Source organism: Rosa rugosa, chromosome 4 (assembly GCF_958449725.1).
Source record: "Rosa rugosa chromosome 4, drRosRugo1.1, whole genome shotgun sequence".
Lineage (NCBI taxonomy): Eukaryota > Viridiplantae > Streptophyta > Magnoliopsida > Rosales > Rosaceae > Rosa > Rosa rugosa.
This window is the reverse complement of record NC_084823.1, coordinates 38,931,414-39,073,718: the sequence shown is the minus strand read 5'-3', so window position 1 is coordinate 39,073,718 and position 142,305 is coordinate 38,931,414. Positions and strand designations below refer to the sequence as shown.

Genomic DNA, 142,305 nt, shown 5'->3' with positions numbered 1-142,305 from the left:
ATCTGGTGGAAGACCTCGCCTTATGATCAATACTGTTGCCAGCATTGTACATATATTAAACTCATACACCACGAGAATCAATCACAAACCTCTTATGGGACCCCAACAAAATGGGGTCAACATCATTTACCAGAACTGCTATGTCAATAGTTGAAAACACCTTCTTAGCACATATATAACTGACTCTAGCACCAGCATCAACATCTAAGCCATTTCTGGCATAACATGTATCAGCACTAGTACCATGGATGAATTCAATTTCTATATATGCACAATAATGTAATATGCACGTATTCTCCTGAAGAACTGACCCATACCAATATACCATCATCAAAATCTACAACCTATGACAGGCCTACAAAGCAGCGGTGATGGTGGTTCCAATGCTCTAATAATATCATCTCCATTGGCGGTGTGCTTTTAAGAAGGCAATGTGCTAATCGAACAGTCCTACTAAAGCTAGTGAATATAAAATAAGGTCCGGACTTTAAACCTTGGTAGTTCCAGTGGAATTTATGTACAAGTAGATAGGCTTTGTATCGTCCTCATACTGAAGGTAGAGAAATTCTGCAAGAATCAACTCGGTTACTGAAGGAACAAGCGACATTCCCAAGTAAACAATCCGATTCTTGTATAGATATGATGCCAGGTCTGGAGGTGGTTGCTCCCATGCACTTCCCCTTTGAAATGGAATAACCTAAACACACCAAATTCAAATCCATCACACATCAAAACATTGCCCAAAAATCTCAAATTTCTCATAGTAAGTTTCAATTGAGCCTAATTACACCTTCGAAAACCTATAAAGATTAAATTTTTGAAGGAAGCGAAATGTGTGAAGGTAATTAGGGGGGAGTTACCATGGTGACGACACCGCGTTTGGGCTTAGAGCCACGAGACGGCGCCGGATTGAGAGAGGAAGGGCGGAGCTTGTGGCCGGAGAAGTCGGAGGTGACGCTGCCGCCGGCGAAGGGCGAGAGGAAGTTGGAGGAGAGGGAGGCTCGGAGAGGGGAGCAAGACGACATCGTTTGGACGCGGTTAGGGTTTAGGGCTCGGGGAGCGGCTGAGATGCGCGTGTGAAGCGCGAAGCTGGAAGCTGCGGTGGCCACCTCCATCGACGGTTGAGAGCGGTGGTTTCTGGTGGAACTCTGTGGCCTATGAGTGTGAGAAAGTGAGAGGAGAAAATAGAAAAAGAAGAAGATATTTTGGTACAAACAGAGTGGGCTTTTTTGTTTCGGGCTACGACTTTGGCCCAATATTGTTACGGATCCACTTTGGATTGGTCCGATTCAATTAACCGTACGAAATGTATAGATACCGAACTTGTGGGGTAGAAGTTCGAAGAGTTTGAAGTTCGAAGATTAGCACTCACCAAGAAAACTCTAGAGTGTTTTGGATTCTAGAGAGAGAGAGAGAGAGAGAGAGAGAGACTCTCATTAAGAATTGTGTCGCGCTAGAATGAATTAAACTAAAAATGGTTAGCACACTTGCTTTTTATAACACTAGTACTAACAGATTTTCTTGAGCTACGGTTACGCTAACCAACTTCTGTAATGAGAGTTTCTTGGTCACCAATCATAGTTGGACACTTGTCAAGTGTGGAAGCAGCTGAGTATGTTGACTCTGATACTTGACTTTGACCAGTTTCCTTATATAACCTACATCCCCCCGCAACCTGATGGTGGGAACCAAGCATCAGGTTGGCACACAGATACTTGAACTGATGAGAATCAAGTCCTTTAGTGAGAATGTCAGCGAGCTAGTGCTTGGAGGGAACAAACTGCGGAGCCAACTCTCCTCGAGCTACTCTTTCCCTAGTAAAGTGAATGTCGACTTCAACATGTTTAACTTTAGAATTGTGAATAGGATTGGAGGCAAGAGCAAGTGCTGACACATTGTCACAATGGATAGTAGGAGCTGAAGCAAGCTGAATATGAAGATCATTCAATAGGTGTCTCAACCAAAGTACCTCAGATGTAGTGTCAGCCATGGCTCTGTACTCAGCCTCAGTAGAAGACCTAGAAACTGAGGTTTGCTTTCTGAAGCACCATGAGATTGGACAGTTCCCAAGAAAAATGACAAAACCAATTGCACTTCTTCTATCATTTGGATCACCAGCCCAATCTGAGTCAGTGTATGCCTTAAGTTCAAGTGGAGCTGCCCGAAAAGTAATTCCATAATTCAAAGTACCTTTGATGTACCTTAAGATCCTCTTGACAGCAAGAAAATGAAGTTTTGTAGGGGATTGCATGAACTGACAAACAGAATTCACACTGTATGCAATATCCAGTCTTGTGAAAGTTAAGTATTGTAAGCAGCCAACAATACTTCTGTATGTTTTGACATCATTGAAAGGAGCACCTGCATCTTTTAAAAGCTTGGAATAAGGTAAGCATGGAGTGATGCTTTCATTGCAATCAGACATACCAGCCTTGTGCAGAATATCAGTTGCATACTTTGATTGAGAAATGAAGAGACCATCTGGAAGATATGTGATTTGTAATCCCAAAAAATAATGCAGTAGGCCTAAATCTTTCATATCAAACTCCAACTGGAGTGCATCTTTGACATGTTGAATAGAAGAATGGCTGTTTCCAGTGAAGATAATATCATCCACATACAAAAGAAGATATACCTGAGTATCGCCAAGGTCTTGTATGAACAAGGAAGGATCAGCAATGGATGATTTGAATCCAAGCTTGGGAAGATGAGATGTAAATCTCTCATTCCAGGCCTTTGGTGCCTGTTTGAGACCGTATAGAGACTTTTGTAGTTTGCAGACATGAGTGGGAAATTGTGGATCCTCAAAGCCGGGAGGTTGAGACATGTAAACTTCCTCCTTCAGTATGCCATGCAGAAAGGCATTTTTCACATCAAGTTGATAAAGCTTCCAATTAAACTGAGCTTCCATGGCTAAAATAAGTCTCACAGTTGTATGCCTCACAACAGGGCTGAATGTCTCATCATAATCAATGCCCTCTTCTTGGCTAAAACCTCTGGCCACCAACCTTGCCTTTTGTCTTGCAATAGAGCCATCAGAGTTTTTTTTTACCTTAAAAATCCACTTGCAACTAACCAAGTTCTTATGAGGTTGAGGTGGTACCAATGTCCATGTTCCTTGCTTGGCTAGAGCATCAAACTCCTCCTGCATAGCACTTTTCCAAACTGGAATCTACAGTGCCTTCTTATATGTCCTAGGTTCAGTTTCAGCAGGATCATAGGGAATGGTAGCAGTGAAAGCCTTCGTTTTGAAGATGCCATTCTTGCTCCGAGTAGTCATATTATGAGCATTAGAAGGTACAAGTGTGGTGGCAGACTGAGTTTGAAAGTTAGAGACTAATGCATCAGTAGCAGCAGATGGTGGATCCAAAACTATCTGAATATCTGAGATGGGAATATAAGTCTCCCTTGGTTGAAGAGTGAAATCTGCAGAAGAACTAGGAACATCTGATAAAGTAGCAGATCTGGAGTGGGGAGCAGAAGATATATGCAAATCCAACTGTGCAGCTGAGGGTGAGGAGTTGATCACATTGAGTGCAGAGTCATAATGAGATGAGGTTGTTGTCTATGGAGCTTGATGGAGGACAGGTGAGACCAGGTGTTAGATGATGAATTGCTTGATTGAGAGGCCCTTGATGGATGCTGGAGCAAGAATGGAAGAGGTGGAGTAGGACTAGGGGTGTGAGATGGTGAGGACATAGAACTAAGATAGGAATAAGAAAATGAAGTTTCATCAAAAATAACATGTCTGGAAATGATGAACTTTGAATTAGACACATTAAAACATATAAATCCCTTGTAGCCTGGTGCATACCCCAAAAATATACATTTGACAGTTTTCACTTAGAGCTTGTTAGAATTGTAAGGCTTCATGAGAGGGAAGCAAGCACAACTAAAGACTCGTAGAGAATCAAGACGAGAAGGTTTTGAATACAACAGTTCAAATGGAGAAGACATGTGTAAGTTGAGAGATGACATTCTATTTATAAGAAACATAGAAGCATCACATGCATGAAACCAAAATTTGGGAGGCAGCTGAGATTGATGAAGAAGAGTGAGGGCAGTTTCAACTATATGCCTATTTTTCCTTTCTGCAAGGCCATTTTGTTGAGGTGTGTATGGACATGATTTGTGATGGACAATACCAATTTTTACAAGAAAAGATTGAAAGTTATGACCTATATATTCACCACCACCATCTGTTTACAAAATTTTAATAGATGTAGAGAACTGATTTAACACAAAGGAATGAAAGGCAATGAACAAGGAACAAACTTCTGATTTATTATGTAAAGGGAAAATCCAGCAAAATCTGGTACAATCATCAATGAAGATAAGATAGTATTTGAACCCTTCAATTGAAATATGTGGAGAGAGACCCCATACATCAGAATGAATAGTGTGAAAGGGAACAGTAGACCTAGTACCTAGTACTAGAGTGAGAGAAAGGTAGTTTAGTAAATTTTGCAGCTAAGCAGGATTCACATAGATCAGAAGAAACATCAGGTATAGAATGAACATTGGATTTTTCCAACATGGAAGAAGTGATCTTATTTGAGGGATGACCTAATCTCCTATGCCATAGAGACTTGGAGATCTTAGAGCCAATTTTGAGAGCAGAACGATTGACCACTGGACCCTTGTTATTTCTTTCACCGGCACAATAACTTGTTGTCAACATCCAGGGATGATGCTGTGATCATCTGAATCTGTGATGGTCATGCCATCTAGAACTTGAGCTGTTCGTGAACAACCTCCATTCTGTTTGAAGAGCGGTGGCAACAGCGTCATCTTTATGGGGATTTAGCATTGAAATACGGCTGTTCATGAACAACCAAATTTTCCAATGCATTAAAATTTTGCAACACCATTTGGAAGGAGTTTTGAGCATTGAAACGAGGCCGTTTGTGAACAACCGTCTTGTTTCAATGCGTTAAGTATTTGAGAGCAGCAATGCCATTTCTAGAGGACTCTAATAATTGTGGTCGTTCATGAACGGCCTATTAGAGTGTTGGAAGACCACGAGACATAGAAGGATTAATTGGAGAGAAGGTCTTTTCCTTGTTTCCCCAGTAGCGAAAGTTGGAGTGTTGAACCTTCTTCTCTATTTTTTCTCTCCTTACTCTCTGTATTTCTTGCTCTGTGCGTCTTTTTCCCCTCCTCTCTTTGCTGCCCGTATCTTTTGTATTTCTCTCCTCCATGTGTCTCTTCATGTTGTTATCCTTATATAATAGCATAATTGCTTATCAGATAACTCTATCTTCCCCCAAAACTTGTAATTTTGAATTTTGGATAAAGCTTATCTTGCACTTCGACCAGCAGTGAACCCATATTTGCTTCACTTTCGAATTTTCTCAAGGCTAGTAAACTTTGAATATCAGCACATCTCCCTTTCTTCATTTGAAAATTGTCAAAGTCAACTTTGAATGGCCTATCTCTTCGTTTTCCTTTTGATAGTCAAAGCTATAACAACTTGTACAAGCTCATCCATATGGGAGACTGAATGTATTTTTATTTTTTCCACAACTGACTGTACGAGCATGTAATTGTGCACCAATGTTGTAATTGGCTCCTATCTTTCAATTTATTTTGAAAGGCCATCATCATGTGATTTTGGAATGTAGCCCCTCATTTTGTGATTTTTTTTTTGTTTCAACACCAAGATAACCGAGCGATCATTGTGGGGAGAGATTTCTTAAAATAGAGAAGATTAATCTAATAGTTAGTTAATTGGCACACTACCGATCCCAATTTACATTTTTTAATGGGTGGGAATTTCATCTAAAAGTTATCATGATTTTTTTTTTTTTGCTTGAAATTGGTTATTGATCCATTAAAGAGTAGATGAAGGTAACATTACACAATGACTCACCCAAACAGTTAGGTTATGACAAAATTGAGCCATGATTAAAAAATCCTAAAGTAATCAACATAACGTTACCCTACAGTGAAGCTCCAAGTACCCAGAAATCTGACACTATTAGGGAAGGCTCCGAACACAGTAAAAAGCTTTCCTCGATTTATTCATGATTCTAAAAGAGTCCCCTACACTTTGAAGATATATGCTTTGGGGAAGGAAGTTACTCTTATCGGGTTTGAGGTGGAGAGTGGGTGATGGAAGATCTATCTTTGTTTACGAGGATGCTTGGATTCCCATTCCTTACTCTTTCCGAATTTAGTCCCTTTTCAATTTGCTGCCGACAACCTATGTTTTTGAGTTGATCATACCGCATGGCAATTGGAATTATAATATATATTCTTCTTCAATCTTTCTGGCCTAATGAAATAGAGGCAATATTATCCATCCCATTCCCTCTCCAGTGGCTGATCATCTTTGCTGGCATTTACGAACTTACAAAGAGTGGCACTTATTATGTAAAAAGTGACTATAGATTGGTGCAGGACATACATGATAGAGATGCAGGTGGTATCAGTGGCTCTGTTTCTCATGATGCCTCACTATGGAAGCGTATTTGGGGCCTTAAAGTTCCAAATGCTGCAATGACTTTCATCTGGAGGGTTTTGCATGATATCCTCCCTTGTGCTTCCCTGCTTTTCCAGAGACATTTACTTTCCACTCCATTGTACGGATGCTGCGGTTTAGGTGTTGAGTTTTCTCTCCATGCTCTCTGGTCATGTCCCAAAGCTAAGGAAGTGTGGAATTTCTCCCTACAAAGCTGCGTTAGGGACTTGGCGTACAGGCTATTTCAAGGATTTATTCCAGTTTGTTGCATCCTGTCTTACTGATACAGAACTTGGTTTGATAGTGTTACTTTGCAGACGTATATGGCAAGCCAGAAATGAGGAAAACCACTGAAGCAAGTTTGTGAGTCTGCAATACCTTCTTGACCAGGTTCAGTCCTCATACGTGGAGTTTTTAGCGGTGCATTCAACTTCCACCCTTCCTCCTAGATCGGTTGGCTTTCCGGTTAAATGGGTTAAACCTCAAATTTCCTTTCCTCACGCTAAATGTGGATGGTGCAACAAATGATGAAAAAAGAATTAGAGGCCTGGGCATTATTCTTCGAAATGAGTTGGGGAATGTGCTTCTGGTAGCTCATAAAGGATTACAAGGCAGATTCAATCCTAAAGTTGCTAAGATCTACGTAGCATTTATGGGATTGCAAGTGATTTACAATTCTGTTTTTCATTCTTCTTATATAATTCTGGAGTTTGATGCTTTGTCGATGGTCAATGACTTAGCTAAATATGTGGCAGACTTGTCTGTAGAAAGCATGTTATTAGAAGAGGTGAAGTCCTTGTTTCACCTCTTCACTTCAGTTGTTTGTACTTATTACCCATATAAATGTAATCAGGCAGCACAGTTAGCTAGAAACGAACTTTTGCATCCTACTTTATGTGTTTGGTTTGAGGACGTACCACAGTGGTTGTCCCGTGTACTAAGAATTGATATAACTATCTAGATTGCTTATCAATGCAATTACTACTTTTCTTCTCCAAAAAAAAAAAAAAGTCCCCTACATAGTTATCATGAATTAGTAGTAAACTACATACACTTTTGGCGCTTTTCTGATGAGAGATTTTTCAACATTCAACGGTAAAAACAAAATGAAAAAAAAAAAAAACCAATCCATTTTTTTAAGATCAACTGCATGTGCACATGAGGATGGTAAATCTAGCATAATTTGCAACCAATATAACCCTTTGAACCAGTAGATGTGTTAATGTTTAGATAATCATATGTTTATATCCAAAATGACACTTATATAGAACTTGAATTAAATGTAACTAAATTAAAACATAAAATAACGAGAATGTTTCTACTTAAAGAAGACTAACTTGAATACAAAACTAAATGTTTTCTATTATTATTGTTTGGACCCAAAATGAGCATTTTGGCCTGACAATGCGTGTCTTGGAGAAATTGAGCCAATGTCAGTGGCTCAAGCTATATATTGTCGACCAGTTCGAAATATATTATTTAGAGGCTAAATAAAGTCTACTATGGAAGATTATGCGAGCTGCAAGAAAAGAAAATGATGGAAGCATGGAAATGAAAAGTCAACTTTAGCACATTTTCCTACTTCGACTAGGAGAAACCGAGCTAAACAAGGAAGGAGGGGCGGAAGACTAATCAAATGAAATCCAAATGAGCTAGAACTGTCCAGATTAATTCTAGACATCCCAAGGATCATTTCTTATGAAGAGTTCCAGAGCTAGTTATGAGTGGAAAGCCTTCAAACAATTAGTCCAATTTTCTGCAGAAGCAAAACTGGAAAACTGGACCTGTAAGGAGTCCAGCAGCATTTCTGGCCGAACCACATGGAAGAAAGCTCTGAAAATTTGTCACAATGATCTACACTCATTTTGGATCATTTGATATGAAGAAGTCGAAGGCCCATTATGATTTCTTGGTGAAGATATAATTGAAGGAGTAAAGGAGCCGAAAGTGCTTCCTTATCTCCAAAATTCATCATTCCTTATCTCCAATTAGTGTCTCCTTATCTCCTTATCTCCAAAATTCATCATTTCTTATCTCCAATTAGTGCTCCACTATCATTTGTTTAAGGCCAACCACTTTGGCATGGTAGCCTATAAATAGAGGTTACAATGAAACACTTCAACACACAATTCATCAACAACAATCTCTAAGATTATCCAAGCCTCTCTAGAGCAACCCTCTCCTTCTCTTACCGGTAGTCACACTCCAGTCCTAGTCTCCTCAAGAGCCGACTGTCAGTGCCACCAAACCTTCCATCCAAGCTAAAATCACGCTTTAGCAAGTTCTCCTCACTTCCTAGTAGTTCTCGCTCTGCTCGATCTACAACATCGAGTATCGATTGTGATTTTGAAGAAGCTCAGCAAAAGTCCTCGCCACGAGGCACAAAGAATCCCACGACGAGGTTGGTGCTCTCCTCGTCCACAATCGCTTGAAAGAAGTCAGGTCAAGGGACACCACCGACGACCGCACCCGAACGGTGCTGGCACGCCCGCACAAGAAAAGAGACTGTTGACCAGCTCAAGAAAAACTGGAGCCAAACAATTATCTTATCTCTCAATCATCTAACTTTCGTTTGACATGCAACTAGTCTGATTGACATCATCTTTTGTTGAACATGTCATTAATAGAGAGGGCTAAAACTTACAAATGCTAAGTGAATTCTAATCAGTGAAATAAATTGTAACTCTCTATAAATAGTGAAACAACGTAGAGGCTAAAAAGGACCGGACAATAACATAAAGAGGTTCAAAGGAATAAAAAAAGTAGAGGTCCAAGGGAAAAATCCTGAGTGAAAAAGGTCTTAGATCAACAAACTTTTTAGTAGCTTGCAATATTCATTTTAGCGGCCCTCATTAGAGAGAGGTTCTAATAAGAGCCTAAAAGAATGAGGACTTTCTAATTAACGGTTATGAAACCCACTTTTTGATTACATTTCGACAAATCAACCGTTAGATCTTTGTATCCATGAGTAAATCACTTATGCAAATTTTCAACCAAAATGAAAATCGTTAAGGTATCAAACTATATCAAATTAATGGACGAACCAAATGATAAATCACGATTATGAATGTCTTAAGGTGTCAAACATAAACCTTTTATGTTCATAATGATAAATCACAATTATGAATGCCTTAATGATTTTTAATTTAATTAAAAATTTACAGAAATGATCTATTGATCAATATCTAAATATTTAATAGTTGATTAGTTAAAATGCGATTTAAAAATAGGCCTCACCCATAAAAATTATATGTGGACCACAAATTGGTAAGCCGATCTTCACTTGTAGGTGAAAAATTAACATTCTTAATTGGGTGAATTTCGGGTAGGTTACCTGGAAAATCCCTTGAACTTTGTGAGAAGTGAAAAGAAACCGCGTGACCAGTCCATGGTGCTGCAGATATTGACAGGAATTGGGTGCTTGAAGAAGTTGACTGGATGGTCCCCCAAAATGCAGGTGCTAATTCTTTACATTCCTAATTGGGTGAATTTCGGGTAGGTTACCTGGAAAATCCCTTGAACTTTGTGGAAGTGGAAAGAAACTGCGTGACCAGTTCATGGTGCTGCAGATATTAAAAGGAATTGGGTACTTGAAGAAGTTGACTGGATGGTCTTCCAAAAATGCATGTGATAATTCTTTACGACTTTTGAAGTTTTAAGCTTTGTGTTCATATATAATTATATATGCTTAATCCACAAGCTTTGTTGACTGTACTCTCTACTTTTTACATTACTAAATCTAATACTTGATTTTGTTTTTAGAAAATTAAAGACAATGTGTTTGTCTCCACCCTCTCAATCTAATACTGTGCAATTGTAGAGTTTTTCAGGAGCTTTTTCAGCAGTACCACTCATCATGTATACCGTGAAAGGAATATGATCGCGGATGGTAGGTCCTTCCGAGTGTGAGTTAGCTATTTTTTTTTATAAGAGTGTGAGTTAGCTATTAACGTATATTAGGATTCAATTTTTAGAATCTCCTCCTCCACAAGTCACACAACTTTACCTTGATGATTTGTGTGGAGTTACCAGAAATAGGAATATCTCAGCTATTAGTTAAACTGTTTCCTTTGTTTAGGCCCCATGAAACCAAAAAATAAAAAGATAAAATATCTGAACGAAGCAACTAGTGTATCTTAAATCAAGAAACAAACCCACACAAAAGAATTTCTTTGATTGCTTTGCCCCCAGGAGGGAGAGTGCCTATGTCCCTCGTATACATTCCAAATAATCATCAAAGAAGTACATGATGAATGAGATTTGGACCAATTGAACCAAAAACCTTCTATAACAACTGTACATACCTCCAACAATATGAAGTATTTGCTACATCACCAAGCATAATTAACACCCACTTTGGAACACCCACGAGACATGGCAAGGCCCAACCGAGACATGCATCGTGTAGCCCTATGTTCAAGCTACGCTACGGTATCCGGAAGTCGCAAATCCGCCACCGGGAAGCCACCTTCCCGCCCTTGCAAAGTTGCCTCCACAAACTAGGCATTTCCACACTAGAATAGTTTCTACACTAGAATAGTTGTTACTTGTCCCACATCGAAAACAATGTAAAGGAGATGACTTCCTTCACCTATAAAAGGAACTCTCCTCCCACTTAAACACCATTCATTCCACAACCAACTCCATTACACACTTTGTAATCATGTTAGGCCGCAAGGCTCGACACACTAGTATAAGCTTTCAAGTGGACGTAGTCTCCCGCCAAGGCGGGAGGTGAACCACTATACATCTCGTGTCAATCTCTCTCTCTCTCTCACTTAAGCTAACTAGAGACCCCCTCGGTCACTAACGTTAACATTGGCGCCGTCTGTGGGAAGCCGACACACAAAGGCTTCGTCACCTACCACGAACTTTGACCCATTTGGGCCGGTCAATGCTTGGTCAACGCCCATTGGGGCTGATCAACATTTGGTCAACGCCCATTGGGGCCGATCAACATTCGGTCAAAGCCAGTCAAGGCTGGTCAACGCTAAACTCAAAAAAGTCAACGCTGGCAAACAAAAAAAAAAAAACAAAAAAAAAATATGGTGCCAATTCTCTCTGGACACCCAGAGAATTACTTAGGCCACTCTGCCTTCTTTTTGCAATTACACCCACCTTCATCTTCGATTGCATCTGGCGCCCATGATCCTCCTCCTCCGCTGGGCATGACATCGCCGCTCCGCCGAGCACAACTCCGCTACCGCCGGCCAGAGCCACTTCAGCTCACTTTTCTTCCGTTGACAAGCTCCACTTTTCTTCCAACCAAGACCGCAGCTGACAAAACCCAGCTCCGCTGAACTCCCCCACGAGTTCGGCCATCCAAACCCCGCTAGCCAACTCCGCCAAACCTACGCTGAGCTCCGAGCTCCATCCACGAGGTCCGTTAGCTGAGCTCCGCTCTGCTCCGCCGAACTTCACCTCCGCTGGCCAAACCTTCACCGGCCAAGTTCTCCGCTCCGCCGAGCACATCCGCTAACGGCCAAGTAAACCACTGCTGTCTCCGCCTCTCTGAGCCTCCGGCGACCTTGGCTCTCCGCTGACTCCATGTCACCACTGAGCACCAATTCCTCCGCCGCCGAGCCTCCGCTACCGCTGGACAACCTCCTCCCCACACCCAGAAATTCAATCTGGGCACCCAGAAGTTCTCTCCCTCACCGGCATCGTTCATTCTGGATTCTCAAGAGACCGTCAATAACATATCAATTGCCGCTGATCACCCTTGACGCTCATCCCCGTGGTCTTCTTTGAGCATCTAATTTGAATGTCTCTGATATGAATGCCTGGTTTCTTCCCGAAGCTTGCAGCAACGCCAATAATTGAGGCACCGTTGCAATCAACGAAATCACTAGCCTTCTACTATTGCGCTCCGCCAAAGCAATGGACCGTCACGCTCGGCCAACTCCGCTAGCCTCCAAATCGGCATAAGATAAGTAACTATATCTTATCTTTTACGCTCTTTCAAAATTGAGCTAATGTCATGCCAATCACATGCTTTTACTACTTCTAAGCATGACTACAATGTTTCACACTTGATATGCTTTTACATGCTTCCATAAACTTTTGAGCATGCCTAAAACATTTCGAAGATTTGGCAACATTTTCTAGGCCTCACATGCTAGATATGCCATGCTTCACATACCGATCTCAATGATCCTTTAGCATATCTACAAAAATGCAAAAATGATATTAGCATCCACATTACAAGTACATGCTATACACATATGCCATGCTTCTATTTTAATTGCAACTCAATTAAATAAACATGGGACACTCAAACAAAATATTATTACTTGCTCTATGTGTTTATCATTTTTCATTCAACCGCCAAGCGGTAAGGCAACGCCTCATAATGACAATGACCGCTACGCGGCATTGCAGTCAAGCTTTTCTCCTTCGAGAAAACAGCAAGGGACTAGTTAACACAGCCCACGGCAGCCATTGATCCGGCAGTTAACCCCGACGCTTGGGTACCAAAGATTGGGCTCGCTACCCAACACCCTCTGCTCCGTGCAGCTCCCCTCATCAAACACTTTTCCGACCATCCGGAGGTCTATAGCCAGGAGTGGGGGACTCCTCGCAGGGCCTGGCAGGGGCCCACCCGAAAGGGCAAAAGCGTTCGCTCCAACCAATTCTAGATGGACGACGCACTCGCACTAATTATGCTTGATATACGGCACAAAGCTACGCTTTGGTATCAACCCGCAAGAACACCCTCCTTGACTGGGGACTTCGGGGACTTATACATACAGCCCAGCATAATTAGCAACGACCACGCTCATGCCTCAGGGCGTCACCATCGAGCTACCCGTTAAAGCCTCATGGCAACACAGGGCTCTGGGCTCGTGCCTCAGCAGCACCGCCAGGCTTTCGCGCTCGTGCCTCAGCGGCACCGCCGAGCTTTTTGCGCGCTCGTGCCTCAGCGGCACCGCCGAGCTTTTCGCGCTCGTGCCTCAGCGGCACCGCCGCGCTTTTTGCGTGCTCGTGCCTCAGCGGCACCGCCAGGCTTTCGCGCTCGTGCCTCAGCGGCACCGCCGAGCTTTTCGCGCTCGTGCCTCAGCGGCACCCCTGAGCTTTTTGCGCGCTCGTGCCTCAGCGGCACCTCCAGGCTTTCGCGCTCGTGCCTCAGCGGCACCGCCAAGCTTTTCGCGCGCTCGTGCCTCAGCGGCACCGCCAGGCTTTCGCGCTCGTGCCTCAGCGGCACCGCCAAGCTTTTCGCGCTCGTGCCTCAGCAGCACCGCCGAGCCTCCCTCACGAGCTTACCGCTCATGCCTTCTCGGCACCCTTGAGCTTCCGCTCACGCCTTCCAGGCACCGCAAGCTTTTGCTCACGAGCTTACCGCTCATGCCTTCTCGGCACCCTTGAGCTTCCGCTCACGCCTTCCAGGCACCACGAGCTTCCGCTCACGAGCTTACCGCTCATGCCTTCGCGGCACCCTTGAGCTTCCGCTCACGAGCTTCCCGCTCATGCCTTCGCGGCACCCTTGAGCTTCCGCTCACGAGCTTCCCGCTCATGCCTTCCCGGCACCCACGAGCTTCCGCTCACGAGCTTTCCGCTCATGCCTTCCCGGCACCACGAGCTTCCCGCTCATGCCTCCCCGGCAACCCTTGAGCTTCCGCTCATGCCTCCCCGGCAACCCACGAGCTTCCGCTCATGCCTTCCCGGCACCCACGAGCTTCCGCTCATGCCTTCCCGGCACCCACGAGCTTCCGCTCATGCCTCCCCGGCAACCCTTGAGCTTCCGCTCATGCCTCCCCGGCAACCCCGAGCTTCCACTCATGCCTCCCCGGCAACCCCGAGCTTCCGCTCATGCCTTCCCGGCACCACGAGCTTCCCGCTCATGCCTCCCCGGCAACCCTTGAGCTTCCACTCATGCCTCCCCGGCAACCCACGAGCTTCCGCTCATGCCTTCCCGGCAACCCACGAGCTTCCGCTCATGCTTCCCCGGCAACCCTTGAGCTTCCGCTCATGCCTCCCCGGCAACCCCGAGCTTCCGCTCATGCCTTCCCGGCACCACGAGCTTCCGCTCATGCCTCCCCGGCAACCCTTGAGCTTCCGCTCATGCCTCCCCGGCAACCCCGAGCTTCCACTCATGCCTTCCCGGCACCACGAGCTTCCCGCTCATGCCTCCCCGGCAACCCCGAGCTTCCGCTCATGCCTTCCCGGCACCACGAGCTTCCCGCTCATGCCTCCCCGGCAACCCTGGAGCTTCCGCTCATGCCTCCCCGGCAACCCACGAGCTTCCGCTCATGCCTTCCCGGCAACCCACTAGCTTCCGCTCATGCCTCCCCAGCTTCCGCTCATGCCTTCCCGGCAACCCACGAGCTTCCGCTCATGCCTCCCCGGCAACCCTTGAGCTTCCCGCTCATGCCTTCCCGGCAACCCCGAGTTTCCCGCTCACGAGCTTTCCGCTCATGCCTTCCCGGCAATCCTCGAGCTTTACGCTCCTGTTTACTCGACACACCACACGTTAATGGAACATTGAATTTTTCTACCATTTGTCGTTTACCGACCGCGACAAATCAAATTCTTTTCGAGTTCCATTAACACGAGCGAAAACCAAATAGACACAACCATACGCGCGGTCATCGTTCATGAGTTACAAATGCATACCTTCGCCGCACTCATGCAACTTACACCTCACGAGCGTAACCCCGTCAAAATCGACCTCGTTCGTCTCCTTGCGCGCGTCACACATTTATCATATGCAATCCATATGCTCACACGACCATGTATCACACACCCCATACGTTCATATATGCCAACGCATATCGGTGCAACTCACATTTGTTGCCCAATGCAACGAGCATTCTACGTATGCCTGTTTTTTGTCTTTGTTGTGCAGGTTAACGAGTCCCTTCTTGCTTACGGAGTTCGGGGACTTGTAGGGGCTCCGTACCGCCCGGTTACTTATGCTTGGTGACATCGTGTGTATAACTCCCCAACCAAGAAGCTCCTCTTACTTGGGGACTTCGGGGACTTGTACATACCTCCAACAATATGGAGTATTTGCTACATCACCAAGCATAATTAACACCCACTTTGGGACACCCACGAGACATGGCAAGGCCCAACCGAGACATGCATCGTGTAGCCCTATGTTCAAGTTACGCTACGGTATCCGGAAGTCGCAAATCCGCCACCGGGAAGCCACCTTCCCGCCCTTGCAAAGTTGCCTCCACAAACTAGGCATTTCCACACTAGAATAGTTTCTACACTAGAATAGTTGTTACTTGTCCCACATCGAAAACAATGTAAAGGAGATGGCTTCCTTCACCTATAAAAGGAACTCTCCTCCCACTTAAACACCATTCATTCCACAACCAACTCCATTACACACTTTGTAATCATGTTAGGCCGCAAGGCTCGACACACTAGTATAAGCTTTCAAGTGGACGTAGTCTCCCGCTAAGGCGGGAGGTGAACCACTATACATCTCGTGTCAATCTCTCTCTCTCTCTCACTTAAGCTAACTAGAGATCCCACGGATCACCAACGTTAACAACAACATATTCGTTATTTACGTACTGTATTCTTTCTTAAAGCTAAAGAGAAATGTGCTACCGCACGTAACAATATATACACACCGATGTGCCAAATTACTCATGACCATTTATTGGTGGTCCTTTTTGTTCTTAAAAGTGCTAAATATAAATAGGAAAAGAAGAAAAGTCTTAAACTGAGACTTCCATATATGTCTGCTAGCTACAGTCATGTAAACCCAAGTGGACTAATGACACTGTCGCCACCATGGCCAGAGACTTTGGATGCCGCAGGGCGCAAGGAGTCTTATTTTGTTTTGTTTATTTTTTGTCGCTCTGGTGTACATACTACATAGTGAAGGTGTCTTTGTCTTGACCATAATTGACAAGACTATTGATCCTGCTTTCCCCGCAATACACTATGAAGTTGCTTCAGACTTTACATGTAGCAGTTGGGGTTCTGATATATATTGTAGTTGTTGGTGACGGTCACTTCTCACTTCTCACTTCTCACTAGTCACATATTGGCTTTACCATTTCTGAACTACTGTCATGTAATTGTTGGAACTTCTGCGACTTTTAGATTTTCTGCAGCAATTACTCATCTCTTTAGAATCTAAATGCTGTGATTGCTTTCACCATGAGAAAATAGATAGAAGTAAGATCTTGATCAGGTTGATATAGTATAAGCGTCAGTGCATCACTTTCCTAGAATGGACCAGAGGTTGAAGGAGGCTTCTCAATCTGGAGATATTGATTTCTTGTACAGATTGATTATGGAGGATGGTGAACTTCTAGATCACATTACTGGGGCATCATTTGTCGATACTCCTCTACACATAGCTGCTGCCGAAGGGCATTCACAGTTTGCCATGGAGATAATGAGGCTAAAGCCATCATTTGCTAGGAAGCCGAACCAAGATGGATTTAATCCCATGCACTTGGCCCTGCAAAGTGGAAAAACCAGGATGGTGGTTCGTCTCTTAGATGCTGATAGAAGCCTTGTTCGTGTGCCAGGGAGGGAGGGTGTGACACCTTTGCACTATGTAGCCAGGGAAGGAAATATCGAACTCTTAGATGTGTTTCTATCGGCCTGCCCAAAATCTTTGGAGGATGTGACAATTCGAAACGAGACCTCTCTGCATATTGCGCTGAAAAATGACAAGGTCGAAGCATTTGAATTTGTGTTTAGATGGCTAAAAGAGGTCTGTTATGAAGAGGTACATCAATTGGAGAAAAAGGTATTGAACTGGAAGGATGAGGATGGCAACACTTTGTTGCACATTGCAGCACTTAGAAATCAACCTGAGGTCAGTTTTCCTGGTCTTATATTGACCTCAAAAAACATAAGAAATTTCAGCTTCAGATCTAAAGATAAACAATTTGTGAATCTCAATTGGGGGTCAATTTTATAGTATCATATAGTGGACACACTATATTATTAGTACCACAATATAGTGTAGTATATATGCTGCCAAAACAAGGCAGCAAAATTTTCATAACTGATAAAAAAGTTTCCAAGTTCTAATATATATCCTTTGAAGTTTGCAATCACTCAATTAAAGAGAAAGCAACTTGTTTTTTGGACTGAAAAGAAAGCAACCTTGTAAATTTTGATTTATCCAGCAATTGGACCATTTCTCCATTATGCAGGCAGTTATGCTTTTATTGACCTCACAAGTTGATGTAAACTTCAAGAATTTGGCGGGTTGGACTCCCCTGGACATCATACAGCATCAACAGCCACTGAATGACAGACGAATAAGGACTATGCTATGTGGTGCTGGAGCTCTTGAAGGATCTTCACTTCTGTCTGTTCCAACCTTCACGTATTACAAAAGGTTGAGGAACTCATTTTGATGAAATATTGGTACCTTTTGCTTGGCTTTTATTGATTTAAAGCATGCTCCCAGCCTAAATAGAGAGTTAGGATATATAATTAATTCACACGGAGGAAGAATTTTCAGTTTTCTTTTTTGGTTAACTATATTGCTCTGACTTGAGCAGAGTCATTCACATATCATCACTGCTACAGGTGCAAATGACTTGCACATAGGAAATCTAGAAATGTCTAGGCATCTTGCACAGTTATTCCATAATTGCATGTGACAGCATGCATTATATTCTAATCTCTCAGTTTTCTAATTATGTTATTTCTCAGCACGGATCAAAGGTTGAAGCAGGCTGCGCAAGGGGGGAATATTGGTGGCCTGTATGCACTGATACAGGAGGACTCATATATATTGGAGCGCATCAACCTTGTTCCATTTGTTGATACTCCTTTGCACATTGCTGCATCTTCAGGGCATACCGATTTTGCCATGGAGATGATGAGATTGAAGCCAGAATTTGCAAGGAAGCAAAACCCGGAAGGCTTCAGCGCAATGCACCTTGCTTTGAAGCAAGGAAAAACACATACATTGCTTTTTCTCCTGTCCGTCTATAGGGACCTTGTCCGAGTCAAAGGAAGGGAGGGAAAGACTCTCTTGCATTATGCAGCCGAAATTGGATACTTAGATCTTTTGGCTGAGTTTTTAGCAGCTTCCCCAGAGTCTATCATAGATCTGACAATTCGAAAAGAAACTGCACTTCATGTTGCTGCAAAGAATGACAAGTTGGAAGCACTTGAAGTCTTGATGGGATGGCTTCACCATGTTGATATGGACATGATCTTGCAGTGGACTGATGATGAAGGCAACACTGTACTGCACATTGCAATATTAAGAAATCAATTCCAGGCAAACTTTTCTTCCCTCAGTACTTATCCCTAACACTGACATAGAAAATTACAGTGTTGCTTCAGGTTTTTTTTTGAGAAGAAGTGTTGCTTCAGGTTCCGGTAATTCTTTTTGTGTTATTTTTTGGGGTTAAAAAAGGCAAGACAAATATTTAAGCATATATCAACTAGCTAGTCGCTTATTTTTCAGCAGAAACCTTTCAGAACTTCAATAATGACAAGTTTTTTTATTTTTATTCTTATTATTATTTTTATTTTTATTTATAACTATAAATTATGGTTTGTAGTCATAAGCTAGCCTCAAACTTATGTGAGAGCTGAAACAAACTTTCAATAGTAAGTCATTTAGCTGTCCTAAAAGGAAGAAGGAACCAAATTGCAGAAGAAACTCTTTTGGCTAGTCATAGTCTATGATAGCATGATCTATAACTCTAAACTATGGTTTTAAGACTATGTTTTCCCATTTTGAGAAGGAATCTATTTCAAAAGTATTTGACTAACTTTCCATCTAAATAATGCAGGTGGTGAGGTTGTTAATAAAAAGGGTTGATATAAATGCCAAGAATTTGGAGGGTTTAACAGCAATGGACATATCAGATCACCAAGGAATGCATAACAATAATACAGAAATAAGAAGTTTATTACTCCAAAGAGGAGCTTTGAGAGCTTCTTCACTCCCTAAACTTCCTACTCTTGCAAATTTTCTAAGAACAGAGATGTCATTGCTCGAAAGATGGGTTATGTATAGTTACCTCACTAAAAGTTGCATGTCAAATGAGAATCGTAATAATCTTCTAGTGGTAGCTGTCCTGATTGCAACAGCCACATTCCAAGCCGTGCTCAGCCCACCAGCCGGTATGCAGAAGGATTACTTCAGCACTCCATTTGGTCGTAAAACCAGCAGTGACGGATCTAATAGTACTGGTGAACCCAATGTACCATCAAACTTTGCCTCTCACTCCATGGTAGCATGGAGTTCTTTCCTGGCTCTGAACACCATGGCTTTCTTGACATCAATATCTGAGATATGGTTTCACCTCCCACGTGGCCTTTATTTTTTGACGAAATTGGTTTTACCACTTTTATTCTGCTATATGATTTCATTGAGTCTCACGACACCAGTGCTAAGCGTGACGCCTTTTTACTTCGTTCTAATTATTTTATCTCAATTGAAACGCATAGTCAGGAACTTGTTTTTTAAGAGGTCATTGGACATAAAGCTATCCCTGTTGAAGTATTGTCCCAACTTACATAGAGAAATTAACGCATAACCTTAATTTGTTTCCGTGGGATGCAAAGCAATGTTACATGCAACTCTTCTAATGTAGTACCCTAGTTACTCCATGTAATTATATAAAGCTTATGGTTAATTATGGAGGTAGTGTTGAAAATTAAAGTCTGTGTGCTAAAAAGTTGTTCAACTGGTTTTGTTGAACGTGCCTCACGTGCCTTTCCCAAACCTAGCCGTTACCTAACTTTCACACCGATTGGTCATTGTCGATTTTCATCTTTCCCGGCTCCGATTGTCTACCCAAACTTACTGGTGGCGTCACCGGCCTTTGTTTTCTGCGCCCTTCCACCGGGAAGTGGTGGAGGAGTGGATTCAATGTCGATTCAGAGAAAACGTGTGAAGAATGGTGGAGATATCAGCTCCGATCTGGAGGCACTCCAAATGGAGGATCTCGACACTACAGTGCAGAACCCTTCCCCTCTGCAACCCCAAATGACCTATGCGAGTACTCTGAAGAACCCAGTTGATCGTTACATACAGGCAAACCATGACTGAGGATTTTGAGTTCAATGATGATGACTGCACCTACTCTCAAGGTAAACATGGCCAAAACGTTTCATTCTCTGAGAAAGTCCATAATAAGCTTGATTTTGAATGGAGGTGCGTTGTTGTTGTCAAATTGATGGGGAAACCCAACTCGACGAACACTTTTGATTTCATGCTTAGAGGTCTCAGAAGGAAGTGGCACGTGAAAGGGGGTTGGCAGCTTATTGACCTACCTAATGATTTCTATATTGTGAAATTTAACCTGGAAGAGGACATGAACTATGCTCTGTGTGGAGGTCCATGGATCTTGACTGGCCAAACTCTTATTGTTAGGAAATGGAGACCTGATTTTGACCCCATGAAGGAATTCATTGGGAAGATGGCCCTCTGGGTGAGAATCTTTGGTTTACCGATCAAATTCTTCAAGGACTTCATTGTGGCAAAAATTGGTAAAATCATTGGAGATGTGGTTAAAGTTAACAAGCTCACTGTGGGCCAAGCTAGAGGACAATTTGCTAGGGTGTGCATTGAGGTTGATCTTAATTAGCAAGCCCCTGGGTCCTTTTGTCGAGGTTGAATCCATTGCCTATCAGGTTGTCTATGAAGGAATCTCATTGATTTGTTTTGAGTGCGGTTGCTTTGGTCATGCCAAGGACAAATGCCCTGCTATCAAAGTCACGGATAATACTCATCCCAAGCCACAAACTAGGAACTGTGATGATGAGACTAATTGTTAATGTTAGAAACCGAAGGCTCTAATTAACGTTAAAGATAGAGAGAGTAAGAGAGAGAGAAGACAAGATGTATAGTGGTTCGTCTCCCGCCGTAGCGGGAAACTACGTCCACTTGAAGTGTTGCACTATATGGGTTTGGGCCTTACGGCCCAAAGGGATTACAAAGTGTGTTGTAATAGGATTGTTTCTAAGTGGGAGGAGTGGTCCCTTTTATAAGGAAGGGAGCCACTCTCCTTTACATTTTCTTCAATGTGGGACAAGAAATCCTTCTTCTAGTCTTCAAAGCATGTTGTGAAGGCATATTGTCATGGTTGGGAAGTAGGCTTCCCGGCAAGCTCTTGAGCACTTCCGACTACCATGGCGTAGCTTGGACATCGGGCTACGGGATGCATATCGCGGTTGGGTCCCACCATGGCTTGTGGGTCCCCCAACAAGGGTGTTACATATGCTTGATGACATAGAGAATAAGCCATGCTAGTAGAGGTATCTACAAGTCCCCGAAGTCCCCAAGTAAGAGGAGCTTCTTGGTTGGGGAGTTATAAACATGATGTCATCAAGCATAAGTGACGTCCGGGAGGCGCCCAGCCCCTACAAGTCCCCGAACTCCGTAAGCAAGAAGGGACTCTTTAACCTGCAAAACAAATATAGAAGCACGCGCATGTAGAATGCTTGTTGTACCGGACAACATATCTGAGTTGCATCGATATGCATTAGCATGTATGAATGTACGAGGTGCATGATACATGATGATGTATATATATGAATGGTGCCGAATGTGATCGGTTTATGACATATGAGCTCGAGAATGCACATGATTGTGTAAGCATAGTAAGAATGAGCATATGAAGTGAATATGATGCATAAAATGCGTGATGTGCGCAAGAAAATGAACGAGGTTGAGTTGACGAGGTTACACCCGTGAGGCGTAAGTTGCACGAATGCCGTGAATGGGAGAGTTTGTAACTCAAATGTGAACGTTGGTGTTAGTTTGGTTTTCGCTCGTATTAATGGAACGTGAAAAGAATTCGATTGTTGCAAACAACAAATGGTAGAAGAATTCAATGTTCCATTAATGCGCATTATGTAGAGCAGACATGAGTGTAAGGCTTGGGAATGATGGGCAGGCGTGAGTATTGAAACTCGGGGATGCCGGGAAGGCAAGGGCGTTGAAACTCGGGGTTGTCGGGAAGGCAAGAGCGTTAGTGCTCGAGGATGCCATGAGGCATGAACGGGTAGCTCAAAGGTGATGCCATGAGGCATGAGCATAACCGTTGCTAATTATGTTGGGCTGTATGTACAAGTCCACGAAGTCCCTAGTCAAGGAGAGTTTTCTTGCGGGGTTGATACCAAAGCGTGGCTTTGTGCCATATATTGAGCATAATTAGTGCGAGTGCGTTGCCCACCTAGGATTTTGTTGGAGCAAACGCTTTTGCCCTTTCGGGTGGGCCCCTGCTAGGCCCTCCAGGGAGTCCCCCACTCCTGGCTATAGACCTCTGTATGGTCGGAAAATTGTTTGATGAGGGGAGCTGCGTATAAGCAGTGAGCGTTAGGTAGCGAACCTAATCTTTCATACTCAAGCGTCGGGGGTTAATTGTCGGATCAATGGCTGCCATGGGCAACGTTAACCGGTCCCTTTACTCTTTCCCGAAGGAGAAAAGCTTGACTGCAATGCCGCGTAGTGGTCATTGTCATTATGAGACGTTGCCTCACCGCTTGGCTACTGGTCGTGGACCATAGACTTGTGGAGTCTAGATGCGTTTAGGTCTTTTTCCCGTAGGGAGATTTTGACAAAGTAATATTATTTGGATCTTATGGCCATGTAACATGCATAATAGATAGTGGCAAGTGTAATGGGTGTCCATAGAAAATTTTGGGAGTAGCTCCCAGTGAATAGTATGAAGCATTGTGAACTTGGGGCTTAACTAAAACATGTTGGATATGTTCGATCAAGTTGGGTTGTGTTCGAGCAAGTTGGGTGTAGTTGAGCGGGTAGGCGCTATGCGAGTATGCGGGGCTTGACCCAAGCAAGTCGTGGCCATGCTTGATACCCAAGCGAGTCGTAACCCAAGCAAATCGTAATCCGGACAAGTTTAATTAAGTTATTAGCTAGTCTCACAATGTTTCAAGCATGGCATAGTTTTTTTTTTTTTTTTTAAGTGAGTGTCACATTAAATTGATTCAAGCATGGCATGTGTATAGCATGTATTTGTAGTAAAGTTGCTAATAACATTTTTTGCATTTGTTGTAAACATGCTAAGGATCATTGAGATATAAATCATGGCATGATTGGCATGTCAATAGCTCTAATTGAAAGAGCATTTAGTGAGGCATAGTTACTTATCTTATGCCGATTGGAGTAGGTTTGAATTGAAATCAATATAAGTACTCAAATCATGTTGGAGTTGTCCAAGCATGACGCTCCATTGCATCGGAGAAGCACCCTAGTAGAATGATGATGATTTCGTTAATTGGGGAGGTGATCGGTGATTATGCCCCCTTAACATAAGATAAAGTAAGTGATTAGTACTCTTTCCATATAATTAAATTGATTAAATATGTGTCATAGATATTTAATGTACACATGTTTGAGAATGTCACGGTGGTGACCATAGTGATATTGTTGCTTCGTATATATGCATGGCATCAATTGACATGTAAAGTCTATAATTTCATGCGCATGTGCAGATGCAAGTTTGCATCATATTTGAATTAGGTGAAGCAAAAAAATGAAAATTGATTTACTGTGAAATCATGGCATTTTGAGCTTATATAAGAGCATGGGTACATGGCAAATACTCGTTCAATGTGTGATTGTTTAATTGCGAGCTTTATAAACCAAAAAGGTCGTACATGTGCACAAGCTTAATTTCAATGCTTTGAACACGTAAATAAATGAAACCCATGCTGACAAGCTAGTTTATGTGTGATAGACTTGATTAATGATAAGCATATGCCTGTGGTTAACCACCAAAATAATTTAAGTAAACCATCTAAGAGATGATTAATATGGTGCAGGGTATCAGATATGCTTGACATGATAATCGATGCAATTGTTGTAGAGAATTGTAATTGTCTGTTTATTATTGATAATAGGAGCCCTTATATAGGGAGTTACAAAGTACACAAAAGGTAATAGAATCCGAATACATTGAATACCTAGAACCTTCTCCTATTACAACTCTAAACCCTAGTTTGTAGAGGCACACATTATGTCGACATCCTTCAACACTCCCCCTTGTGCCGCTCAAACTTGGTGATGACGCTTTGATCGTTGCCTCACTAAAAACCTGCCAGGTAACAAAAACCCTGTGGGACAAAAATAACCCTGGTCGAAGGACAAAAAGAGCACAACACGTCCTTCACTCTTCGAGATCGAACATGTAGACATCATACCTCCCCCTGATGTCAATATCTCCCCCTGATTGCTACAATCATGGGAGTTGGGATAACTTTCTTAATCTGATGCTCTTCACATGTTTCTCGAAGGTGGATTTAGGTAACGACTTAGTAAATAAGTCCGCTACATTATCCTCAGATCGGATTTGGTTCACTTCAATATTTAGAAGTGCCTGTTGTTGCTGATTGTAAAAGAACTTAGGCGATATATGCTTGGTATTGTCGCCCTTGATGAAATCTAATTTCATTTGTTCAATAGAAGCTGCATTATCTTCATAAATGTATGTAGGTTCTTCTGTGGTAGACTTCAAACCACAAGTTCCTCGAATGTGTCTAACTATAGACCTTAGCCATATGCATTCTCGCACAGCTTCATGTAGAGCAATGATCTCTGCATGATTTGAGGAAGTACCAACTAGGGTCTGCTTTGTAGACCTCCAAGATATTGCAGTGCTTCCCATGGTAAAGACATAACCCGTTTGGGAGCGACCTTTGTGAGGGTCAGAGAGATACCCTACATCAGCAAACATCACCATCGTTTTGGTGTAAGGGAGGAGGATGACGCCGGCCACCCTTGGCGGTGGCAACTTTGTAGGTCATGACGTCTTGGACGGCGCCTCTTGGGCTAATGAGATCCGTTCTCATTCTTCCGTCATTCTTTTCTCTCTGCAGGGATAGAACAAGCCCATATCTATCGTACATTTTAAGTAACGAAAGATTGTCTTTATACCAGTCCAATGACGTTGCGTTGGCGCGGGGCTATATCTAGCCAACAAGTTCGTAACAATTGAGGTGTCTGGTCTTGTATTGTGATAAGTACAATAATGCGCCTATTGTACTCAGGTAAGCACTTTTGCTATTAACACGTTTTTGTCATCATCCCTGGGACGAAACGGATCCCTCTTAGGGCCAAGACTACGGACGACCATGGGAGTGCATCTTTGACTTTATCAAAATGCAAAGCATTTATTGACACGGTTACAAGTTCTAAATCTAGACAAAACCGTGTTCTCCCAAGGTCCTTCATCTCAAACTCGGATTTTAGGTGTTCAGCGGTTTCCCTTAGCTCTCAAGGGTTCCAATTATGTTTATCAACATAAACCGTGACAATTGCAAATCCAGAACTTGTCATGAAAACGCAGGGGCATAGTTCATCATATCCCTTCCCAATCAAATAGTCACTTTAGTGAGCGTTTCACCCTCATTGCAAACGCGCTCCGTGGTCAAGAGCCACTTGATTTGGGTAAATGAAGTCCACAAGAAACTTCATTATATTCCGTATCTAGATCCCCATAGAGATACGTAGTGACCACATTCGTAAGCTGCATGTTCAGTTATTTGGAAACTATCAAACTGACAAGGTAGTGGAGTGCAATGACATCCATTACGAGAGAATATGTTTTCTCGTAGTCGATTCCAGGTAGAGGTGGCAAACGGGCCGGCCCGGCCCATTTTAAGCGGGCCTAGTCGTGCTTCGTGCCGTGCTTGGGCCAGCCCATTTATTATCGTGCCGGGCTCGTGCCGGCCCATTTACTTAAACATTAAGCCCGGCCCGGCCCATGGCCCGAGCCCATATCGTGCCGGGTCAATAACGGGCCGTGCTCGTGCCTACCCACTATAAAGCACGATTTAAAAATCTTAATTTGAACAAATAAAAATTAATTTTATTTAACTATTTAGAAAATTAAAATAAATTAAGTTCTACAACGTTTTTCTTAATCTTAGTTTTTTAAGATTAGATTTCAAATAATTTTTTATATTCCACTATAAGAAAGAAAGAAAAAAAAACTCAAAATATATTGTTTTTAGTATATTATTGTGAGATTAATCTTTATTAATATAATGAAGATTTAGTATTTATTATTATTTTCTTCATTCTATAGTTGTATTATTATGAGATTAGTCTTTATTAATAAACATATATTTAATATTTAGAAAAAATACTTATGTCAAAACAAGGATATAATGTTTTGTTTCATTATTTTGACAATATAAAAGAAAGCATTGGTGGAATTGTCATGATATTTTAAATAAAAGGTCTCATATTCAAATCTCAACATTGTAGTTTTTTAATATTTTTAAAAACAAAATGAAATTTTGTGTTTGTAACGGGCCGGCCCACAATATGTCGTGCTCGGGCCGTGCCGGGCCGGGCCAATGGGCCAATATTCTTAGGCCTAGCCCGACCCGTTATTCTAACGTGCTCGGGTCGTGCCGGGCCACTAACGGGCTTGGGCCGTGCCGGGCCGCTTTTAAGCGTGCCGGGCCCGTGCAGTGCTCGTGCTTAGTGGCCCATTTGCCACCTCTAATTCCAGGGCGTTTTGTGAGAAGCCTTGCGCCATAAGGCGAGGTTATCATCTCTTTTTCTCATCACGCTATCTAACGAAGACATATTAATGTCAATAAGTTTTATGTTAGGAGGTGTTGGCATCTCAGGCCTTAAATCCTTCCTCTTCGTTAGTGAATCCAATTCAACTGGATCGCATCTTTCCATTTAGGCCAATTTTCTCTACGTTGGCATTCTTCAACAGAGTAAGGTTCGATGTCATTGGTCTCAATAATTCCACGTCCTCATGTACACTAGTGTAGTTTGTAGAGATCTCTATATTCTCAGGAAATGGTTCTAACATTGAGGCGTCCCCCAACGATGTCTCTTGGACATAACCACAATCCATGATATTCTCATGAGACGGATTTTGAGTATCAATGATCAATGGATCAAGTTATGCCAAACTCGCTCTCTTCCTAGGGCGAGAATCCATCGAACCTATGGGTCTCCTACGCTCTCTAGCGGAACCCATGGCCTATGACGCCATTATGCCACTTTGTGGCGTCACCATACCACCATCCATGGTAGTGGTGCCGTACCCATCTCATCTGGGTGGCACCATGTCCTCCTATGGGGACATCAATCCTTGCAGGCATGTTTGCAGCAGGTATATGTGATCTCGTCACTTTTAGGGGATCAAGATGAGACATAGTGGGGACAGACCACGACAATTCCTATCGTTTCTGTTGAATGTTGACGTTCTAATCTCCCCCTAACTACGGGAAGACTATCTCATCAAAGTGACAATCCGCAAATCCAGCGAAAAAAGAGATCGCCTGTCAATGGTTCTACATAGCGTACTTATAGTTGGAGACTCATGTCCAACACAAATATATATATATGCATTCATTGCAATGACTCATGTTGATGCGCTGTGGCGGCACAATTGGCACATGAACCGCACACTCAAATATGCATAAGTACGAGATATTTGACTCGAACCCAGTCACTAGCTGTAACGCAAATAAAAGTTGAGTGGCTGCTATGAGTCATAGACGAATTAGCATAGTTGCATGCGATATTGCATAACCCAAACGGAAATATTGGTGCGCATTACCAATGTCCGGGCTACCATCGTAGTCGTTTAATGGTGGCTTTTCCGCGAGACTAATTGGGTGTGTACATGGGAATATGATACTTGATATCAATACCCAATTATATGCAATAGTCATCAAAAAATTTCGATGTAAACTCTCTAGCATTGTCAAGTCGAATTGACTGAACGAGATGATCCGGGTAGTGAACCCGTAGTCATATGATTTGGGCTAGGAGTGCATCTTAAGCAGCATTACGAGTGGACGATAGTGCGACACGTGACCAGCGTGTCCACATATCAACCAACAACATAAAACATCTAAGCAGTCCGCAAGTTGGTTGAGTCGATCCACAGAATCCCCTTGGATTCTTTGTAAGAATGAAATTATTCCTTTAGTGTCCTTTGCAATGGATGGTCGTGATCCTTAAAAAACAGGCTTTACAGAACGAAAAATTGGCCGTATAATCAACCAATGAAGGTTTTGGTTGAGCCAGAATGTCACAATTTACTGCGAGAAGTAGAGAGATGAGTCAAGTCTCCATACATGGCGTCAATGCCATGTATTGGCCGCAGGGGGTAGGCGGTGCTGGTCATGTGTGGCCAGTCTTCCACAATCATGAGGCGCATGTGCAGCTCCTTTTACCAATTCTTGGTTCTTACTTCTTTTCGTTCTGAAAATGGATGTCCGTGTGAAGTCTTTAATACACGGATCATCATGTCACAACCTGGGTGTCCCAAACGGTCATGCCAAAGCCTATATGTGTCAGAATCCCATAAATCATCTCTCATGACATGGTTGGATTCAATGACTCGAATAGTGGTTGCATACAACCTACTAGAGCGACACATAAGTTTCTCTAATACTCGTTTATGTCCGTAGTCATTAGAGGTGATGCAAAGGAACTCTTGTCCATTCTCACACTGTGTTTCCACATGAAAACCATTGGCTCTTTTATCTTTCAAATAAAGTTCGAATTAAGGTATGTCCAAGACATTAAAAAATCGACACTTTATTAATAGCCAATGATTACATCAAAGTTTCTTAACCAAAGTCTAATCCAAAAATAAAAGTCAAACTTAGACAGATTGTAGTCACTCAATCCGTTCGGTGACTCCAATCAAATATGACCAGGAAAGTAGGAAGAGATGTCGGTGGAGCGAGGCTCTCTTAAGTACCACTAATCTCAATTACTTTCCTAGACATCATACTTAATTAGGTGAGCCAAGTGAGAAAGAGGTAAAACAAAATGTCATTAATTGATTTAAGGCATAATTGCTATTACATAATTCTTGGAAATAAAAGACTACTCTAAAAAAATCTGCGGCATTTTGTCTTCATCGCTAGATTTAAAGTCTTCTTGAACTCGATGTCTTGATCACTATGAGGCAGTTACCTTCTTAGGTACATTGCAAATTCAGGCCCATTGATCAGACGTTCCATATCAGAAATAGATACCATGAAGAGGATTCTCCCTTGATTGAGGCGAATTGGCTCAATGTGTATGGTCCTAGGACCTGAGGCGTTGGAAGATTATGACCATGGCCAACGTTGGCTCTATGGTTTCGAAGCCTTAGTCCCTCAAAATCATAGCTCCTACGGTGGCGTGATTGTCGCCTTTGGCGACTACCTTCATGAGCATTTCGATCATATGGATCATGACGTCTATGGCGACTTTCTCTAGCCATGGAACGATGCTCTGGATAGCTATCTCGAAGCCTATCAATTTCTCTTCTCACAAGCTCGTTGTCTTGCCTTTCAGCAATTTCCATAGCTTCAATAAGCTTTTGAAAGCTTGTGATCCGTCTTGCATTTATATGAGTCCGAAATAAATCACAGGACCTCATAGCATAGACAGGGAAGGTATTGAGGGTTTTCTCAATCAATTGTTCTTCTGTGATCGTCTTGCCACAGAAGCGCATCATTCCTGTGATGCGGAAAGCTTCCGAATAAAATTGTATGACTGTATCAAAGTCAAAGAAGCGAAGATCATTCCATTCTGCTTCTAAATTCTGAAGGATGGAGTCACGAACATTGCCATAACGTTCACGAAGCGCTTGCCAAAGCTTTATGGCGCTATCCTCATTCATGAACTCAAACTGGAGGTCTCTATCCATATGACGCATCATTAGGGCAAGCGCCCTGGAATTGTCAATCTCAATTTGAGGGTCTGGAGCAGTTCCTTCAGAACAAAGCTCTTGGACTGTGTGCAATAGATCATGGGAAATAAGATGGAGCTCAACGTCCTGAGCCCACAATAGGTATCTGTTGCCTACATAATCCAATGGAACAAAATCGAGTATGTTCGAGTTTGACATCCTGAAAAAGGGTGAAACAAGAACAAATTAGTTTCGGAGCTAAACTTCCACGAAAACAAATAATAATAAGATTTCCGAGCTATGCTACCAAGAAATCAATTTCCAAGAATAATTAGATTAGACCAAACAATAATGTTTTAATATGGTCACAATTTGATGCTTACGGACGCTCTTAGTCCGAGCATTATGAACACTCTTAGTTCATACGAACGCTCTTAGTTCGTTTATTATGAACACTCTTAGATGCTTACGAACGCTCTTAGTTCGTTAAGCGTGAATCCCCACAATTCCGCTTTCAAAATCATGTTCATATTATACAAATCCTGCAGCAAAATAAAGGAATTTAAAAGACAAGAAAGCAGGAACTTTAATCGTAAAAACTTACTGTTTATACCTACACTAGCAAGCTAGTTCTCTACATCACCAAGCATAAGTAACACCCACTTTGGGACATCCACGAGACATGGCAAGGCCCAACCGAGACATGCATCGTGTAGCCCTATGTTCAGGCTACGCGGCGGTATCCGGAAGTTGCAAATCCGATGCCGGGAAGCCACCTTTCCGCCCTTGCCAAGATGCCTCCACAACATGGCTTTCTACATGCTTCTTGGACTAGCTAGAATTGTATGGTTGCTTCTCCCACATCGAAGAACAAGTAAAGGAGATGGCTTCCTTGACTTATAAAAAGAACTCTCCTCCCACTTAGATAGACATTCCACAACCAATTCCCTTACATACTTTGTAATCTTGTTAGGCCGCAAGGCTCGACACACTAGTATAGCTTTCAAGTGGACGTAGTCTCCCGCTCATGCGGAGGCGAACCACTATACATCTTGTGTCACTCTCTCTCTCTCTCTAAAGCTAACTAGAGATCCCTCGGATCACTAACGTTAACACTTACTTGGTAATTTAAAGCTTTGCTTCACGATACTTTATACACGCGCGTGTTGATGCGCGTGTTAAAGCTAAATTAGGATTGCCGGAATCTGGTTTGAAATTGGCAGTTGGTGGGCTGCCCTTCTCCCTTCCCCTTTTTTTTTTCTTCTCTTTTCGAGGCCCAGGCCCGCTTCCCCCTTTTTTTTTTCTTTTTTTCTTCTTTTCTTTCTTTTCTTCTTCTGGGCCCACTCCTTCTTCCTCCTCCTTCTATGCGTCTTCTTCTTCTTCCCTCTGTTTTCTGAGTTTTTTTTTTCTTTCGCTGCGGGGGCTGCAGCTAGCGGTGTGGCTAGGCAAGCTGGCTACGGCTGCGAGGCTGATGGGCTGCGCGGCTGCAAGGCTGTGACCTGCTGTGTGGATGCTCGCTGGGTAAGGCTGCAGGATGGTAGGCTGCAGCGCGGGGGTGTGCAGTCGGGTGCGTAGGTGTGCAGGGCGAGCTGCAGGAGGATGGGGCAGCAGAGGGCTGCAGGAGGCGTGCGGCAGGAGGTAGGCCGAGCTAGGGTTTTTTGTGGGTAAGAAGGGCTGCGGCAGATTTTTGTGAGAGAGAGTTTTTAGGTTTTTTTTTTCTTTTGAGCTAGGGTTAGAACTCGTGCTGATAACGTGTTGTAGAGAATTGTGATTGTCTGTTTATTATTGATAATAGGAGCCCTTATATAGGGAGTTACAAAGTACACAAAAGGTAATAGAATCCGAATACATTGAATACCTAGAACCTTCTCCTATTACAACTCTAAACCCTAGTTTGTAAAGGCACACATTATGTCGACATCCTTCAACAGCAATTGTATTTTCAATACTTGTATTGGAAAACCATGGTTGGTTGAGTAGCAATGAAACAAGCTTAGGCAGTAGAAACTTAGTGAAATAAGTTTGACATTTGGTCCATGTAACATCACAGAGTCATGTCTAAGTAAATGCCAGTTTGATAATAATGAAAGCCAAATAAGGTAAACACATGTTAATCTTATGACACTAGTTTATTATGCTCTCAAAAGTCATATATTGCTAGTTGTAACGTGCACGAAAAGTTAAGGTATCTAACTCGCTTAAACCAATGGATGGACTGAATCTGTCAACCTGAACCGTACTAGCTTTAAGGCAATTATCAATGCCTTAATGATCATCATTTTGGCTGAAAATTTGCAGAGACGATCTATACACTAGTACCTAAAAACTGAACGGTCGAGATGTGGATATGCGACCGAAAAGTGACCCAAAACTCGAACTTCACACGTTAATTTTCAAAGCGGAGCTCCGCTTTGGATAGGATCTAATATACAGATTTTATCCAGAGTAGAGCTGCACTTTGAAATTAACATGTGAAGTTCGAGTTTTGGGTCACTTTTCGGTCGCATATCCACATCTCGACCGTTCAGTTTTTAGGTACTAGTGTATAGATCATCTTTGCAAATTTTCAGCCAAATTGATGATCGTTAAGGTATCTAACTCGCTTAAACCAATGGATGGACTGAATCTGTCAACCTGAACCGTACTAGCTTTAAGGCAATTATCAATGCCTTAATGATCATCATTTTGGCTGAAAATTTGCATAGACGATCTATACACTAGTACCTAAAAACTGAACGGTCGAGATGTGGATATGCGACCGAAAAGTGACCCAAAACTCGAACTTCACACGTTAATTTTCAAAGCGGAGCTCCGCTTTGGATAGGATCTAATATACAGATTTTATCCAGAGCGGAGTTGCACTTTGAAATTAACATGTGAAGTTCGAGTTTTGGGTCACTTTTCGGTCGCATATCCACATCTCGACCGTTCAGTTTTTAGGTACTAGTGTATAGATCATCTATGCAAATTTTCAGCCAAAATGATGATCGTTAAGGCATTGATAACTGCCTTAAAGCTAGTACGGTTCAGGTTGACAGATTCAGTCCGTCCATTGGTTTAATCGAGTTAGATACCTTAACGATCATCAATTTGGCTGAAAATTTGCAGAGATGATCTGTACACTAGTACCTAAAAACTGAACGGTCGAGATGTGGATATGCGACCGAAAAGTGACCCAAAACTCGAACTTCACACATTAATTTCAAAGCGGAGCTCCGCTCTGGATAAAATCTGTATATATATATATATATATATTTGAATGTCAGCGACTTCGAAAGAAACAAACTGCATAGAGAAAATGACTTAGCTTTTCGTAAATCAGAGGTTGAGCGAACAATGTGTGGCAGCGAGGGTAGTGCTGACTCTGATCGAAACATGGCCGAGGGTGAAATATATATAGTCCATAATCGAAGATGGGCGTTCGAGCGCGTAGAGAGAGAATTAAGAACTGCTAGGTGCAGAGAGTAATTTTGAGGGGTGCCAAGAGCAGAAGGATTGAACATGGGTGCCCAGAGTAGATGATAATCTGGGCTTGGTGTGCGATGGTGGTGGCCGGCGTTCAGCAAAGGGAGACAGATGACCGAAGGCTTGGTGATGATGAGAGGATGACGGCGAAGACCCCGTCAAGTTCAGTTGGCGGATGCGATCCCAACAAGTTCGGTGACTCTATAAAGTATAGTTGACGGAAGTTGACGGTGATGAACCCGTCAGGTTCAGTTGGTGGATGCGATCCCAACAAGTTCAGCGACTCCATTAAGTTCAGTTGGCGGATGTAACTCCGACAAGTTCGGCGATCCCGTCAAGTTTAGTTGGCAGAAGCAACTACGACAAGTTCGGCGACCCCGTCATGTTTAGTTGACGGAGATGAACCCGTCAAGTTCAGTTGGCGGTGGCGAATCTTGTGGCGGAGTTGAAGCTTGACGGAGCTTTGCCTAGCGGACGCTGTTGTGATTGCATCTTGCTTGGCGAATTGATCCTTGAACTCCATGGAGCTTGATGGTGGTGTTAACAGGACGTCCGCGGCGAGTGAGTATCTGAGAGCTAGAGAGATGGTACCTCAGACGTATATCGATGACGGAGCCTTGCTTGGCGAGCCAATTAGGGAAGACTGGGAGCTTGGCGGAGTAACGAGCCAAGAAGAAGGATTTTACCTGGGGCTCTTTGACGAAGAAGTTTGTGTTCGTTACCGCCACAAGGCTTTTGCAGATGGCGGTTAGCGGATAGCACTTGATGGATGTCTTTAACGCGACAAGGAGGAGCTGTGATTGACGAGGATGTCATTGAATATTGGGTGTCCAAATAAGGAGCTGTGTGATACGCTCAAAGCAAGCGCATAATTTAACCCTGAAAACATCGTTAGTAGTATAAGCAAATAGGGATCGTTCTATTCCGGGGATTGAGGGTACACCTGTCATTGTCAAAAAAAACAAATAAAGAATTAAAATAATAAAGTAAAAAGTATTATGTACAAAAATAAAATAAAGAAAAAAAATATATACAAGTTAATATAAAAAGGGGGGTTTTGAGATTATAGAATTGGAATTAAAATTAAATGAAATAAAGAAAGTGTAAAAACACATATACAAGGGTGGAACACAAGAAACAAAGATCAAAACTACAATCATATGAATGAAATCCAATTACAATTCCTATAGTTGATTATCAATGTCATGAGAAATAAGTTGACCATGTGAAACATTCAAAGCAAATGATTTCCCATATTTTACTTTCCTTGAATATTTAATCTAAGTGAAAGCACCTAAATTAAACCTATTGAACATGCAATCATAGTCTAGAAAACTAGCTAATCAAGAACACATTCAATGCATGAAGAACAAAGAAAGGATGTCAACCAAAGTGCACAACCTAGTATGAAAAAGTCCATCTATTTGCAATCCTCCTTAATTGATTTCGACTTTTGTCCAAAGCCTTTACTACTTAAATCTAGCACCAATTACATGCATATATCCTAAGTTGGCCATCAAAGAACACGTACATATAAAAGTTTTCCATAATCCAAAATCAATTAAGCAATCTCACATAAGCAACATAAAAATCAATATAAAGAAATCACAATTTTTATTCAAACATAGAAATTGGGCTTAAACTTTGCCCTTAATGTTATTGTTAACTAGAAACAAATTCCTACGAAATTAAATAAGGAAAAAGAATGAATTACACCGTGAGTTGGAGATGGAGATGGAGTGCTTGAAACGTTGAAATCTTGAATCTTGGAAGCAAGCCTTCAAGGTGGACGATGGAGGATATGATATTCCCGGCTCCTTCTTCTTCTTCTTCTTCTTCTTACTTGAAAACGCAGAATTTTGCAACTAGAGAATGGAGAGAAAAATGGAATGGAAATGGAGAGACAAAGAAGATGAAATGGATGAAGGAATGTCTTTAGAGTGAGAGGAGAAGGTGTTTATATAGGGAAGAAAAAGAAGAGTGAAATGATAAATGGAAGAAAAATAATGAAAGTGGTTTGTAAAATATGGAAAAGATGGAGTAATGATGAAATGAAAGCAAGGCATGAAGGTGCAGAAGTATGGAAGTGATGATGATCTATTGGAGCAGAAAAATATATCCAAGGAAAAAGAGAAAAGCATCTAGCTTTCTTCATGTGGGTAGGAAACTTGAACATGTGGTGTTGAGCTGTTTTAGGTCAGTTTCTGCCCTTTTATTCCTTCAATTATTTCTCCAACAGGAATTCAGTTTTGGCTCGTGACTTCTTCATATGAAATGATCTACCATGAGTGTAGATAATTTTGGTAAAATTTCAGAATTTATTTCCATGCCTTTGCGCTGGAAATGCTGCTGGACCTCTTACAGGTCCAGTTTTCCAGTTTTGCTTCTGCAGGAAATTGGGCTGACTGTTTGAAGGCCTTCCACTCAATTATAGCTCTGGCACTCTTCATAAGAAATGATCCTTAGGATGTGTAGAATGGATCTGGAAAGTTTCAGCTCATTTGAAGTTCATTTGGTCCGGCGGCCGCTCCTTCTTCCTTGCTTGGCTTGGTTTCTCCTAGCCGGAGTAGGAAAATGTGTAAAATTGACATTTTAGTACATTTCCATTTTTCTCCACCATTTATAGGTAAGTGTGGACCTAATGCTCATTTCACCATCATTTACTCCAATGTACCTAAGAAAATAGAAATTGAGTTAAAAATCGATTCGTTAAGGAATTAACTAAGCAAAATGTGAGGAATTAACTATTAAAATACCACTTTAAAATGCTCCTATCAAATTCCCCCACACTTAGCTTTTGCTAGTCCCTTAGCAAAATCAAAAACTAACAAACCAAAAAGACTATGACACAAAACAAAGAAACCAACGAAAAAAAATGACTAAGTATGGAAACAAAAACACAAAGACTCAAAGAAACCAAAAACGTAAAACACAAAGCAAAACACAAAGAAAAAAATGTCACACATAAAAGAGTAAATTCAAAGACAAAGACCAAGATCTTGACATCACAAAGACCTCTATTGCCCTTTAACATATTGTCTCAGAAATCTCTTACTTTCACAACACCAAGATTAGCACTCAACCAAGAATCAATGTTAAGCATTCGAGAGTTAATTAAAACATATGATCCACACATACACAAGTAGGACTTGGTTGTAACAATGGTGATGGGGTTTAGCTTAGCATGCTTCAGACAAGTATGATTCATATCCTCACAAGGTATATCCACTCTTTCTTCTCTCAGATCAAGGCAATGCTTAAAAGCTTATAATCACTCATTTATATGTGAGAGAACATATTTTAAGGCAGTCAAATAGCTCACATATATAAGAAACGAAAAGCACTTTGTGAATATAATTTTTTTTTCAAAAGATCTCATGAAGGATATCAACTACTTGCACGAATGGACCCAAGCCATAGGTTCAACTCTTGTAACTCATCTCCACATCAAAGGCTGTCCCATCTTAAGGATCAAGAAGGTCTTCTCAAAGGGTTGTAATGGGGCTAAGGCTCAAAGTTTTCAGAAATGAAAGGTATGGAATGTCAAAGTATCCTAAAAACCTAGCAGAGCTCATGCAGATGTAGAGAGACTTCTAGAAATCCACCAACTCAAAACGCCACACCCATAGAGGTAAAATAAAAGGGCTAATGTCTTCATGTTGGGCCCAACCTTCCTTCTAAACTTCCTTTGAACTCTAGTGAAATGGACAAAGGTCAAATTTTTCTGTAGTGGGCCTTCAATTCAAAGCAAACTCCAAAATCACTAAGTATGGGGAATGAAAGTCCATAAACATATATATTTTTTTTTTCTTTCTTTTTCTTTTTAGCCGTACACAATTTTTCTATTTTCTTTTCATTTTTTCACGGCTTCAACATATCTTTTTCTTTATGGACAAGTCTATCCCCACACTTGAACTTTCACCTCTTCTCAATCTTCATCCTTAGCACCAAACCCATGTAGTATGTCTCAAAAGATAGCTCCACTAAGTTTTTAGAACAAAGGGTAGGATTATCACTATACTAAGGTTCAGGGGTTAAGGATTTTTAGGGTGATGAAAGAAAAGGCTTAATGTAGGCTCAAAGGGGTTTATCTAGGGGGGTCCCACGACGGGCACAAATGGGGACACAAGTTTATTTAGCAATGGTGGTAATTCCTAGAGAACCTCTATCCCTTCCAGAATCAGGGCCATGTATTGATATCACGTCTCAACAAGCACAAGAGCGAATTCTAGCATTCTCTAGTCAATTAAACTTAATCTATGGCAAGCAGTCAATCAAGATGAAAGAATAATGAGATCATCAAAACATCGCCAAGAAATTAAGAATATATTTTTCATTTCACTCCAAGAAAAAGGGACATGGTTCAATTATCTCACATGGATTTTATGAATCACAACTCATCTTAACATGCTCATATTCTGTACCAAGGTCATGCAATCCATATCCACTACAAGTGCATACATTTTTCATATATCTCAATTAACCAAAGAATACCATGTTAAAATCATCTCAATGTTGTGATCTTCTTTTAGTCATGATTTCAGAGATATAGAATCATCCCAGACAGTTGAAAGGCATCCTAAGACTCAAAACAAAACAAAAACAAGAACAACACATAAAGTGATGCAACATACAAGAAAAAAAACGTTTTGGACTTAGGGATATTTCTCTTCTCCTTTCGGTAACTCCTTTGGAACATGACCAGGTGAAGAGAGGAACGATTTTGGCGGAGCTCAGCTCACTTGATTTACAGGGGAAGAGACCCTTTGTCAGCACTTCTCATATCCAAACTAGACCTTTAGACATCACATCCCATTGGATGCGCCTACGATGAAGAAGATATTTACCCAAAATTCATTTTGACTCTAACAACAAACAAACAAAACAAACAAACTAAAGAACAAAGATAAACAAAAACCAAAACATGAATATAAAACCTAAAACAAAGTTAACGATTTTTTTTTTTTTTTTTTTTTAATTTAATTTTTTTAATTTTCTGATTTTTCTGATTTTTTATTTTGTTTTCTTTTTATGACAAAAACTAACTACAAGCATTAATCCTTCCCCCCACACTTAAATCATACATTGTCCTCAATGTTAAACAAGTTAGAGCATGCAATGAACAATTATCATGTGAATGGAATGATTAACTCAAGAAAACCTAAAAACAAAAACTAAAAACGCAAATAACAAAGATACAATCAGAAAATAGTAATAGAGGAGATAGAGTTTAAGAGAGCAAATCTGCGTTGATGGCTCCTCCACAGCTACGGTTGAAATGGGTTGCCTCACATGCAGCGCTTAATGTTTAAAGTCTTTCAGCCTAGACTTGTACCTCCATTTACTCCTTTGGAGGAGCGGTATGCGGGCGAGTGGCAGCCTTCTTGCTGGTTTCAGCCTTCGGAGGAGGGTTCTGATGGAGTGACATAAAAAAAAAAAAAAAAAAAAAAAAGCGGGGGAGGCAAGGTTCGAAACCTTAACCTGCTGCACGAAACCTTTGTCCCCAACCACTGGAGCACAAGCTGTGCTTAATATAATGTGTACAAATTTTATACTTATTATGTCATAAACGAACATAATAAAAATAAACGAGAGGCGAGGTTCGAACCTCAGACCTCTTGTACATGAACTTTACACTCAACCACTCGAGCACGGCTGCTCACGTTATTATCCATACCAATCCTTTTATTTAAACCAACTGTTTCAACTGTTTCAACAATTCGGCACAAAACATCCAAGACTGTTGCAGAAACCCAGCCCAACGTATCCAAAACTGTTACAGAAATCCGGCCCAACTCATCCAAAACTGTTTCAGAAACTCGGCCCATCATGTCCAAAACTGTTTCTGAAACTCGGCCCATCAGGCCTCCACCCACAGCTACAGTGATGCCTTGATCCGAGACAGGCCCAAGTACGGCCCACTTGTGTCACGGCTTATCCCTTCCGTGATTTACGGCAGTCAAATCTGCTTTCGGCTACAGCTGTCTGCCACAGCGCCTCGAGATTCCCTCGGTCCCCTTACACGCTCTCCACGCGCCAACAACTTTTCCGGGTTTCAGGGCGACTTTAATCCAACGCGTAGAATGAATCACAGGAATCGTCCATCCAACGGTGGAGATCTGCTCACCTCGCTCTATAAATAGGTGCATTATGAGGGCGCAACTGTTCACTCCAAAGGAACAAAAATCTCTCCTGAGTTCCAGCCCCTCTCTCCCAACTCTTCAGCTTTCCTCTTCTTTCAAAACTCAAAATATTTCTTCTTCGATTCAATCCTTCTCTTCTGATCTTCTCTCCCATCTAGTTGATTCAATCCCATCTTTCCTCTGAACTTTCAGATCTCCAACACACCATCATCATCCTTAATCCCTTTAACAACAACTCCTTCAAACACTTGACAACTTTACTCTTCGATCTTCACATCCCCTCAACCCATCACCATGGAACCACGAACTCTGCAACTGATGGAGCTACAAACCCCGCAACAAATCGAGGATGGAGGAAACAACCAAGCAGCCGGGAGTAGTGCCAACACAGATTTCTGGCGAAGCCGTGCCAGGTGGGTTCCTACTCCAGATCAAATAAGGATCCTCAAGGATATTTACTACGACAAGGGAGTTAAGTGCCCAACTACAGAGCACATTCACGAGATCTGTCTCCAGCTGAACCAGTATGGACATGTTGAGGGCAAGAACATTTATTTTTGGTTCCAGAATGTCAGGGCTCGAGAGAAGCAGATGAAGAGGTGCAATCAGGCTGCTCAAGTGCCCATGGGAACTAGTTCTCCTGGTACTGGTGGATCCATTGATCTCAATTTTGGGTCCACTGGTTCTACTGGTGCTGGTGGATCCATCGACATCAATTTTGGGCCAGCTGGTGGATCCATTGACATCAATTTTGGGTCCACTAGTTCTACTGATGATGGTAGATCCATTAATCTCAATTTTGGTTCCACCGATTCTACTGGTAATGAAGGATTTCTTGATTTAAATTTTGTTTCATATTCTTCCTCACAGTTCAACACTAATACCAGTACAACTCTTTTGGCACAACAGGAGGACAAACATCCCTGCAACAACGAGGAGGAGATCACCAGGAGATTGAAACCCTTCCATTGTTCCCCATGCCTGGTGAGGACATCTTTGGCAACATGAAGACTACTTCCGAGGGAGGTAGCGGTTATGGCGGTGGCTCTCGCATTTCCCTTGAGCTCAGTCTCAACTCCTCCGGAGCTGCTGATTTGGCATAGTACAGTGTATTATTTTTATTATTATTATTTTATTTTATTTTTTTTATTTTTTTATTTTTTTTTTTGTAAAAAGCTGAATTTAATAAGACTGAATGAATGCATTTTATTTTATTTTTTTATTTATTTATTTTTTTTTTTATATTTTTTTTTATTTTTTATTTTTTATTTTTTTTATTTTTTTTTTATTATTATTATTTTTTTTTTAAAATATAGGACTCAAAAATATTTATAGGACTAAAAAAGAAAGACAAAAATATAAATCCCTTCCCCCACACTTAAATATTGCATTATCCTCAATGTAATCAATTAAAAGCATGCAATGAAATAAGTAAGCATATAAGGATGGAATTTACGAAAATAACTACTAAAACAAAAAGAAAATGGAGGAGTAAAAGGGGAAGAGAAAGCAAATCTGATTATATTCTGAATTGGGTTGCCTCCCAAGCAGCGCTTGTATTTTACGTCTTGCAGCCAGACGGTACCTACATTAAATAAAGTTAGTAACTTAATATTAACAAAGAAATACAAAAAAAAAAAAAAAAAAAAAAAAAAAAAAAAAAAAACAAGTAACTATGAATTACAAACTACAAGTATAATTAACAAGTATTTTGTACATAAGACACAAGTTAAGTATACAAGTGAGTATAAAACGTAAAAAAAGTATTTTTACAAGTATAAAGTGTGAAACAACAAAATAATTTACACGTAAAGAGTATGCACAAGTATTTCTTTTGTTATAAACATTATTGATATCAAATCTAATTCCAAGCGGTAAATCAAGTGGACGTGCGGCCCAAGTATAGTCGTCTAGACACAAAGTCCCTCCTACATCCGTTGGGCAACCTTACTGAAATGGCCAGGTAGGGGAGGGCGAACACAAGAGGAAAAATCCATTTTGGCATGAGCTAGGCCCATTTATAAGCACTTCTGGATTCAAAAACCAGTCATGAACGTTGTCCCCTTCCTAGACACCATCTCACATAGGATATTCTTACTAGGATGTAAAAGGTCCTAAGTGTGTTAGACAGTTCAATGAATGTTAATAAAGGCCGCCCTCAACCTTAAGGGACCTGAACTAGGTACCAATAAGGGGTTTAGGCCAATATTAATAAACACGACTTCACCTATTCCATTCAATTTACAACTTACAATTAAAACTCGTGTTCAACAATATAAAAAAAACAACCTAAGTAATTAATTAACTAAGTTTCAAACAGTTTATATACAATAATTATAAACAAAAACAAGTGATTTTTCAATTCCCCGGCAACGGCGCCAAAAATTGATACGCTCAAAGCAAGCGCATAATTTAACCCTGAAAACATCGTTAGTAGTATAAGCAAATAGGAATCGTTCTATTCCGGGGATTGAGGGTACACCTGTCATTGTCAAAAAAAACAAATAAAGAATTAAAATAATAAAGTAAAAAGTATTATGTACAAAAATAAAATAAAGAAAAAAAATATATACAAGTTAATATAAAAGGGGGGGTTTTGAGATTATAGAATTGGAATTAAAATTAAATGAAATAAAGAAAGTGTAAAAACACATATACAAGGGTGGAACACAAGAAACAAAGAGCAAAACTACAATCATATGAATGAAATCCAATTACAATTCCTATAGTTGATTATCTATGTCATGAGAAATAAGTTGACCATGTGAAACATTCAAAGCAAATGATTTCCCATATTTTACTTTCCTTGAATATTTAATCTAAGTGAAAGCACCTAAATTAAACCTATTGAACATGCAATCATAGTCTAGAAAACTAGCTAATCAAGAACACATTCAATGCATGAAGAACAAAGAAAGGATGTCAACCAAAGTGCACAACCTAGTATGAAAAAGTCCATCTATTTGCAATCCTCCTTAATTGATTTCGACTTTTGTCCAAAGCCTTTACTACTTAAATCTAGCACCAATTACATGCATATATCCTAAGTTGGCCATCAAAGAACACGTACATATAAAAGTTTTCCATAATCCAAAATCAATTAAGCAATCTCACATAAGCAACATAAAAATCAATATAAAGAAATCACAATTTTTATTCAAACATAGAAATTGGGCTTAAACTTTGCCCTTAATGTTATTGTTAACTAGAAACAAATTCCTACGAAATTAAATAAGGAAAAAGAATGAATTACACCGTGAGTTGGAGATGGAGATGGAGTGCTTGAAACGTTGAAATCTTGAATCTTGGAAGCAAGCCTTCAAGGTGGACGATGGAGGATATGATATTCCCGGCTCCTTCTTCTTCTTCTTCTTCTTCTTACTTGAAAACGCAGAATTTTGCAACTAGAGAATGGAGAGAAAAATGGAATGGAAATGGAGAGACAAAGAAGATGAAATGGATGAAGGAATGTCTTTAGAGTGAGAGGAGAAGGTGTTTATATAGGGAAGAAAAAGAAGAGTGAAATGATAAATGGAAGAAAAATAATGAAAGTGGTTTGTAAAATATGGAAAAGATGGAGTAATGATGAAATGAAAGCAAGGCATGAAGGTGCAGAAGTATGGAAGTGATGATGATCTATTGGAGCAGAAAAATATATCCAAGGAAAAAGAGAAAAGCATCTAGCTTTCTTCATGTGGGTAGGAAACTTGAACATGTGGTGTTGAGCTGTTTTAGGTCAGTTTCTGCCCTTTTATTCCTTCAATTATTTCTCCAACAGGAATTCAGTTTTGGCTCGTGACTTCTTCATATGAAATGATCTACCATGAGTGTAGATAATTTTGGTAAAATTTCAGAATTTATTTCCATGCCTTTGGGCTGGAAATGCTGCTGGGCCTCTTACAGGTCCAGTTTTCCAGTTTTGCTTCTGCAGGAAATTGGGCTGACTGTTTGAAGGCCTTCCACTCAATTATAGCTCTGGCACTCTTCATAAGAAATGATCCTTAGGATGTGTAGAATGGATCTGGAAAGTTTCAGCTCATTTGAAGTTCATTTGGTCCGGCGGCCGCTCCTTCTTCCTTGCTTGGCTTGGTTTCTCCTAGCCGGAGTAGGAAAATGTGTAAAATTGACATTTTAGTACATTTCCATTTTTCTCCACCATTTATAGGTAAGTGTGGACCTAATGCTCATTTCACCATCATTTACTCCAATGTACCTAAGAAAATAGAAATTGAGTTAAAAATCGATTCGTTAAGGAATTAACTAAGCAAAATGTGAGGAATTAACTATTAAAATACCACTTTAAAATGCTCCTATCACTGTGATTGATGAAGGCTCGTCACGATGCTTAGCGCTGGGCTTGACGGCCTTGTTATGATGATTGCAGAGAGAACTTTGTGATGCTGAGTGCAAAGACTGGGCTGCAAGGCTTGACGGACCATGGGTGTCTCGTTAACGAGCCAAGGATGACCCAAGTAGAAGGCCGGGTGCCTAGAATGATGTTGGCGGAGTGCAACAGCAACGCTGTTGCGCTGTTGCTCCGCTACGGTAGAACAAAGTTGTGGCGGACAAACCCTCTGGGTGTCCACAGTAATTTTTTTGTTTTGTTTTCCGCCAAGTGTGGATGGAACGACAATGGCAGGTAGCTAAATTCACTTTGAAACATTGCATGTGGACTGAGAAATGCAAGCTTGACGCATTGGAGCTGATGATGATTTAAGAAGATTGAGAGAGCTTTGACGCACTGAAGTTGGTGCCCAGTGAGCGACCACAGTAGATAACTCAAATAAGAAAAGAAGAAAAAAAAAATTTCTTTGAACTCTGTTAAGGTGACTTAACGCATGGTAAGTGATGAAACCATTGTATCAGCTTCCCATAGACGGCACCAATGTTAATGTTGGAAACCGAAGGCTCTAATTAACGTTAAAGATAGAGAGAGTAAGAGAGAGAGAAGACAAGATATATAGTGGTTCGTCTCCAGCCTTAGCGGGAAACTACGTCTACTTGAAGTGTTGCACTATATGGGTTTGGGCCTTGCGGCCCATAGGGATTACAAAGTGTGTTGTAATGGGATTGTTTCTAAGTGGGAGGAGTGGTCCCTTTTATAAGGAAGGGAGCCACTCTCCTTTACATTTTCTTCAATGTGGGACAAGAAATCCTTCTTCTAGTCTTCAAAGCATGTTGTGAAGGCATATTGTCATGGTTGGGAAGTAGGCTTCCCGGCAAGCTCTTGAGCACTTCCAACTACCATGGCGTAGCTTGGACATCTGGCTACGGGATGCATATCGCGGTTGGGTCCCACCATGGCTTGTGGGTCCCCCATCGAGGGTGTTACATATGCTTGATGACATAGAGAATAATCCATGCTAGTAGAGGTATCTACACTAATCATGCCATGAATGATGAGAAAGTGGTGTCTGATGTATGTATGCAGCATGATATATTCCCCACTGTGAGGTGATTAAAGAAGATATGGGTCCATGGATGTTGATGAGCTACAAAAATAAAAATAAAAATGGTGATACTATCAATACTAAGAAAAACTCTGTTACTGGCTCTAGATTTGCTATCCTTCAGGATGAGATTGTGGCTGATTCTGATCTGCCTCAAAAGACCATTAATGCAAATAATGATGAACAGTCCCCTACCATTGTGAAATTGTGGCAGAGTTTCCAAGAGAAAAAAGAAGAAGATCCCAAGCCCTACCAAAGACAAGCCTGTTTCTACCCCTACTGGCACTTCCTCTAGTCGACAACCTGATACTGAGGAAACTACTAATCTCATGGATAAGCCTACTGGCCACAAATCTAAAAACATGCCAAGAGCCCCAATGAAAGATGTTTCCAATTTAGGAAGTTGCAGCGGATCAAAGCCTGACCTGCATTATCAGAGAAAGACCAAAGAGCTGGTCAACCCTGGGACCAAACATCATACTCATGTTTTCAAAAAACTTTCCTTTGAAAAGGTGAGTTCTAATGTTTTGGGAGATGGGATCTCAGCCATCTTTGGGCATACTCCCCCTGATGAGATTTCTAGTAATCCTGGAATACAAAATTCAATTTCTCATGACACTGAGAATTTTGTTGAGAACATTTTTGCTGAGAATAGCATGGTGACCATTGAGAATAGTCTGCCCATGATGGTGAGGGTATGGCTGATGCCTAAGTGGGACCTCCCTCCCCTCCCTCTCTGCAGTTCCAATGTTTAAAGTTCTATTTTGGAATGCCAAAGGTGCAAGTAGTGATAATTTTAGATCTGCTATTGCAGACCTTGTTAAGTTATTGATGTTCTAGCTATTTGTGAACCTAGAGTGCAATTCTCAAGAGCCTGCTCTGCTCTTAATAATCTTGGTTTCACTGACTCAAGGATTTTTGAGGTTGAAGGCTTCTCTGATGGTCTATGGCTCCTGTGGAATAAAAATAAGACCCAGGTTGACTTTATTGATGATAACTTCCAATCTATTTCTATTAAAATCACTATTCCTGGCAATCCTGCTTGGATGCTTACTGTGGTTTATGCTAGTCCAACTCACACTTCAAGTGCTTCTTTGTGGCCTTATTTTGATAATCTTATTGATGATAACTTCCAATCTATTTCTATTAAAATCACTATTCCTGGCAATCCTGCTTGGATGCTTACTGTGGTTTATGCTAGTCCAACTCACACTTCAAGTGCTTCTTTGTGGCCTTATTTTGATAATCTTGCTGCCATCACCAACCTCCCTTGGATGCTAATTGGAGATTTTAATGAGTTGATTTCTAGCTCAGATAAGAACTGTGGCCCTTTTACTGGAAGATTTGGTGCCTTAAAGGATTGGATTAACAGGAATGCTTTGATTGATATGGGCTTCAAGGGATCATGTTACACTTGGAGTAACAATAGGGTGAAGGAAAGACTGGATAGGGCTTTATGCACCTGCTCTTGGAGGACTACTTTTCCAGATGCTTTTATTCAACATCTTCCCAAAACAAGGTCTGATCATTGCCTTATTCTCATGCAGCTTTTTTCTAATAACCCCATCAATAGAAGCTCTAGCCCTTTTAGATTTCAAGCTATGTAGTTTTCTCATTCAAACTATTCTGAGTTTGTTTCTAACACTTGGAATGTGATGCATGGGGAGTTCCATTCCAAAATTATGAGCCTCTCTTCTGCTCTCTCAAAATGGAATAGAGAGGTTTTTGGTAACCTGTTTCAGAAAAAAAGGAGAATTTTGGCCAGAATTGGGGGCATCCAAAAGGCCTGTGTCAAACATGAGAACCCTTTCTTAATTAAGCTTGAAGCTGAGCTCATTCATGATTATGAGAATATCCTAAACCAGGAGAATCTTTTTTGGAAGCAGAAATCTAGAGATAAGTGGCTTCAAGGAGGTGACAGGAATACCAAATTCTTTCATTTAACTACCCTGGTTAGAAGGAGGAAAAATAAAATTGAGGGCCTGTTTGACAGTAATGGAACTTGGTTTACTAATTCTGCCTCCATGAAAAATATTGTTGTTGATTTTTTCACCAATCTTTTCTCTTCTCAATGTGGTGAAGACACTAGATTCATTATTCCCTGGCTCTTCCCTAATATTGATCAGGAGAATCTCACTAACATTGGTAAACCTATGTCCCTCATTGAAGTTAAAGACTCCCTCTTTGCCATTGGAGGACTCAAAGCTCCTGGATTTGATGATTTCCCTGCTATTTTCTTTCAACATCATTGGCAGCTTTATTCTTGTGAAATCTTTAATGTGGTGTCTAATGCTTTCAAGTCTGGTGTAATTCCTCCTGGTCAAAATCACACTATTATCTCCCTAATTCCCAAGGTGGATGGCCCTCAACACATGGCTAATTTCAGGCCAATCAGTTTATGAACCACAATTTATAAAGTTATCTCCAAGGTCATTATGGCTCGGATTAGGCCTTTGATGCAGCATCTCATAAGTCCCAATCAGGTCAGTTATGTTCCTGGAAGACACATTTCTGATAATATTATGATTGCTCAAGAAATGCTTTTCAAGTTTAAAAAATCCTATGGTGCTTTGGGCTTTTTTGCTTGGAAAGTGGACCTATCTAAAGCTTATGATAGGCTCAGCTGGAATTTCATTGAGATGGTTCTTTATGAAGCTCAATTTCCTCATGATTTGGTTAAGCTTATTATGATCAGCTGCATTACCTCTACTAGTTTCCAGATTTGCTTTAATGGTGAACAGACAAATTCTTTTAAAGCTCAAAGGGGTATTAGACAGGGTGACCCCCTCTCTCCTTATATTTTTGTCCTATGTATGGAAAAGCTCTCTCATCTGATTAAGTCCACTGTGGACATTGGTAATTGGAAACATGTTAGAGCATCTCAATTTGGGCCTAAAGTCTCCCATCTTTTCTTTGTTGATGACCTTATGCTTTTTGCTGAAGCTTCCCCTTACCAAGCTCACACCCTTAAGTATTGTCTGGATGCCTTTTGTTCTCTCTCTGGCCAAACTGTTAGCTATGAAAAATCTCTCATCTTTTGCTCCCTAAATACTTGCAAAGGATTAGCTTCTGAGATTAGCAGAATTTGTGGATCTCCTTTGACTAATGACCTTGGAAAATACTTGGGAATGCCTCTTATTCATTCCAAAGTGAACAAGCATACCTATGACAGTTTATTTGATAAAGTTCAAAGTAGACTCTCTAGCTGGAAATGCAAGGTGCTCAGTATGGCAGGTAGACTCACTTTGATTCAATCTGTCACTTCTTCCATCCCAATCTATGCTATGCAAACTGCCAAACTCCCTGTGAGCCTGTGTGATAGAATTGATAAGCTGAATAGGGATTTCTTATGGGGGGATTCTAATGATAAGAAAAAGGTTCATCTTGTGGGATGGGATACTGTTTGTCAACCAAAGAATCTTGGTGGTTTATGAATTAAGAAAATTGCTGACATGAATCAAGCCATGTTAGCCAAGGCGAGTTGGAGACTTTTTCAACAGGATTCTGGTTTATGGGCTTCCATTTACTTTGAGAAGTATCTTAAAAAATGTTGCATAACTGATGAACCTGGAGGAGCATCTCTTATGGAGCTGCTTTGATGAGGAAAAATCTTAAATGGAGAGTTGGAGATGGCAAGAAAATTAAATTCGGGTATGATCACTGGCTTTTACCTAATGCATTGATCAATTTTGCTCTTCCTTCTGCCACTATCAATATGAATGCTACCATTTGTGATTTCTGGGATGATACTGGTTGGGATGCATTACTTTTAGCTTCTGTGGTTCCTAGTGATTTAGTGAACTTAATTATCAATGTTCCAACTAGATTTGATGGATGTGAGAATGATGTGCTTATATGGAATGCAACCTCTAACTCTGTGTTTGATACTAATGGTCATTGCAATCCTCAATGGAGGGCCATCTGGAATTTGAGTTGTCCTCCTAAATTGAAAACTTTCATGTGGAGTGTTTTTCGACAAAAAGATCCTCACAAATGTACAAAGGTTAGAAGAGGCCTCACTGCTAATTCTGCTTGCCCCATCTGCAACTCTGCTGATGAAAGTCTCCTCCATTTATTCAGAGATTGCTACAGGTCTAAAGCCATCTGGAAACCTTTCCTAAAACCTGGCACCATCTTTAATTCATTTTCTCTGGATTGGAATAGTTGGTTGGCTGCTCAGCTCCATTGTCATACTAAGATAAAGAACAATATCAAGTGGTGCAGCCTTTTTGTCTTTGTCTGCTGGTTCATTTGGAAATGGAGGAACAAGGTAATCTTTGATCCAAATTTTGTCATGCCTGCCTGCCCTGAGAGGATTATTTGGGATTATGCAGATGAATGGACTAGTGCTCAATTAAAGGCACACACTGACACCATGTACAGTTACACTATGTTGTCTTGGAGCAGACCTCCTATGAACCATTTCAAACTGAACATTGATGGAACTAGGGCTTCCTCCTCTGGAAGAATTGGTGCAGGAGGGGTTATCAGGGACCACAACAACAATTGGGTGGATGGCTTTCAAATTAACCTTGGCATTGGAGAAATTCTAGATGCTGAGGCTTGGGATCTCTTTTTTGGATTAAAGCTTGCTTTAAAGCATAATATTGCCTATCTGGAGGTTGAATCTGACTCTGCTGTCCTTGTACAGCTGATGCAAACATCAAACACTGCCCTACACCCCCTTGGCTCTATGCTTGATGGTTGTGCTATATTGATGGCCAAATTTTAGAATGTCAATCTAGCTCACATCTTTAGGGAATGCAATATGACTGCGGATTCCCTTGCCAAAAACAGCATTGATCATGAGCTCGGATTGATCACCTTTGATAATCCCCCTATTCATGCTGCTTAAGCTTTCCTAGATTATCTATCTGCAGTAACTAGAGCTAGGAGGACTGGTTTTTGTTCCAGTTCTTAGTTTCTTTTGTCGTTTTGTTTGGGCCTTCTAGGTCCCACTTGTAACAAAAAAAAAAATTAAAGTCTGTGTGCCCACTAATATTGGAACTGTATAGTAGCGTCGAAGTAAGAACTGATAAAGCAATTATATGTAGTATTTATAGATAAACCCCAATTTTACAATATGTTAACATATGACGCATACATATAGTTACTATTTTAAGGACTTAATTACTCAATCGTGAGCCGAGTTTACTCTAATGATGACCCTATTTACCTTAACGAGAACTTTTTTCTAGTTACTACATGACTTGTCGAAGTGGTAACAGGAGTTCTCAAAGTGGTAAATATTACTGTAAATAAGACTTATATGAGAAATGTTAACATATCATAATCTTACTGATCAATCCGTTGAGCCTAGCTTTGATCTCTAATGATCTTCCATAGCTCCAATATGATGCCTATCGAAACGTACGTACATCTGGATAATTGTAATAAGGTAAGACTATGGTACATTTCTGAGGAAAGAACAACATCTTGCCGACAGTAACTTTCTTCTAGAAAACAATACATTTTTGAGGAATGTTAACAACATGAATTACTTGAAAACAAGTTAATTACTAGAAAACAACATGAATTACTTGAAAACAATTCGAGATCCAAGGTAGAATACCAACATAAGTGACTAGAAAAGATATGACTAGTGAAATAGGAGCTCGTATATTCTCATCATGCTTTGCTTAGTACTATAATGGCAATACACGTTGCTTTCTGGGATACTGTATGAGCGTGATTGCATGCAAACCAAATGGCTCTGATATTAGAGAATAAAGTAACATCCTAATCCTAATCCCAATCCAATAAATAGAATAGAGCGACTAATAACTAAAAAATTTGCTTCATAACTTCGTTGCCGAGCTCTTCCCCTTCCCAATGGTGATTGAAGAGGCGACTGCAATACTATTTCCCGCACACATGTCAAATATATCTGTTGAGAATATATACATCCCACATGGGAAAAACGGGACATTGTCTATGGGTTTATAAGGGTTTGGGCCACTCCATCCATTGCCAATTGGTTTTGGATGTGAACCCCATACTACTTTATCACGGTATCAGAGCGGGTTATCCCACGTGTGCATGCCTCGCAGCCACACGGGTTCCATGTCACCCAAAGTTGACCACGTGTATGGCTTGAAAATTCGCCACATGTGTGGGGGCGTGTTAAGAATATATACATCCCATATGGGAAAAATGGGACCTTGCCTATGGGTTTATAATTGTTTGGGCCACTCCATCCATTTTGGTTTTGGATGTGAACCCCATACTACTTTATCAATATCAAACACATGCATTACGAACTTCCAGATTCCCAAATCATGATAAATCCATGTTTGACTATAATACCTCTTTTTGATAAATATGGATTCGATAACATCTCAACCAGCCGACTTCTGGAATCAGAAGTTTTTGTTTTCACCTCCTTCCATTTTTGTTGCAGTTGCTTATAGTAACTTTTAAAGTCTTCTCCATGTGCAGAAAGGCTCATTTCACTAAGCTCTCCTGCTATAATACATTACACAAGATTTATGCAAAAACTTAAGGTCACGTACTGAAGAATAATATATAACATGCATGTAAACTAATAAATTAATGATCTTGGTTGAAGGTATTTTCATGTAAATTTCTTGTTGAAGAAACACTTTAGTGCAAAGAAAAATTCACGACAAATTTACATGAGTAATAAGACTAATATAAACACGAAAAGAAGAAGTAGGGCTGTGATATAATTTGGCTGGCAGGGAAAGGCAAAGAAGGGAAGGGCTGGGATATAATTTGGTACTTAACACACTCTCACAGATGATGAGAGACACATGGAGCATAGTGGAAGCATGTTATTACATCAAATATGGGTTACATTTTGTGCATGAGTAAGGTGAGGTGTGATGCCTCAGTTTCTACTCCTCTCATTGATTTAATTTCTATTTTTATTAGCTTAGTTTATTTTTGTGCAACTTAGTTTACTTTATAAAAATTAAAATCAACAAAGCCATTTACTACTACAATTGTTAATACCATCCTCATGATCTTTAGCTTCCAAAGGGCTAAGATTGTGAACTTGTAAAAAGGTAGACTTTACATCTGTTTTCTAGGTTTCTTTTCATGGTGATCTAGTTAGGGTAGAGTTACTCAATCCCTTGGATATGATACTCTCACTTTTCATTTACTAAAACTTGACCTCCTATACTTGGGAGTAGGACACATCATTCATAAATTGCATACACATTCATACTCAAGGGTGTCACCAACACTAATGTTTTTATCATTGTAAATTTTTAAATTTTAAAAAAAATAAAATGAAATTTTTATATCTGTAACGAGCTAGCCCATAATATGTCGTGTTTGGGCCATGCTGGGCCATAATGAGCTCAGGCCGTGTTGAGCCCATAACAAACTCAGGCCGGCTCGGCTCATGGGCCAATATATCTCAGTCCAACCCAGCTTGCAAGAATGGGTCATGTTGAGCCGCTATTAATCGTGCCGTGAGCCTAGCGGCCTTGTTCACTACTATAAAAAAAATGGCTTTTAAAACGTCCTTAAAAACATTAGATGACACAATATAAAAAAATGTCCTCTAATGTGTCCTTAAATCTCATTAAAGTGTCATCTAATGTTTACAGGACACGGAAGAAACGTCCTTAAATCTTAAAAAAAAAAAAAAAAGTTATTGTATCTTTTACCTGACACACAAAAAAAGTCGTCCAATCAATAAAAGGTGTCCGTAAAAAGAGGACATTAACAAAAGCATGCTTAAATTCCAAATTGGATGTCCTTAGAAATGAAAGAGCACTGTATCTATTAACTAATATTAATAACAACATTACCAAGGTACAATTGCAATCAACTAAACAATTCCTAATTACAAATTTACATCCTATGTAATCTTAGATGATCCCCAACTAAACAATCCCCAATATTGTTAATTCAGGGCTTGTGACTTGATCATCTCTTTCTCAGATCTATCTTTGAATGGGTTCAATGGTTGATATTCATTGTTGGGATCTATCTTTCTCACATCTATCTTTGAAGTTGTGATATATTCTTGTCATCGACCTCTGTTGGAGGTGGGTTTTGGAAGAGGACGGGGAGTAAGAGTGGAAAATTTCAAAATGATGGCCATTGGTGACGACTGACGAGAGCCAATACAGGACTACAGGAGCAAGTAAGAGTGGAAAATGGTGGCCATCTGTTGAAGTTCCTTCAAGATCTGCAGAATAATCATGAAGAACAATTATGACTATAATTTAAATTAAAAGGAGGAATTTAAAAACAAAAAATCTAATTTGAATAATCTTAATCCATTTATTTTGATATATACAAAATAATAATTAGTGGATGGGATAGGAGAACAACAGCTCCACTACTAGTGGGACCCACCAAATTCATTTACACGAACTGACAAATCCATGTGAAAGTAGCATTAGCAACGGCAGTAATACATACGGATTATTAATCCGTCGTTGTACCGTGTGTATTGACGTTTTCACACGGATTTCCGTATGGAATACTATGATTTCACACGGATTCTCATCCGTGTGTGATGGGGGGTTTTTCTAGTAGTGCCAGCTTGATTTGAGGTTTTAGGAACGGACGACCCAAAAATCAGTGAGTTGGACCATGCAGCCATATGTTTGGTTTAGTCCGAGTTCAAAAGGGTGGTTACGCATGTGGGCCGAAATGAGAATTAAAAGTGTTCGGCCAAGTTTAGGCAACAATATTGACTGAGGAATCCTCGCAAGGAAGGAGTTCGAATCAATTATAGATTTCGATTGTGAAGATTTCAGATATCAGCCAAGTCAGGATTTTATGAGACGAATCAATCCTAGAAGGAAGGAGAATCCTACTTCAATTCCACGTCTTGGAGGACAAGTTAATTAGCTAGGGTTTTTGACTTGTATATATAGCACATTGTAACTCATTGTAAAGGGTCCTGCACCACACAAACAAATCAATATACAACTTTTACACAAACTTCTCTCTTACTATCTCATAGGTACTTTGCCTTCGATTCAACTTTTATAACTTGTTTTTCATTTCTAGTTTCTTATTTCAATTCAGTACTTTACATTCAAGCACCTTACTTTCTTGTTCATTTATTTTATATGCACTTTACTTTTCGCACTTAGGAGTAGTACGTTCATAACTTAGAATTATCATCCATTGATCTCTTTCGGCCAGTCCGGATTAGGTCGATGTGATTCGTTGTTCACACACATATCATCTCACAACGCTTTGACAACCGAGTCCACTTCACATTCGTCTTCACCGTGATTTGCGAGTACCTTCACCCGATAGATCTCTCGCTTGTCACCCGGACGTTTGAGTTTACCCAAGAAGTGAACGTGATAGAAGATCCCGGTCGGGGTTGACGCCTAACCGAAGTCCTTGCAACAGAGGCATCAGAACCTAACGGCCGAGAGGGTTCCTTCCTCGGCCTACAATCATTTGAAAGAAGTCAGACACAAGCGCAAATCATATCTAAACCTCGCTTGGCCATTCGGCCGCGAGTTGGCACGCCAGCACAGTTTCAGAAGGACGATTCAACCACAGGTCCCTCGGCCCTCATTTCGGCCGAGACGATTTTGAGGCAAACAATATATGAATGAGGTGTTCTTTAGGGCATCTCCAACGAGTGGAGTCAAATGCCATTTGGCTTTGGCTTTTTCACCGAGCATCTCCAACCAATGGGGACTCTTAGTCATTTTGGCTTATGAGTCAAAAGTTGAGCTAAAATGGCTAAGGAATGAAGAACGAAAGCCATTTTGGTTTCAGATAGAAGAGATGCGGGCCCCAGCTGCACATGAGTGGTGAGAGGATGACAAAAGCAACTCGCAACAGGAAAGTAAATCCCGTAACCGCGCAACAAGACAAAAAAAGTTGATTAAGAGCATGAAACGCACCTTACACGCGTTTGAAACAATGGTGGCCTACACTGGGCCCCACGTGTGACAGACGACTCAATGGGCTTCCAACGGTCATAAAACCAAAGATCCAGATTTAGTCTTCAATAATTTTATTTAAAATGAAAGGCCCAGATTAATTCATTTTAAAAATAAAAGAGTAAATATATATTTACTAATATCTAATCTGATGGTGGAAAAAATGTCATGGCTTAAAATCAACGGTTAATAATAAAGTAATTGTGTTTTAAACCAAAAAAACCTTGAGAAAATAAAAAAAAATTATAAAAAATCAGAAAAATATTTTTTGCTCGTTGGAACAATAACTTAACAAATTCTATAAATACCAACCCTCTTCTTCATAATTTTTCACTCCAAAACATCTCCAATCTCCTCCAAACTTCATCCTTTTTCACCAATATTCTTCATCTAACCAGCATTTCAACGACTGACACATGGCACTAAAATCGGTAATAAAGTTGAAATAGAAAATGTTATCTTATCCGTAATTTAATAAAAATCATATCAACCGACACGTGGTAAATAAAATCTCAACCGAGATAGAGATAAGATATCGGATCCAAATAGCATTGATACGTGGCACGAATATATAGATTCCCAAAAATAAATAAATAAAAATTTAAAATTCAATTAATGACGATATATTATATAAAATAATTATGTATGATATATAAATTCATATTGTAGTTAATTAATTCTCTAAAATGATTAATTTATGAAATGACTTTGGCTTTTGACTAAAGATGGTTGGAGATGCAAAATATGAATGAATAGTGATGACACTAGGGGAGTCAAATTTTGCAAATGAAGCCATTGTTGGAGATGCTCTTAGATAATCAACAAATCTGAAGAGGCTATTGATCTCAAACACTGATCTTCTGCACTGCTCACTATCTAAACTCTCTATAGGACGAGTGTGTGAATGTCTGATGATAGTGAGAGTGCAGGAACTAGGTTTATATATGATTCAGTCTAGGGTTTAGCCTCCTCCCATAAAGGAAGTCATTCAGTATAGAATCACATAATTGTACATGTATATCATTAAGATTTAGTTTGGTTACCAAGTTTTATCAGATTCCCTGCCTTAGACATTTTGACACATAAATGAATAAGCAATCTGGAATTAAGTCACAAGAATTCCATTGCTTATTCTACAAGTAAATGACAAGTTATTGAATGCCTGATTGAACCAAAATGATAATGTCCATTTTAATCTTAATATAATCCCAATCAGCCAAAATGATAATATGAATACTACTACAGCATAGCTTTACCAAACTCACCTTATCACAAAATGAGAAGTTCTTGCCTCCTAAGTTGAACAGATTTGAAAAGCATAAATGAAAACATACAGGTCCTTATTATTAGAAGGAATGAAAAATTCAGCCATGACAGAAACCGATCAAATAGCAGTGATACAGATATACACCAAAAGTAATAAACTGAAAATAAACACAGAACTTAATGGGAAGGGAGGTTCTAGTTGGACTCCAAATTTGATCTTTAGACCTCCATATTTTTATAATTATCAACAGATTTTGTCAACTCATATCAAAAGACAAATAAGGACAAAGAGAGAAAAGAGAAAAGAAAAAAAAAAAAAACTCCTATTAATATAACATTCAATTTTTTTTTGGGTTTTTGTCCATTTACCCTATTTCTAGATTTTTTTTCCCACATACCCTATTAAGTTTTTTTAATTCCCTCTTACCCAAAACACTCTAAGAAGGTCTTCCCTAATACCCCATTAAGATTTTATTTTTGTTTTTTATTTTTTCTTAATACCATTTTACCCTCACCCCTTTGTTACTTAGAGAGAGAGTGGAAGAGAGAGAAACCATAGGAGACTTTGCCGGAGCCGGTCACCGGCAGTCAGAATATGGTCACAGGCCGCCGGATTCCGGCCACCGGTCATCGGAATCCGATCATCGACCACCGCCCCCCAGAATTTTCTGAAAACCTCTATTGCCCCCAATAGACGTCTATTGCCTCCAATAGTCTATTGTCCCCCAATAGAGGAGCAATAGATGTCTATTGCCCCCCAATAGACGTCTACTGGCCTCCAATAGAACTTTCGGTCGCCGGAATGGGAACTAATCTTCTTAAATTTAGACAAATAAACTTTGATTAAAGAAAAAAAACAAAGAGATTACATAAATTGAAAACGTATATTACCCCCCAGTAGACGTCTATTGCCCTCCAATAAAACTTCATTTTTGCCTTTTTTTTCTTTCATTTTGAGCCTTCTCCCCTATTTTTTACCAAAACTTAAGGTTTAGAATATCCACTTACATATTAAACATAACGTACATGAAATACCTTAATTAAGGCTGCAACATTTCACATAAGCAAAAGAGATGGCTAATTAGCTTCAGATTTCTTAGCCCTCAGCAAACAATACTTGAGCTTTTTCATGCTCCAATTTTTTTTTTCCCTTTCTGAGCCTTCTGCCCACATAAGGAAAAAAAATTAATTAATTGAGCCAGATTGACGTGAATCCAACTCGGTCAAAGACTCGGCCCAAGAAAACTCTGCCGGTGCTTTTCTCTTCCACAGTCACCCCTCCGCCGGTTTAGATTCAGGTTCCGGTCAAGCTCTACCGCTGGCTCAGGTTGAACTTCAGGCTCTAGCACCGGTGCTGATTCGGCTTCCAGTGCAAGGACTGCCTGTGATTCGGGTTGGGATTTTGGATTTGTAGTTGGAGATGACGGAGGCAAGTGACGTCGTCTGGGATTCCGGTTGGAGGCAAGCGACGGAGGCAAACTGGCCAGTGACGTCGTCTGTCCGATTTCGACGAGGAGGGAGCGATGGGGATAGAGAGAGAGAGAGAGAGTGACGATGATTCTACACAGAGAAAGGAGAGAGAGATGAGAGAGTGGCATAGTTTGATATTGTTTAATTAAGCTGAGGGTATATTTGTCATTGTGCTCTAAATTGGGTTAGTGGGAATTAAAATCTGTTGCTGGGGTGAGTGGGATAAATTTAGCTGATTTTGGTGCTTTGGGTCAAGGACCTTTTTTTTTTTTTCGAAATTCATTATATTACCTATATAACTTTATAATTTACCTAAAACAATTAAGTAAAGATAATTAATTTCTATGCATGGCCTCATTATTTAATACAAAAGTAAATTCAAAACAATCTGAGTTTGAAATTTCCTTAAACTAAATTTATTGAATATTTTGGTGTAGTTATTACTAATTAAGATCTAAGCTTTTAATTAGATTTAATCGATGTATAAATATATTATTTATTTGAGAACCAGAGTCTTTTCTAGAACCATCCATATTGCAAAATAAACTATTATTTGGATTAATAGAAAAATCTTTGTAATTATCTACTTGTTCGGATCCTCCAAAAATCACTTTCTGGTTCTGTCACTGAAAGTATACAAAAAATGTAGGCAGCTTACTTACAAAATTCTTCATGGTGGAATTGATAGAGATAAGAAAAAAAAACCAAATTGTTAAAGATACAGATTTAATTGTTTAAGAGTGTTTTGGTAAAATTAAGGAGGTATACTTAATTTTTTAAGTATTCAAAAAAGTGAATTGGAGGTTTAATAAGTAGGAGAGATCCAAATATCAAATTTGGAGGTCCGACTAGAACCTCCCTAATGGGAAACGTGAAAACATTAAGGCAAGTGAGTATATACAACAAACACAAACAGATAAGGCAAGCAAAGTCTAGCACCTCCATGTCAAATCAAACAGAGTGCTAAATTCATCCACATGTCATTCTATGTGACTGTTTTAAGTGACCATCCACCACCAGGTTAGAAAAGAATGAGGGTATTTCCTGCAACAGAAAAAAAAAGAAAAAAAGGATACAAGTTATACCCTTTTATACACGTATGTCATAAACATTTTTTTCTAATAAAACATAGTGAAAAAATTTGAATAATTAATCAAAAGAGAAGCAGAGAGTAACATGGATGTTACCAATATAAAAAAAAGGGTTAAATACTGCTTAGTCCCTATACTTATAGGGTTTCATCGTTTTAGTCCCCGACCTTCGAATTTCACCTAAAAAGTCCCTGAACTCCCAATTTCCTCCCAATTGGTCCCTGCCGTCAAGCATCCGTCAAAAACTCTGTTATCTTCCCCTAAAAAGTCTATTATACCCTCATTTACTTAAAAAATATATATATATATTTCTCTTTCTCTTTTTTTTTTATTTTATTTTTATTTTTTCTTTTTACCTCTTCTTCTTCTTCCGGCTCTTTCGCCTCCTTCTGTTCATCTCCACATCAAGATGGTTCCAATTCACAGACCTTTTAGAGGTGAAATGAAAAAAAAAAAGAAAAAAAAAAGAGAGAAAAAATAAATTTAAAAAAACAAAGTAAGTGAGGGCATAATAGACATTTTCGGCAACTTTAACATAAAATTTTAACGGCATGGACCAATTGGGAGGAAATTGAGAGTTCATGGATTTTTTAGGTGAAATTCGAATGTCAGGGACTGAAACAATGAAACCCTATAAGTATAGGGAGTAAACAGTATTTAATCCTAAAAAAAAATGCTGAAAGCAAGCAATGAATCCATAATTCACTACTTCATAACCAAAACAACAATCAAGCATTATCATATGATAATTAGATATTGTAGAGACGAGAAGGGAATACCTAGAATGCTTGTAATGTAAATCGAGACAACAAGCACCCGGCCACCACCTCACTTGGAATATTCAGCCGTTTCACATACGTAACTACTAGTAAAGAAATACAATCTGAGTTAGAATGGAGGTCATCTCTAGATAAAAATCAATATGATGAGATAAAATCATGAAATTTACCAACCTAGCTAGGATTCACCAAACTCCATTGCAGCCCAGATAGCTTCTGCATCATGCCTGCATAGTATCACAAGAGCAAACATACGAATTGCTCAATCTAATCCCAAATCCCAACTTATCCCATTAACTTAGTTTTCTACCCAAAATTGAAAAAAAAAAAAAAATTGAATAAATAAATAGAAAATAGACCAAATTATGGTGAATTGGCCAAGAAACAATCACCTGATAGGTTGCAGTGCCAGCCAAAGCACTGATAGTTGACTGTCTGCATTAAAAAGGTTCACCTCATTCCATAGTCCCTGACCAATTGTATCACTATAATCACAAGTTCCAGAATAACAGTTTCATATTCATTCTAACTGAGAAGTAGAAATATTGTTAATAACTCCACGTACATGAATGCTTCCACCCCCAAGAGGGACATTGGAAGATTCTCAACTGAACACAATTGAACATTGATTTATTTAATCACACTAACTGGTAAAAAAATCCAGTCTTGACACAGAAGTCAAATTTTGACAACAAGCCCATCACTACAAAACCAGCCATAAATAAACAACAAAATGGTGAAATTTATAACCTTTGGAAGCATAAAAGATATAAATGTTCATGGTATGCGAGCATTGGATATAAATTTAAGAATAAGTAAAAGCAAGACAGTATTATAAAACCAAAAGAATCATTAACATGGTCTCCAGAACCCTAATAACACAGCAGACCTACATTTTCAACAGACTGGAATGGAAATTATCCTATTTACCTAATACCGTGTTCAAAATAGCAAATCAAATCGAGAAAATGCTATGAAAATGGAGAAGATCGATGATCGAATTACAGCCTTTACCTCATACAGATCAAAAACCAACGACCTCGCCATCAATGCGTTCAGCTTCTTTCAGGAGGAAACGACCATCGACAAAATCCTAGTGCTCGAATTGTATTTACTGTATACGTATGTTTACTCTACATTATGAAAATGGATAGAAAGATGAGGCAGAGAAGAAAGAACGCATCAGAAAACCCAGAAACCCTAACGGCCGAAGAATCAGAAGGAGGCCAATTCTTCGCTTGCTATCTGCTGACGTCACGCTGCCCCCCGGCGGCGGGGTTATAAGGGCCACACCGGTCCAATGTCCCCGATTCTTTCAAATTTCTATTCCGGAATGATCTAGATCAATATTCGTTTTGATTTCGTTTCATGTTCTTTAAAGTTTGAGATCCTTTCGTTTTGAAATTGGACTAACAAGTGAATCCGCGGCGGCGAATAAGGCAGCACAATAATTGGAAGAGGTGCTTGGAGAAGGAAGAAGAATCGGCCATGGGAGATGGCCTTGCGTTTGTGTAGAAGCAGGTGAGGGATGCCTCATAGGTGAGTGGCCGTGCGTGCCAAGTAAAAGTTGAAGCATGGGAATGATCGCGTCATATGGAGTCATGCTCCCCTAAGCAGCCACCAAACGTAAAATATATACAAAACCACCAAATATCATAAAAGATCTCGGAAAAGAGTGAGAAAGAGAGTTCGAGGCAGGAAATGCTCAAACTCATCTCGGCGGGTCCCATTTAGCTGCAAACTTACACATTACAGTGCTCTCTGGGCTCCACTCCTCTCCCTTCCCTCCTCACAATTATTCTTAAACGTGCGAATCCCCAATACCAAAGTTTAATGCATCATAGCTCAACTCAATTAGTAACACGTGTCAGCAGAATTGACTTTGCCCTAACTGGCTGAGCTTGGGATTTTTTTCGATTTGCTTGCTTATCTATTTCTAGTTTTCTACACTGTTAACCCTACTTATCTAATTTTGCTCACGTTTTTCACATATATGCCCCATGACTAGGGCCTGTCCCAATATGAAACGAGGCCTAAAGTGAATTTTAAAGAGGCCTTTCAAACTTAATAGAGATTATAGTTTGCAGAGAATCGGATGAATATTTTATTAACATCTATTCATTGAGTTTTAGGCAAAGACTAAAGCAAGATAGATGAAAAATTTGCAGCATAGGTTTGTAAAGCTTGAGAAGACTGTTAGCTTTCTTCTCTACTTTTCCTTTTTTTGGTTTAAGTATATATTTATATGCTAAATTAAAAATATACGGATCTTGAGGCCTAAGGCGATCGTCTTGGTTGTCTTGGCCAAGGGACGACCCTGCCCATGACAGGAGAACTCATGTACTTGTGGATGTGGCTGAAATGTAAGGGCCATTTAAATTTTACAGTTATTTTAGTTAAAATTTATGACAAGTTTGTGAATCATTAAGTTCTATAATATCTTTACATATTATAGATATTTATATGTGATGCATATGAGTTCTTTATCTTCTTTTAAATCTTTTGAAAGGTGTGACAATTTTCCTAGTTTGCAAGTTTCATAATTTCACTTATACACGTGTTATATTCGTATGTGTGTGTGTGTGACTGTATATATATATACAGATCCTATCCAGAGCGGAGCTCCGCTTTGAAAATTAACGTGTGAAGTTCGAGTTTTGGGTCACTTTTCGGTCGCATATCCACATCTCGACCGTTCAGTTTTTAGGTACTAGTGTATAGATCGTCTCTGCAAATTTTCAGCCAAAATGATGATCGTTAAGGCATTGATAACTGCCTTAAAGCTAGTACGGTTCAGGTTGACAGATTCAGTCCGTCCATTTGTTTAAGCGAGTTAAATACCTTAACGATCATCAATTTGGCTGAAAATTTGCAGTGACGATCTATACACTAGTACCTAAAAACTGAACGGTCGAGATGTGGATATGCGACCAAAAAGTGGCCCAAAACTCGAACTTCACACGTTAATTTCAAAGCGGAGCTCCGCTCTGGATTGGATATATATATATACAGTCCGGCTACACTAAGGATGTCCTTAGTTTTTCTTAGGTACGAATTTCCGGTTTTCACCCACTTTCCGATCAAATTTTCACATCTTAACCGTTCAGTTTTTAGGTCCTAATGTATAGATCACCTCTGCAAAATTTCAGCCAAATTGGTGATCATTAAGGCATCCAAAACTGCAAATTACAACAATGTAAACGAACGGTTCCGGTTCGACAGATTCGGTTCGTTCGTGTAAATTGCAGTTTTGGACGTCTTAACAATCACCAAATTGGCTGAAATTTTGCAGAGGTGATCCATACATTAGGACCTAAAAACTGAACGGTTAAGATGTAAAAATATGATCGGAAAGTGGGTGAAAACAGTAAATCCGTTCCATAAGAAAAACTAAGGACATCCTTACCTGAGAAAAATCCTATATATATATATATATATATATATATATATATATATATATATGCTAGTAACTAAATGATTTTATTTTTTGTATTTAGTAATGGATAACAACACTATAATAACCGATGATAGTGGATCAGAATTCTCAAACACAATGTCATTTTATGGTTTTGCCAACTTGCAAATGAAGACCATAGTTAGTTGCCACTCGAAGTGCATGTAATGGAATTTATTTACAAGATTTTTACTAGCTTAGCCTAGCTAGTTGCAGTAGTAGTAGTGAAATAATAATACAACCGGATAAAGCTTCATAATATAAAATGGGGCATGCGCACTTAGTTAGGTCTATCAAATCATCTTCTCCTTTCCCTTCTCATCTGTCTTGATCTTGCTTACGTTTTCTATCTTAGTTTGGCAAACTTATTTCATCAAGATCATCCAAAGATAAGAACACCTCGTCCAAACATGAAAGCTCAGTCCCATCATCGTCCTCATCTTCGCCGCGCTCATAAACTCGACATAACACGTATCCGCTATATTCCTGAGAAATGTTTTGCAAAAATATATCAGTTCATGGCACGTATGTTGTACGTAGATTTATGCTCGATGAAAATACACATGCACACAATGTGAGAGAGCATAAAACTTTTGTAGAGTAAATGAGTTAGTTTGCTAGCTATTTCTTATTGCGAGTGTGATTACATTAACTGCTTTCCGGTGCCCTCTTCTCTTTGATGATCTAGGGGTGGAAGAAGAAGCGCAAGTATCCGAGACTGCCGAGAGACGATACTCATGCATTGTCCAGTTTGTTTTGATCCCTGAAGGAGCTTCTCCCACGTAGAACCCGAAGTATCTTTTGATTCCAATTTTGTTGTTAGAAGTAGAAGATATGACAGGTTCCTCGGTGCCTAACGGCTTCCAATATCCACTACTCGTAACCCGATTTTGCGTCCTCCTGCTATAGAAGTACCACTGCTTACCCTCAGACAGAGCCTTACCTGTACATGTTATATGTATTAATGTTCGTACAGTAAACAAAGTAATTATTATATTTAAGTAATGGAGCCAATTAAGGGAAAGAAAACTACTGTTGTATATATTTATCATCATTGAAGGAATGCATTGAATAAATGGTACCATTTAGCTCCCATGGATCGTATGGATAGAGATCGAGATCAGGAATGACATCGGGGTGGAGGGGTAAGAGAGCTGCCTTGCGTTGAAGGAAATGGACTACGAGCTCTTCATCTGTCGGGAAAAATCGAAAACCAGGAGGGAGCTGAAAAGGGTTATCTGCCATCACAAGAAACCAGAACAAGAACAAGAAGAGGAAGAAGAAGAAGAATGGTAGCTAGCGTGTAAACGAAGTTTTAGCTGACGATGGTATTTATAGCTTCTGTAAAGCAAGAGAGAGATGAGTGAAAAGAAAAACAATGAAAAGAAAAGATAAGTGAGTGAATGAGTGACGTGAAAAAGAAGGTGGTTTTCATAACAAATGGGGGGAGTTGATTGTTTAGTTGATGATGATGATAAAAGTGCTCTGAGATGCAAGGCGGCGGGCAACTGTACCCGTTTTGATACTGAGTGCTTTGAAATGAGAGGGACATATTTCTGTGCACCAAAATTTTTTACAAAATAAAGAAGGTAAAAACTTCTTTAAACAAACATAAAAACATTTGACATTTCTTGAATTTTAACATAATCTAATAGAATATTAATATACGAGTTAAGCGGGTTATTTGCCAATTGTGAGTTGACCTAAATTCAGCCACTTATTAATTGTGTTTTGGGAAGTTGATCAACAAACTATAAATTTTTTAATGGTGCGTATTCAACCCGGCCGGTTGAGTATGATGACACTAGTTGTGCCATTATCAGATCTTCAATCGCATATGCAAATAGCAAGGCAAGGATGACTCGGCAGTGGCTCGGTGGTCATACTTTTGCCATCAAACAACGAGATCGTAACTTTCCACAGATGGCACAGGCAGTGACATTGGACAATGATCGACAACTAGAAAGAGCAAGGTAGATTCAAGAAGTGACTGCCAATCCCAGAATTTTAATTCAAATGTCGGATTCTTGTAGATTGAACCCTATTGTTCCAACATTATCGCCGAGAGGGTACCCCGGCACGAGGGAGGGAGAGGAGTTTGCCTACAATGGGCGGGGTTGTTTGGTGTACTTTTTCTCCTTTGAGTATTACACAAGGGTGGTACAGGAGTTAAAAATTTTCCACAGATGTGTGGTAGGTCATGAGCAAATTGGGAGATCCTAATAAAATATGGAGGACTAAACAAAAAACAAAAAGGCAAATGAGTAGAACAAAGGACTTGTACTTGAAGCAGCTGCAATAAGTGAGTGGCTGTGCCCCATTTATACAATCTGTATATATGTATTTAGAAAAATCAAAAATTAAAAAGTTGAGAATGTGAGTCAGCATCATCACACTTCATGCTGAGATCATGCACCTCTTGCCTTCCACGTCGCACACATGAAGATGGGTTTGGTCGTGGACCAATTTGAAGTTGGGGTGTGCCATATATAATAATTACTTGCTCATAATTACTAATCTTTATATAACTTCTGGCTTTGTCCTTGCCTTCTAGCCTTGTCTTAAAGACTGGTCATCAATATTTAATAGGAAAATTGGGAAGATGTTACAATCGGCAAAAAAGAGCTCCATAAAGTGCAACTCCATCTATTCTCTAATGAAATTGTTGAATAAAGAATGCTTATACATGCATATACACAGATGACAGAGATGTATAACCTTAAGCTCTTCATGCAAAGTGGATGTGATGAATCTCAATAATCCATATATTTAACACTTCAAAATGTTCTTTTAGTTTGGGGCGGGGGCTTCAAACTGGGAACGTCATTCAATAAAAAATACACCATTAACTCAAAAGCTAGTTGGTTGGTTGTAATTCCCTTTTCGGCCAAACTCTTTATGATCCAAGGTCTGGGATCGATGACGTAATGAAATGACAATTTGAATAGATGAACGAGAAAAGTACTCTAGGGATGGATTTATCGGTTTGAAACTAATCCAATCAGTCGTATGTCATATATATAGGCGCCAATTTGTCCACTCAAAACATAAAAGATTTTTCAGACTGAGTTTCTGTTGAGAATCGGTCAATATGTGAAGTCAAAAACACAAATAAACACAGCACATCAAGAGAAACAACTACGAAAGATACGAGCACAAGAACACAGATTTAAGATGGTTCAGCAAAACTTTTGCCTACGTCCACCGGGCAGAAAAACGATTTTCCACTATATTTATAATGGGTACAACCAGAAAGAATAAGAAAACAAGGATTCTCTCTCATCTTCCTATCTCTCTCTTCTTTGCCGTCTCTCACTCTCTAACTCTGAGAATGGAATTAATACACTTTGCTCTCTGTCTTTGTGATGAAAAAACCAAGAGCAGAACCCCTCCTTATATAGCCATAAGGATATCAACTTTCTTCACTGATTAGGAAACCTATTCCTATTGGTGGTAGGCAATTATGCCTCCTCCTTCTCTGTAATCAACAAGGATTACAGGTAATCCTACATCAATAAGAATTTTTCTTCCTTATTGGAACTCCATTCATCAGTAGGAATCCAAAACCTATTAGGTAAACAATTCTCATACTCTAAGACAATTGTCTTAGGAAAGACTCATGGGCTGGAAACTCAACAGTTTCACATAGGGCTGTTTCTCGGTCGGTTCGAATCGGTTATAGATATTACCAACTTCAAAATCAAAGCTTTCGGTTTCAAAATTGAGTTACCAATTACCAACAAAATTTTTTGGTTTTTAATCATATCTATCAAATTCGGTATTTCGGTTTTCGGTATTACCAACTTTAGAACAACTAATTCTTTGTAATAAAAATTAGAATGAACAAAACTAGGTTTTTCAATTTTATAGTCGTAAAATTTGTATTCATCTACTAATTCTAGCTTTATTTTGTATATATGACATCAAGTTTTAGCCAGTTTCATTCAAACTAGGTTATTTAACGATCTTTGACTAGGTTACTTAAAATGCATGTACTATTAATGTAGTAGATGTAATAATGTTCATACTATTATGAATTTTTTTATGTTAATTTCTTAATATACATGTATGTGTATTGAAAACCGTAATATATAAAACTATTATTTATATTTATTGGTATTTACCAAAGCCAAACCAACTTTTTCGGTAATTTTTGACTTCGGTTCTATCGGTCTCGGTTACAAAAAATCGGTTTACCAAACTTAAAACATCGGTTGGTATTCGATCGGTTTGGTAATTACCAAACCAAGTGGCAGCCCTAAACTTTCACATCTAAATCTAATCAAGTTATTAATGCTCACTTCTATATAAACACGCTACAAGGGGTTACCTTACCATTTTTCAGCCAGCAAATTTTACTTCCTCATATGAGTAAGTTCGAACCAAAATCACTCAACAGGAGTCAGAAAAGGCATTAGCATTGCGTCCTAGCGAACTAAGCTGCTCATGTAGTGATCTGAACTTATCCTTAAGCCTCTTGATCTGAAAGACCAACAGCATGTCGGTAATGGGTGAGCAACAGAGCAAGAGAGCGAAAGAGAGTCAATTAACAAGTTAAGTGGGAGAAAGATACCCTTTTAAGCTCAACCTCTACGTCTCGCTTTCGCTGGCCCAATATGTTTCGCAGGTTCGTGATATCAAAAAATATTATCCAAATCATCTTCAAAAGTAGATTTCAAGTCTTCTCAAAGGAGTGCAGGCAATTTATCTACAACACGCATCACGAGAAAGCAGTTGAACTGCAAAACAATAATTTGAGTTTTCAAGAACCATTGGGATATAGTAATACATCATTGTACTCGAGCTAAAAAAACATCAAAAACTTCTGTGCAATTTATCTGATATAAGATAGAGTAAAAACTCCAAATGATACCTGAATTATTGTGAAATGTATTTTTTGGTATCTACGAATTTTTTTTACCTCAAATGGTACTTGAAGTATTGCGCCGTCACTAAATATAGTACCTACGTTAACTTTTCCGTTAAAGTCGCATATGTGGCATGTTTTCTTTTGATAAAAACTCCAAATGGTACCCAATTAAACTATTGCAAAATGCATTTTTTTGTACCTATAATTCCTTTTTACCCCAAATGGTACCTTAAGTATGTATGCATTTTTTGGTACCTATAAATTTTTTTTAAGCAAATGGTACCTTAAGTATGTATTTGGAGTATGATACCTTAAGATAAAACTCCAAATACATACTTAAGGTACCATTTGGGGTAAGGAAAAATTTATAGGTACTAAAAAATGCGTTTTGCAATAGTTCAGGTACCATCTGAAGTTTTTATTCAAAAAATACATGCCACGTAGGCGACTTTAAAGGAAAAGTTAACGCATGTACTATATGCCGTCACCAAAATTTGGGGTACAAAAAATTCGTAGGTACCAAAAAAATACCTTTCGCAATAGTTCAGGTACAATTTAGAGTTTTTACCCATTAGGATATCTCAAAATATGCATCAGCAACTGATAGGACCTTCTTTTTAGGGTTGGATTAGGTTATGATGAAGTGTATAAAAAAATTGGAAGAGATGGATTTCATTTCAAAATGCTTTTCACTTGATACTTATACACCAAATACCCTGTGATATTCATTGATTAGAAGGAAGCTGTCTCATCTTTCAGTTTATAACCCCACAAAGATTCCGAGCTCTTGCAGATAAAACATAAGACGCCTTATGGCTTCCAGAAAGAAACAAAGTTGCCAAAACTCAGTTCATCAATGGCTTTTTATATTTGGGAGATCATCCAATGATATACACTCCTCTCTTATATGAGAGTAAATTGTAAATATTATCTATCATTCTCTTAATCACTGGAAATATTTGCCATCAATACCTGAAGCTCTTCACTTTTTGTGGGAACCAGCTGAGAGAGAGAGAGAGAGAGAGAGTTGATGGATTGATAAGATATTCACACACAGAAAGAGAGAGGCTATGTAGAATTGATGGATATCGATTGATAAGATATTCACACACACAGATGTAACTTGTGAGCCAATAGATTTCTTGAACTCAAATCAAGTTCCGAGAACTGCACATATTCTACATCCACAAAGCAGCAGGGATCAGATATTCACACACTGACGGATTGATAAGATATTCACACACTGATGTATTGATAAGATATTCACACTGACGGATTGATGAGATATTCACCCACAGAAAGAGAGAGGCTATGTAGAATTGATGGATTGATAAGATATTCACACACACACACACGTGTGTGACTTGTGAGCCAATAGATTTCTTGAACAACTCAAATATGTTCAAGTTCAGAGAACTGCACATATTCTACATCCACAAAGCAGCAGGGATCATGGCAGGAAATATCTTCATCAATTTTAGTTAATATTACATACCTTCAACTCCGCAAAGGCCAAGAAATATTCTCTTATGCCATGAAATATCTGTTGCACCAAAGCATAAACAATCCTTTTAGATGAAGGAGCAAGTTTCCTATTCCAAAGTGTACTATCTAGCAGTTCAGCCAGCCTTGTTTCTGTATTTTAATAGAAGTCAATTCATTGCCAGAGGCCAGATGACTGAGCTTCACATCTGCCCGTGACTTGGTGTCCTTCTCATTGGTCACTGACCCAACTGCTGAATCTTGAAAGAGACCAGAAGATACAGAACTACCACCCACAGTGGTATGTTCTGTTCCAGAAAACGAGTCCAAGAACTGACTTAACCCAGCACAATTCTACTAGGCACCCAAAGAGATGTCAGACACGCAATTTATATGGAAAAAAATATTGCAGAGAAATAAACTGCTGACAGTCTAATTGCAATAAAATGGAATCATGTGGAAACTTCAAGACTTGAATTTTCCTTTTTGCAGGATACGACTATAAATTAGGAAAATGGCATGAAATGAGGGAGAAAAATATTAAAAGTAACTTAATCCTCACTCAAAATTCACGAATGACTATGCTCCATGACATACATTAAGACAGAAGCATAACTTCAAAAAAATTTGATGTACAGGCAGCAAGAAAACAAATTAAAAAATAAGCAAATATAGGTTATTCAGTACAGCGGCAATCCATTCTAGTTCTTATGTCTAATCCGTAACTAATTATTTTACAAGGGTTGTAAGCCTGTAACAGATATCTAGTAACTTTTCCTGGAAAATCCACAACAGGATACTCTTTGCTTTCACTGAGCCAAAAGTAAAACAAGTTGTTTCTTGTTTTCCAGGTTGTTCAACTAGACCTGCCTCTTTTTTACCTCTATTTTGATTGCTATAGCTCTACCTTCAATAATTTTTTTCTGGCATGATCAGATCTTCCTAATTTCCTATATCAATAAAGTAGACCAATTTAAAATCAGAGCATACGACAAGTAGCATTTTCAAAAATTCCGCCGTGACAACCTTATTGTGAAGGAACCATGTGACATAGCGTGTGGTGCTTACTAAACCCTCCATACATCTGCAGCAAAGTGAGCAAACACAGTTAACATAAGAGCATGTAGCAATGTAAGAAGATCAGAATACACAAGTATTACTAACAAATTATTGATGATTTTATTACCTTAAGTCACTGTTGTTTTACCAATCAGTAAATTATATCTTATAATCTCTTTGCAAGCCTTTGCATATGATAAGTAGCACAGGAGCACTAACTAGCGGTTAACCCGAATTGCCAGGCGGTTTACTTACATACGGTCTGGGTTTGAACCTCCTAACAATACCTACCTAGCTACTTGCTAGAGTTTCCTGTCTCCTAAATTTGGCAGCTAATTAATGTTGTGTGATTGCTAACCTCAGATTTGTTCTTGCCAGGAAAACGAGTTGGATGCAAATTTTCTTTTTCCATGTACAAACTGCAAAAAAATAGGGAATCTGTCAAGACAAAACTACAAGAAAATCAAATTTTGGTCAAGTCCTCACCATCAACGAACAATTTGCGCTATGAGTTTAACATAATTAATAATTTCAACCAGCACTACTGAACAAATCATCTCAAGACACCAGTGAGATTTGGCAACATATAAATGATACATAACCAATGTATTAAAACAAACACTCAGAAAACCATCAAAGGCACCATAACACCAACCCTATTCTCACAGAAATGTGGGATCGAAATATCCAGGGGTAAAAAAGGCTCTGGATATGGAGAGAGAGCATCATGTTTTGTAAAGAACCTTAACTATATAAATTGTTTTACAACTGCACTGACTATTAAAAAACAATCATACTAAATCATTGACTAACTCAGTACATAAGCTGTTGTTGACTTTCAGTGAAAACAGGTCAACTGTCCATAACTTCCTTATCAGTTCTAGCATTAACAGGAGATACAACGTTTAAATGGAGCACCAACCAACAACTCGTGGACAGACGGCACATAAGTAGAAACTACTTTTTCAGTAACAGCTTTCACTTTCTATTAGCCTTCTTTCAATTTTAGAAGGCCAATTTGATCAGTCCCAAGATCATATGATGATAAAGGTAGAGAACCATTTCCTAGATCAAGCAACCTAATTCTACATAACAAATTATAGTTTAACACTTTTCCTGGAACACTGATATATAACATGTAAGTCACCCCAACTTGATAATTAGCTATGACCATTTTGATTGGCAGTGACAGGAAGACTTAGAGCTGCATCTTAATGTGATACATTTCATCTCACCCACACTAAATTTTTGTTCATATGTTTATAATGCAGAAAGAAAACAGCTGTTCCAAATTAGAGTTCAAGTGCCCCAGGATAATCAGTGTGCAACAAGAAACTAGGCTATACTATACTTGATGTGGACAAGTCTCTTACTTCAACCTTTGTATTTTTCCACACCACTCTCAAACCTTACCACCTTCTTCTCACTAATGAGTCTTTCTCATACATACATTTCACAAGTCAAAACAAGCTTTAATTAGTGGACCATCATTTGACTAACCACAGCATTGTTAGAATTCCCAAAGAATAGTTAGTACAACAGATAATTACTAGGAAAACAAAATTTAGAATTGATGAACCAGTGAGAGAGAAAGAGAGATCAAGACCTGGGCGCCTCCGGTGACCAAAACGCCGTCCATCACCAGAGCCTCCTCCCTCGACCGGCGAGTCGAGGTCCGCATTCTCGAAGCTTCCTCCTTATCCTTTCAGCAAGTGCTGTTGCCGTGAAGGTTCTCCATCGCTCACTCTGCGCCAGAAAGACTCACACAGTCATGGATTGAAAATCAACTCTATGCGAATTTTCCCGCCAAAAGTCCCGATTTTTCTTAACAGGAAAATTTTCAGATAAGATTAACGAAGATGATTAAAGACGATCGGTTCGGATTAGGGATTCGTACCAATTGGCAGAAGACGGAATTAGGTTTCGGATGAAAAAGGTAGACGAAGGAACCTCTGGAAATAGCAATAGCCTACTCTGCTCAGTTGCTCATCTATGGTCTGGTACTAGCTAGTTCCAATTTTGCTATTTTTTTATTTCTTCTCCAAAAGAAAATTAGATGGACCGTGTAACTTATGAGCAATCTTCCAAAGTAAACAGTGATCACAAACAGCATACTATAATTTCATAGCTTTCACTAGAAAATCGGTTCGATCACTTTCACTTAATTACATATATATCCTGTCATGGACAAACCTTCTGACCAACAACACTACAACTTTATTATATATGGCCAGAGGGAAAAATAATGACGCCTTGATTCATGACAAGGTGCAATACCTCAAACACAGAATGCCTAGGAGAGCCCTGTCAACCATGACCAAAATGCTTGGAACCCAAGACTCAATTCTAACAACCCTGTAAGTCCCGCCATCTTAGATAGACGAGTCCTGCTCGATAATGTGTGTAAGCTCCTGCCACAACCAATATATGAAAAAGTTGGTGACTGTGGCCAGCAATGTCAAACTTTCCTGGTCTCCACCGCTCCGGTATCCTTGTAGCATATATCACCGCGCCCAATCCATAGAGGACTCCCATTAACACCTCATAACAAGTAGTGTGGAGGACCTCAGGCCGATTCCGGAACAGTATAAGCTTATGAACTAAAGGAACCACACCAGACACGCCCATCCCAAAGAAGAGAGAGGCACGAGTACTGCGGAACTTGGGTCCTTGAAACATTGGAAGGAGGGAAAAAGCCATGGTGGCAATACCAAGAATTGTTATGAATCCCAAGTACAGATTGCAAAAGAAGGGGTTGCACATGAAGGAATAGTAAACGGGAGGGTAAAAGGAGGTTGCAATGAGCGCAGCGATGCCTGCATAGTCACATCTTAGAACGATGTAGGAAAGGCGTGCTGAATGGCAAGCAAGGAGGTGGCATGCGCTACTGGCTAGCAAGCAGAACATGGCTCCACCTAGGAAGACAAAAAAAGGCCACCTTGTAATTGGTCGAACCATAAGGGGAGCAACCATGTTCATCACATCATCTGTTACTCCGTGCTGCAATTATCAAACAAAGCACAAAGGCATCAGGCTGTGAAACACGGAAACAAAAGAACATGTTGTTTCCACAGGTATTAAGAACATGTTGTATAGCTTTTCAAAAAAAAAAAAAAAAACATGTTGTATAGAGACCTTTCACAGCCATAATATTCAATCTTAATATATAAGTTACATAATTGGGATCAACCTTCGATTGAGGCAGCCAGAAAATATTCAGATTTTTTTTTCATCAACACAAAAGGGTATGTAATCAGGTAGGTTGGTCAAAATTCATTCATAAGAAGGGGAAGTGATCAAATTTAGAAATCACAGAACGACAGATTTGTGTGACCATATATTACAAGTGGATTTGCATGTTACAAAACCATATTAATGTCAAGGAGCAGGACAATACCGGAACAGAATTCTCGGTTTGGTAGGAATGGGATAATCGCTCAGGCAAGCAATTGGTGACAAGTTCCACTAGATTCCCTGAAACTGAAGAAAGAAAATCCATAGACGGCAAAGATGTCTTAAAATCAGACAGGTTAGGTAATGAAGGGAGGCAATTCAACAGTTCTGGATGAATTTTGTGGAAATCAGCACTTCTAATCATGTCAGGCAAACGTTGTAGGTAACGAAGATCCATGAGGTCTGGAGCTCTTGTTGCTGTGTAAATGGTGAGGAAAAGGAAAAGGAAGAAGCCAATCAAATGCCTGCAAACAGAGTCAATAATGTTTAAGAACAACAGTCCTTAAAATCAATCTCAAGTAATCAATGTTCTTTTCTTAAGACGGAAAACTTCAATATAATGACATCATGATACATTTCACAAGGTACTGAAAAAGTTAGTGTATTCAATCCAGATGGGAGAAATGAAAAGAGAAAGACAGTAGTGTTGCATTATAAACAGGTAATACAGTCTTTAAGCTACAATACTTACGTCCAGACATTAAGAGTTTCATTATGGATAGAGAACATGCTTAGAAACACTTGCTTCAATGGCCATTCTGATCGGTAATAACCCAGAATGAACTCATTGTCCCTTAAGAACATAGGCAATGAATGGTATTCAATAAGCTGATATTTTACTTTCTTCCATAGTCTCTTTCCCTTCTCTTCCTTATCACAGTCATTATCAGAAGTGCGACCATCTATCATCTCTGCAACCCAGAAAAAACAACAAGCAACACATGACCTTGTTATATGAGAGAAAACTAAAAATTAAGGTCTGATTACAAAAAAAAGAATACATCATTAAGCTCATAGAATAGGCACGCACAAGAAGCGCATTTCTGGGAGAAATATAATGGAAGAAGTATACACAGAGTCTGAAAATAAAACAGAATTTGACTTGATCGTCGATATACAAGTCATCCCCTGTTTCCCATCTTGCCTAGATTGATTCACAATTTGCTCTAGCATTGAGAGATGATTAGATGTTGCATATAGCCACACTCCTGAATATCTACAAAGACACCCTTTTTACCATTGAAATGGAATTATTCAATTCTTTTGCGGCAATTACATAATTTTAATGCAATGCAAACAGTTCAGGAGGCAAACTGGGGAATACATGAGCCCTTGCAAGGAAATTCTAATCATATCTATAAGATTATCCAAACCCATTTTACATTTATTTGTTAAATTTATTGCCTTCTTCCCATTTCCCCTCACCCATATCCCAGCAGATAATCAATGGAAGAAACAGGGTTCATGAACAAACACAAAATTGATCAAGACCCCAAATAAATCCTCAACAGATTTCAAAGGAAAATATATTATGCCACCAGAAAGATATTAACTTAAAAAAACGCATGAAAGACAATTACCAAAGGTTGGAGAGTCACCACCCATGATCAAAACCCAAAAGAGATTTTGACCTTTCCTGCCAAAAAGAAATAGAAACAAAAGGTCGATGAAAACAATGGCCGTGGAAGTAAAAGACAAAATTTTCTGTTCCGGAAAAGTTTCCACCACGGAAAGAAAATTTCGGGAGAAACGTGTAAGCAAATGGTGCGGAGAGAGGGAGAGAGACCCAAGACCAAGAGAAGGGGAGCAGGAGATTAATAAATGTCATGTGTGCCGTGGAACATCATGTCATCACAGAGATTCTTACCTAACGTGGCGGCGGTGGGGGCAACCCAATCAATAGTAAAAAAAAAAAAATTAAGTGTGTTTAAAAATTATTCTTACTTATTAAAAATAAGATATTTAAAATACTTTATTACATGCTTACTGATCGGGCAGCCCTACCAGCCACGCGGCACATTTGCCTTACATAAAAACTTTTATATGTCATCATTATGGAAATGCTCAATTCGTTTCGGAGACTCTCCTGTATTTGGATATTTTTGTAGCCACATGTCTACGTATTGCGATGACAACATCACTTGGACAAATCAGTTCTGTAACAGGTTTGGTAGGAATTAGAACGTAGAGTGCTCTCTGTCCTGCTATTTCTTTTATTTCATTTTTTGTTAACAAGTAATTAAGCTATCTTCAATGGCCTACGGACCACTATTTTTTTTTTTAACTCTTTAAATGTTGTGATTTTACTAGAACTCAGTTAAAAATTAAACAAAACAATTGTTTTAGTTTTTACCATCTAGTCATTTTCTTTGTTCAATTGCTAACTTGTCATTGAGATTCTTACCACGTCAACAAATGCCCGTGCCGAAGTAAAGTAGGAGACAAAATTCATTTGGCATGAACTCCCAAGTTTTTAAAAAATGATTCCAATTGCAAAGCTTGTATATTTGTAAAATCATTTATAAATTATAACACAAGTACTAATTATGGAGGTTAAAAGATTGATGACTATGGGTGTCGGTTCAATACATTATAAACTTATGTAATTATTTGTATATTTTAATACACAAAATGCATTCATCAACAAATTAGCAATTTTGTATTATAATGTATTGAACCGACACCCATATTATCAACAGTTGACCCTGATATGGGGTGCAAGTATTGTATGTTCCGTTCTGATTATTATGAGATTAATGAAATCTTAACCAAATGTCATCAAATGTCCATGGTATTATCATACAACCATCCGCACTGCATCACACCTGAATTTATCACAAATAAAATACTCCAATTACTATATTAAATAACCAAAGTGAGCAACATAGTACAAAAAGTGAGCAACTCCAATTTGGGTGAGGAGTGAGGATAGCCAAGGAAACTGACCATGTTCTGATTGGAACTCCCTCTCCTCCCTTTTGCTCCTTCAATCAAAACAATGTCCATTTCCATGTCCTTGTTCTCTCCGTCAACCCATCTCCCAACTCTCTCCCCCTCCTCCTCCTCCTCCTCATACCCAAAACCCCATTTCACCCTCAAGCCTTGTCTCTCTCTCAGACCCAAGACCCCTCTCTTCACCACCAGAGCCTCAGCTGAAAACGGTGCAGGAGCTGCTGCTGCCACAGCTGTGGAGGCAGAGCCCAAGGTCCCCGAGCCGGTTGCGGCCAAGAGTGAGAGCTCTAATGGGTCAGCTGGGCCGGCTGAGGAGGAGGTGAAGGTGGTCAGTTTGTTTGAGGACGCCAGATGGGTCAATGGGACTTGGGACTTGAAGCAGTTTGAGAAAAGTGGCAAGACTGACTGGGATGCTGTTATTGATGCTGGTGAGGCTTCTGGGTGTTTCTCTTTTTGGGTCTTTAATTGGTTCATTCTCACTGTTTGATGTTCTGTTTCTGTGTTTGTTTTTCTTGCTGATTTATCTGTGTTGAAAGTAATGGCAAATTTTAGTTCATGAGGAACATTGAATGGTAGTTGAGAGGGTTTGGGTGAGGGAGAAGCAATGAAAGACGCAAATGGTTATAGTTTGGTTTATAAATATGCATGTTAATGCTTGATGTAGAGCAATAAAGACATGGTTTTCCCCCTAAAGTTTTGAAATTTAGATGAAGGGATTTCGATTTGAGTTCTTGTGCATCCTCGAGATCATTGGCTTTGTCTCAGGCATTACTAGTTTGATCCTCAAACTTGATTCTGCTTTGTTTTCTTATGTTGCCTTTGGCCTTCCCTCGTTCCTCAGTAAATAAGTGTATTTGGGCTCCATTTGGATATCGGAAACATCGAGTAGAAGAAATTGTCACCTAAGATAAAGGTGTTCTCTGTTGAGAATTTATACTTGACCTTGCATTTTCAAGATTTAAATTTTCATGTGATTGAAGATTGAGCAAGTTGTGTTCTTATTTCGCTTGTTGTTTCTATTTGCATGCCGTGCTAGAGAATCAGGTGCTGCTTGAAATAGAATAGAGTCAAAGGGAAAGCATCTCTTAGATGTTTGTGTATTCTTGTGTTTTGCTAAACAATTTCGTGCATCTTCTTGTAAAACTTATTACAAAGAGGTAGAGTCTGTGATTCTATCTAATCGTTTCATTGACAAATAACCTGTTATGCTAACTTTATCCTTCCTGATAATTGAGGAATTACTTGATTTCTAATGCTCAACCTTGCACAAAAACTTTCAGAGGCTAGGAGGAGAAAATGGCTCCAGGATAACCCAGAATCGTCCAGTAATGATAACCCTATACTTTTCGACACCTCAATTGTACCTTGGTGGGCATGGGTAAAGAGATACCATTTACCTGAAGCTGAGCTACTCAATGGTTTGTTCAGATCCACTTATGTTATTTGAATTGTAAACCCTGGACAGCACATGTTCCTCAAACTAATCAGTTATGTGCTCTTTTACGAGTTATATGCAGGTCGTGCTGCCATGGTAGGTTTCTTCAGTGCTTATCTGGTTGATAGCTTGACTGGAGTGGGCCTAGTTGATCAAATGGGCAATTTCGTCTGCAAAACATTACTGTTTGTAGCTGTGGCGGGAGTACTTCTGATCCGCAAGAACGAGGATGTTGAAAAACTAAAGAAACTGCTGGATGAGACAACATTTTACGACAAGCAATGGCAGGCAACCTGGCAGGATGAGACTCCTGGCAATCCCAAGTAGTAGTCTTGAGTTTGCCTTTTGAAATTTGAACCTAGGCAGTTTTCTTGCGTCTTCCTTGTGTTACTGTAGTTTTTCTGTGCTAGTGGAGGATGAAAATTGTATCTCGACCATTGTACTTTTGCTCATAAATTTATTAGTAAATGTCTGTTTACAATGACAAATTACTCTTGAAATTTTGTGTGAATCTGTATTTCTTGTCTCTTGATAGGGTTATCTTTTTTTTTTTTTTGGTCTGGAAATAACTTCATTACGCCAAAAGGCAAGAGAAATACAGAGAGAGGAAAGCAGAAACTAATTGAGGAAGAGAATACAACAGCCAACTAAATAAACTAAGCAACAGCCAACTAAAGACCCGATCACTAATTGAGGACGGAGGGCCAGGTAGTCCATCGTTTCTCAAGATAGATATCAAAGAGGTTGGGGGCCTATTGGCCCAATCCTGGGAGCACAACCTCAACTTAGCAAGCTTCGCCGCTGCGTCTGCAACACGGTTTGCTTCACGAGGGATCCAATTCCACTTGATCCCGTTGAACACAGGCTTTAGGTGATTCACTTTGTTAATCATTGGAGAAATTCTCCAGTTTGGGCAGAACTCTGTATTATCTAGAGCACGGATAACTTCTTGACAATCACTTTCAAGGATGATGTTTTGTATTTTCATAAGGGCAGCCAACTGGAGTCCCTTGACCGCTGCATCTGCTTCTACTTCAATAGCCGAGTTGTGGCTACTGTGCAAACTAGCTCCGGCTATCGAGAATCCTCTGTGGTTCCTGATAATAACCCCCATCTCACTTTTATGACTATTTTCATCCCAGGCCCCATCAACATTGACTTTAGCAAAGGGTGGGGGGGGGGGGGGGGGGGGATACCACTGATGTCTTTGATTAGGGATGTGGCTTTCCATGCTTGTGGTAGGGGGACCGGTTCATGGATTGCAGACCACTCCATGTAGCTTCTATTAATTTTAACAATGACAGCAAGTGGGTTTGGTTTCTCATGCTTCATAACCACTTAACATCTGTGTTTCCAGATCTCCCAAAGGTGAAAGCAAATAAGTTGGAAAAAGTCAACTTGGCTATTGGAAAGAAAATCACCTTTCTTATGGATTTCAAGAAGCCAATCTTCCAAAGAGCTAATCTTCTTCTTGTCAGGGGCATAGCCAAGCGAGCAACCAAACCAAACTGCTGACGTCCAGGGGCAGAGGAGCAGGCAATGCTCCGTATCCTCTGGGTACTCTCCACAAATAGAACACAGGGGTGTGGGTAAAATCTTTCTTTTGAAAAGGTTCTAGCCCGATGGAAGAGCGTTAGACATGGATCTCCATAGGAAATTAGAGATCTTTGGCAAGTTTCTTGGGTGCCAGACTAGTTTCCATATCTTGTGGTTTATGAGATGAGAAGATGAGGGCTTACAGCTAGGGGTGGGCATTTTGTACCGAAAATGCGGTTACCGACCCGAACCGCACCGAAAAAACGGTTCGGTAACCGCACCGAACTAAAACGGTTTCGTTTTATGATCACACCGCACCGAACCGTATAAAAGCGGTTCGGTTGCGGTTTCGGGTCATAAACCGCCCGATTTAAACCGACCCACACCGAATTTATTTTAATTACATTTTATTTATTTATTATTTCTTTATTGATGGAAATGTTGGTTTTCAATATATAAGAAATCCATTTTTGATTAGGTTTTCAGTTTGTAATAAGTTGTTATGTTTGCTTGATCATATATATATATATATATATATATATATATATATAGTCCGGCTACACTAAGGACGTCCTTAGTTTTTCTTAGGTACGGATTTCCGGTTTTCACCCACTTTCTGATCAAATTTTCACATCTTAACCGTTCAGTTTTTAGGTCCTAATGTATAGATCACCTCTGCAAAATTTCAGCCAAATTGGTGATCATTAAGGCATCCAAAACTGCAAATTACAACAATGTAAACGAACGGTTCCGGTTCGACAGATTCGGTTCGTTCTTGTAAATTGCAGTTTTGGACGCCTTAACGATCACCAAATTGGCTGAAATTTTGCAGAGGTGATCCATACATTAGGATATAAAAACTGAACGGTTAAGATGTGAAAATGTGATCGGAAAGTGGGTGAAAACAGTAAATCCGTTCCATAAGAAAAACTAAGGACATCCTTACCAGAGAAAAATCCTATATATATATATATATATATATATATATGTGTGTGTGTGTGTGTGTGTGTGTGTGTGTGATAAGTTGCTATGGTCTTTCTGCAAGTTGCTTGATATTTGGGTGATATTTGCCGATTTGTGTGGACTCTAAATGCATTCAAAATTTATTTATGCCTTATTGAAATTGTTAGGTAAAAATAAGCCTGATTTTGGCCCTCTCTTTCTAGTTGAAATTAATAAATAGCTCCAAACCGAAACAGACCCGCACCACACCGAAAAATGGTGTTACCGAAATAATCGGTTCAGCCTTTTTATAATGCGATTGCGGTTTGATATATAGGCCAACCGAAAAAAGCGGTTTGGTTGCGGTTTGGGCCTCAAACCGAACCGAGCCGCACCGCGCCCACCCCTACTTACAGCTAGGGGGCTCTTTAGGTTTGGAAATCAACTTTTTGTAGCCACTTTTAGCAGAGTAGGCCCCACCCTTATTGTGAGGCCAAACAAGTCTGTCGTCCTCATGAGCATCACCGATGGGGATGGCCTTAATTGCCACTATGTCACCTTGCTCTAGGAAAGGCTCTAGGTGAGAAATATTCCACTTTCTTTCCTCATCAATAACCTCTGAGACTAGAAGGGGGGTGAACCTATTTGAAGTGTCTGTAGGGATAATTAAACCACCATTTTGGTTCGGGACCCATCTGTCCTTCCACACATCTATACTCTTCCCATTCTTTACTTGCCACAGTGCATTATCAGCAATAACATCTCTCCCTGCAAGGAGACTGTTCCAAACCCAAGAGGGTCTAGAACCTTTCTTAGCGTTGAGGAAGGAGGAGTTGTTGAAGTACCTGGCTTTTAAAATTGGGGTTTTGCCCGTTTGCCCAAAATTATGATGTATTTTGCCCAATCAATCAACCAAGTTGGTATTTTGCCCAAGTACACAAACTTTAGGGGAAAAGACTCCTAAGAGTAGTCCTTTTTAGGGTAGTGCCAAAGATATCATATGCTGACTTTTGGGTCTAAAATTCACTTTTTCATAGAAAAACCTGTTCAAACTTCTGAGAAAAACAAAACTAGCCTTCAACATGCCCAAGTTTTTCACCTAACGGCTTCCTGCCTAACGGTTACTTTAACAGGGGGAATCACTGCTGCTTGTTTCTATCCTAAGCTGAGGCAAATTTTCTTAAGAAACAACAAATCTGAACTTAAAGGTAGTATAAGATAATGGCCGAACATAACAACTTATAATAACATAACTTGCAATAAAAACTTTGACGAAGTGGATGAGCACACTGAAAATATTTATTTAAACATAATTACAAGCTAGGAATTCAGAGCCTCATTCTCAGGTAAACAGCTAAAAAGCTGTTTAGCTATCCATAAGAATGATTGCAGTACTTACTTGTAATGAAAGCACACTTCACACTAGACAGGAAAGAAGGATCACACTGCTACTATGACATTCTTCTTTCTTGAGGAGAAGACTCTTCTGCTCAAGTTCCTAAATTGATGTAGGGAGATTTTTTGGTCTAGGAATTATTCGATGCCCTTACAAATGAAACCTAAAGCTCCTTATTATAGGGAGCGGACTCCAAACTAGAATTCAAAAGATCTAAATGTAAAGAACAACTCCGTGATTTTCTGCTTTCCTGAGTGCTCCTGATGATGGAGATCAGACGAGGAAAAGAAGATTCATTTAGGTGAAGTGTTTTTCACTTGTCTTTTTGAAAAGCAAAAGCAGCTTTTGGGAAAAGTCCAAAAAGTGCTTTCGGTGTTCTGTTCACCTGTTGCTTCACATGTTCTCGTCAGTTTCTGAATTGTGACCGAGGACAAACGAGTTGTTATCTACCTGGGCCATACGAGCAGTTGTTGCATTGTCTTCGACATCTGTATCAACATACATTTTGTAGTGGTTGTCTGTTTCAAGCTTTTCAACCCACTGTAAGCATACCAGTGTCGAGTCTATCTCCTTTCTTGTGAGAGATAGGAAAAGGTCACTGCTGACTACGTCAGGGTGATCGTAAGCAGTGATTATTGTCTTTTCTCCTGCTGCCAGGAATGTGTTATTTGTATCCTCAGAGATGATCTTCTTGATATATTCTAGAGTCATGGCCTTCATCCATGGAATGCTTGAGTTTGGCTGGCCATTGTATCCAACACAGGCGGGCTGAAGATATCTTCTTTGAATAATCCTCACATAATGATACGGAGAAATGTACTCAACTTCGCCATTTGATTTGTGTATCCATTCTGGAGGAGTGGATCTGAACTTCAGTCTCAGCATGCAGTCATTTTTTCTGATATTTTTGACTGTGTTGACAATGATAGGGGGTAGTCCCTTGAGATCATCATTTGTTTTAGTCCATAGATTATGGACAAAACCATTTTCAACAAGCCAAAGCTTGTGTTCTTGAGGATGCTCACTCTGAACATTGACTAAGTATCTTCCAACATAAGGTCCTGCAATGATGAAGAGGGTTGGAGGAATACAAGCCTTAGAATTATGACTTCCTATCAGATTATGGAATTCAAGCCAATCTGATTCTTTTAATGCTATGAAAGGAACTCTAGCACTTTCTGGATCTTCAAGGAAGTGAATTTTTTCTTTTCGAACAGTACTCTGCTGTGTATGAAGTTCTTCAAACTGTGGTCTAGCATTTTCATAGAGTTCTTCAGCTAGTGCAAATAGAGCTGGGAACATCAGACCACTGCTTCTTTCCTGAAAGGCGAATAGGAGATTATCCAATATCGCTTTCTGATAGTAAGCTAGTCTCCTGCCAGTTCTGAACACAGGAGCGTCAAATGTTTGAAGTTCATAATTTAAAACATTTATTACTCCAGTTGGAGTAGGTTTGCTTTTTGGCAAAGCAACAGCCATCAACGGTCTTGATGAGCCTTTACCGTCTGCCGTTTGAGACGGGCTAGCCAATCATTTACCCTGGGATTGATCAGTTGGGGCTAGTCCTTTTGGACTTAGCAGAAACCTTTTGAGGAATTTTTCTTTAGGATCCTCAGCAGCTTCATGTTCTTTCCCAGTTCTTCTGCTTCTGGGATTGCGACCTTCGTCTTCATCTTTTTGGCTGAACATTGCCATTTCTCTGGTTAAGGCGTCTGGAAGATAGTTCTTGTTTCCTGCAATTAATTCAACATTATAATCATATTGGTTAAGAAATAATTGACAATTTGCCAGTCTCCCTCTATCAGCAGCTTTATCAAGTTTAAAATTTTTGAAATTCTTTACTCTAGCACAATCAGTGCGGACAGTAAAGGGTTTTCCAAGAAAAGCTGGAGAATTTAAAATTGTTTTCTTGACAGCCAAAATTTCTTTTTCTCCTGTGGGATAATTTTGTTCTGCAGGGCTGAACTTGCTGCTACAAAATTTGCAGAGTTTTTCAATGTTAGTTTCAGGCGTTTTTGCCAGAACAGCACCGGACCAGTAATTATCACTCGCATATGTCTGGAAGATAATTTCATCATTTTCCTCTGGTTGTTGTAGAGGAGGGAGATTTTTGCAGAGATTTTTTATTTGCTTCATAATCTTTTCATCATCTGCTGTGAAGTTCCATTTTCTCTTGGAATTTATTTTAGGAGATAACATTGCTGTTAGTCCTGAGATTTTGGGAATGAAATCTCTCTCATAGTTTATGACTCCTAAGAATCTCTCTAGACTCTTAGCATCAGGAATTCTATCTGGGAACTTCCAGATCTTCTCAAGGATTTGAGGTTGGAGTTTTATTACTCCATTCTTGATGTTTATTCCTAGGAAATCAACTTCATCGGGGATAAATAAGATTTTCTTTTCTCCTAGGATAATTCCATGCTGAACTATCAGCTTTACAACCTCGTGGAGGTGTTTCATGTGTTCTTCTCTGTTTTTGGAGAAGACAAGGATGTCATCAATATAGACGACGCAGAACTCCGCAACATGTTTGAAGATGTTATCCATCTTTCTTTGGAAGATTGAGGGAGCTTGTTTTATACCAAAAGTCATTACCATCCATTCGTAATGACCTTGTGATGTTCCAAATGCAGTGAGAGGAATACTCTCAAGATGCATCTTTACTTGTCAAAAACCCGACTTTGCATCGAATTTTGAAAAGACTTTAGCTCCTCTGAGCTGGTTGATCAGTACTCGTATTTGAGCAATTTGATAACCGTCTTTGACAGTCTTCTTGTTGACATCTTTGTAGTCAATCACCATTCTAGCTTTTCCTCTGAGGTTTTCTGCATGATTTCTCACGTAGAAGGTAGGAGCATGATGAGGGCTAGTAGATGGTTGAATTAATCTCTTGTTCAGGAGATCTTCAATGTCTTTTCTGAATTCTTTCTGATCTTCCTCTTTGTACTGAGGAATTGCTCTGACATGACAGATGGCATTCATGTCATGTAATCTTAATTCACAGACCACTGGGTCTTTTTCCCAAAATTTTTGAGGGTCTACATCGATATTCTGTTCGAGTAGTTTCTTGATTTTATCAAGAGTAGGAATTTTCTGGGACTCAAGCTTATTCTGGAAGTGCTTGAGGTTATGCTCATGGATAAAACTAGCTTCTTCTTCTTCTTCAGAAGATTCTTCAACAAGTAATTCTTCTTGTTGTTTGATTTGGAGTATGGTTTCGAATTTGGGCTTGTAGGTAAGATCACCACTATTCTGTTCCGATCTCTGATATTGTGCAGTAAAGTTTGGACCTACTACACTTTTTGCTTGTGTAAGTCGGTCTGCCCAGAACACCCGTTCTCCTTTTCTGAAGCCTATCGCTTCTTCATCCTGGATGAATCTCTGTTGGAGAATAAAATCATTTCCCAACAAGAAATCTGATCCTTGGCCTTCAGACTGCCAAACGTTGTGGATGATAAATGTTCCTCCATCAATGGTGATATGAACATTTTTTGCTACTTTGTTCATTGTGAGGTGACTTCCGTCAAACGTGACACCCGTAGCAGTTCTTTTCTTATCTTCTTTCCAGATTTCTTCTGGAATTGCAAATCTCTTTGCAACAGTGAATCCCGATCCATTATCTACAAATGCATGTAGATGATATTTCTTGTGATCGGGGAATTTTAGCCCAATCTCTATGTAGTTGCTGTATCTACTAGTAGAGACGACTTTCGATTGTTGAAGCTCATTTTCTTAAGCTTGTTCTTGTGGTATGAATGGTTTGCATTCTTCTGGAACAATTTCAACTAGTTCTATATTGTCATCGATTTTTTCTTCATCGATTTCTTCTTCCTTTATTTTTGGGGAAGATGGTTCCATGATTTCTTGGAACAACGGTTCTATTTCTTTCTCTTTTTGTTCAGAGAAATATTTTTCATATTCTTGTTCAACCAATTGGCTGATAAGGCCATGCTTGGTTTTTCTTCTTGCTTCAGCTATAAAGCATTCTTTATGATAAGTCTTTTTTGACTCTTCACAAAACATAGGAAGTTCATTCTTTTCGTGACATAGGCAATAGTCACAAACGAATGTGCCAGGGTTTACTTGGTAAGAAGAAATTAATGATTCTGTCTTACTTTCTTCCCAGTTTTTGACTTTAAGAACATTCATCTGTCTAGATTCTAAGTACTCTACTTCAGAATCTGTTTCAGAGTCAGATGATTATTCTTAGTCAGACCAGGCAGAGTAAACTGACCTATCGTCTTCTTCATCATCAGAATAGGCTATTTCGTAGCCTTTCATGTTTGCTATTTCTACTATAGGCTCGTATTCATCAAATAGAGTTTTAGTAGATCTTTTACCCTTTTCTGGGCATTCATTGGCATAGTGCCCTTTGGCTTTGCATAACCAACATCTGCAAGCTTTCTTGCTTGGTTGTTTGACATGGTGATTCTTCTTTTTCATGAAGAATTTCTTTTTAGGATCTTCATCCTGTTGTTTCTTGAAGTTGGAACTCTTCTTGAATTTCCAATCTTTCTTTTTATTACTCTTTCTGAATTTTTTCTAGTAATATTTTTCTTTTCTTTTTCTGTGGAACTTGGATTCATGACATCCCCAGTTGGTTGGCATGTCTAGTATTCCATAACAGAAATTTTCAACTCCTTTGAGTTGTTTCTTAGCCATCTTTGCTCTAAGATTGGCCTTGCATTGTTCTTTTAGTAATTGCCGGATTCTGTCGGCAATTCCTCCAACTGAAAATCTTTCAATTGGTTTTCAGCTATGCTTTCTCTCACAGCTGTTCTCCATGGTTCAGGGAGTTTTCTGTGCAACAAGTTAACTAGATCAGTATTCTCTAGTTCCCCGATTGTATAATAAAATTCTTGAAATTCATTCAAGTATTCTTCAAAATATCTCATGTCACAAATTTTGAGAGCATAGATATTTGATTTGGCTGTTTCTTTAGCCTTTTCACTCAGATTTGAGAGATCTCCACAGAACTGATCATACAGGGGTACTGCAAAATCATACGGAGATTTTGAAGTTTTGATTTCTTCTAGCCATTCTTTTCCTCTGGCAGTCTCTTTGAAAGAGAAGTAATACTTTTTTGCTACTCCTGTGAGAGTAGTTTCAAAGTACATCTGAAGATCTGGTGCTTCGAATTTTCCAAGGGTAAGAGCAGAGGCCATCATCAGGCTATCTACCCATTGGTCAAGAGTTTTTCTCTTGTCTAGAGCTTTGTCTAGATCTAGCCAGATACCATAATTAGAAATTGGTACTCTGGGTATATTGTTCTCTGGGACAAATCTTTGAGAATTTCTTTCTCCATTTTTCCCCGTAGGGGCTTTTTGTATAGGGAGTTTCAGTTTTCCCTTCTCTCGAATGATGAAAGTTTTGGAGCTGTCTCCTTCTTCCATTTCAATATCTTGGTAGGGAAGGAGTTTTCTTTCCTTTCCTGGTTTGAAATTTTTCATTTCTTCGATTAGTTTTTCTAATCTTATAGGATTTTCGCAAGATTTTGCTTCCTCATAGAGATCATAGAGCTTTTGTGCTCTAAGCATATTTACTGGTCTGTTCAGATCAGCTTCTAATTCTTCTTCAGTGATTGGCTCTGTTGGTTCATCAACAGAGAATTTGGTACCACTAACACTAACCTCTCTAGTGCTGTAGCTTCTTCTAAGCAGATTTTTGTTTATCCTGACATTTTCAGGACAGACGTCACTTTTCCTGTGATCGTCGAATTTGAGACTGATATCTCCAGTCTTTCTGCTTTCATATATTGTCGCTTTGGCATTTTCTGCTGGTTTTTTCGGACCAGATAATTTCCATTCAATAGGAAAAGTTACTTCATTCCAAGTAACCTTGTGAATCTGTTATGAATGGTTCTTCTGACTGGTGAGGAATCCAGTAGTAAGTCCTGGGATATTTGATATCCTTGTCTTAGGTTCTACTTTGGTACTCATCAGTTTATAGTATATCCTGTATACTATTGCGAGTTCCTGCATATCCTTTTTCATAGATATGCCATCTGTCTTGACTCTCAGTCTTAGACAGTGAGCTGCATCTTTCAAGCTGGTTGAGAAGTTTGGAAAGCAGTTGAAATATGCCACTTGATTGCATAGAGATGCTTCAAGTGTTCCCAACAGACTAGCTTGAAAATCTGTTAGTCTATTATCTTGTAAGACACATAGAACTGAACAGTTTATGCCTTCTCGGGCAAGAAGTTTTATGCCTACTTGGACTGCTCTAATATGCATAAATTGATAATTTTTTGTTCTTGCTCTGGCTACTTCATCAGGAGTGATCATCAAGAGATCAGTTTCTCCTGTTGTGGAAGAGGTTGTGAATTCCAATAATTTGAAGTGATGGCTATCCAGCACGTCAAATTTTCCCCTTTTGTAGATTTGTTTAAAATCTAACTTTGGAATTGAGGCATTTTTTACCTCCTGTTCGATTTCGTTGAATTCGAACTCTTCAGCATTTAGGAGTTGTACTCCTTTCTTTTTCCCGAAGATGCTCATCATTTTGACATCTCGAGTTTCTTTCAGATTCTCATACCGAATACTAGTATAACTAGTAGAAGGATCGAGAAAAATCATGTTTGGAACAGGATTCTTTTCTGGTCTTTCTAATGGTTTGAATCCATTAGCTTTCTTTGTTTTTACTGTAGGCACTTTCTTATCCTTCAGTATATTTTTCATAGAATCCAGCGTTTTTTGCTGTTCATTGATTTTTCTACTAACACTTGTTAACTTTTCTTCTTCCGTTTTTGGAAGTTCCTTGATATAATCTATTTTGTTTTCCAATTTTTCTAATTGGTAGATTATAGCAGGTAGTTTTTCTAGATGATCTTGACATCTAGATAATTCTTTCTGCAGGTTCTGATATTTCTCATCAGAAGATTTCAGTAGAGAATTCAATTTCTCTATTATTAAATCAGACATTGTCCCCATTGGGGAATTTCCCTTTTGAGCTCTTTGCAAGCTCTGATACCAGTGATTTGCGGATCTAACCAATGCTCATGTAATCAAGAGGTTTTTGTTCCTCTTTAAGGATATATAAGAGATTTTCAATATCCTGCTCAATCTTATAGATACTTGTTTGTACTCTAAAGATGATATTCCAGTAATCGGGAGTTTCTCTTTTAAGACTCTCTCTAAAGTCTTTCAATTTTCTCAATTTTTCTTTTTCTTTCTTCAATTCTTTGCTAGTAATTTTACAAATAGCCTTTAACTCAAGTCTGTCAACGATCGATATTATGAATAGTAAAATTTTACTGTTTACCTTTGAATATCGAGGATGAAATTTAGCTGCAATTATAGTCTAGACAAATAAATTCAAGATGGGCCCACCACGTTTCATCAAAAGAAAGATAATAGGAAACAAATTAATAGTAAAAGCAAGAATTGGAGAGAGAGAGAGGGGGTATTAATGGGATAAACATTAAGTGAAAGGAATAGTTGGGAGAAAAAGAGAAAACTTTTGTGTGAATGGGGTTGAAAATAAGTTGGTGGAGTGTATGTGGTGTATTTTGGTACTCTATGGGTAAGTGGTCATTGTCCCTTTAAAATTCTTCCCCACAATGACTTGGGGTCGTTGATGAGTCTCCAGCACTGTTTTGCTAAAAGGGCCTTATTGTAAGTCTGTAGGTCTTTAAAGCCAATACCTCCCTCAGCTTTGCTCTTGCAGAGATGATCCCAAGCCCTCCAGTGGATTTTTTGTGTGCATCCGAAAAACCCCACCAAAAGTTTGCTATATCGGAATTGATAGCTTTGCATAGAGTAACCGGCATCAAGAAAATCGACATGGGGTAGGCCGGCACTGCCATAGCAACAGCCTTGATTAGAGTTTCTCTTCCGGCTTGAGAAAGAACATTAGCCTTCCAGCCATCCAGTTTCTGTTTGATTCGTTCCCGAATGTAAGCTAAAGCCTCTATCTTGGAGTTACCCTAGTGAGTAGGAAGTCCAAGATAAACCCCTGGTTCCTCAGAGATTGGGACACTGAGAGCATTTGCAATATCGTCTTGGACCACCTGTCGGGTGTTGGCCGAGAAGAAGAGGGAAGACTTGTTAAAATTGATTGATTGGCTCGAAGCTAGACAGTATTCGTTGAGGATTGTACTGAGAATTCAGCAATTTAACACTGCAGCCTTCAAGAAAAATAACGCATCATCTGCGAAAAGAAAATGGGATAAGCCAGGGTACTTCGCACTCAGTTTCAGGCAATGAAGCTGCTTGTTCGAGATGGCTGCAGATATATTTCTTGAGAGCACTTCTCCCACAATCAAAAAGAGATAGGGGGATAGAGGGTCCCCCTGTCTTAAACGTCTAGAGGGGTTGAAGTATTGTCCTTGCTTTCCATTGATAGTGATTGAGAAAGAGACCGAGGTTACCAATTCCATAATCAAATTGACCCAGCCAAACTTTAGAAGCGCAGCCTTCAAGAAATCCCATTCTACCCTGTCGTAGGCCTTATTCATATCTAGCTTTAGAGCAAGCTCATGATCCGATTTCGATTTTTTCAACTTCAGATAATGATAGGCTTCATGAGCTAAAATGAGGTTGTCCTGAATTTGTCTTCCCGGAACAAACACATTTTGATGCTCAGAGATGATTTGTGGTAGGATTGGTTTCATTATGTTGGCAAGAAGTTTTGCTAAGATCTTGACCGAGTTGTTACACAAACTGATGGGCCGGAATTGGTTGAGAGATTCTAGGTGAGGGACATTCGGAATTAGGACAATATTAGTCCTATTTAAATTGGTCACCGAGGCCTCCCCGTTATAGAAGCAAGAGACTACATTGTTGATGTTTTCATGAACAGTGGCCCAATACTGGGTGTAGAAAAGGCCGAGGAAACCATCAGGTCCTGGGGCCTTAAGGGTGCCTAGTTGTTTAGTAGCCTTGTGAATTTACTCCAGAGAAAAGGGCTTCATGAGGTTATGATTTTGTTCCGGAGACACGCTGGCATGGACATTATCCAGGGTAGAGCCCCAGCTTCTAGGGCCTGAGGAAGTGTAGAGTTTTCCAAAGAAAGTGCCAAATTCCTATGTGATATGCGATTCACCACTGATCCAGACGTCGTTACCAAGGCAGAGTCTACTTATCCGGTTTCGTTGTCTTCTTTGAATGGTGGTAAGATGGAAAAATTTGGTATTTCTATCACTATTCAGTAACCAGTTAACTCTAGATCTCTGTTTCCAAAAGGACTCTTCCAGCTTCCAAGCTTCTCCCAAGTCTCTGATGATCTCATTCACCCTTCCTCCTGAGTCAGATAAAATAGGCCCATTTTGAATGGCGCTAAGCTCTCGATTTAGGGCCTCAATAACGGACTTGTTATTTGGGTACTTCTTTCTACTCCATTTGATCATATTCTTCCTACAGGAGGACAGGTTTGAGTCCCAGAGCACAATCGGATCAGAGTTTCTATCGGACTTCCAAGACCCGGTGACAATCTCTTCACATTCAGGGTCTTCCGCCCAACTAGCCTCGAATCTGAAGGGTTTAGGGCCTTTGGGTAACCGAGGGTAGGTGTAGATGACAAGAGGACAATGATCTGAGCCTACCCTTGGCTCATGGTGAACAAACGAATCTGGCCAAGAGCAAAGCCAATCCGCATTTCCGATGGCCCTATCCAACCTTTCCCTGATAATCTCCTCAGCCTCCTCTTTGCAATTCTCCCAAGTAAATTTCGGACCCGTGAAACTTAGATCGAATAGCCCATGCCTATCCATGAAATTTTTCAAGTATCTGATTCTGTTCCAGTGCCAAGGAATTCCACCCTCCTTTTCATCATTTGAGACTAGTTCGTTGAAGTCTCCCACACAAATCCAAGGACCCTCATGAGAACTGAAGATATGGTCTAAGGAAGACCAGAATTGGGCTTTGTCTTCAAGATAAGGAGGACCGTAGAAAAAGGTGAATCTGATAGAGGCATTGAGATTTGAGAAATTGATCATAGTATCAATAAGGTGTTTACCTGTGGATATTACCTCCACCTTCACCTCGGGACGCCACCAAAGAGCCAGACCTCCAGAAGAATTGCGAGATGGCTTAAAGGTGATGCCTTTATTGAACTTTAGATGTCGTCTCAGATTGTTAACTTTGAAGCAAGATTGCTTTGTCTCACACAAGAATACCACGGACGGAGAATGGGAGCGAATGAGCTCCCCAAGTTTTTGGACTGTCAAGGCTCGTCCCAGACCTCGACAGTTCCAAGAGAGGATTTGACTCATTGTTCCCGTGTGGCTGTTGGCCAGCCACCACCGCCCTGGAGTGGAGATTGTCCCTCCAGATCATTGAGTTGAGTGCATACATCAAGATCACCAGCTTCAGCAGAATCATCTAAAATTTCCACTCTAATCTCCTGGAATTCTCCCAAGTTTAAGCTGGTACTTGGAAAGCTTCGAGCTTTTCTCCCTTCTGGGTCACTTTGAACTTCGTGGAGACCTCTTCTGATTCTAGGGGAGCCAAATCCCACTCTACCACCTCTATGGTTGCAGCCTCTGCCTCGGGTTCGCCCTCTCTCCCTTGTCTTAACAGGAGTAAAAGGGGCTGGAATTGGAATAAATGGGTCAGAGTTTTCCCCGAAATCTATAGGGTCCTCCTGGGAAGAGATAAGCCTTGTTTTGAAATGTCTGGGGGTTGCGTCAGAGTTCACATGGGAAGATGATCTTTTGGCTGGCTTGGGAATTGGGGCTAAAGAGGTGAATTTGAGTGGGCATGGGGTGGGTTTGTAGGATAAGGAATCATTGTGTGAATCGGGGTAGTGGGTGGAGTGGTTGGAAGGGCATAAAGTGGTTTCGATAGGGTCTTTGCTCTTACTAGGATAGCGAGGCAGATTGGGGTTAAAGGGACGGCCCACTAATACCTCAAGACCAACGTCTTCCACAGCTGAGGGGTTGCAATTTGGGCCTGAAATGGGAGGGAGGCTTAGGGGCTTAGACCTGGTGGATGCAGCTCTTGGGGCCAGGATTTGACTAGTAGGACTTGGTGAGTAAGTGGGGTTGAGTTGTTCCACTTTTTTTGTCCACTCCACATGTGTCTTTGTTGTAGTGACCGCTACCTTCATCCAATGAGGGCTGGGGAAGGGGTTGATTCTTGGCTCTATTTTCCTAATATCATGCATGCCAAGACAAGGAGTAAGGGTAGGATTTTGAGCCCTCACGGGAGTGACCAGATTATTTGAATTGGCCGAGCAGTCAACATCATCTGGTTCGGTGATCAAGGGTGCCGTCACATCGCAATCTGCTAACGTTGTTTCTGCCTTCTGGTTTTGTGAGCTACGACTTGTACCAGTCTGAGGTTTGTATGGGGAACTGAGACCAAGCTCCGTGAACCTCCTTGTTTTGGGTTTCCTCCAGTTAACCCTTGTCGGACGATCCAGCCAAGATTGCTGCTTGATAATGAATGTCTTCCTCTTCATCCAAGGACCATACTAGATGTTTTATGGTTCGCCTTCATCCGGGTTGACGATCCTGAAATTCTTGCAAACATCCATGTGGTGCCCCAGACGACCACATTTGTAGCAAAAATCGCAGAGCCCCTCATATGCGTAGTCTACTCTGGTTTTGGTATACTCATTGAGAGGAAGCCAAAAGCCAGTGGGTAGAGGGTTTCTAGCATCCAGCAAAACCTTAACTCTGAGGTAACCTCTTAGGGTTGCGTCAACCTTCTCTGCATCCTCAAGTTCTAACACGGTTCCAATTTCTGATCCAATCAGCATACCATTTTTTGGGTTCATTTTCTCATAGGTAAGACCTGAGATTTGTACCCAATACCAAACTTTATGAAAGTGAACATCATTTATGGTAAGGTTGGGTAGCCATCTAACCACATTGAACCTCATGTTGTCGACGTGCCATGGACCTCCGTCTAGCAGGATTTTGGCACCCTCTGGAGATGTTTTGATGGAGAAGAGGTTGTGGTACAGGTAGGCAATTTTGAAGCCTCCTATATCCTTCCAGGAGCTTCTGAGGGATCCCTTGATGTCACCAATATTTGGAACCACATTGGCAATTATTGCTCCATGTAAAGACACCTCTTGTTCAACATCGTCTAGGCAGCAAGTGTTCTCCAATTTGGAGGCCAGATGGTCGTGGGAGGGCATTATGGGCTAGATCTAGGAGACAGGGAACAACTCTGTTACCTCAAAGGAGGTATAGATAGGGAAAAGCTACCACGTGTGGGTAGAGAAAGAGAAACCTCCAAAATTGGAGAGACGAAAAGCTAGCTACCACTGGGTAAAGGGTAGAGCAAAGCGGTGGTGGAAACTGAGAATGAGAGACAGTATAGTCAGCTGGGCCAAATCATTTGGACAGTGAAGGAATAGGGAGGATGAAATCAGTAATGGTGATTGATGTGTGTGTGTGTGTGTGAGGGGGGGGGGGGGGGGGGGTTGCTGTGTGGGGGAGAAGGTTCTAAGGCCACCTCCAACCCATTAGTTCAAAGTGCTAAAGGGTCAAATTATAGCCCAATTCAACTCCAACCCATGATGTTAAGGGCCAAAGTGTCAAATATGAAGGGCAAATGTGAGGTTAAAGGGCTAAAAATAGCCCTTTGGCCCTTGAAAAAAATTGGATCAGAATCATGCTGGCCCACGTCTGGTAGTGGAGGCTGACAAAAACATGACGTCAGCTAGCCGTTGGGTAATTTTTTTTTTTTAAATAGCCGTTGGTTAGGGTTTTTTTTTTATTTTTTTATAGCCGTTGGTTTGGGTTTTTGTTTTTTGTTTTTTCTTAGCACCGTGAATTTGATCTTTGCTATGTGATTGAGTTTTCAAAGCTTTCAATTTCTGATTTTAATAATTGTCAGGATTGTCACTGACAAGTGTTTGCATTTTCTTATTTTGTTGTGTAACTTTTAAATGCTTTTGTCATGAATAAAATAAATATTAAAAATATGATTCCAGTTTTATTCCATTTCAAAATTAGCTAAAGATATTTTTAATTATCTTTTAAAAAAAAAATACAACCGAAAAAATATTTTTTATCATAAAAATTATTTCAATTACTATAAGTCAATTGACTTTAAAAAATAAGAACATATATATATATATATATATATAGGATTTTCTCAGGTAAGGATGTCCTTACCTAAGGTTTAGGTACGGATTTGGTGTTTTCACCCACTTTCCGATCACATTTTCACATCTTAAACGTTCAGGTTTTAGGTCCTAATGTATAGATCACCTCTGCAAAATTTCAGCCAAATTGGTGATCGTTAAGGCTTCCAAAACTGCAATTTACACGAACGGACCGAATCTGTCGAACCGGAACCGTTCGTATTTATAATGGTAAATTGCAGTTTTTGGTGCCTTAACGATCACCAAATTGGCTGATATTTTGCAGAGGTGATCTATACATTAGGACCTAAAAACTGAACGGTTAAGATGTGAAAATGTGATCGGAAAGTGGGTGAAAACCTGAAATCCATACCTAAGGCTAGGTAAGGACGTCCTTAGTGTAGCCGGACTGTATATATATATATAAAATATCCAAAATGTTAAAATATATTTTAGGGCTATAATTTAGCATTGACGGGTTGGAGACGGTTGATGTCAGATCAATGAATAGTACAGAATTCAGGGCTAAAATTTAGCCCAAGGGCTATTTTTAGCCCTTTGGGTTGGAGATGGCCTAAGATAGTGAAAAGGTACTCCAGGGTTGGAAGGGGAGGGGGTAAGAGAAAGTTAGAGAGAAGGGGGGAGTCTCTCTCTCTAGACATTATCTTAGCTTTCATTATACCCTGGTTGACCAACAACAAATTAAACGCCGATTACCTCAGTAACTATGAATGACCTCCCCTGAACATCACCCAAACGAGGCTTATAAGAAAGTGGAATGATGCAAAAGTTGAGACCTATAGAGGGGAAGCTTGTTAGCCAAACCAGGTCTGTGCATGAATGATAAGTCGCTTGAAATGTTCTGTTACATAGGCCACTAGTAAAAAATATGATTAACCAGAGGGGATCCTGTAATTTAGAAGCCTACTAGAGCAGAATAATGGATAGGGGATTGACGTACCCAAACCTATAACAGGATGATGTTCAGTACACAGAACCCTCTATAGTCTATTCCTAGTGAGTATGACATTGAGAATGTGGAGGACTCCAAAAGCATGTGTGACCTTAAGCCTTTTTAGCCATATGCACCATCGGGGGCTGCTACAAGACTACGAGTCCAAGCAAGCTCAATGCTCAAGGTTCAAAATCGGAAGATAGGATTATTGCCAAGGGTGTTCTGAGAGATTGTGATAGAAGATCAGCAAATGAGCAAATATGAGTTAAAGAAGCACAGAAAAGATTTGGAGTGCAAATTAACCAAGTACTATTGGTCTTAAAGCCTCAGGTGTTCATCTGTAGTTTGCTCTTTGCAAATTCCGATCTTAAAATGAAAACCTCATATGCACATTCATACATTGACTGAAAAACAAACAAGTTCTTTTACTTCTTTGTAATGACAAGGGGAAGCATCTGATGAGCCAACAGGAGGAGCAACTAAAGATAAGCTACCTCATGCTTCCCAGCCCCTCAAGAGGGTAGCGCGTGCAACCCGGTTCACCCCAAGGGTAAAAGCTCCCATTCGCAAGTTGCAGTCATGAGTTTGACACATACTCTTGATGTCAAGGAAAGCTTTCTGCATGTACCTTTTAAGCTCACAGTTTACTTTCTCTTCTTCCCACATAAAGCCTTGAATATTCTGCAGAACAAACATGGGTGGAGTTGAGCCCTATTAGTTCAGAAACATATTGATACATGTGGCTGATGGGAACATATCATTGAAGTTTGATTGCCCAAATACATTCTTCAGGCATTTATCATACCTGAACCCATTCAAAGTAGCTCACAGTCACACCACCAGCATTTGCATATATGTCAGGGAGAATAACAACTCCCTTCTTGGACAATATCTGAGAGAGAGGAATTCTATTAAATATGTAACTAAGCAACCAGTGCCTATATAACTTGGTCAAATGCAGAGGCTTATTACCTCATCAGCTTCAGGGTCAGTGGGGTGGTTTGCAGCCTCTATAATGAACTTTGCCTTAACATCAGCAGCATTATCCCTTCAATACAAAATATAAGAAACTATGATCAACAACAAGAAAAAATCAAGGAATAATGGAATATATCGTATCATGTATTCTTAGTGAAGCAGAATACGCACTTGTTAATGACCCCTCCTAAGGCACATGGAATGAGAACATCACATTCGTGAAGAAGCAAGTCATTTGGGTCCATAGCCTCTGCACCTTGGAATTCCTTCAAATTTGCATTGCTCTCTTTGTGTTTCAGTAGAGCTGGGATATCAATTCCACTTGTGTTCCTAATTGCACCACTGATGTCACTAACAGCAATGACATGACCCCCTCTATCATGGATCAACTTGGCTGCCCATGAGCCCACATTTCCAAAGCCCTGAGATGTATCAATGAGATTTCAGAACAATGAACTAAATGGTCAAATGTAGAATGCATTTTCAAGTCATCACATATAAACCCAGGACAAAGAAGGTTGTGTGATTGTGAGTTAAGAAATACCTGTATAACAAACTTCAAGCCAGAAATTGACTTCCCATACTCAGCAAGTACAGCTTCTGTTGCAAAAACCACCCCAAGTCCAGTTGCAGACTCCCTTCCAAGTGAACCCCCAAGATCCTAATTGGCAGCATCAATAGAAGAAATAAAATTATAGTTTTACTTAGAATAAGATTGTTTATTCTCTTGTGGTGCAAGATACTTACAATAGGTTTTCCTGTCACAACTGCAGGTGAATGCCCATGAAACTTTGAGTACTCATCAAGAATCCAAGCCATTGTCTGTACACATAAAGAATTAGGATAGTGTATTATGACCGCAAAAATCACACATAGTCTTCCTTTGAAACCAAACAAAGTCCAGTCTCAATTCAGTGTGACTGCAAAAAAAGTACCTGCGAATTTGTTCCCATGTCAGGGGCAGGAACATCCCTGTGAATTCCGATGAGATCATGGATCCTCTGAGTAAAAACACGAGTCAAACGTTCTAACTCGCTGATACTCAGGTCCCTCGGGTTGCAGCCAATCCCACCCTTAGCTCCCCCATAAGGAATATTTGCCACAGCTGTCTTCCATGTCATTAGTTGAGCTAGAGCATTCACTTCATCCGGGTCAACCTTGCACCATTGTAATTTGATAGTTCAGTACTCGATGAATATTTGGATTACAGGTCAGAGTACATACTTGAAATCATTTCTAGACACTACATGAGGGAAATCATGCCAGCTCATTGATCCACAAGATCACCACATTGGGTCACATGGGAGCACAAAATAGAAAACTGCTTTGAATATATACTTTTCAGTGCTCAGAGATTCAGTATATAGAAATGATGGCAAAATTAGCAAGTGAGATAGAAATTCTGTACGAAAAATATCGTTCATTCAATGATCATCATATCCATAAAGAATTAAATGCTGAAAGTATCAATTCTATTTATTTAAACACAATGTATAGGGTATTTATAGGTAGTTGAACGTTTTAGAGCAATTATACTCTTATTTGAGGCCACATAAAGAAAAGCTCTAAACAAACAGATTATGTTTCTAGATTCTCTAGCAGCTAGCAGCACTGCATGCTGCTGTAATTCGGTAGGTAAAATCTTAATGATACGAATGGCAGTAGCACTTGCCATGCACAACTGTACATATCATTTTACTTTGCCTAATTCGTGCTTATAAATTGAATGCAGCAGTTAATTCAACTACATGGATTGCTCAGATAAGTAGAATTCAATATTACCATGGTTTACCATGATAGTGTTGCTTGATTTATAAGGGAAACAAGCCAGCAATTTTTCATATCGACACAGAACAAATAAAGTAGAAACGGGAAAACAGAAAACAACAACTTCACTTATAACACTTAATAAAATCAGAAGACGACAACCCAAGACGTACTGGATTGACCTTGCAAGCATGCATAAAACAGAAAGAAGTTTGGAGTTCACATTCTGTAACCGCAGTTAACACCGTTACATAAGGCACCAAACCAATTAATCATTGCTTATCAGTAGATCAATATCGCAGTATTAAACATTGTCGTTTATTGAGCATTTATAGTGCACTGCTCAGAAAAGGGAACCAATAGTAATCTGGATAAAATACATTTAATTGTTCACAAATAAGCAACTTAAATTCCTATTTCATAAAGTATCTCGAATAATGAGTTGAACTGAAGTGAATGTATTTTCTCTCGAATGTTCTCGAATTTTGAAGAGGGAAGCCAACCTCCCTGATCAGAAAGTCGACCAAGTTAAACATAGCTCCCAAGCCACATTGATATACCTCATCAAACAATTCAGAGAAACAAGGGTCTGGCATAACAATCTATGGAATCACAATTCCAATTTCAACCAAGGGCATGTGACCATCTAGATTGTAATCACAAGCATCACCAAAATGTCCAAAACTGGACCAATAAATTAGATCTGCAAATCAAAACTAGAATCCAAATCTAAACAGAGATCCCATTCCCCCTTAATTTGCTCATGCATAATCTCAGACAGTCTAAATCCACTTATACAGCAATCAAAATCAAGTCCAACCAGTAAAAGTTCTTAACTTTATTCATGTCAAGATTTCAACATTAACACACAATACCAAGAACATAAAAAAGAAAGATGAAAGAAGTAAGAAATATAACCTCAGGATGGTAACGAATTCCTCCTTTCATTGGGCCACGAGCATTGTCATGTTGGATTCTAAATCCCACATAGGAAACCAGACTGCCATCATCTTTTGGAATAGTACACTCAACCTGCAAAACCAACATCATATAAAAACCCCCAAAAACAAAAAGAACAAAAAGATCAAAACTTCATGCAAATGAGAAATAAAGATGGTTACTTTGATTTCTCTGAAGGGAATCAAAAGACTCTTCTCAAGCTTCTCATCCAGCCCAAGAATGCGAGCTGCATGGCGAAAATTGCGGTTGGTGGCTGCAAGAGCATTCATGGCTGCTTCAAGTGAATGAAACAGTGAAGACCCAGAAACTGAAAGCAACCCACAAACACCAAGACAAGGTCAGCAGAAGAGTGAAATGATATGTGGGATTGTATTTGGGGGAGGTTTATATACGATGTAGGTAAAGAGTAAAATGGAAATTGATTTATTTACGTATATATCCATTCTTGGGAATTGGTATATAGTTGTTTTTGACTAATGGGACGCTGACAGGACCTTTTCTAAGTGCATGAGATAGGTTTGTTGCGGATAGTGACAGACTGGTTTGAGTAGGATATGACCGAGTATTTGTCTCTTATGCTATATCATGGTCTATGGACTATGAGTCTACGGCCATAATGGATTTGAAACTGAAAATTGAAGGTCTTATTAGAGCAAGTTCACCCGATGGGTCACCAGGTCACGGTTACCAGGGCAGGAAACTATTCACTGCCACTGGATCTTTGCTTCCACCCGTTGGGTCAGGGTCACCAGTCAGTTACTGTTCATCGAATATATATTTTTTTTTTTTTGGAAAATGAGAAATGTATAATGTAAATAAATAGTATTGATAAACAATTTGAAAATGCAACCAAAGAAAATTTTATTGGTAGACAAATTATATGTCCACCGACATGTTTTTTTTTTTTTTTAACTCCACCGACTCTTTTATCACATGTACACCACCGACAAAGTTTTTGAAAATATGATTTTTTTGGTGTGAGAGGTAAATTAGGAAGTGAGGTATTTATAGGAAATTTTGGTTCTTTGTTTTTTCTTAATCTAACGGTTACAAACAATATATATATTTTTTCTTTTCTCAATTTATCTAACTCCTTAATTGCTGCCCATCAGATCCCATTCATAATTAAAACCAACGGTCGAGATCTGTGGATCGTTGGCTTCAAATTTCCAAGCAAACCAATGGCTAGACGCCACGTCACCCACCCACATGCCACAACCGGACAAAATCCGGCCTCCCCACGCGCTGCAGCCTTTTCTCCGCTAGAAGACAAGCGACTGGCATGCACTCCACCTTCCTGGCGCGTCTCCCCTCAGCTCATCTTTTTGGGCCAGCTAGAGGCCTGAGTCACGGGCTCGGGGAGGAAGTTGCCCGAGCTGTTGTCCTGGGTCGCCTACTGTTGGGGAAGCCCAGATCGGTGGAACGGTGAACAGTGGAGTTTTGGTGACTTGGGTCACCGTTTGACGTGGTGCCCGGGCGCCTTGAGCCCCGGTGAACTTGCCCTTATGGGGACCAAAACAAAGTCAGTTATGGCAATGAAGTTTCAATGTTTTATTACTCCAATTTTTTTTTTTTTTAAGAACGGAAATTACAGAATAAAATAATAGAAATCCTTCTCTTTAAATCTTAGCTTCTTATATATTAAGCCAATTCCCCTCAACATGTTTAAATTTTTGAACTTTCTATAATAACCTTCCTTAATAGATCTTTATTTATAAAAAAAAAAAAAAATCTTACATATAAAGAATAAGATAGTAAATTGAAAAATATTAGAAAAAAAAGAAAAGAAAAAAAGCAGAGCAAAATCTGAGAGTTACAACTCCTCTTGACTGCAATTGCAGTTGGAGAAAGGAAAACAGAAAACAGTTTATCCCCCCAAAAAATTATTTAAAAAATTTAAACAATTATTCCTAAATCAATAGAAAATAAAATAAAGATCAATTGAGACATGAGTAAGCATGTGTTAAGAGGTTAGTATAAGAGAAAGATGATTATGATTTATTAAGCGTACCATAAAATTGAAGGCAATTGTAAAATGTCCACATAGAAATCTTTCATTTGTTTCATGAGTTGCCTAACTTCTCAAGGATAGATAAAAAAAAGATGCATGTGAATTGTGATATTTGGTGGTAGCTAGGTTGTCTATATGATCTTCTTACTTAATGTAGGTTGTCAAGTGAAATTTATACCTGAGTTTTATAATGTAAGTTACTAGATTTTCTCACTAAATTTGCTTACTACGTAGAAATTAAGATTGGTGAACCCTTCATTCCTTTTGTTGGAGAGCATAGAGTTATCACGGATGAAATTGAAAGCATACGTACGAACGAAAATGTTTTAGAAGTTAAGTTTTAAAGCCTTATTTGTTTAAACATGTACAATTTGATCCATACAACAAGGTATAGAACAGTACAATTAGGTCCCTAGCTATTAAAGTGAGCTAGACGTTTAGTCTTGCTCGTTGTGCCAATGATGTTATTCTGGGATGCTATGTGGTCTAATTTCGATACCTTTTTTGATTATCAATATAATGGTGAATTGTCTTACACGTGGTCTTGCTATCTTGGGACACGGCATGAAAGAAGGTGAAGTAGTTTGTTTTAACGCATCCGTTTGTGGTAAGGTTAGATCATGACACTCGGAATTGTTTACCTTTCAAGGTAGCTCGTGAGTAGGGATGACAAAAATCCCCAGCGGGGCGGAGCTCCATTGGATACCCCGCCCCTAATGGGGAGAGAATTCGGGGACAAATGGGGAATGAGGATGGGGGATCCCCAATCCCCACTATCTAAGATTGGGGATGGGGTTGGGGCGGGGATGGTATTGTGATCCCCATCCCCAAACCTGCCCCAATAATATATACATATATTTAATTTATATAAATATATAAATTTATTTTTTATAATATAAATCACAAATTTATACATTTACTACTTTACTTTAATGGCTACGTTTTTACTTTAATGGTGTTTTGACTTTTGCACTCACTGAATTATGATTTATGAATTTAATAATGTTTTAATTTTATTTGTTATAGATTTTGATTTTTAAAAAGGCAATATGTAAAAAAGTTATTTTATTTATTAAATTCTTATTGGAGATTTGGGGCGGGTTTGGAGGTTTAGTCCCCAGTGGGGATGGGGACCGGGAATCCCCAATATATTTTTATTGGGGATTGGGGTGGGGATGGGGGTGAAGAATGACCCCGGGGATGGGGATGGTATTGTGATCCCCATCCCCAACCCACCCCATTGCCATCCCTACTCATGAGTATATAGATGTAAAGTTTGGTTAGGCATTAGGGTAAACAATCATGGTAGAAATGTGTGTCATGGTTGAGGCCACAAACAGGTCATTATGGTTACTTTTTCGTTTATGAATTTTTGCTTTTCGATAGTGAGTGAAATAGAAGTAGCCTAAATCGTGAAAACAAAGTTGTAGAGCAATACATGCGTACTTATAATTTTAAATTAATTATTAAGAAGCTTCCAACTTAAACATCAACTAACAAAAAAGAGAGGAGAATTGAACAAGCTGGAGTTGGAGCTAGAGTTTTTAATCCTTCTCTTCATGTTTATGAATTTTTACCTTATAGAGGCAATCAAAATAGAAGTAGCTAGCCTTAAATCTTGAAAATGAGATTGTAGAGCCATCACTTCAGCCACAACTGAACTTAAAATTTCTAGACTACGAACTTAAAGCATCAAGAGATTCATCATTAAAACCTTGAATAACCCCACCGTAACTCGCTCTGAATCTTGAGCAATATGAATATTAACAAGTGAAACATTTGAATTGATTTTCAAAGGGATTGATACAAATAAACATTAAGAAGAGCTTAATTGACCAAGTACATTGTCACTTGATCCCCGCTATGTAAATTAAAGAGACTTTGCCATCACATTGCATTATCTTGTGATTTTAGGGAAGTTAGAGTTCAAGTGACAAAATTTCATTGTGTCATGGCCGGGTTTTGCATTGGACCCTTTTGTCTATTACTTATATTATATCCAAATTAACCATTGTTCTCTGGTTTCGTTCCAATTAACCAAAGAAATAACCATTCATTTTGCCCTTCTCTCTTTGGCCTCACATCATATATATTCGCCACCATGCTGCATACATATAGAACCCTCTTAACCATCAACGCATGAGCAAACCCTCTCCTAATCTTCTCCTTCTCGATCAACATGCCAACCAAAAAGGTAATAGTTAACGTACGCTCGACACAGAAATTTGCGTTTCATTCCAGTTCGATGAGTCTTCTTCGCCTTTAAGCAGCCTTGTTCAATTGATGATCAATCTAAAAATATCTTCACTTGGTACTTGGTAGTTGTAATTCATCACTATATAATTTTCAGGTTACCTGCCCCAAAAGTAAACCGGTGTTGCTGACCGTGTACGTGGAGAGGCCGAAGAGAAGACCATCTTCATCAACTCACCCTCACCAGCACCATCCTTATATTCAACACACCATCAAGCGGGAGGTTATTCATTACAGGCATGGTGCCGGTGGCCAAGGCTATATTAGTCGGAGAGCGGAGCTGCTTCAGTTCTCTCAACGCCTTCGTTTATCTGCTAGATCAACAGCACCAGCATCCAAACCCTATTACCAAAACCATACCAAGAGTCCAGCTGCCAAGGTACCATATTCCCTACCTTTGTGTTACAATTGCTTTGTAGAGTCTCTTGAGACAGATTAGTTATGTATTACATTGTCTAATAAAGTTGTAGTAGTTAGATTGTGGCTGTCCGAAGAAAACCAAAGAATTCAGATCAAGCTCCCAGCTGCTTTGGAAACCGGATTTTTCCAAGTATTTTTGGACTTTGTACAAATTTCCAAGCTAAGAAAGAGAGGATGACGACAAAGAAACGCAGCGGCACTACCAGCAATAAAATAAAATCTGCCATCAATAGCTTAAAGGTGACCCATTAAAGAGATGAAGTTAATTTTATGTGAAGTAATCAGAATTTTATGTGAAGTAATCAGAATTTGATTGAGGCAGAGGTCTCAAGTTCGAGCCTTGTGTATGGAAAAGACTATGCGGGGAGGGCAAGCCCACCTATTTGGTGTACTCGATGCCCGGAGGGGGGGTGTCGCTGCGTCTTTGGCGCGGCACTGTGCTGGACTTCGGGTAAAAAGGCCATTGCGTGCCTCCTTGTGGTCCTTCCCAGTACCTCCTTTTAAAAAAAAAAAAAAAAAAAAAAGAATTTGATTTGTTTTCAACAGAGATCCTAGCTAGCTAATTAGTGCTAATTTATTAATGAGAAAAATTCAGTCACCGTCTCCAAATTATGTTGCCAAGGCCAATTTGATACCCGAACTCTCAAAAGTATCAATGTGATACCCAAAGACCTATTTTGACATCAACGAGATACTTCCGTCCAAAATCTCTGACGGTGCCGTCAACTTGATGACGTGGCAAGCACGTGGAGAGAAAAAGAAAGTTAAATGACTAATTTACCCTTTTGTTTTTGTTAATTTTTTTTTTTTTCTTTTCATTATTTCTTCTTCTTCTTCTGGGATTTTGTTCGGCTAATTTTGTTCTAGCCAAACCGCCGCAACCTCCGAAGCAAGCTCGGCCACCACACTTCCTTACTTACCTGACGACGCCACCAGCCACCAACCACCCACCCCAAAATGGATTCCAATTTGGGCCTCGAACGCGAGCTTGGCCCCGACGACAGTTACCGCCCCAATCCCAATCTGAGCCCTGACGGCCTTGAAAACCCCAATCCCAATCAGTGGGCGGTGAGTTTCCGATTGGAAAAAGGCGAAAGATTTGCAGGTCGATGAGGTCGCATTTGGCTTCCGGAGTCTGGGATCTGAGCCGAGAGCAAGGCAACAAGCTTCTCCACAGCCGGTTTCGCGGGGAGGAACATCAAGGATGCCAAGAGGACCAAAGTTGACCTCAATCGCGCCTATTACACCTGCAAGCAGAGTTGGGATTTGCATTTCGCCTTCTGTTTGAGACCCGGTTTCGGCTACCATGATGATGGCGAACCCGTTGTCAAGGCTTATGTGTGCGACAATGGACATGTCTCCGGGGCCTGGACCGACTTGCCATTGTATGCCTAATGGAAACCGATTTGTTTCGTTTCAATAAGAGTGTGTGGTGATTTGCGTTTGTTCATCTTCAAGTTGCGTAGGATGCAGAGAAATGTTGTGAGATTTGGTTCATACCTTCAGTGTTTATCTTAATAGATTTGAATTCAATTATTCCGACTGATAGTAACTCTATATGCTCTGTTCTTGCAATTGCAGAACATGCCAATATGGTGAGTCCTAAAGCTCTTGTTGAATTGGATGGTTTGGTGCTTTGCTATGTGTGTATTTAGGGACGGTGACTGAATGGTTTGGTGATTACGCTGCAAAATTCGACTTGGTCGCCTCTTTGGAATGAAAAGTGTGCCATTTGCGGAATCGGAAGGAATGAATTGAAATCGGAGAGAGTGAATAGCAACTTATTGACTCTGTTTGCTCCTCTAGGAATTAGGGGAGACCTAATTTTCTAATTTCTATCTCTGGATTTTCTGCTAGAACTATAATTTGATTGGGTTTCAATGTCGAAGAATGAGAGTTGCTGAGGGTTGTGAAGAAGAAGAAGATAGAGAGGGGCGGGGAGAGAGAGCGAGAGAGCCATCTCTCTGTTCAAGTGTTCAAGATTGATCTGTGATAACAAGTGTTCAAGATCGATGGTGAGGAACGGAATAGATGACAAAACAGATTGTTGAGGTCGAGAATTACGGAGAGGGGGGTTACTGTTCATAATTGAAGGCTAGAAAAAGAAGTTGACCAAAAAGAAAAAAAAAATGCAAACCAAAGAAGGCTGTGATGAGAAAAGACGAAAGGTGAAGATGAAGCGGTGTGCAGATTACAAAGAAAAAAAGAAAATTGACGAAAAGATCGAAGAAAGGAAATGATTACAGGGTTGCAAAGTGATAGAGGAGTAGATGACCAACTGAAAAAAATTTAGGGATGAAGAACCCCAGAAGTTCTACCTGGTGGAGAGAAAACCCACAAGGGAGGAAACCAAGGCATACCCTAGAGACTCAAGTGGCAGGCTTTAATGAGTGTTCATGCTCCTTTTTTTTTTTTTTTTTAATTAGTTGATAATGAAAGACTATTTTACCCTTAATAAAAATATCACATGCGTGGCACGTGATTGCCACATCATCAAGTTGACGGCACCGTCAGAGATTTTGGACGGAAGTATCACGTTGATGTCAAAATAGGTCTTTGGGTATCACATTGATACTTTTGAGAGTTCGGGTATCAAATTGGCCTTGGCAGCATAGTTTGGGGACGGTGACTGAATTTTTCTCGGACTCTTTATTAATCTATACTCAACTCCTTTCAGGGGCAAAAGAAACAGGGCTTTTTCTCCAAGTTATTCTCAGCATCCTCAAAGAGAAAGTGAAACTATAACCCCTTGTAACTTTCATAATGATCAATTTTACTGTGAACAAGCCAATGAATATGATCTCTGTTGCTGCCGGAGAAAGAGAAAATGAAAACGAAAATTGGTTATTATATTATATTACCAAGGAGTATGATCTCTGAACTACATTATACCACCAAATAATTAAGGTAAAAATACTTTCATGTCTAAATTGGTCATTTTACAAACTCACCACACTTTTAGTTTTAAGTTAACTAAATACTTTGTCACTGTTTTTAGCACTCACAACACTTATAAAAATTTAGTTTACCAAACAGTCAGCTGTTTTACTTTTCAGCCACTTATTCTCGAAAATAAGCAAAATCCATTTTTTTTAAAGCATAGTCATACCCAAACTAGCTCTTAAAATCACATAATACCCTTGCACATCTAATTTCATTACAAATTCACATGTACAAAAAAAATCTCAAACAATATAAGGGCATAGTAAATTGGGTTGTTTCCTATATGCTTTAAGATCCAAAAGTCTAAAATTGGAGAGACACCCATTAGGATTATATACAGTGAGTGAGGAGTATTTAAGTATAAGAAACAATGAAAACTAGCTAATAAGGGAAGAAGGCCGGTGAAGCGCCGAGAGGACTGACAAATGAGTTGGAGAGATTTGAAAGCAGAGATTCAAAATACTGTTGTAAATTGGCACTTGAAAGTTGGAACTAGCTAACTACGTTCACATATTAAAAGTAGTTTGATATACTCACTTCTCTCACAAGAAGAGGAGCACCAAAGATTCATATCTATCACCTTTCAAAAAAAAAAAAAATTGATATCTATCAAAATCTCACTTCAATGTCTACAATGCATATACACAAGGAGCTACTCATCATACATAACCATTCTTTACGATTCCCTCGATCAGCCTAGAGCAGTTATGTATATAGTAAATTCTAGTAAAGCATGTCACTGCAATAACTTCATATAATACACTACTTCATTTTCATAATTAACTTAAAGGTGATCAAGAATTGAGGAGTGAGGACGACGTACTATTGCAAAAGTTTGACTATGTTGAACTCTCATAATGTTGAATTAAGTGGAACAATCTATCAACGTTGGTGTTTTTCTTGAAAATCTAAAAAAAAAAAATTATTGTGTTATAAATATTATATATATGTGGATGTCCACATAAATACTTAGTTATATCCTTATGATGTAAACCTTACTTCTATATTAAGGGGGCTAATGAGAATGAATGATACACTTTTACCTCATATAGTTTGTCTCTCTCTCTCTCTCTCATTCTTAGTTTATAAAATGTTATCAGCATGTTTTTACTCTTATTTCTTTTTTCTCCTTGAACTCTATGATGATCTGCAAGCCTTATGGTGCAACATAAGGCTAATGATCGATGTATGAGTTTTCTCTCATTCTCAACAAATCATTTCATATATCTATGTTGTTTCTTATATTATCGTATAACAAATATGTGTTTGACCACGGTTTTTGTTTATTTAATTTCTTTGTTCCTATTACATGTGATTATGTGAATATCAATTTTTTTTATCATGCGGTCTTATAATTTACATATATTTATATGTATCTTCTATATTATGTAATTGTTGAATTTTATCTTTCATATACGACTTTGAGAACTGCATGTTCCAATAGCCAAGACTCGAGTTCGCTGACCGAGTAGTCTTAGAACCTATGGCTCTACAGACATCACACGAATGTTTTTATCGTGTTTTTCCTATGGGATTCATTGTTCATACTCATAAACACTTTTTAACCTCTATTTCGAATATGGATTTTATATTATTTTTCATATAACGTATAGTTCTAATCTTATGGATCCATTGTCATATTAATGAGTTTTTGTTGCTAGTATCATGATAATGTGGGTATTACTATTTTTATTACCATTATTTGATTTTATTGTTATAAGTTTCACATATATAACTCATTTTATTACCATTATTTGATACTTATCATAGTTATTATCATACGTGATCATAATAGCTTGATATCTTATCAATGCATTTGATCATCTTGTTATAATGTTGTATCAATGCATATGTTTTTTTTTTTTTGGAAATAGGGCCAGTACGGCTGCCCTCAAGCCTTGGCCAACCATTAATGAAACCTCAGAATACATGTGTGTGTGTGGGGGGGGGGGGGGGGGGGGACATAATACCTGAACCCCAAATTACAATAAGCATAAGAAGAACATTCCGAAATAATAATGAGTCTCCACAAAACATATGCATTCTAACATGCACCAATTAGCGAAGAGTGCACATTTGGCTACTCTATTCGCTTTACAAAAGTGGTGACATACCGGAAAGATATTGCTCACGCGGAGCCATAATTTACTAATACTATCAGTTTTCCCACTATGTTGCCACCGGAAAACTAATCCGGTGACACTGAGTTTCATCTTGCTACTGAGAGCTTGCGACCATTTGACGAAGCAAGGGACCCGCCGCCTAGCCAGAGAAGACAAGGCACACAAGGTGTGCAGTCTGGGATAGAGCCCACGTCGCCCTACCTCAACTCAGTAGGGACTTATTGCCGGCATTAAGTCACATCCTACTAAAATTAAAAGCCATAATAAATAAAGTAAAGAAACATCACCATTAGCCCAATATGGGCCCAAAGTCAGAGTCCAAGTCCACAATCTATCACTAGTATTGAGAGAACAGTCCAAAGGCCCAGGCCAACCTTCATTATCGCCCAATATGTATCAATGCATATGTATATTTATCAACTATTGTCTCTGCAACGCATTTATATTTCAAAGACATACATATATTCATGGTTATGATCTAAGTATCAATATATTTTGATCTGTAGTGGTTCCATGCTAAATCATGAATCTTGCTTTTAAATTGTTGGTCAATCAACCTATTGTTGAGGCTTTGGACCAATCGCTAGTATCTTTAGTGGCAGATGGGATCAGTGAGAGGTAATGGACCGGCACAGTCACAATCTTAGGCACACTCGTGCTTTGGTAACAAGCTTGGTGGTGGTTCACAGAATCACCACCTGCCGACAATATATGTCACATTAAAGAGACTTTCAAAGGGGGCATCAAAGTTGAGATACACGGTGGTTGGTTTTCCAAAGAAATTTATATAGTTATCCTTAAAAGGCTCGTAATGTGGTTATTAAGCACGGGTTAATTATTGTGGGGGGACTAAGGTGTGTGAGTTTTGTAATTATGTTCCGAAACTTTTACTATATTTTCTAAAATGCCTCTCCGAAATAAGGATGTGTCATACATAGGTACATGACAAAAAAAGGCCAATAGGTGTCTATGAGATAACTAAATTGAAGAACCATGAGATGAAGAGATGATGTGATGTGATGACCATAAGACATACATATATTCATGGTTATGATCTAAGTATCAATATATTTTGATCTGTAGTGGTTCCATGCTAAATCATGAATCTTGCTTTTAAATTGTTGGTCAATCAACCTATTGTTGAGGCTTTGGACCAATCGCTAGTATCTTTAGTGGCAGATGGGATCAGTGAGAGGTAATGGACCGGCACAGTCACAATCTTAGGCACACTCGTGCTTTGGTAACAAGCTTGGTGGTGGTTCACAGAATCACCACCTGCCGACAATATATGTCACATTAAAGAGACTTTCAAAGGGGGCATCAAAGTTGAGATACACGGTGGTTGGTTTTCCAAAGAAATTTATATAGTTATCCTTAAAAGGCTCGTAATGTGGTTATTAAGCACGGGTTAATTATTGTGGGGGGACTAAGGTGTGTGAGTTTTGTAATTATGTTCCGAAACTTTTACTATATTTTCTAAAATGCCTCTCCGAAATAAGGATGTGTCATACATAGGTACATGACAAAAAAAGGCCAATAGGTGTCTATGAGATAACTAAATTGAAGAACCATGAGATGAAGAGATGATGTGATGTGATGACAAATGGAATTATTATAAAGAACGTGTATAAACATCACCGCCTCATTGACATATTACTAAGCGTGTAATTTTGATCACCACTCAATAAATTTCAGAGCACTGATAACTTGAGTTGCCCGAACAGATGTGTGCAATCCTTGTATGAAACAAATCACTTCAAATATACGAAGACCGACAATTGAACATTGACTCAAGTGCATGTGTGACTACAAAAAATTCTCGTGAAAATTTTTTTTTTGACTAAGAAAGAGAAAAAAATACAAAACAAACTCTAGAGACAGATGGACAATATCTCCGCAATTGTTTCATTGCATCATTTGTCGATGCTCTAATTTCGCTAGTTGGACGTTACTGCCAGCCAGCAATCCAGACAAGTGCCTTCATCAGAATGGTTGCGTCTGCGCGCAATGCAACTGCCGCTTGGTGAGGAGAGCAGAGGGTAGGGTTAAGGCTAGCTCCTGTGGTGGCTACAATCCTTTATTGGAGGTTGGTCGTGCTTTCTTGACTACCGGTGATTGATGATCTAGAGGTGCATGCATGTTGTGTCACCCTTATGTTCCTTTGTTGCATTTTCTTCCAAATCGTTATCAATTGGCTAATTCCTTACTTCCTTGAACTCATCTTAAAACTGGCCGGTGGTGTTTTCCCAAAGATTGATTTTCTGATTTTTAGGATGACGATAGAGTAGTCCTCCATGGCTCATTTAGAATGTGAGCTTCTTTCTATGGGTACGTTTTTGGGTTATGGTTTAGGGCAACTTCTATTATTTAGTACGTTTCAGATATAGTATTCTAGTATTCCTAATATGATCGTTTCAAATCTTCCATTCTTCTGTATTTATTAGATTTCTTACGCACTTTTAAAAGCTAAGAGCAACTCCAACAGCTTCCCCATAATTTGATTTTTCTCTATTTTAGGGAAAAATGAGACTCTTTTGCTCCAACAGATTCCCTATAATTATCTCTATTTTAGAGAAAGTGAGGAAAGAGAAAACTAAATTCCTTATATTTACAGCAATCTCTAAAATTTAAGGAAGAATATGGAGATTTTAGAGATTGTTGTAAAATAGAGAATCTGTTGGAGTTGGAGAAGAAAAAGATGCTAAAACTTTGACTTTTGCTTCCCTATTATACAGAAATTATAGGAAAGCTGTTGGAGTTGCTCTAACAATATATTAGAAATATTAGGCATTGCATATGGAAGAAATGACATTCTTCAATAGTGGTTGACAAAGTTTATTATCGTAGTAGATTATGAACCAAAATCTTTAGAACAACTTTCTTTATTTCTAAGCAAAATCTTTTTACCATTTGCTAAATTCATGTTTGATTTGCTACCATTTCTAAGCCATATGTTATCCTCAAAAACCCTAAGCTGCCCGAGATCAGAGCTTTCTTCTCTATTTCCTATTGCTCGTCTAGCGGCACTTCGTGTCAGCGTGGGCCTTGATTTTCGTCAATGTGTTGCAAACCTCAAGACACGTTGATGAGATGCGGATCTCGAGCCTCATCGGGTTGATGTGGATCTTGTGCCTTGTCAACGTGATGCGGGTGCGGCTGGATAGGATATCCAACCGAGTCTGAGTGGTGGAGGTAAGGGGTAACGGGTGCTGTCTCTTTCTCGTTGATGATCAGTGGCAGTGCAGCAAGGTATGGTAGAGGCTTGTATGGTTGGATTTCTCTATTGAAGATGTCGATGTATCGCAGCGTCCTATTGTTGACGGTGGTAGGCAGGTCAACGACAGCTGGTAGGTGATGCGGCGGTGACATTAGTTTTTCCGGAGAAGGGAGGTGCTGGGCTTCTTGCTGCTCTCACTTGGGCTTGGTGATTTGGGCCTGGGTGTTAGCCCTAGGCCTATAGTATTTTAACTAGAAATTGCCAACACACCATATGAATGGTGTGAGTTATGGGATCAAAATCTTCCCTTATCTCATTCCCAATTCTAATTTAATTAAGGTCTAAAATTATATGCTTGGATTCTGTGGGTAATTTAATTGAGAGGAAGGGGCAAAATGGTAAAACAAGCATGAGGGGCAGAATAGTAATAAACACAACATCAGGGGCAAAATGGTCAAACCACTTGGGGTGTTACTATTCATCCCCCGTTAGGGATTTAGAATAGAGAATAAGCTTTATCTATTTTCAATAATTCCCTAGTTTTTTTAAGGGAGCTAGGCATTGTTCTGTGTGCACTCTATGTGATCTAGCAAAATCCTTTGGAGTAGTGCCAAAGGAGGATTTAAGTTATATCTACGAATTTGATGTCTAATGAGTGGACTTATTTCTATGTACCATTGTGGGTACTACCACAACTTCTTGATCTGCCTGAAAGTAGCAGAAAGGTATGTAATTGTCATTCTAGTTTGTGATTAATGAAATTGAAACTCGATTTGGATTAATTTAAAAAAAAAAATAATAATAAATAAAAAAAAAAAGACAAAATCTTATCCCTAGAAGATACTCCTCATAAAATAAAATTTCAATAATTTTGATATAAAAGAAGGGCACAAAATTGACTCTCTTGTACAATGGTTGACAAACCATTCTCTTAAAAATTGTATAAGAATCCCAAATATAAGTTTTAAAGTTTGCAACTTGGTCCACTCCTTCTTTAAAAGACTTTGTCATAACATCATAGCATCTTGTGATTCTTGTCCTCGCCTGTTTTAGTTTAGTTTAACTGATAGAATTCCATTGTGTCATATTTTCCAGGGTGTGCATTGGACCCTTATTTGTTTATCATATACAAATTTGAATAAGTTCGGTTTCGTTTCAACCAAAGGAACTAGAACTCACTTTTTGGCCTTCTCTGTTTGGCCTCACCTCTCCTTCACCACCTTCTATGATCCTTACTATATTAAAATCTCTCAACTATTAACCATCCCTCAATGTAGCAATCTCATTCTCTTCTTCTCATCTCAGCATGCCAACCAAAAGGGTAATAACATATGCTTTGATACACAGCAATTATCTTTACATGATGTAGTAGTAATTGATCGATCACCAGCTACGTGATAAATATATTTCAGGTACCTTGCTGGAAAGAGAAGCCTGTATTGGTATCGGTTTATGTGGAGAGGCCGAAGAGAAGGCCAGCTTCATCAACTCATCATCATCATCATCACCACCACCACCACCACCATCATATTCATCAAACCATCAAGCGAGAGGTTATTTCTCATAGGGATGGTGCTGGTGGCAAAGGCTATACTACTAGTAGGAGAGCTGAGCTCCTTCGGTACTCTCAACGCCTTCGCCAATCTGCTAGAACAGCTCTAGCATCACCATCACCATCCATACCCTCTGTTCCAAATCCAAGCCACACCAGCAATCCTCAACCTCAGGCTGAGGTATCTTATTACTAGTTCTTGGTTTTGGTATTGCTCAATACAACTTTCTTGAAGTAACTAGGGTATAATTTACCTGCATAACTAATGGTGTTTGAACAGAACGTTATTCTAATAGAATGATTAAGCAAAATAATACAGAAAAGAGTGAGATTGTATAAAACTTGAAATAAAAACTATTTAAAGTAATTTGTTTAGGGTATTCTGTGTACTAAAAACTAAATTTACATTCTCTATTTCAATTTGCAGCCTCTACAATCAGCAATGAACTTTATTTTTTATTTATTTTTTTTAAATTAGGCTTAACGAAGTTACAGAATGGTTACATTTGAACAGTAGTTTGGATAGGTAATTATAAGTCAGATTGATTATGCAATACATTCTCTAATGAAGTTTAGTTGTTAGATGGTCACTGTCCCAACAAAGCCAGAGAAAGCAAAAGCACCAACCTGCTTTGGCAACTGCGAAGTACCAACCATATTTGGGCCTCTTACAAGTTTCCACGCTAAGAAAGCGAGGAATACAAGAAAGAAACGTGGCGGTAATGCCAGCAATAAAATAAAAGCTGCTATCAAAACCTTGAAGGTAAGATACTTAAAAGAGCTGAAATTTTGTGATCACATCCCTGGCTAGCTTAGTTCTGAAGTGTATTAATCTAAACTCAAAACCTTTCAGGTGCAAAAGCAACAGGCCTTCTTCTGCAAGTTGTTCTCATCATCAGCAAAGCGAAAGTAAAGCTGTAACAACCGATGTGATTCTGTATAATTTTCTTGTCAACTCTAATGAATATATGCTTCTGTAGTTCTGTTAACCAGAATACGATTTTTGTTGCTTCTGGAGAAAGAGGAAACTTAATATGAAGAGACTTTCACTGTAATTCTATACAGAAACTTTCCCAATGAGGTTCTGAAACACACAAATCATCAATGTATTTATCATCACCATTAGGCATTTGCCATTACAGAAATCAGATTCATGCGTCAGATGGCAACAGAACTATATTCATGAATTCAAACCGACCATATCTCCCCCATTATTTAGTTATTCAAAATCTACATCATGTCTACAGAATTTTCCTTGGTAATATCTGCTTTCTTTGACAATTATTAGAATATTAAGCAGGCAGGTTTGAAATGGACACAGTATTGATCCATTTGAATTTACATTGATAAATATTTGAGATGCAACACATTTCATACAAGTGATACAACAAAAATTGAATTGTTGGATTAGAATCGAACACCTTCATTTGTCTCTCTACACCCCACCCACCCCCCACCCCCAAAACACTCTTTTTCAGTTGACAGAGATGGGAGCCATCTGAATTACATGGTGCAAAGGTGCTCCGCTCTTCAGTTGAGCAAGTTCTTTGTGTATACGTAAAAGACTGTATGATGTTTGGAAAGAAAAAGAAAAAGCTACTGGGATCTCTGCTGTCTGGTATACTCCCACAGAGCAATGGCACCACTGACATGAACATTGAGAGATCTAACAACTCCCAACTGTGGAATCTCAAGGCAAGCATCCAGAATATGAATTATATCAACTGGTATACCTTCCTTCTCTCGCCCAAGAACCAGTACCTGGCCAGAGGAAAGAAATAAATAAATCGTCAATATTTTATTATGGAAATGGAAGGCATTCTCAGAATTCAATCAAATGAATGGCTGCCACTCTAACTAGATATGCCACTCTAACTAGATATGCAATTCAACTAGAAGCAAATAAAATTCAAAAGACAAATAGGCTTGGTAGAAAAATACATATCATGGTTCTTTGTATAAATCCAGCACTTCTTTTCTTTTTCTGCTGACAACTACAGCTATTTTTATCCTCTCCTTATTTTATTTTTTTCCGTTTTTAAATTAAGCTAGGATTTTCTCAAGTACCACAATGATATAGAAATGCTTAAAACGAGTACAGAGTATTTCAATTGGTCCGCTGGAGCTTCCCAAATCCACTCATAATCACCAAAGTAAATATTTATGACAGAGCGACTTACTGTGTCTTTTGGAAATATATATTGATCAAGAGGTATACTATTTGCAGTCTGCTCTAGTCCTAAAATTGAGAAGCCTTCTCGTTTCTTTTTCTGAAGGAACACCTTCAAACTATTCACTGGGACTTCAATGATAGGAACCCACTTCTCTGCAGTCACACTAGAGGGGGGAAAAAAAGAATAGAAACTGCAATTAATTTACTAGATACAACCGAAAAGTCCACAAGTTAAATATATACTACCACAAATTTATCATACAACAGGTTGATCCGTTTGATATTAAAACAAAAATAGTGGAAGAGCCATTTGTTTTGCAATGTAGTATGGGGAACCATGCAGGGCACAACACATTGGAAATTTTTCATCAAATATAAACATCTTTTGGAAATTTTATTTGAGCAATATTTTATTTCATTATTATCATACTTTTGTTTGGGGAAGGGAATACAGGATCCCAGCTCAAGGTGTTGTTAAAACCTGAGTTTACCAAGCATGATAGCACAATAGTGTAAACACATGGATTTCAAGCAATCATAACTCCCTCCAGGTTCCCAAAAACTAAAAAGAGAAGAACACTACAATCAAGTGAAGTATATATGTCCACATGTAATGTAATCACCTATCGATGGTAGAGAACTATTGACAAACCTGATGAGTTGGAACTGTTTGTCATGTAACACGTTCGTATCCGCAATGGCCAAACTTGATGCTTTAAATACCTAAGAAGAACAATGATGTAAGAGAAATCGAGCTGAAAAGCTGGGCAACATAATTGAGACACGGTAGTGAAAAATGTTCATCATAACTCATAACAAACCTCACAAGTCCGTGCAAGGCCAGCTAGGTTAGGTATCCGATCAAGCAGAGATGCTACAAGGATAAGACGTTGTCTGCTTGATCTCTCTCTTTCCATTCCTAGAGTTCTAGACTGCAGCACCTGAGCAAGAAGCTTATCGTCCTTTTCTATTTCTGTATTGATTCCACATCAGATTATATCAATTTTAAGTTTTCTATAGAGCAGTTATAAACATAAACAATTGTAAGAACCCAACGTTTTAGCAACTGCTATTGTCCCAATCTACCTGGTAGGTTCACAATTGGGTTCATAGCATTACTCTTTTGTAAGTAGTGGGGTTAGCATGTGCAATCTGGTTGGGAGAAAAAGTTGGGATACACACAATTTTCTCTATAAGAAATTGGATTTTGTCAAAAAACTTTGAGAAGCTTATACATACCCTGAAGTTGTTTGTAAGTTTCTTGGTTGCCCAAGAAAGAATTAATGTTTATGTCTTGCTTCTCGTGTTTAGACAGAGTAATCTTCTTCTGAAAATCTAGTGAGATATCTTTAGGCAGCTGGGTACTCAATTTTCTTTCATTAGCATTAGACAGTATCGCCATGCGGTCTTGATCTCCATCAGATCTCAAACTCTCATTCTTAATAGTCACAACATCCTTTGCCATTGAATTTCGAAGGTCTTCCCTCACATCCTGTAACACTCAAATTTGAGATACTAATCATAAAAGAAATTAAAGCCTGTAAACCATGAAAATATACTTACATTCAGAAAGTTGAGCACTTGCTCCATAAGGGATATTGGTACACATTCAAACTCGACGTCCTTCAATAAAAGATATGGATTCAGTTATTTACCATCAAACCAGGAAAAAAAAAAGGGAGAAGGAGAAGAAGAAGAAGATAAAGGATGAATAATATGGATCGTCCTATATTGACATGTCTGATAAGCCAAACTTATAAAGGAATTAAATACTATCCTAAACATATATATGATACATAACAGTGATTAAATCACTCACATCGTTTTGTATGTATAACTGACTATCCTATTGTACATGGAAAACAGATATGGGTTCTCTTGCTTCATATTTTCAGCCATAATAACAATTTTATTGTGTTTTAACTATTAAATCCATGTTTTTCAACCTCGAAGGTTTTCTCGCTCTCTTTCTCTTTTTTTTATTTTTTATTCTTTGGTCGGAGAGTAAAATAATACATTTGTTAGATCTATATTTTTCTTACCCTAAACGGTTAACCCGTTTTGATATAATCTTTAATTAGCAAAAGCAAATAAAGAGACAAATGTACAGCTAAAGAACAGTAGGATGCTAAAAGTATACTTAATGCAAAACAAAGTAGGACTTAATTAACAAACAAAGACCCTGACCTCAACCCGGTTGATGAAAACGCCCGCAGGAGTGACCGAGCTATCGGGACTGTAGGCATCAAGATATCCTTCCATTGATTGTCGTAAGCTGAAATACATACACGTAAGAGGCATGAGAAGAAAAGTGCCTTTATTTAAGTTATGCTTCATTCTAAGCACAAAGACGGATATAAAATGCACATGTTTTGCATGTTCCTGGATGCGTAGTTCTTCCATCTCTTTTGTTGATTTGTAGACTATTTTCTTCTTCCTTGTTGGTGTTGTATTGTAGACATCGACATTGTTCTTCTTTTCAACAAATTACTATAATCCTATCAAACAAATCTCATAGTAGATTTTTCCCTTGCACCCAGAGAATAATTATTTTATAACTATTGAACCGGTAAACTCCGCACATATACACAACAACCGTGACCACTACCAGGTTAACTTATCAATTTGCAGGTCATACAAACTAAGGCCCAAATATAACAATCACAGGCTAGTATCAACTGATGAGAAAGGCTCGCCTAGGATATCAGCATCTAATAGACAGGGGAATTTGGAATGTGTTATTTAAATTGCCACTTTCTACAAAGACAAATACTATGAAATACTGACTCAGACTGACATTATACTTAAGTGGAAAAAACAAAAAAAAATAAAAAACATTCACACACTTGAGATATCATACCGCGTACAATCAGAATTCTTTGCGAGGTAGGATTTGAGATCCTCAAAACACCTCTTCTCTAAAGTCATAGTTTCAGAGGCTTTAGAATCCAATGGAGGGAACAATTTGCAAAGAACTTGGTAAACCAGCAACTGCAAAACAAATGAACTCTCAATAAATACACGAGCATTCAGAAAAAGTAGAGCCAAAATAATATGATACGCAGTAATCGACTTTAGATTAACCAACCTGGGTGAAACCACGTAGACTGTGGTGATGTGAGGTTAATAGTGGAACTATAGGAGGAAGTAATTCATTCAGATGTCGGTGTTGAACAGATTGAGATGCATGGAGGATGACGTTAGCTGCTATAAATACGTAAGAAGAGAGAGCCTGCATTTCATGTCTAAAAGTTAGTATAATGGTGTCCAGTACAAACTCATAACGACTTCAAAAGTGTACATACCTGAGGCCTCATGTCATAATCTCTTAATATAGGAACTAGTTGCTCCCCAACCTGTAGGGATAATACAAGCATTAATAAGTGCCTTGTCCATATTTCAAACAAAGATACACAAAATCTTGCAAGAGATACTCAAGACAAAGAAAAGAAGCCGAAGAGGCATGAAAGTGTTAATCCTTGAGTTACTTCGTAGAAGCCAACCCAATACAAAATAATGCTCATGCTTAACACTTCTCTATTCCGGACTTCAAGGCTGCATTTTGTTAAAGGTTCAGAAGAAAAGCCAATACAAGTCCAGCTTCATGGTTAACCAGTTAAATTTACTAACTGCTCATTGAAACCAAACTATCAAGCTCTGGTTAATTTGAACTGTTTACTTTTCAGGCAACTTAGAAGTTATTTAGTACAGGCATACAAATTTCATTTTCTGATCTCTGAAGTCTTAACCCAATCCTACTGTATCTATAGGATAATGGAACATGTACTTGATTGGTGTTAACATGCTGTATACATCTTTGCCAAAGGTTTAGCATCTGTTACCCTACTTTTTACTTTCATCATCTTTTTTAGAAGAAATAAAGAAAATAACATTTTGAGAGGTCCACAAACTGAAAACAAAAGGGCAAAAACCCAAAGATCCCTCAAAGAGACTAGAGGTCCAAAAAGATCTAAAAGAAAAACTCCAAAACCCAATAACCATCACTTCAAAATATCTAGCAAATCTCACATAGATAAAGGGAGCACCCTTTAAAGTTTATACAAAGACAAAGATCTCTCAGATCTAAAAGAAAACTCAAAACACAATGACCATCACTTCAAAACAGCTCCCAAATCTTGCATATTATATAAAGGAGAGCACTCAGAGCACCCTTCAAACAAAGACTAAAATCAGTAGCAAAAGAACCCACTACAACTCGAAACCAATTTTGAAAACAAAAGCAAAACAGCTTTCTTTCAACAAGAAACAAAACTAAGACCTACAAAGACAAAAGTTACAGCAAGAGACTACTTGTCAACATACAGCTGCCTTCCAATCCATATAAATAACGGAGAAGCAATCCTCAACCAAGTACTGATGCTAGATAGTTTTTCACTTGTTTGTGAACAAACTCTCAAACTAAACGAGGATAGAACCAAGGCCTCTATATGAGTAAAACTACAAACAAACAACAACACCCCTCTCTCTCCCCCCCCCCCCCCCCCCAAAAAAAAAAAAAACCCCACTTCACAGATATTATGAAAGAGATAGTTGTTGCACCATGAAACCACTAAAGGCAAAATCTTACCAGTGATGGAAACTTTAAGTATATATTAATTGCAAATGTTTCCAAATATTGACGAACTGCAGGTAAGTTGTTCCTCTGCAATAAATAAACAAGCAAATAATTAAACCTTGACCAACTAACAAGCAATAATAAGAACAGTAACAAATAGTCAGCCTTCTCATCTCCTGGAGGAAATTATAGTTAAGGGGACAGCTATAACTAGTTTACAACAAAAGTGATATTCCACAGTTTCTTGAACTCTAGAATCTGTTAAGGGGACAGCCTTCTCATCTGTGACTAATTTAGAAAACCGCATTGGATAATGGTCCAAGACCGATGTGTGGTTACCTAAAAACTGTTAGACTACATATTCAAATTACACAGTAGTCCAAAACAAGGGATTGTACAAACATGTTCAACTTGCCCCAGGAAAGAAAACATCGGACTATAACCTAGTTTACATCACCAAAAACATTTTTCAGAGAGGACTAAGGTCAAAGATTGGGACTCCCAATTATCATCCACTGTCATGCTTATTTTATTTTCATAATTAGTGTTTTGATAGGTATTTCATTTTAATGTCAATCTTTAGACTGAGCATGAATGACCAAAAGAGAGACAAAAATTAAGAATCAGGGATGGTAGCTTAAAATCTCAAAGAAAGCAAAACAAGACTGACATTTCTCAGCAATTCTTGAAAAGTGATCTTAATGGTAGATTCAAAATCTTAAGGACAATAGATTCTATTGCAGTCATTAATTATAGGAGACAACCACAAGGTGATATGGCATGATACAAACGTTACTTACATAGAGGGATGTGTGCAAGCAACGTGCAACTTCTGAAACTATATCTTGACAGACGAAATGTGACAAAATACATATCATTTGCCATGCCCGTACCTTTCTTCTATGAATCTGTAGAAAAAATGTGGAAGAACAACCAAATTTAACATAAAGATAAACCAATTCTAATAAACATAAACAAACAGAGAGGTCGCACCCACCAACCAGCCATCCACAACCCATTGGGTTGATGAACAATGCTATACTTATACCTTCAAGCATTTTCTACAGTATTTACAAGATTTTACACCATATAGATGGTTCAAACATCTTCCATTATTAATTACAGGAGTCCAGTTTTAATTCTTCATTTCTTCCTGGTCCAATAATTTTTGCTCAGAATAAGTGAGGTCCCTTATTCAACAATATGAAGGGAAATGATACTCACTGCACTATACTTCTTATACAACTCTTTTGCAAGATCCTTGTCGTTTACCTACAATAGCAGATGATGTAATCAACATGCAGAAATGTAATCAACATGCAGAAACAATTATAATCTTTATTTATCCTAATAAATAAAATTGTGATGCAAACTATTAAACAAATAGAAGATTGTGTAAGATATAATCGGAAGTCTTTAGCAACCACAACCTTGCAAACTAGCAGTTGCATGATTGATGGATGCAAAATTTTCTAATCAGTGCACGAGTTCTCCAAAAACAGACACTTTTAGAGAAAACAAACAAGAAACTTGAAGGACTGAAGAGGCAAGAGGATTCCATTCTCCATTTACTTTATATGCAAATGTGTGGCCCTTACACTCAAGGTCTTAATCAACTATTCAACTACATCATACTTAAATGCAACCTTCACTGGACAAGCTCCATGAAATTATAGGAAAGGCATTCAGAAATAACAAAGCTATTTTTTTGTTAATAGGACAACTGTGAGTTGCGACACAACAACTAAAATTAACAGATAGGATCAACTAAACGTGTTGAGGAACGTAGCAGTCCAGCTATGCTGGTAGGTCAGCTGTTTATCTTTGGGGCCAACTCAAGAATTATCTGAGAGACAAAGAACAAAGTATTTGAAAGATGCCTCCACATATGCAAATGCAAAGAAAACCAAATTCGACCTGCATGTGGCATCTATCTCATTTGGCCTAAGGCGCTGAAGAGTGAAAATAGAAAATGAAAAAATTAATTGCAACAAGCAATGGAGGCAATAAATCTCATAATGCAATCATATATCATTTAACAAAGAATAGGATAAGAGAACTGATAGAGGATTTTTTTTTTTTTTCCAGAATTTCCAATTGAATTGAGTTCCAGAATCAGATCTCTTCTATTATTTGTACAATGGTAATAATTTTTTTTTCCTTCCCCGGAAAGAGACATTTTATTAATAGCTCTCGAACATTACTGTAATGTGATTGTTGACAATAATAATAAAGGCTCAGAGTCAGTCTTGTTCCATGCTATCTAATGTAGCATAGATAGAAATTCAAAAGAAATATCGTGCATGCACACATAGGATGGGAAAATCTAATGTAACACAATAAATATTAAAACTAGACAGATTATAACCAATTACCTACCAAGTAAGTGATGCTAAACAAATATAGGAGCACATAGAAAACATAAAAAAGATATAAAGGTTGGGAAACAAATAAACAAAGCCAATACCGCGGAATCAAGAAGCTCAAGCAAAAACATTTTTCCAGATTCCAAAGCTGCATGGCAATCTGCATTTTCATTAGTTGATCCCACCATGACAGCCATGTCTGCTAGCTTGTAAAACAGAACAGCAACAGAGGCTCGTGCATACAACTCTGTATTAATAAATGCCTGACAAGGAGAAGCCAACAAGATTACAAACTTCCAACTTTCTAAAAAAAATAACCTGGATAAATTTAAATCATCTAAAATGAATTAGAACCAGGACAAGAAAAACAAATTCCTGTTCTAGTAAGTGCCAAACAAGGTAGATATTAATTATACTATTTCCAATGCAGACCCATGATACTAGTATATGATTACTTAAAAAGCTCATCCCAGCAACGCAATTCTATTTCTTTTAAAAAAAAAACAGCCCCAGATGACCTGATTCAGAAGATAAACAAGAGAGTTGCATCTAAACGGAAAACCGACTTATATAGAAGTTTCCTAGTCATCTGGAGAAACTAGCTACCAGCGTTGAAGAAGGCCCAAGGTTAAAGTATATTCATTGCTCAAAGGTAGATGATACATGTCATTGATACAATATATTCCCAACATTAACTCTCAATTATTATATACCATACTTTGGTCAGCTCAGGATCAGGGCCCTTTGCCAACAAAGAAACTTCAGCCCTGGTATCACGATTATCAGCTAATTCACCTTCGAAGTCCTCATCGAATGCAACTGGAGATGGAAAAAATCAGGTTAAAACTGATCTATTATGACAATGGAAAACAATATAAAAGTGTCAACAACTCAAGCATATGAGAGCGTAAGACTGACCAGAACCATGTAGAGACAGCAGCTTCAGCTCCTTCACATAGTACTTTATAATCCTAGGATATGATAGCCACAGCCCTGTTAAGTGTAATGCAGCAAGACGAATTGTACGGGGACTTTTCGTGCCTTCCTCTAGAATTTTCTCAAGAAACTGTCAGACAAAGATGTTAACAGATGCTCAATAACCTTATCTTTTTGTAACTGTAACCAGCAAAAAATTCACGCACACACAAGTGTGTTGCCACAGCATAGACATACATACAATATTATAAAAATCGCTAGGCGCTAGTCCATGTATCAAATATATATATATATGTATGTATTTATGTGTATATATATAATATGTCTGAGAGAGAGAGAGAGAGAGAGAGAGAGACTACACACCCACTTCAGAGGCCCAGGTGAACCATCAATTATATGCATGCTCTCATCACTAAATAGAGATGAATGGAGAACGGAAGACAAAAGTGCAGCAATAGGTGCAACCTTCCGCTTGTTGCAACTGACATGCAATATCCAAGAAGAACGAACCAAATGCCACAGCATCTGAATTAACAAATAGTCAAAGGAGTGTGAACACTGTTAACTATGTGACTTAAACAGTACATAATCTGAAGCAAAGTGCATAAAATGGTAATATTTATCAACGCATACTTGAGACATTTATTTTGATGCCATTATTTAATGAGACTTAATATTCTATTATTTCTTAATCTCTCAAGATGCTCAACTTTATCAACGCATACTTGAGACATTTATTTTGAACTGAGGATTCCCTCAGTTCACCAAGAAGTCATTCTACCATTTGACAGTGACAGAAACAAACATGCAAAGCTTACATTATGTCATAAGGATGAAAGCTTTTCTATGCCCCAGTTAATAAAACTAAATTAACAGTTCACATCAAACTTATATGTCCCCATTACCCACATCAAGAATTCCCTTAACCATGACGTCTGCACTGAAAGAAGTACCATTAAAGTTGAAAGAACAACTGAAATAAGTCATATCGGTGATCATACAAATGATGAGAGATATAGCAGGCTTGACATAATTTTCATGCAATTATTCTCTTAAAGAAGGGAAAAATTTCTTGATTCGAAAAGAAATTCTCCAACATATTTTTTTCTGACAAGTAACAGCTTTTTACCAGCTAAACAAAAAGCATAATACGAAGAACCGGACAAGAAGTCTGCATAAGAAAGACAGTTTGAGCAACAGAACAAGCTGCTCAACTGACACTATAACACTAAACTTTCCAAACCAACAATAGAAATTACTTCTGAAAAGGAATAGCTTTTTACCAGCTAAACAAAAAGTATAATACGAAGAACCGGACAAGAAGTCTGCTTAAGAAAGACAGTTTGAGCAACAGAACAAGCTGCTCAACTGACACTATAACACTTAAATTTCCAACCCAACAATAGAAAATTCCTCCCCCACCCCCCGTTCTTAAAAACCGCATCTAAATTAGTGTGTTCTCTCAGTAACCACTATATGTGAAATTTTGAAGAGTATAAGAATGGCCGACAAACATTGCAGTCAAATACAAAGGGATTAGCACCTCATTTAGGTAGCCATATATGGCAAATTGTTTCAGAGTGGGACTGCAGTGTACATACAGAGCACTTGTACACCCACTCTCCCAGTAAGCATCCCACCCCCAGAAAGGAAATTAAAAGGAACAAAGTAATAATAGTTAGATTATGACTTATGGGTGAAATTTCACAGCAGTAAAACCAGATTGTTGTTCAGCTGGTGTCAGAACTATATTGCAACCTATCATCGACAGAATGCAATAAATGGAGTTAGAAATGTACCTGGGAATCCACCCCATCACATAAGCAGACAAGTGAACCAGACTTTCCTTGGGCAAATAAGTCCAAAACTAATCGGACAGATCTGAGCATCGGTAAAACAGAACCCTCCCCAGCATTCTCAAGGCTGCAGATTATAAAGTGAAAGTGGCAAGTCAACAAGGAAAAAGAAAAGATCCTTCAGCATTGGCTATTATTATTACTATAAGACACATTTAAACATCAGACTGCAATAGAATATCTAAATTACACTTATCCACTATTCAAAGAAGCCAAGCAAAGAGATCTTCAGCAAGATTAATACATAATTTACACACACACACACACACATATAATTTACAAGCCGCTGGATTTGGACAAAACAATATTGCTAGATTACAGTCCTCTCCCCCAACCCCAAATGGTAAACCCAACAAAACTTATATAGGTTTAATGAAAACATACACAAATATAACTGTTCTTGCATCTTACCTCTCAAGAATATCAGAAAAAATACATCGGAGAGCAGCACCTGAGAAGACAAAATTATTTGCCTCTAGAAGAAGCCCATTCATAAGAGCATAGCAAGGAATTGACAAAAGAGATTCTAGGCAAATCCACTGCATCAGATACAGAAAAATATTGGAATAAGTGAGAACACCCACAATTATCCATGGATAGAATAAAGTGAGCTTTATGCAAATGGAAGTACCAGTCTAACAATGCAATAGAAACTTAGGAATAAAAGAAAAATTGCTTGATTTATTAGTAGGAAGAAACAGACTCAGCTACTTAACACAGAATAACAAAATTGCTAAACATTTGAATATATCATTTATCCTTTATGAAATTCCAATTTTCAAGATCAATTTCACTGCTAGCAGGAACAAAAATCTTAAATAAATATTGATATTAAAAATGTTATGTAATATTTCTCACCTTCCAATTCATTAAAATTGCACATCGAGAGCGTACAAATACTCCTACTGTAAGGAGCTTATTTATGTTCTGAAGAAAAGAAAGCACCAAAGAATCCAACAGAGGTTTGCCATCTGATAGTAATGAGCTGTCATTTTTCTTAAGTATATCCAAAGTTTGAGGAGAACACACAGACACTAGTGCTGTGAGAGTAGGAGCTAACGCTTCATATGCTGCAAGACGTATTTCTGCTCCAGACTGCGTTGCGGCAGACGCATAAACACCACCATTAGCTCAAGACAAACTATGAAGCTTTAAAAATAAATCTTCATTACAAGTTAGAACTAAACTCTACAACTTAATTTACAATGAAAAAGATCCAATCGACTTGCAAAGTACCTCTGAATCACAAGCTGGAGATGAAATAGTCTTCCAGTAGAAATCCCACAAAAAATTAATAGGAAGATCAAGTGAAACATCAGTTTTAACTCGTGCACAGAATGAGGAGATAGTTGCAACAGCTTTCATGGACATAATCTGTTCATACACAGAACAAAAAACAAGAAAAAGAAAGTAGCAATTATCAATAATGAAAATGCAATAAATTCAATGGCTAGTAAAAGCATCACCAAATAAAAAATGCCCATATCCAAAACCACGAGGGAGTTTCTTTCTGTATATAAAGCACAAAAGAGACAAGAGCAAAGAAGCACACTAGACCAAATCCAAAAATTGCTCCTTACCATGTAAAATACTAAAAAAAATTAGAAGCTGTATTTAACTAAAAAGATGCAGCAAAGGTGAATGAACAAATATATTGACTGACGTAAACTGTAAACATTTGATTACCAGTACAAAATAAAACAAAAGGTGAAGAAAAGTACAAAAGGATCATTCCTAAGCTTCACCATGTGTGAACAATAAAATCATTTACTCATACTAACACAGAACTGCGCCTACCTAAATGTTGCACGAAGTATATAATAATTACAAGTAAAATAAGAGATTACAGAAACAATGTGCCTGATATTCTTCAGCATTTAACTGAACCAAAGATAACTATAAGTACAAAGAATCATACTGCTTGCAATACAGCAGTAGTGGTAGAAGATGACAACCGGCGTTGACTAGGTCCTCCAAGTTTTCCGGTCACAGAACCAGGAAGGGTTGCATCTCTCGTCTTAGTGGTATTGTTATTTGAGAATATGGAACAAGACAAGTTTGCAAAAGAGACCAACTCCTCCTGCAACCCAAACAAACATACGGGCCATTAATAGCAAGTTGACAGGGAAGGCCATATAAATCTTCCAAACTTGTGGCAATTCTTTCACATACCAATATGAGAAGAAAAATGTCAGTGAACTTTTGATATAAATTAGGAACATCTGCATGACTAAATTCATTCATTGATTCTGGCACAAAAAACTCTGATTCGGTTCTAAGCTTAGAACCATGTTTGGCAACTCTTTCTTGCATCATCTGAAGCTCCAGAACTAGACTCAAGATGAGGATGAAAAACTTCACAGGAAATAGGTCCATCTTATTGTTTTGTTTGCAGACATCACTACCGTGATTTTGAATAAACTGGACAAATCATCAAAACAAAGAGTCAAACCTTGTATTGAGAAAAATAATAAAAGAAATAGCAATGCCTAATAATAGGACAATGTCCCAAACAAAATGCTTTGATTTGTCAGAATATACTAAAATTTGAATAGTATAAAAGATAAAGAAGGAGCATATAAGAAGTTGCAGGAATAAAAAAAGGCATACCATCAGTATGGGTAACAATTGATATTCCTCCTTGCATGCAATAAAGAGCACTCTTGCCCACCGCTTCGCTTCAAATTCCCATGCATCCAAATCTTCATCGTCAAAAGTGGTTGAATGGCAATGGCTTGTAAACCTATTTGGAAAGTCATAAAGACTCTTCAGGAGCTTCATTTCAGTACTGCAGCAGTTGACACTACAACGCTTACCACACCCCATAAGCCATTGTCGTATTTTCTCTCTTAAGGGACCTAGAATTAAGAGGGGGAGGGGGAGAGAGAGAGAGAGAGAGAGATGTGTTATAGACTGCTGAAAAGCGACTTGGAGCACATGCATCAAATTTCAATATCAAATGTTGGTAACTCTAAGACTACTTGGACTTCTTCCTTATTTTATTTATTAATTTGGCAAAGTAGATTTATTGATCACATATTCAGTCCAAAAGAAATATAGGTCCATCTAGATTTTCATAGGCATATCTGTTACATATACACAAACTCATGTATGGTGGTGTATTAGTGAATTTACTTTATAGTAGAAAGGAAATATTTCATTAGTAAAAAAGAAGAAATTATAGCAAGTGGATAAGGCCCATAGACTAACAGAAAGAACCTACAAAAACTCAGAAAATAACAAAGTCCCAAAGACACAGCCAAAACCAGCCTCACTTCACTACGCTAAACAAATTCAGAATAAATGAAGAAGGGCAAATCCCCAAAATGGTACCTGTAAGATATATACCCCCAAATTGGTACCTATAGTATGTCTCCATTGACCAGATTGGTGCCTCCCCCATACTTCCGTGAGAATTGAGCACATAGGAAAACAAATTTTATTAGGTATAGGTACCACTAGGGGCATTGACCCCATTAGAAAAAGTGTTCAATTAAATGGTCAGAGGTACCAATTCTGGCCAGTAGAGATACTATAGGTTCCAAATTCGGGAAATCTTTCTCTCAGGTATGGCTTTTCGCCAATTCATAATAGTAAAGGTATCATTTTGGGAATTTACCCACTGAAGAAAGGGAATAGTCTCTTGAGTCAGTACTCAGTAGTAGCCAATGCCTATAAAGCAAACCAAAACCACACCCAATCCCAAATCCTCATAAATAGTTCTGTAACCCTTCCAGAGTCAGTGTATGCATGTATGTCTTATTATTTTTCTAAGAGAAATAATTTATGCATCAAAAGAACGATAAAGTAAGTGGACAAGAGGTCTTGCCCTGAAAAATAATAAATAAAAGGGCTAAATACTGGTTACTACCCTGTGGTTTATGTCCAAAATTAATTCAGTCCCTGGACTTCTAATTTCATCAAAAACACCCATTTACTTTCAATTTTGATCTAATAGGTCCAATTCGTTAATATTCTGTTATAGGTTCAAGTTATAGTTGGATTATTTGTTGAAAAACTATTTATTTGATAGATTTCTAATAGTGAGACTCACTCCTAAATTGACTATGCATGTCACCTCAATACTGCATCATAAAACATAGGCCATATATGAGCCACGTCGACAAGTTAAATGACTCAATTGTCGGAAGACTAATAAATTGGACCTATTAGATGAAAATTGAAAGTGCAAAGGTGTTCTTGATGAAATTAGAAGTTCAGGGACTGAATTGATTTTGGAATCAAACTACAGGGTAGTAATCAGTATTTGGCCCTAAATAAAAACGACCCAAGAAACAACAGCAACTCAACTAGGAATCAAACAACTTACCCTAATAAAACCAATAAACCTAGACTATAGCTGCCATACACTCGTGATGTGTGTGTGTGACATGCACATGCATACAATGGATAAGTTCTAGTATTTCAGAGATCAATAGGAATAAAGCCGGACACAAAATGTGACAAGGGTAAAACTTACCACCATGATCAGTGAACTCCCATGGAAATGTTGAAATGAAGTGCAAAAGTACATCAAGAGGCAGATCACAGGTACACACCACTGAAGCAGCAGAGTCAAGGACTTTCTCACAAACTGGAGCCAGGAAAATGATAACCCATCAGTTATGCTCCGCCCTTAACGAATAAATATTAGAATGTAAATAACCACTTGTAAAGATGTAATATTATAATCTAACCAGATTAGTTATAGACCTCGAAGACGATAATTAGAATTGAAATGTTGTTTGCTGCTCTCAATAATAAATCTCAAGGCATCAAGCAAAACAATTTTGTCATTGTGAGGAGACTTTCCCACTTTGATCATGTCATGAACTCCATCTTCAAAGCACTGTGCATCAATTTCACTATTATTCTTTCCGACTTGACAAGCAGCAGAAGAAATGCATTCAGCAAGGCACATCAATCCAACTCTACCAAGAGGTTGCAGCTTAGCAGCAGATGCTAAGTCACTCAAAAACATAATGCACTTCCTGTAGCCATAAGCAAGATAATAAGAAACATATATCAACCTCTTTCGAAAGAAATCTCTAAAAGAATAGCGTTCAAACTGAACAAAAGGCTGTATGAATAAAGAATGAATGACGCAATTAAAGGTGAAACTCCATCACTAGGAGGGTATACAATAGAAAGACCAGAACTGAAGTATGTGAACTAGCAGAATGAAGAAAGCCATCAAGAAGAAACGGAAAGGGAGTGCAAGGAAAACATCCAACAATAAAGAAAATACAAAGTGTTTTGAAGGATTGTGTTCCAACGGAATAAATGAGGAAGATTTTCACAATCCACTTGCTTAGGGCAAAGATAAATAAATAAACTAATACATAAAAAGAGTGCAACGCCTAACTTAAGGTTTGTATTACAACTTTCAACAGTGGATCACACATAACAAACAAGAACAAATACAAATGAATTGAATCAGGAGTCCATTACCCTAAAAAAAAAAAAATAATAATAATAGTAGCTATCAAAGAGGCTAAAGATTAAAAGATCGATAAAATAAGAAATAGTAAACTTGTCCCAAACAAGCATCAGTTCATGACATCTAGTGGATCAAGCATACTATTTGAGAGTGAGCACACCCTAAAATCAGTAGTAATCGACACCCACAAAGCTGACCAAAACTTGCATTTGAATACAAAGTAGCATAGACATTCTATAAGTAATAATTTATGACATATCCAAACAACATGAGCAGAAATCAATTTTAAAGCAGGGGGGCATTCAACACAGATGGCACTAAATAACTTGTATAGGAATCTAACAACATAAGGAAGAACTTTTTTTGTCCTGAAAGAAAAGAAATCTGAACTCATATATTACATGGCTATGTCTATAACGTAATGAAGTGAGTTGGTAGCATGTCACATGCTTATACCAAACCTTATGAGCACATTATAATCAAATTCCAATACTTTTAATTAAAGCAGAGAATAAGTCAGCTCAATGCATTTACCCACATTAACCTAGTTCATGTGAAACACATTTTTATCACTGAAAGTGAAATGTAATCAGCCTTCCCATGAAGACAAGTCACTTCTGCACCTCTCTCTTAGCACTATATTTCAGAAATTACAAAGCATATCATGGCACATACCTCACATTCAGATAACTTGTATATTTGCTTAGAAAGTTAGCTGCACCTTCTATTGTCATTGAGGAGTATATTCCTTTTACACCTAAAGTGAAACAACAAAATAGTATGTCAACCTAGTGGAATGTGCCACTCCTAAGCAATAATTTTTCTTGTAAAATTAGCAGAGTGAAGACAAAGCAGTGAATCATCCTACTTAAACGAATTATATAAGGGACACATGGAAGCAAATGAAATGAGATAGTCACATATCTGAAAAATTAATTATAATTGCAAAACTTATAATATTGGAGACTTAGGAGCATGCCCTATATGATAATGAACCTCGCCTTATAAGATTAGTGATGACTTGTACATATCACTATGGGGTTGTCATGTGCTAGCTGTGATATGGGTGGTCATGATGGAAAGAAACAGAAGGGGGTTTGAAGTCTATACTGGTGCACAATGGAAGTGTTGGTTATGTGCATCTTTTTGAAAGCAGGATGTAAAGATTACACTCTCTCCTCTATTGTTTTATATCGAAAGCAGCTGTCCTTTAGGGCTCCTGCCTTATTTAGGCTGGTTCGGTAGCAGTTGAGGCCTTGTCTATTGCTCTATCTGTCTTCTCTAGTTTCTTTTTCTGTGGACTATACTTTCTATGATTTTATCAATAAAAGTTATATTCAACATAAAATAAAATAAAATATTAATGATGACCTATACTCCTAGCAAACAATATAATGATGACCTATACTATGATACAAAATGGTCAAGTACGCTCGATTCTGTTGAAAAGTCAAAGTCAAAAAGATTACCAAATTCTTTGTGATGCACAGGGTCATTTAGCCCTTGTATAAATGAACCAAGAACAAAATATCCAGGCACCGATCTTGCATGTGTGTCGTAATTCTTCCAATCAATCCCTAAAAATGACTGCATGATCAAGCACCTAACTGCAATTATACACAAAAAGGGAGTTATCTGTGAATTCAATTGTTATACGAATAAGTAAGAAAAAGAGATTAAGGGTAAACATTTTAACATAATAAACACCAGATGGTAGAACATTCACTTCACTATTACCTTGAGGATTGTCATGATTAAAACCCCGTTCCCACAAAATTGCTAACCAGTTAAAGATTTCTCCTGGACTTTCGATCTGGTTTTGATGAACTGCTCCACTGATAGAGGTTTTATTATTAGCATCTGAGCTAGAGTTTCGAAGTAACAAGGATACCTGGGGAACAAATACATGAAAAAGTCGGTAATACAGAGTCTTAATAAGAATGTAACCTCATTAATGTCAAACATTCATTTTGCTTCTCTAGAAGTGTAGTGAGTTATGCTCGTATGTACATTGCCTGTTTGGGACTGCTTCTGAAAGGCCTAAGAGCGCTTTACAAATTTGACTAGTGCTTCTCAAAACCACTTCCAAGTGCTTCTAAAACTACCCAAGACACATTCTAAAATTTTTGCAATTTTTTAATATTTATAACTAATTTCAAAAGTGCTTCTGGCCCTCCCAGAAGAAACCCCAAACAGGCTAATTCAGCCTATAATAACAACCCATCCTGGATGAAATTCAGTACAGGTACATGACGACATGAAGAACGCAATAACCATGAAAATAAACCTGGTAATTCCAAGCTGCTTCAACGAGGTGAGTTCCATACTCTTCAAGCATTTCATACAGCAATACAAATGCCTCCCACTTGTTCTGGCTGTCCAGAGAAGACTCAACTTGGCTACATATTTTCCCCACACCCAGAGATTTAGCTTCCTTATCAGCCCACAGCTCCCTCTTTGTCATGCCGTGAGGCATTGAATTATTTTCAGCCGATATATCCTCTAAAACACCGGAGGATTGGGCTGCTCCATTTATGCGTAATGCTATCTTTAAGATGTGTAACGATTGCTTCCTCACTAAGCTCTCCTTATCAACCTGAACAGTAAAACCCCAAAAATAAAGAGAAATATCCTGAAAATCAATAGTATTTTAAACAGTAACTGATGAAGTCATAATTTTCAAGTACCAGGCCTCTTTTAATCTCGTCCCAAAATTTTGTTTCAGCTCTTATATCAAAACATTCCACTTTATCACTCATGTTGGTATCACCACTTTCTTCTGTAAAAGGAAAAAAAGATAGGTACAAGGAGAGTACGCCAAAAGCATCTCTTCTCTCCACGGTTCCAAGAGAAAACAGTGTCCCACAGCACTTCCAAATTTTCATAAAGAAATTGTTCCTGGAAGCCAATTAGATATATTCAGTTATCACATTCTATATAGGTAAAATATCTGAAAGACTAATGAGGTTTGTAGAAATTGTAATATCTACCTTGAAAGTGTAAAGGTCTGCCCATCTATTGAGATTTGAAAAGAGCAATAAGAAGAAAATGCTTTGAAAATGATTGGGAGAAGAAAGGCAGTAGCACAGGACCGGTGTTCCAAATTTTGTAAAAGCAATTGCTCAGTCAAGCTACAAAGACCCCAAGTCAATTTACCAGCAAAATTATCATCAAAACACCCATTTGCAATTATTGATTCTGAGGAGGCAGCTATTTTCTTGCTTTGAAGGACAGCATCAAGCATTAAGGTTAGGATGTGGCATGAAATTGGCAGCGAAGGTGATCCAGGTGGCGAAAGGATGTTTTTTGTACTCATTTCCATATGATTTACCCGGTCATTAGATCCCAACATGAAATGAAAAGTATCTGATACTTCCTTTTCAGGCATACCAATAGAACTAGCAACTAATGTTAGAAAAATTGGCACCAGTGTTGCCTCCACAACTACCCAGGTGTTTGTCTCAGTCACAGCATTAATAAACGATTCTGTAATCTGTTACCAAATTTGTGCCAAACCAATAACAGAGTGCACAGCAAGCAACAATTAGTTACGGGTTGATAGGCTTAAATGATGTGAATTTGACAATGTTACACTTTAAAACTTTACCTGGTTAAGCATATTGCGGCTGAACATGTGTGCCATCTTTATCAATGGAAGAAAACATTTCCATATAAATGATTCCAAAGCACCAAGATTAGTGTCTGCAGAGAAAAAACATTTTGTTGAACAGAATATTTAGACCCATGACATTATTATAATACTCTGATGGCAAATGCTTTTAGGTTTTAAAAGGCGCTGAGCCGCTAGATTGAATCAAAGATACTAGCCTATGTGTTATTGCTATTTAAAACATAGGTTGAAATTAACAACACTTACAATAAAGTATCCTCAGACGTTTAAACAATGGATTAATACAACATAACAGTACAGAAAGACACAAGATGAAAGCGTGTATTTGAAATAACAAACTTGGTTGAGCAAAATAAGAAAACTTCAAAGATCACTCAACAATTTTCATTTTCAATACATAATAAAGATCCATATCATCATACAACTTCTTGGCAACCAAGCAGAACCTCATAGTTCAAAAACCCTAATAGCATTACTACTTGGAAAAAGATTACAGAAACCATTTTCTTTTTAGAAGGAACGATGATATATTAGTTAAGAAGAGAACACTATTAGAAACAAGATTTTATTAAAACAATCTATAAATGGTGGATAAAATTCTGTATAAATAAGAACCCAGTTCTAAGTAACAAAAATAACCATTTGTGAGATGGAATTTGGGATCATGAGTTACCAAATTTCTTTAGAAGGTGACAAAGTGCCCCAACCAATGATGCCAGATAGTTACAGTCATGGGAGTCCAACTTCTGGTCGTTTTTCATGACACCCTATCAGTCCAAAACAACAAAAACAAAGATAAACATTATCTCAAATTTAACCACCCCATGTTCACTAAGCTAGTGAACTGGGAGACATATTAATAATGCAGTTATAAAAAAAACAGGCATGATTTAATTTTCATATACTAAAACTAAAAGTCCACCAAATCTAAACCAAAATAATCACAATAGAAACAGGGTACCGTTCAAGTTGCAGATAACATTAATCCGTTAAATACAAAAGAGACCCTTATTTACTTTCCAAATTTGTGACAAGCTCACTGTTACATGTGCAGACTTGTCTTGAATGCATAGGGTGTTTAATTTGAGTAGAAATAGGACAGTTAAATAAGTCTGCTTTCCTTGACTTTCTTTACATGAAGATAAAAAATCTCGTTAGTCTTCCTAATGTTTGGCTATGGCATCTAATTTTGTTGCACTCTCCCTACTTGTGTGGCATTTACCATTGTATCAGTTATTTTATGACGTGGAGTGTATAGTGTATACTGAAGGCAAGGATCAGATTCTCATTTCTGCAAAATCGGAAGACTTGGATTCCCTTGAAGAACCCAACTTGTCTAAAGTCTATTGTGTATTCTTATTCTAGACAGGTGAAAGAAAAAATGGTCAGTTTGTACCAATGTCTTACTGGAGATCAGGCATGCCCAGCTGAGTGGAGCAGTTAGAGAAAACCTATAACATTACTATACACTGGTGACCAGGGCTTTTGAATCCAGTGGCTGAGTGTTTGATAAACTCACCACATCAGTTATCAATTTGTCATTTATTCTGTTAAAGAGGTGCATCACTACCATCATCCCACCCTGAGGGTGGCAGTTAGTCATGGTATAATTTTTCTTATTTCTGCAGTGGTAGAGCTGCTTTTAGTGAAGCTTCAGACTCGAGTATTATAATGTAATCTAAAGTCTGATGCTTAGCTTCTGCTATCGGTTTTCCGTAGACAACTTATCCTCAGCTTGTTCTTATTAGTTTTACATAAAGCATGTTTCTTACTAAAACATGGACATCACATTGCCAATTGCACTAATCCTTTGATGTAACCCCACCTCTCTAAACCTCTCATGTTTTCTTCGGCATTCAAGATTGGTTCTTTTTACACTAATCACCAAAGAAAACCCACCTCAACTACATTAAAACTCATTCTAAGACACTGGTATCAGTTGAATTCCAATGAACAACATTCCATCACATGCAAAAGAGTGCCTTTATACAATTCAATTAGGATTTTCTAACCAACCCAACAGAGCAATACAGCAATTCACAAACTGGGTATTGCTCAAAGTAAACCAATCATACCTCAGAGAGCTTGGTGAAAGTGTCGAGAAGCGAAGCGAATAGCGACGACCGAGATACGCCGGTAGAGGCCAAAATGCAATCCAAGACGGCCGGAACAGCCGCCGGAGGGACTTGGCTGAAGCTGGTGGAGAGTGTAGTGATAAGAGTAGCCATAGAGTGGGTTTCTTGTGTCGACATACTGAAGAGACAGAGAGGTTCAGTTGGGGAAGATGTTGAATTCAAATGGGTGTTATAAACCCTAACGTCTATAATGGTCAAACACTTAAACCCTGATATCAGTCCCGCGGTTAAGGTTTTTGTCCCAATTTTTCTACACAATTACTTAAACCCTGCAATGGATCCTTTGTTTGTTTGTTTTTTTTTTTTTCACATGTTTTATCTAAAGGGAATTTATTTATCTTAAAACAATAAAAAAAAACTAGTGTTCCGCTCACATGCTCTCATCTCATGTGCATAGTTAACGCGACGTGTATAATACGTGAAAAATATGTATGTGTATTATTCGCACATTTCATTAAATAGTTCGTTGAAAAGTTCGGCAAATATTTTTTAATTAATCAAATAATTACATTTTTTTGGTTTTAAATATTAATTTATAATCAACTTTGTTCAATAATGTGTAAAATACCAAAAAAAAATGTAAAATTCGTGTATAATACGTGTACAATACTTTTGGCTTTAAAATACGAAAAATTTAACGAGTCCTTATCAAATATACGAAGTACAAAAATATTTTTATTAAGGATGAAGGAAACTACAGCTTAAAAGCCTCGAAACTTCCAATCGATCAAAAGGTAACAATTAAGGATGAAGAAGCATCAAGAGGTAATAATGAATGATGTCGTCGCACTTAAATTTTCACTGAGTAACATGTATTTGCAATAGCATCTGTCAAAAAATTAACTACATAAAGTTGAACTAAAAAAAAAAAAAAAAACACGTATGTATTAGTCTTCAACTAAGAAATTGATAGTAGGGCTGGGTGTTTTAGTCTAAAAGCTCGGCTCTACCCATCCGGACTAGACTGTCCGGTCTCTTTTAAGTTTTTTTAAATTTATGCAAAATTCGGACTGAATTATATATCAAATGGTTAGAGCCCAGCCCGTAGGACTTTAAAAAATAAAAAAATAAATAAATAAAAAGACTGATCCTGATATTAACCGATTTATTGACCAAAGCACGTCATGTCATATAATTGGCCTTCAAAACGAGTTCAAATTATTTTGGTGCGCTTGACTTCAATCAATCCATACAGCATACAACATATTCGATCCTCGATTCATTCAGTCTTCATCTTTAACTCTCAACCTCTCAACCCTAAACCTTAAGTCCTCAAATTCTCAATCAATCTTCATCTTCGATTCCAATCTCTCGATCTCATACTTTGTCTTTGTCTCCGACTCTCATCGTCTTCGATACCAAACTTCTTCGACCTATACTCGGTCCCAAGCCTAATGAAAAACATGTTGGGGTCGCCCCGTGCCCAGCCCTAATTGATAGGTCAATGAGCGTCATCATTGATTAGGATAAGTATCACTTTATGTAGTTAATTTTTTAATTAGATAGGAATATCAACTTTACAACAAATATTTTTTGCAATATAAATTAGAATGAAAAATAGTAGATCTTTTAATTTGATATATTGTTGAAAACTTTGTATTCATCTCCCTTATCTGATTATAGCTCTTTTATGTACATATGACATCAACTTTTAGTCATGTTCAATAAAATCAATTATTTAAGGATTTTTTACAAAGTTACTTGAGACAAGTCAATTATTCTATAGTTCAACAAATCAGAGATATTATAGTAATAGTTTCATAAACTCAAACTAGAAACAAAGTGATCAAATTGTTTGAAATGAATGTAAAGCATCTAGGGCTTTGAAACTCACTAGAACAACGCATTTAAAAATTTAGAAGCTATTTCACTAAAAGACAAACCAAATCAAAGCAATTAGAAGCAAGAAGTTTGGAAAATCATTGTTCATAAACGTTGTAACTTTGATTTGTATTCACCACTCGCACACTGTTACGTTAGCAATACCCAACAACATTAAACGAACCACGCCCCCAGCTTCATACACAGAGATATTATAGTAATAGTTTAACACGAATTATGATATCAATACACAGAGTGAACATAGTGTGTTAATTTATGTGTTTGATCTTAACGCATCATGTTAATCTCGTGAAATCTCTCAAAGAATCCCTTAGTACAAAAGATAATATTATATCCAGTGGGTAAATATATCCAGTGGTGGATCCATAATGTAAATTTGAGACAAATCATGTTGTAAACTCACCTCGTGGCATAAGGCTTCTCTCAACGCCCTGGAATCGACTATGAGGAGACATATTCTCCCATAATGGAAGTCATTATGTTCCAGTACCTTGTCATTTTGGAAGTTTCCGAATAAGTATAACTGAACATGCAATTTATGAATGTGGTCACAGCGTATCTTTATGGGGATTTAGACATTTTTTCCCAGGAATTATACTCACCCGCCTTGGTGCAGAATAAATTGTAGTATTTTGTTGATAACATCAAAAATTTGTTACTCACATTTGAAACTGGTGATCAATCATAACGGTCAGACTTTTATCATGCAAATTACTCAACAAAAAAAAAACAACTATAACAAAGTTTACCTATCTGATTAAAATCGTCTGTGAGATTTCACGAAATTAACATGATGTGTTAAGATCATACAACCTGGAAAGATAATTGATTAGTATAAGTATCACTTTACCCATAATTAGAAGTTCAATTTACGTACATTAAAAAAAAAAAAAAAAGAGTTACAGTTTTCATACAAAGATTGAACTAAATCAATCATTAAAGCCTCCTTTAAATCTCCTTGGATCCTTCTTTTTACCAAAAGTATCTCTTCTAATTTGAAAATGACACAAAATCTGCCTAAAACTAGAGAAATATTGGTGAAGCATTTGTGAGCAAAAAATGGTTCGGGATGCAGGCTAAAGAAAGCTTTGGGACAAATGGATCATAATAACTTATTAAAATCTTCTTCTACAAAGCAACACATTGAAACGATTTAAGTCTACAAACTCCCTTCCACTCTATCCACTCCCTCCATCGATCCCCAGTTAAGTCCTAATATTTTTGCCAATCTTTATATCAGCACTTATTGGGTGATTGAAGAACTTATCCATATCAATATCATTATCAATGCAGTAAGTGAACACTTGGAGGATACCTCTGGTAAAACTGAGGTTATGGCCCTCTCTGTGTCATAAAAGGTCATCCAATCCAAATCCCTATGTCTGCATATCTAACCTATTTTGATTTCGTCGTTCGTATACCTGAGACTATTCCTTGTCAGCTTCAATTTATCATATGCACTGTCATCATATATCTTCCTTAGGCGAATTGTTAAAACAAGTTCGATAAGAGAATACCTTAAGCAAACACACCGCTTAGACCTCATTTCAAGTTTATGAGTATAAGGAACTAAATATGGATAACATTTACATCCGAAAACTCGTAAAAAATCATATGAAGGAAATCTACAAAAAAAAAATTTCATAAGGAGAAACATAATGAAGGACACAAGATGGCAAACAATTAATCACATATAAACCAATATTGAGAGACTCAACCCAACAACTAGATGTCATTGAGGCATTAGCAAACATTGTTATAGCAGTTTCCACAAGATGACGGTTTTTTCGTTCGGCTAAACAATTCTGTTTAAGGTGATGCGGACAAGATAAATGATGAATGATCCATTTGTGGCCAATTTATTTTTGAAGGCCTTAATTGGACATGTAAACAATTTTTCAAAATGAGTATGAAAGTGAACAAAATGAGGAAACACTTCATGCTTAAATTTCCTGGGATAAATCCAAGAATATCGAGAGAAATCACAAAAATAACATAATATTAAATCCAGAAACTGATAAACAAGATGACCTCCAGACATCCGAATGTATAAGTTCCAATAGAAATTGGGAAACACTCTAACAAATTAAAAGGTAATTTATGACTCTTGCCTAAGGAATAAAACTGTTCTAAAAATAAGAGCTTGAAAGTGGTAATAATTTATTGGAGAACAGACGCTTCATGATAGGTAAGGACGGATGACCAAGCCGAGAGTGCGAAACTTGAGCAATGACTCGAACACCAACTACATCGAACAATTTATGTGACAAAATAACTATTGGAATGAGAAGAGAAAGGAAAGAGTCCCATCATCAGTCTACCTACAAAAAAGCGTTCTCTATGTCACGCAATCCTTCACAAAAAAATAATTGGGATAAAGAACGAAATAACAAGAATTATCATTCATAAACTTATTGGCTGAAAGAAGACTAGAAGTACCGTTAGGGCAATGAAGACATCTTTCAAAAAAAAAAAAAATTAGAATTAAGAGAAATAGAAGAATTTTCAATATTTGCAATTTTCAAACCTGATCCACTAGCAATACCGTCAATAGTACCATGATATTCTTGAGGATAAGCTAGCGACCCAAGTTATTAGTGATGTGAGCATTTGCTCCAGTATCAAGCAACCAAGTAGAAGAACTTAGGCGAGAGATGCCTGAGCAGCCATGGCAGTAAGACGTTGGGTTGGAATGTGTCCCTCAGAATTCATGTGTTGAAAGCAATCCAAAGCACCATGGCCAGACCATCCACAAATTTGACAAGGAACATGACCCGCACTAGAAAAAGACTGAGATGAACCAGGCACAATATTTTGATGAGAAGGTCCAAGATCAAGAAGAGAGTCACTACTATGGTTGTTGGAACTAGAAAGAGAACTGTCGTCGAGATTATTGGAGCGGGCACCACCATAACCACGACTACTAGCAAAATGAATAATACCACTAAAAAAAGGACCACGATCCCGACCTCAGACACTATCACGAGATCAAGATGCAACTAGAGTTGTGAGAACAATGTCAATAGCAAGACTTGTGTTATTTGTCAACATGCGCTCAGCATTGATCGAGTAAAAGTGCTTCAAGAGTATCATAAGTAATAGGAGTATCACGGGCTTGCGCCGAGCTAACAATTGTTTCATACAAAGGACCAACATTAT

General features: G+C 38.7%; 12 protein-coding genes and 1 long non-coding RNA gene across 16 annotated transcripts in view; 6 read left to right on the top strand and 7 right to left on the bottom strand.

The window, feature by feature from the left end:
- Window positions 1-1,176, bottom strand: part of LOC133745459 (ATP-dependent Clp protease proteolytic subunit-related protein 4, chloroplastic) — a 5,545-nt gene extending 4,369 nt beyond the window's left edge. For both annotated transcript variants that reach the window (XR_009863633.1, XM_062173533.1), the window contains exons 1-2: window positions 861-1,176; window positions 494-697 (exon numbers count right to left, since the gene is read on the bottom strand). Coding sequence is in view for 1 of the 2 variants with exons in the window: in XM_062173533.1 (XP_062029517.1) it covers window positions 494-697; window positions 861-1,115 (459 nt within the window). In the remaining variant the exon portion in view is untranslated. The remainder of the gene's footprint in view (window positions 1-493; window positions 698-860) is intronic.
- Window positions 1,177-16,469: 15,293 nt separating this feature from the next.
- On the top strand, window positions 16,470-19,953 carry LOC133744791 (ankyrin repeat-containing protein ITN1-like). The gene is made up of 4 exons (XM_062172834.1): window positions 16,470-17,255; window positions 17,599-17,786; window positions 18,107-18,685; window positions 19,200-19,953. Exons 1-4 carry the CDS (start codon window positions 16,659-16,661, stop codon window positions 19,951-19,953), a joined length of 2,118 nt encoding a protein of 705 aa, XP_062028818.1. The 5' UTR covers window positions 16,470-16,658.
- A 507-nt stretch (window positions 19,954-20,460) lies between these two features.
- Window positions 20,461-21,006, top strand: LOC133744790 (uncharacterized). The gene has a single exon (XM_062172833.1). It carries the CDS (start codon window positions 20,461-20,463, stop codon window positions 21,004-21,006), a length of 546 nt encoding a protein of 181 aa, XP_062028817.1.
- Window positions 21,007-34,329: 13,323 nt separating this feature from the next.
- Window positions 34,330-43,969, bottom strand: LOC133746491 (uncharacterized). Its single transcript, XR_009864189.1, has 3 exons — window positions 42,913-43,969; window positions 35,231-42,141; window positions 34,330-34,459 (listed from the first exon to the last, which is right to left on the bottom strand). It is a non-coding gene; the product is annotated as an uncharacterized LOC133746491 (long non-coding RNA).
- On the top strand, window positions 39,954-40,762 carry LOC133746489 (protein WUSCHEL-like). Its single transcript, XM_062174666.1, has 2 exons — window positions 39,954-40,479; window positions 40,569-40,762. Exons 1-2 carry the CDS (start codon window positions 39,954-39,956, stop codon window positions 40,760-40,762), a joined length of 720 nt encoding a protein of 239 aa, XP_062030650.1.
- Window positions 43,970-63,185: 19,216 nt separating the features above from the next.
- On the bottom strand, window positions 63,186-64,356 carry LOC133707223 (NAC domain-containing protein 104-like). Its single transcript, XM_062132775.1, has 3 exons — window positions 64,151-64,356; window positions 63,716-64,011; window positions 63,186-63,554 (listed from the first exon to the last, which is right to left on the bottom strand). Exons 1-3 carry the CDS (start codon window positions 64,311-64,313, stop codon window positions 63,420-63,422), a joined length of 594 nt encoding a protein of 197 aa, XP_061988759.1. The 5' UTR covers window positions 64,314-64,356; the 3' UTR covers window positions 63,186-63,419.
- Window positions 64,357-72,576: 8,220 nt separating this feature from the next.
- LOC133745222 (heptahelical transmembrane protein 4-like) lies at window positions 72,577-75,499 on the bottom strand. The gene is made up of 4 exons (XM_062173253.1): window positions 75,294-75,499; window positions 74,405-74,624; window positions 73,877-74,177; window positions 72,577-73,479 (listed from the first exon to the last, which is right to left on the bottom strand). The coding sequence occupies exons 1-4, from the start codon at window positions 75,316-75,318 to the stop codon at window positions 72,826-72,828; spliced, it is 1,200 nt and encodes a 399-aa protein (XP_062029237.1). The 5' UTR covers window positions 75,319-75,499; the 3' UTR covers window positions 72,577-72,825.
- Window positions 75,500-76,598: 1,099 nt separating this feature from the next.
- Window positions 76,599-78,626, top strand: LOC133745728 (light-harvesting complex-like protein 3 isotype 1, chloroplastic). The gene is made up of 3 exons (XM_062173846.1): window positions 76,599-77,093; window positions 77,946-78,083; window positions 78,183-78,626. Exons 1-3 carry the CDS (start codon window positions 76,712-76,714, stop codon window positions 78,425-78,427), a joined length of 765 nt encoding a protein of 254 aa, XP_062029830.1. The 5' UTR covers window positions 76,599-76,711; the 3' UTR covers window positions 78,428-78,626.
- Window positions 78,627-80,984: 2,358 nt separating this feature from the next.
- On the bottom strand, window positions 80,985-92,184 carry LOC133744789 (uncharacterized). Its single transcript, XM_062172832.1, has 5 exons — window positions 91,017-92,184; window positions 90,343-90,836; window positions 89,617-89,898; window positions 83,066-83,294; window positions 80,985-81,346 (listed from the first exon to the last, which is right to left on the bottom strand). Exons 1-5 carry the CDS (start codon window positions 92,182-92,184, stop codon window positions 80,985-80,987), a joined length of 2,535 nt encoding a protein of 844 aa, XP_062028816.1.
- Window positions 92,185-96,252: 4,068 nt separating this feature from the next.
- Window positions 96,253-100,083, bottom strand: LOC133744154 (glutamate dehydrogenase 2-like). Its single transcript, XM_062172298.1, has 9 exons — window positions 99,834-100,083; window positions 99,631-99,744; window positions 97,881-98,102; window positions 97,693-97,767; window positions 97,490-97,606; window positions 97,117-97,367; window positions 96,940-97,015; window positions 96,773-96,859; window positions 96,253-96,648 (listed from the first exon to the last, which is right to left on the bottom strand). The coding sequence occupies exons 1-9, from the start codon at window positions 99,939-99,941 to the stop codon at window positions 96,463-96,465; spliced, it is 1,236 nt and encodes a 411-aa protein (XP_062028282.1). The 5' UTR covers window positions 99,942-100,083; the 3' UTR covers window positions 96,253-96,462.
- A 3,657-nt stretch (window positions 100,084-103,740) lies between these two features.
- LOC133742600 (uncharacterized) lies at window positions 103,741-107,167 on the top strand. 3 transcript variants are annotated; one of them, XR_009862639.1, is made up of 4 exons: window positions 103,741-103,877; window positions 104,034-104,315; window positions 104,410-104,596; window positions 107,034-107,167. XR_009862639.1 is itself a non-coding variant. In XM_062170287.1 (4 exons), the coding sequence occupies exons 1-4, from the start codon at window positions 103,863-103,865 to the stop codon at window positions 107,091-107,093; spliced, it is 540 nt and encodes a 179-aa protein (XP_062026271.1). In that variant the 5' UTR covers window positions 103,741-103,862; the 3' UTR covers window positions 107,094-107,167. The 3 variants fall into 3 exon arrangements, 1 of the variants encoding a protein (XP_062026271.1); XR_009862640.1 differs by having other exon boundaries at window positions 104,407-104,596; XM_062170287.1 differs by having other exon boundaries at window positions 104,414-104,596.
- A 6,518-nt stretch (window positions 107,168-113,685) lies between these two features.
- LOC133743797 (uncharacterized) lies at window positions 113,686-115,347 on the top strand. Its single transcript, XM_062171828.1, has 4 exons — window positions 113,686-113,960; window positions 114,052-114,372; window positions 114,775-114,954; window positions 115,045-115,347. Exons 1-4 carry the CDS (start codon window positions 113,946-113,948, stop codon window positions 115,102-115,104), a joined length of 576 nt encoding a protein of 191 aa, XP_062027812.1. The 5' UTR covers window positions 113,686-113,945; the 3' UTR covers window positions 115,105-115,347.
- A 23-nt stretch (window positions 115,348-115,370) lies between these two features.
- LOC133743796 (uncharacterized) lies at window positions 115,371-137,537 on the bottom strand. Its single transcript, XM_062171827.1, has 35 exons — window positions 137,245-137,537; window positions 135,843-135,936; window positions 135,146-135,240; window positions 134,529-135,031; window positions 134,226-134,436; window positions 133,826-134,134; window positions 133,276-133,429; window positions 133,008-133,145; window positions 132,214-132,295; window positions 130,812-131,089; window positions 130,579-130,692; window positions 128,709-128,956; window positions 128,271-128,519; window positions 128,017-128,178; window positions 127,335-127,472; window positions 126,957-127,193; window positions 126,510-126,637; window positions 126,042-126,165; window positions 124,606-124,767; window positions 124,225-124,372; window positions 124,025-124,125; window positions 123,408-123,569; window positions 122,165-122,212; window positions 121,741-121,848; window positions 120,953-121,027; window positions 119,670-119,720; window positions 119,453-119,596; window positions 119,225-119,355; window positions 118,552-118,639; window positions 117,928-117,987; window positions 117,604-117,856; window positions 117,186-117,337; window positions 117,017-117,087; window positions 116,372-116,528; window positions 115,371-115,952 (listed from the first exon to the last, which is right to left on the bottom strand). The coding sequence occupies exons 1-35, from the start codon at window positions 137,419-137,421 to the stop codon at window positions 115,788-115,790; spliced, it is 5,517 nt and encodes a 1,838-aa protein (XP_062027811.1). The 5' UTR covers window positions 137,422-137,537; the 3' UTR covers window positions 115,371-115,787.
- Window positions 137,538-142,305: the final 4,768 nt, after the last annotated feature.

What these genes read in the sequence shown, in the direction of transcription:
- LOC133744789 (XM_062172832.1), bottom strand. Translation starts at nt 92,184, where the DNA reads ATGAGTCAAATCCTCTCTTGGAACTGTCGAGGTCTGGGACGAGCCTTG. An exon ending in CAAGAGCAAAGCTGAGGGAG is followed by an intron (nt 83,295 to 89,616) that starts GTATTGGCTTTA and finishes TTCGCCTTTCAG; the next exon opens with GAAAGAAGCAGTGGTCTGAT. An exon ending in AAGTCATAATTCTAAGGCTT is followed by an intron (nt 81,347 to 83,065) that starts GTATTCCTCCAA and finishes GTCTCCTTGCAG; the next exon opens with GGAGAGATGTTATTGCTGAT.
- LOC133745728 (XM_062173846.1), top strand. Translation starts at nt 76,712, where the DNA reads ATGTCCATTTCCATGTCCTTGTTCTCTCCGTCAACCCATCTCCCAACT. An exon ending in GGATGCTGTTATTGATGCTG is followed by an intron (nt 77,094 to 77,945) that starts GTGAGGCTTCTG and finishes AAAAACTTTCAG; the next exon opens with AGGCTAGGAGGAGAAAATGG. An exon ending in TGAAGCTGAGCTACTCAATG is followed by an intron (nt 78,084 to 78,182) that starts GTTTGTTCAGAT and finishes AGTTATATGCAG; the next exon opens with GTCGTGCTGCCATGGTAGGT.
- LOC133744154 (XM_062172298.1), bottom strand. Translation starts at nt 99,941, where the DNA reads ATGAATGCTCTTGCAGCCACCAACCGCAATTTTCGCCATGCAGCTCGC. An exon ending in GAATTCGTTACCATCCTGAG is followed by an intron (nt 98,103 to 99,630) that starts GTTATATTTCTT and finishes CAATGGTGCAAG; the next exon opens with GTTGACCCGGATGAAGTGAA. An exon ending in CTGACCCTGAAGCTGATGAG is followed by an intron (nt 96,860 to 96,939) that starts GTAATAAGCCTC and finishes CCTCTCTCTCAG; the next exon opens with ATATTGTCCAAGAAGGGAGT.
- LOC133744790 (XM_062172833.1), top strand. Translation starts at nt 20,461, where the DNA reads ATGACTGAGGATTTTGAGTTCAATGATGATGACTGCACCTACTCTCAA.
- LOC133742600 (XM_062170287.1), top strand. An exon ending in CCAAGAGTCCAGCTGCCAAG is followed by an intron (nt 104,316 to 104,413) that starts GTACCATATTCC and finishes TGTAGTAGTTAG; the next exon opens with ATTGTGGCTGTCCGAAGAAA. An exon ending in CTGCCATCAATAGCTTAAAG is followed by an intron (nt 104,597 to 107,033) that starts GTGACCCATTAA and finishes AACTCCTTTCAG; the next exon opens with GGGCAAAAGAAACAGGGCTT.
- LOC133743796 (XM_062171827.1), bottom strand. Translation starts at nt 137,421, where the DNA reads ATGTCGACACAAGAAACCCACTCTATGGCTACTCTTATCACTACACTC. An exon ending in GCCGCAATATGCTTAACCAG is followed by an intron (nt 135,032 to 135,145) that starts GTAAAGTTTTAA and finishes ATTTGGTAACAG; the next exon opens with ATTACAGAATCGTTTATTAA. An exon ending in CAGACCTTTACACTTTCAAG is followed by an intron (nt 134,437 to 134,528) that starts GTAGATATTACA and finishes ATTGGCTTCCAG; the next exon opens with GAACAATTTCTTTATGAAAA.
- LOC133745222 (XM_062173253.1), bottom strand. Translation starts at nt 75,318, where the DNA reads ATGGGTGGTGACTCTCCAACCTTTG. An exon ending in TGGTGACTCTCCAACCTTTG is followed by an intron (nt 74,625 to 75,293) that starts GTAATTGTCTTT and finishes TCTGGGTTGCAG; the next exon opens with AGATGATAGATGGTCGCACT. An exon ending in GAAACTCTTAATGTCTGGAC is followed by an intron (nt 74,178 to 74,404) that starts GTAAGTATTGTA and finishes CTCTGTTTGCAG; the next exon opens with GCATTTGATTGGCTTCTTCC.
- LOC133746489 (XM_062174666.1), top strand. Translation starts at nt 39,954, where the DNA reads ATGGAACCACGAACTCTGCAACTGATGGAGCTACAAACCCCGCAACAA. An exon ending in TGGTTCCACCGATTCTACTG is followed by an intron (nt 40,480 to 40,568) that starts GTAATGAAGGAT and finishes TTGGCACAACAG; the next exon opens with GAGGACAAACATCCCTGCAA.
- LOC133707223 (XM_062132775.1), bottom strand. Translation starts at nt 64,313, where the DNA reads ATGGCAGATAACCCTTTTCAGCTCCCTCCTGGTTTTCGATTTTTCCCG. An exon ending in CGATCCATGGGAGCTAAATG is followed by an intron (nt 64,012 to 64,150) that starts GTACCATTTATT and finishes TAACATGTACAG; the next exon opens with GTAAGGCTCTGTCTGAGGGT. An exon ending in GGCACCGGAAAGCAGTTAAT is followed by an intron (nt 63,555 to 63,715) that starts GTAATCACACTC and finishes AACATTTCTCAG; the next exon opens with GAATATAGCGGATACGTGTT.
- LOC133743797 (XM_062171828.1), top strand. An exon ending in ATCCTCAACCTCAGGCTGAG is followed by an intron (nt 114,373 to 114,774) that starts GTATCTTATTAC and finishes TTTAGTTGTTAG; the next exon opens with ATGGTCACTGTCCCAACAAA. An exon ending in CTGCTATCAAAACCTTGAAG is followed by an intron (nt 114,955 to 115,044) that starts GTAAGATACTTA and finishes AAAACCTTTCAG; the next exon opens with GTGCAAAAGCAACAGGCCTT.
- LOC133744791 (XM_062172834.1), top strand. Translation starts at nt 16,659, where the DNA reads ATGGACCAGAGGTTGAAGGAGGCTTCTCAATCTGGAGATATTGATTTC. An exon ending in CACTTAGAAATCAACCTGAG is followed by an intron (nt 17,256 to 17,598) that starts GTCAGTTTTCCT and finishes TCCATTATGCAG; the next exon opens with GCAGTTATGCTTTTATTGAC. An exon ending in TTAAGAAATCAATTCCAGGC is followed by an intron (nt 18,686 to 19,199) that starts AAACTTTTCTTC and finishes CATCTAAATAAT; the next exon opens with GCAGGTGGTGAGGTTGTTAA.